Source organism: Eubalaena glacialis, chromosome 19, assembly GCF_028564815.1.
Source record: "Eubalaena glacialis isolate mEubGla1 chromosome 19, mEubGla1.1.hap2.+ XY, whole genome shotgun sequence".
NCBI lineage: Eukaryota > Metazoa > Chordata > Mammalia > Artiodactyla > Balaenidae > Eubalaena > Eubalaena glacialis.
In genome coordinates this window covers 12,031,182-12,168,116 of record NC_083734.1, presented here as the reverse complement: position 1 = coordinate 12,168,116, position 136,935 = coordinate 12,031,182, and the positions used below count along the sequence as shown (strand labels likewise).

General features: G+C 46.8%; 7 protein-coding genes and 1 pseudogene across 14 annotated transcripts in view; 5 read left to right on the top strand and 3 right to left on the bottom strand.

The window, feature by feature from the left end:
* Positions 1-16,206: 16,206 nt before the first annotated feature.
* Positions 16,207-23,305, bottom strand: C19H17orf100 (chromosome 19 C17orf100 homolog). The gene is given in 2 exon segments (XM_061175034.1): positions 16,207-16,456; positions 22,361-23,305. A coding segment is annotated over 1 exon segment (378 nt). The 5' UTR covers positions 23,063-23,305; the 3' UTR covers positions 16,207-16,456; positions 22,361-22,684.
* Positions 23,306-23,428: 123 nt separating this feature from the next.
* On the top strand, positions 23,429-32,230 carry MED31 (mediator complex subunit 31). The gene is made up of 4 exons (XM_061175033.1): positions 23,429-23,546; positions 24,441-24,518; positions 25,007-25,103; positions 29,668-32,230. The coding sequence occupies exons 1-4, from the start codon at positions 23,519-23,521 to the stop codon at positions 29,858-29,860; spliced, it is 396 nt and encodes a 131-aa protein (XP_061031016.1). The 5' UTR covers positions 23,429-23,518; the 3' UTR covers positions 29,861-32,230.
* TXNDC17 (thioredoxin domain containing 17) lies at positions 31,159-33,376 on the bottom strand. The gene is made up of 4 exons (XM_061175035.1): positions 33,133-33,376; positions 32,480-32,561; positions 31,973-32,048; positions 31,159-31,340 (listed from the first exon to the last, which is right to left on the bottom strand). Exons 1-4 carry the CDS (start codon positions 33,275-33,277, stop codon positions 31,272-31,274), a joined length of 372 nt encoding a protein of 123 aa, XP_061031018.1. The 5' UTR covers positions 33,278-33,376; the 3' UTR covers positions 31,159-31,271.
* A 276-nt stretch (positions 33,377-33,652) lies between these two features.
* KIAA0753 (KIAA0753 ortholog) lies at positions 33,653-93,914 on the top strand. 7 transcript variants are annotated; one of them, XM_061175024.1, is made up of 19 exons: positions 37,103-37,900; positions 38,587-38,749; positions 45,984-46,608; positions 48,620-48,726; positions 50,828-50,890; positions 51,302-51,517; positions 53,418-53,628; positions 63,203-63,438; positions 64,733-64,899; positions 66,940-67,059; positions 68,152-68,241; positions 68,488-68,577; positions 71,811-71,889; positions 72,937-73,020; positions 75,884-76,069; positions 77,184-77,265; positions 82,399-82,519; positions 83,020-83,244; positions 92,409-93,914. In XM_061175024.1, the coding sequence occupies exons 2-19, from the start codon at positions 38,657-38,659 to the stop codon at positions 92,524-92,526; spliced, it is 2,913 nt and encodes a 970-aa protein (XP_061031007.1). In that variant the 5' UTR covers positions 37,103-37,900; positions 38,587-38,656; the 3' UTR covers positions 92,527-93,914. The 7 variants fall into 7 exon arrangements, with proteins under 7 accessions (XP_061031002.1, XP_061031003.1, XP_061031007.1 ...); XM_061175021.1 differs by lacking the exons at positions 68,152-68,241; positions 68,488-68,577 and having other exon boundaries at positions 92,409-92,538; positions 93,138-93,914; XM_061175019.1 differs by lacking the exons at positions 37,103-37,900; positions 68,152-68,241; positions 68,488-68,577 and adding an exon at positions 33,653-33,728.
* Positions 33,932-37,011, top strand: LOC133079512 (collagen alpha-1(I) chain). Its single transcript, XM_061175017.1, has one exon. The coding sequence runs from the start codon at positions 34,045-34,047 to the stop codon at positions 37,009-37,011; it is 2,967 nt and encodes a 988-aa protein (XP_061031000.1). The 5' UTR covers positions 33,932-34,044.
* On the bottom strand, positions 41,684-42,397 carry LOC133080368 (large ribosomal subunit protein uL1-like). Its single transcript, XM_061176272.1, has one exon. It carries the CDS (start codon positions 42,395-42,397, stop codon positions 41,708-41,710), a length of 690 nt encoding a protein of 229 aa, XP_061032255.1. The 3' UTR covers positions 41,684-41,707.
* Positions 88,325-89,204, top strand: LOC133080367 (small ribosomal subunit protein eS1-like; annotated as a pseudogene).
* A 16,007-nt stretch (positions 93,915-109,921) lies between the features above and the next one.
* The window catches only part of PITPNM3 (PITPNM family member 3), an 85,586-nt gene continuing 58,572 nt past the window's right edge, over positions 109,922-136,935 (top strand). The window contains exons 1-3 of one of the 2 annotated variants that reach the window (XM_061174940.1): positions 109,922-109,973; positions 126,155-126,250; positions 134,973-135,080. In XM_061174940.1, the coding sequence (XP_061030923.1) occupies positions 135,011-135,080 (70 nt within the window). In that variant the 5' untranslated portion in view covers positions 109,922-109,973; positions 126,155-126,250; positions 134,973-135,010. Of the gene's footprint in view, positions 109,974-110,653; positions 110,733-126,154; positions 126,251-134,972; positions 135,081-136,935 lie in introns of those variants that run through there. The other variant, XM_061174939.1, reaches the window with a different exon arrangement.

Below are 136,935 nucleotides of genomic sequence, written 5' to 3'. Positions count from 1 at the left end.
AAAAAGTTACCATGAACACAGTGAAAAAATTCCAACAGCACAAAAAAGTATTGAGACATGTCCCTCCACTTTAGACCTTGAGGCCTCCAGGCCCTTCCAGAAAGGCAACCATTGCCCAACAGTTTCTTACATGTCCTTCCAGACATGTTACATATACAGTCGGCCCACAGGGGTTGGCTCCAGGACCCCTGAGGGTACCAACATCTGCGGATGCGCAAGTCCCTTGTATAAAATGGCCTAGTATAGTCGGCACCCCCATATCTGTGATCCTGCATGATGGTTGGTTGAATCTGCAGATACAGAACTCGAGGATACAGAGGGCCAACTGTATACAAGCTTATGTAATAGATATGTGTCCTCTTTATTACATCTGGGAGCATACTATACACATTTTCTGTCCTTGTTTCCACCCCTCCCCCTTAATTTATTTGGAGATCATTCCATTTCAGGACATATTAAGTTTGACTTTATTTCCCCATTCAATAGTTAATTTTGTTTTCCTTTTTTCTTTTTTTCTTTTTGGCTGCTCCCCAGCTTGTGGGATCCTAGTTCCCCGACCAGGGATTGAACCCAGGGCCCGGAAGTGAGAGCACCGACTTCTAACCACTGGACCACCAGGGAATTCCCAATTTTGTTTTTAAACTGAGGTAAAATTAAATTCAGTGAATTGCACAGATCTTAAGTGTACAATTCAGTGATTTAGACAACTGTATAAAAGGTGTAAGCAACACCCCATTTCCATCTCCTTAACCCCTGAAGGTTCTCTTGCCCCTTCCAGGAATCTACACCTTCTTGAGGCAACCACTGTACTGATTTCTGTCAGCATAGGTTGGTTTTGCCTGTTGAAATTCATGTAAATGGAATCATACAGTACCTACTCTTGTGTCTGATTTATTTTGTGCAACAAAATGCTTTAGAAATTCATTCCTGTTGTGTGTATCCATTCATTCCTTTTATCGTTGTTGCTAACTAGTGTTCCACTGTATGAATATGCCACAGTTTGTTTATTCTCCTTTGATGGACATTAGGTTTGCTCCAGTTGAGGGCTATCTGAATAAAGCTGTTATAAAATTCTCTGCATACGTCTTTTTGTGGACATATGTTTTCACTTCTCTTGGCTGTGTGCCTAGGAGTAAGCCTCAGTCTTTTTAAAAGCTGCATAGTATTCTATTGTAAGTGTATACCGTATAATAAACAAGAGCCCTGTTGATGGGCATTTGGGTCATTTCCAATCTTTTGCTAAGACTGTAATAAACATGTCTGTACTTAAATCTTTGTAAATGTACGTGAGTAGAATACTTGCCTAGAATGGCATGATGGATGAAAACGTGTATGTATTTAAATCTGGGACAGTGGGGAATTCCCTGGCAGTCCAGTGATTAAGGTTCTGCACTTTCACTGCTGAGGGCCCGGGTTCCACCCGTGGTTGGGGAGCTAAGATTCCACAAGCTGCGTGGTGCCTCAGCCCCCGCACCCCCCCCAAAAAAATCTGGGACAGATATTGCCAACTTGCTTTCCAAAAAGGCTGTGCCAATATATATTCTCAAGAACTGTGCACGAGGACTTCCCTGGTGGCGCAGTGGTTAAGAATCCGCCTGCCAATGCAGGGGACACGGGTTTGAGCCCTGGTCCGGGAAGATCCCACATGCCTCGGAGCAACTAAGCCCGTGCACTGCAACTACTGAGCCTGCGCTCCAGAGCCCGCGAGCCACAACTACTGAGCCCGTGTGCCACAACTACTGAAGCCCGTGCGCCTAGAGCCTGTGCTCCGCAACAAGAGAAGCCACCGCAATGAGAAGCCCGCGCACCGCAACGAAGAGTAGCCCCCGTTTGCCGCAACTAGAGAAAGCCCACACGCAGCAACAAAGACCCAATGCAGCCAAAAAAAAAAAAGAAAAAACTGCATGAGGCCATATTCTCACATATCCTGAATAACTCCGTATATAATCAAATTTCTCAATCATTGCTAGTCTGATAGTTGCAAAATGCTATCTCATGATTTTCATTCTCATTTCTTTAAATTGCAAGTAACATTTATAATTTTTTCACATATTTATAATCCATTTGTGTATCCTTTTTGGGGGGGTAAACTCCTTTTTTCCTATTTTTAAGAGTTTTTTAAAAAGGCCTTTTCTTATTCACTTATAAGAACTCTTTATATATTAAGGAAATTAGTCATTTGTCGTAAGAATATTTATAGTGTATGCTTAAATATGGTAAAACTCTGTTTATTCTTCTTTGTGATCCTCCCCACCTCCTGCCCCCAGCTATTATCACATATTTTTCCATAAGAATTTCTGAATCAGCTTCTCTAGTTCCAAAAAAACCTTGGTTGGCAGTTACCTCTCTGACTATCTCTCTGCTACTCTGCCTCACTCTCCAGGGTTTCCTGACCTCAGCACAATTGGCATTTCAGACCAAATAAATCTCTGTTGCAGGAAGCTGTCTGTGCACTGCAGGATGTTCAGCAGCATCCCGGCATCTATTCACCGGAGACCAGCAGCAACCCCGCACTTCCCACCCGCCATTGTGACAATGAAAAATGTCTCCAGGCATCCCCAAATGTCTAAGAACCACTGACTCGCTCTGATCTAACTACACAGGCCTCTTTGCTGCTCCTAGAGCACACCAAGTACACTCCTGCCCCATCACCTCCTTTAAATCTCTGCTCAAATGTTACTACTGCTCAGCCTGTTTTAAATTATAACTCCCCACCCGCCTCACACTCTCTATAATGTCTTTGATTTTTCTCTATTGCATTTTTCATCTAGCGTACTATATAATTTACTTCTTTAGTTCTTTATTTGTTTGTCTATCTCTCTCCCATCTTTAAGACTGTAAGCCCCACGAAGGCAGGGATTTTTGCCTGTTTCATTCAATCCTGTATTCCTTGTGCCTAGAACACACCTGGTACACAGTAATGGCTCAATACATATTAGATGACTCAATGAATCAGAATAGGTTTATAGATTAGATGAGAAATGACATCTTTATAATATTGATCCATCCTACACAACAAAATGTTATTTTTCCATATATTAAACTTTTATATCCTCCTGTAAAGTTTTCAAGTTTCTTACAAATAAGAAATACTAAATGTTTTTTGCAGTAAACATTTGCCCAGCCTGTTTTTTCCCATTTGTGGACTTCGGAAGCCAAAATACCTGACTCACAAGGGGTGAGGACAGGCTGCCAGCTGCTTCCCTGGCCAGCGACCCTTGGGCCTGGGGTCGTGTCTAGAAGCTCTCGCTGTCTCTCTTCCCCATCACCCAGCCCAGAGTGCTTCCTCCTGGCAGGCCCTCCACCGTGGCTGATGGCACTCCCTAGGTATCCATCTCTGTCCACCTCCCTGAGGGGCGCCAGCTAAGGGATATTGAAGTGATATCGCTCAAGACAATCCCACTGTGTGGGGCCTCCCCAGAGACCCAAGGGCTCACCTCTGAGCTCTCGTGTGGGGCAGGTGACAGACACACTGAGGGTGACTTTCCTTTCCTGGCCAGCTCCCTAGCCTAACAGGAGGGGCCTGTGCTAGGGGACAGATTGTCCAGCAGAGTAGGGGTGTTGGAGAAGAGGCCTGTCCTTGACAGGCTCTGAGAGGAGAGAAAGAGGGGGCTTCCTTCCTGTTCTCTGTTTCCCCAGATCCTTCCAGATGGGCCCCTGCTCCCCACCTTGCACCACACTCCTGCCCAGGTCTGAAGTGTGGGAGTGGTGGTAAGACCTGAGGCACAGCCGAGCTCCGGACTTCCTCCCTGGGTGTAGTCTCTCGCCTGTGAAACAATGACCCTTCTATGGTCTGAGAGCTCTGGGCTGGGCACAGGGCGGGCACTTGGTGAAGCGGCTGCTCTTATGTTATCAGGCATCGCTGCCGCTCCCGGGGTCTCCTTTTTGGCAGGGCCTATGAGGATGCCCATCAGGACCACATGAGCCCCAGGTCCACCCCAAGGTCACCCTGACTGTGCCCAAGGTAGCCTCCAGATGGATCTGAAGCTGTGACTCGGTACCACCCGGGGGAGGAGTGAGACCTTTAGAAGCACTAAGCTTCAAAACGATTACGGGCCCCCCTCCTTTTGCGTAAGTCAACATAAAATAAGATGATGCTTGTGGGGTAAGACCAGAGGCCCTGACCGCTGGTGTACAAAGTGCTGTGTGGTGTCCTGCCTGCCCTGCCCCCAGCCGGGCCTTACACTGTGCCTGGGACCTCCCGGGGGTGGGAGTGGGGCAGCAGCCCTGCTCAGAGCCCAGAGCAGAGCCGGTGGACAGGCCTGGGCTGTCTCAGAGGCCTGGCGGGGCCTGAAGCTTGCTGGGAGGCAGGGAGGTGGGGGGGCAGGCTCCTGCCCGCTGTGGGGCTGCGGCAATGTCCCATGGTTCACCACTTCACATTTATAGCTCCAGTGCTTCTCAGCTTACTGTCCCTGCGGTGGGAGGCCCGGCTCTCTGGAAACCGTAGCTGTGGGTAGTTGGATGCCTGCCCGAGTGCTGAGCTGTGAGGGAGGCTCACAAGTTTCCCAGGACGGTGAGCCTCAGCCCCAGCCCCAGCCCCCGCCTCAGGCTTGCCCTGGCCTCTTCCTAGAATCTGGCTGGAGGCTGGGGGGAGCTGCCCAGGTAACGAGGGTCCCTTACCCTGTTAGCCCTCCATGAGAAGCAGGAACCCTGCCAGAGTGGGGTGCTCCCTAAGGCTCCAGTGCGACTCTGGGACAAAGGGGCTGATGGAGGAGGTGAGGCTGAGCCAGAAGGAGGCTCACAGAACAGGGCTGGGGTGCTGGAGCTTGATTCTTTTTTTTAAATAATTAATTAATTAATTAAAGTTTGGCTGCGTTGGGTCTTCGTTGCTGCGCGGGCTTTCTCTAGTTGCGGTGTGTGGGCTTCTCATCGCGGTGGCTTCTCTTGTTGCGGAACACGGGCTCTAGGCATGTGGGCTTCAGTAGTTGTGGCTCACAGGCTTAGTTGCTCCGCGGCACGTGGGATCTTCCCAAACCAGGGCTCGAACCCGTGTCTGCTGCATTGACAGGTGGATTCTTAACCACTGCGCCACCAGGGAAGTCCCCGGAGCTTGATTCTTGATGAGCACACAGGAAGCATGGAGTTGCTGCTCTCCAATCCAAATTTCTCACCCTGCGAGAAATTCATCGTGGCGTGGCCCTCAGCAGACCCGTGCAGCAGGTCCGGCTCTGTTTGGCCAGGGAGGGGTCTGAAGCTGGGAGAGGGTGGGAGGTAGGCGACCTGCCTAGATGCTGGCAGCCGAGGAGGAGGAGCCAGGCCCAGGCCCAGGCCCCGGCCCAGCACCGCGAGCCTGACAACAAAGCCCCGTTCTCTTCACTGCACCATGCAGACCTCGAGTTTTGTCTGAACTAGGGAGTGGGCCCCTGCTGGCTTGACAGAGACCTGGGAGGAGCAGGGCCTGGCTCCTGTGCCCCTAGCTGTGAAGCTGCCCGACTCTGGCTCAGTTAAGGGGCTGACTCCCTGCCCTGTCCCTCCCCCACCCCCCAAGGCCTGGGCCCTGACAAGGGCAGGTCAGGGAAGGAGGGAGGGAGTCCGGGCCCCGGCATGAGACAGACCTCTGGGGCGTTTGGAAGCTCTCACCCTGCAATCGAGGGAAACCCCAGAGAGCAAACAGGGGAGGGGATGGGGGCAGGTAAGGCCATGATTACCGGGTGGGGTGCAGAGGGGCCCTGTGGGAAGGCAGGGCTCACCTTGGGGAGGTGAGGCAGGATGGCAGTTACCTAAAAACAGAGCTGATTTTCATAGAAATAGAACACCTACTGGGTGTGTTTCTTTTTTAAAGTTAGGTTTTATTTCGGTGTTCCCTTCCTCAGCAAACATCCCTGGCATGCCAGCCCTCGGTGGTTTCAGCCTGGTGACTTGGGCGGCTGGCTGGTTCAGGTCATGGTGCCCTTTATCTGGGACTGTGAAGCAAAGAGCAATTCAGTTCTACATTTACTGACCCCTGCTAGATGCCTGCTCTGTGCTGAGAGACAGGGTCACAGGGAGAATCGGGTTCTGTCCCTGCCCCCCAAAGGTGTACCCAAGTAAACAATCCTCCTACTGATTGTATAGGAGCAGACGGGGTTAACTCAGCTTGTGTGAATCAGGAAAGCCTTCCCAGCATCTATCCTAGGCATAGTTTTGAAGGATGAATAGTTTTTCAGACTCTCCTTTTTTCTTGCAACAAACAGCAAGCAGGCACTTCCCTGGTGGCGTAGTGGTTAAGAATCTGCCTGCCAATGCAGGGGACACAGATTCGAGCCCTGGTCCGGGAAGATCCCACATGCCGCGGAGCAACTAAGCCCGTGCGCCACAACTACTGAGCCTGCGCTCTAGAGCCCACGAGCCACAACTACTGAAGCCCACACTCTACAACTACTGAAGCCCGCGCGCCTAGAGCCCGTGCTCCACAACAAGAGAAGCCACCGCAATGAGAAGCCCGCGCACCGCAACAAAGAGTAGCCCCCGCTCGCTGCAACTAGAGAGAGCCCGCGAACTGCAATGAAGACCCAACACGGCCATAAATAAATAAATAAATAAATAAAAACCAAAACCCCCCCTCCCCAAAAAAACCAAACAGCAAGCAGCCACTATGTGCCAGGTGTCAAACTAGCAACAAAGAGACAGGACACAGGCCCTGCCCCGAGAAGTCTAGTAGGAGAGTCATGTGAATGGTGACAATAATGTCTTAAATGTCAAAACAGAAGGACAAGACGCATCAAAGGCCTGAGGAAGGAACTGTGCGTTCTACGGTGGGACACGAGAGCAGGGGTCTGTGCAAGGAGCTGGCTGAGGCGAGCAGCCGTGTGCTGCAGAACGTTGTGCTAAGACAGGTACTGGGATTGGGCTTTCTCGGGCCCAAGTGCTTAGCAAGTTGCCAGGGGTGTGAAACCACCAAGCAGCAGCTGGGAGCAGGCCTGGTGGTTTCAGGCAAGCTGCCTATGGACGAGCCGTGTGATCTGGGGGAGTCTGACAAGTGGGTTCCAGCTCCCACCCCTTCACATATGGCCTGGGTGGCCGGGAGCCCCACACTTTACCTCTCCGCGCTCCATTTCCTCATGTCTAAAGTGATGATTACGAGATGTGAGGAAATGGGATGATACATGTGAAGGACCTCTGACAGAGCCCAGGCCTGCCTGCAGTTTATGGATGAACGGGAGCTGGCCTATCTCCCCCACAGGGTTCCCTGGAGGCAGGACTGGGTGTGAGGGGCCACGTGGAGGAAGGGGCAGTGGGGCTTCAGGTCTGTGAGGAGGGACCCAACCCCACTCTTGCTCTGTCAGGGGCGTCTTCGTGGGGCTGACAGGTGGTGTTCTTTGGTGGATCCCAAGATGGGGAGGGGGCCTTAATTAGCCTAGGCCTGGTTAGTCACAGGGGCTGCCTGTGTAAGCACGGCTGGCTTGTGCTCCTTTGGTTTCCTTTTTCTCGTCTTTTCTCAATTAGGCCCCTTTGAGCAATGGCAATGTCAGCTTATCTATGACAACTGTGCCCAATAGCCAGGGCTTGGCCTATCTGACCCTGGGACCCTGGTCAGGGTCTGGGGGAGAGCAGCATTCAGGAATCTTCTAGAGTGCAGAGGCTCTGAGATGGGCCTGACCGAGGGAGGCTGGCCTGCTCCAAGGATGGTGCTCCCTCAGCTCTCCAGGCCCCTGGCTCAGGCCTGAGGCTCACGTTGGGCAAAGCATCACAAGTATCGGTGGTCTTTTCAAGAGCCCAGTGTTGACCTGGCTTCGTGCAGGCTGCCCTGAGAGGGGCCCCACCAAGACGAGCCTTGTGAAAGGCCGGTTACCTGCCAGTGCTTGGCGTCTAAAATAGAATCTGCAGAAGCAGCAAAGCCTTTAATTCAATGTGTCTCAACAGCGGGTCGGTGTGGGGATAACTATGATCTGACTGGTCTTGAGTTATAATTACGGAGTCAGAATAAAAAATTACAGGCATTGTGTGGGCTTGTTTTAAATATAACGTAATCCATACCATCCTCTCTCTTATTTGCTAGATTTGAGGTGGAGTCTTTGGCCGTTGGCACAGGTTCTGCCTGACGTGTAGCAGATAAAAATGGCCCTTGCCCAGTGAAAAGGGCACAGGAGGAAGCCTCCCCAGACCCCTAATGTTCCCGACCGCCCATGGCCCATAACCCACAAGCCCACGTGCGCATGGGTCTGTGCAGGCCTCTTTGTTGTTCACATTATCTGAGTGCTGCACCTCCCCAACCAACCTCCCTGTCACCAGCCTCCCCCAGCCAGTCTACCAGAAACATCTTTGTAAAACACAGTCTTGAGGCTTAAGAACCCATTAATGGTGCCCCTCTGTCTATAGGGTAAATCCAAACTCCAAGTTCTTTCAGGTCTTGGCCCCAAACCACCTTTCAGCATCATATCTGGGAACGAAGAACAGCCAAAGAACAAAGGTGAAGTACAGAACAGAGGTGAAGGGCCCTAGGTTCCAACTGTGTAGGATTAAACTCAGGCTCCACGTCTCATGAGCTGAGTGAGAGACTGGGCAGGTTACCCCATCTGTGTGCTTTAGCTCCCCACTATTGTAGGTTGTGAGGATGGAATGAGATAACACACTCCTGGGGTGACCCCAGGCAGGTCTCTTTTCCTCACTGAGTCTCAGTTTATCTATTAAAAGGAAGCAACAGACTCACTGCCTTTCAAATAAGTAAATTTTTTAAAAAATGATATTTCTTCAGGTAGTTGTGTGTGGTGAGATAGGCATGTTTTGTTTGTTTGTTTGTTTGTTTTAGGCATGTGTTATTGGTTCAACCTTTCTGGAAAGCAAAATAGAAAGACTAAAAACATGTTTATACCCCTATGAGTATGAATTTAATCTAAGGGAAAATTCAAATTGTGGACAAAGATTTATACTTAAAAGATGTTTACCTCAGCGGTTTTTTTTTTTTTTCAGTGTGTTTTTACATCCTTGAAAAATGAAAAACATAAATGCCCAACATTTGGATAATAGTAAGTATTTATGGTGTGTCCACTCAAAACTCTTATTCAGGAATTAAAAGTGTTTATGAAGAATATTTCATTATGTTGAAAATACTTATATCTAATTTAAAGTGAATAAAGCAGATACAAAATTGTATATACTATATGATCTCGGTGATAATAAAAATATATACAACCACAGGAAAAAATGTTGAGACGGAAATATAACAGCAGTTATCTTTGATGAATCTATAGTATTGCATTTCCTTCTTTATTGTTTTCTGTATTTTTCAAATATTTAAGAATGGGCATGCATTTCTTATATAATAATAGTTTTTAAAACAGCTGAGTGTTGGACTTTCTTGGTGGCACAGTGGTTAAGAATCCACCTGCCAGCTCAATATCAAAAAAACAAACAACCCAATCCAAAAATGGGCAGAAGACCTAAATAGACATTTCTCCAAAGAAGACATACAGATGGCCAACAAACACATGAAAGCATGCTCAACATCACTAATCATTAGAGAAACGCAAATCAGAACTACAGTGAGGTGGTGGGATGAATTGGGAGATTGGGATTGACATATATACACTAATATGTATAAAATGGATAACTAATAAGAAACTGCTGTATAAAAAATAAATAAAATTCATAAAAAAACCAAAACAAAACTACAGTGAGGTATCACTTCACACTGGTCAGAATGGCCATCATCAAAAAATCTACAAACAATAAATGCTGGAGAGGGTGTGGAGAAAAGGGAACCCTCTTGCACTGTTGGTGGGAATGTAAATTGATACAGCCACTGTGGAGAACAGTATGGAGGTTCCTTAAAAAACTAAAAATACAACTACCACATGACCCAGCAATCCCACTACTGGGCATATACCCTGAGAAAACCATAATTCGAAAGGAGACATGTACCACAATGTTCACTGCAGCACTATTTACAATAGCCAGGACATGGAAGCAACCTAAGTGTCCATCAACAGATGAATGGATAAAGAAGATGTGGCACATATATACAATGGAATATTACTCAGCTCATAAAAAGAAACGAAATTGAGTTATTTGTAGTGAGGTGGATGGATCTAGAGTCTGTCATACAGAATGAAGTAAGCCAGAAAGAGAAAAACAAATACTGTATGCTAACACATCTATATGGAATCTAAAAAAAAAAAAAAAAAAAAAAAGGTTCTGAAGAACCTAGGGGCAGGACAGGAATAAAGACGCAGACGTAGAGAATGGACCTGAGGACACAGGGAGGGGGAAGGGTAAGCTGGGACGAAATGAGAGAGTGACATTGACATATATACACTACCAAATGTAAAATAGATAGCTAGTGGGAAGCAGCCGCATAGCACAGGGAGACCAGCTCGGTGCTTTGTGACCACCTAGAGGGGTGGGATAGGGAGAGTGGGAGGGAGACGCAAGAGGGGATATGGAGATATATGTATACGTATAGCTGATTCACTTTGTTATACAGCAGAAACTAACACAACAATGTAAAACAATTATACTCCAATAAAGATGTTTAAAAAAAAAAAAAAAAGGTAAAAAAAAGAATCCGCCTGCCAATGCAGGGGACATGGGTTCGAGCCCTGGTCCAGGAAGATCCCACATGCCGAGGAGCAACTAAGCCTGTGCGCCATGACTACTGAAGCCCGCGTGCCTAGAGTCCGTGGTCCACAACAAGAGAAGCCACCGCAATGAGAAGCCTTCGCACTACAACGAAGAGCAGCCCCTGCTCGTTGCAACTAGAGAAAGCCCGTGCACAGCAAAGAAGACCCAACACAGCCAAAAATAAATTAATTACTTAAAAAAAAAAGAAACAGCTGAGTGTTAAGAATATTAGATGAAAGGGTAGAAAACTTGATGTTTGAGTTCCTGTCTGGCTTTTAACAATCTCTTGGATTCTAATGTGCTAGGACCATCCATGGAGTCTGAGAGGTGACTGCAGGAGCCCAAACTCTCAAGGCCTGTCTGCCTCCGTGACAAGTGGCAGCAGGCAGGTCCGGAGCCTGGATTCAACAACCCACCAATCACGGGGGTTCATCAAGGGCACCTGCACAGCTTCCCTTGAGGTCAGCTGCCTTTCTGAAATCTTCCCAAGTGCCCATGAACCTTCAAGGCCATTGGAAGTGGAGCAGTGTGCCAGCCCCCTGTCCCTGCCACACTATGGAGTGCTGGGGGCTCCCTATCCACTTGGGGCCAAGTGGGTTTTCTGCCTGAGAGGTGAGCTCTTTCTGCCACTTCAGGCAAGAGGCTCACTGGAGCAGGAAGGCAGGTCAAGCTGCTGTCACCGCTGTGGGCCCCTCTGCTGTCCACACGTCTGGACTCTGGGGGCCCCACTCACTGGCTCTGTCAGACCACACATTCCCAACTGCCAGGACGTGCAGGTCTGTTTGGCGAGTTGTCCTGAGGCTGGAGAGCCTGGAACACATCATTGGAGGAGATCACTGACGGACAGCCTGGTCATTACCAGCCGTTTCTCGGGAGGTCAGCCCAGATGAGCCCCCACTGGAAGGAAGGGCCTCGTCTGAGTTCACTGGGGAGGGAGGCCTTAGAGGCCAGGGGCCAGTGTCCAGGTCCAGCCAGCAGCTTGTCAGAGCTCGTCTAGGACCTTCACAAATCAGCCACATGTCTGCCCAGTTAGAAACCAGAGAAAGACAGGATTCAGAGGCTGAAAGACGAGACAGACAGGCTTAGAGAATGAGGCCGACACTCAGTCAGTGAGAGGCAGGGAGGTGGAGAGAGACAGACACACAGGGCCGGCGACGCAGCAGGAAGGCCACCACAAGAGAGGACCAGTACCTACGACAGGCTCACCCTCGATGCAGTCAGGGAAATGCACGCTGGAGTAGTGATACGCCACTCCACACCGCCGAAATTAGCACACATTAAGGAAATGGTAACATCTCATGCTCCCGTGGCTGTGGAAAAAGCTGCTTAAACACACTGTCAGTGGCCCCATAAATGAGCACAGCCTTTTAGGGAAGGAATTGGGCAATACGGCTCTAGAGCTATTTAAACGTTCATCCCATTTCCCGTGGTAATTCCACTCCTGGGAATGGGTTGCAAGGAAATAATTCAACAGAAAAATAACAGCTTTGTACATAAAAGATGATGAGTGCAGTGCTATCCATATATCCAACATGCTATAGTATGGCCGCTGTGAATATTTTTGCAAATAGGGAATACGAAGACCATGGTATGTGCAAATAAACAAAAATAAAACTATCTGTACATAAAAAGTAATAATTACATAAAACAGCCACCTGGATGCTTGGGCGGCCCGCCGTAGCTGGTGAACAGTGCTCCTTGACTCCCGACACACTCCTGTCTTCCCAAGGGACCTACCCTGCCGCTCCCTGTCTGGAGGTCTCCAACCATGAAGCCTAATCCGCAGACCTCAGACCGGCTGGGAGACAGTCTCAGCTGAGGCTGCCCACCTGGCCAGCTCACTCTGGTGGCCCCAGGGAGTCTGGGTGATGCCCGCTGAGTCACTCCAAGGTTATGACCAAGAAGCCAAACCAGAACAGACATGGCAGAGTTGGATCTTCATTTAAGAAAAGGGATAAAGTGATTTTGCAGGCTCTGAAGTGCCTTGCTATTTGCAAGCACAGCAATCTGTTTAAGCCAGCTGAAGTCCGGACTCCCAGCTGAAGCATCACGGGGTGAAGGCAATTTATAACAGACTGAAGGCAAAGGGAGGGAGGGATCGTGGGGTCACCCCTCCTGGCCTGCCCCAACGGTAGGCACAGATCCGATTCTAAACTTGAATCTTCCCGTTTACGTCTTCCCCTAGCTCCTGGAGGCCATCTCAGAATCACTGGGCGGGATTTCAGTAAATCATGGGTGAATAAAAAGAAGGGGAAACGACCATGTAGTATATGAGTGAGCGTCTGTCACCAAACAATTCTGTCTTTATTCAAAGTCTGTATGGCTTTCCAAATGTGCCCTTAATTGTGCTCTAGAGAAGCTACACTCCCTGCTTACTGCCAGGGGATGCCCTGCCTTACAGGGGCTGAGAACATTCAGTGATCATGCCTGTGTCCAGACACACCTAACCTTGTCCATTCGGTCTAGGCATAGTTACTGAACACAAAGAGGCTCTGTGATAGTCCCTGTCCTTGATGTGCTTTCAATCTCACGGGAGAGACAGGAGTAAACAATGAGGAGTAATTTAAAGAGCAATCACATGGGTGCCGTAAAAAGAGGGAGCTGCAGTGGGGAGTGACAACACTTAGGAAGTGGGCTCAGGGTGGGGTGGAGGACCAGGCCAGGCTCCCTGGGGAGGTGGAAATGCAGCAGGGCCTTGAGGACAGGCAGGATTTTACCTGGCAGAAGGATCATCAGAGGGCCAAGGGTAAATGTGAGAGTTCACCTGGCCTCCCCCAGTTCCTCACCCTTGAGCCTGCTAAAGACCTGGGCTCAGCACCAGCCGATTCTGCCCAGACTGACAGAGGGCAGCGGCAGTCTCAGTCTGAGCCCAAACTGCTGAGGGTCCTGAAATTCATCATGTTTACCAAAAACACTTACTACACACCTGATCTGTGCTAGGTGTCGTTACAGGCTTTTGGGGATCTAGTGACAAACAAGTCAGGGTCCTTGCCTTTCCAGTGGGGAACACAGACAGTAAACAAGCAACGAATAAAATAAATTCGCATTGTGGTAAGTGCTACGGAAAAATGTGAAATAAGGGTTGGGGGTATTTAATCAGTAAAGTCAATGTTTTATGTAATACCTAAATGATGTGAAGAGGCAAATCATTAAAAAATCTGGGGAAGAGCATTCTAGGCAGCATACATGGAAAGTGCAAAGGCCCTGAGGCAGGAATAAACTTGGCATATTTAAGGATTAGCATGAAGGCAAATAAAGTGAAAAGGAATTGGGGGTAAGGGGAGTGATAGGAGGTGAGATCAGAGAGGCAATGGGGAGCCTGGCCTGGTCATGATGCTGGTTCCTGGGAATCATAGCATCTCTTGCATCACAGCCAGGCTCCTGCCTTGAGTTAAAGGTCTCAGGATTGGACGCAGGCCCTGCACACGAATGTGCTTGACAGGGTGCTGGTACATGACACACCCTCATCCAGAAGTGCCCACTTGGTCACACAAGGACAATGGATAAGCCACACCTTGTGTATCGTCCTCACAGAACACTAGGTCCTGCAGCTGCTTTGGTTTCACCTTCTCCCATTCCTATGTTCCTCCTCTTGTTCCTTCAGGGAGTGGCGCTGGAGTCCCAGCATAAGTTGGAAACAGGTCCCAGAAAGTGTGCTTTTAGGAGTGAGTACAGGCACAAAGTGGCTGTAGCACAGAGTGCCTAGAGGGACCCGGTGGCACAGATGCCAGAGAACTGAAGGCCAGGCCAGGCGTAGCACAGGAGGTGCAGAAGCACTGAAAGTGTTTGAGCAAGAGGGGAATGAAAAGAGTGAAATGTGTTTCATAAAACATAATTTTGGTAGCATGTTGGAGATGGATCAGAAGAGAGAAAAGGAAAACCAGGCAGAGAGATGACAAAACTCTGAACTAAGACAATGGCTGGTCTCAAGAGACAAAGCAGTTAGATCCACTGGACTGACTTGTATGAGGCTGTAATAGTGAGAAGTCAGAGGTAACAGATTTCTGCCCGGCAGCTGGGCAGATGACGTTATTCACTGAGGAAACACAGGCAGAGGTGTGTGGGAATATGCCCAAAACTATGGGGCGGAGTTGGGAAAGGAGGCAGATGGGCCAGTTTTGGACATTTTGGGTAGAAGATGAATCTAGGCCATCAAGAGCAAGATGTCCAGGCCAGTTGCTCAGGAGAGAGGTCTGCGTGGGAAGTCCATCAGCACTTAGGCAGCAGTTGGCACCATGAGTGCTGGGGTGAGGTAGGCACAGTGAGAAAAGAAGGCTGAGGAAAGAACTCTGGGGACCACTGATATTTGCAGGGTTTCAGAGGCAGGGAGAGGACTCAGTGAAAGAAGACTGGGCCAGAGTGCAGCTCATGGAAGCCAATGGGGGAGAAAATTTCCAGAAGGGGATGGTCCTTGGGGTCAAATGCGACAGAAGGGTCAGGGAGGATGTGGACCAAAGAGGCCACTGGATATGACACTGGGAAGAGCAGGAAGAGACTTTGGGAAGGCTCTCTAGCCCTCTCTCGTCAGCAAAAGCTAGTGGTTAAGAGCACAAGCGCAAGTGTTAAGAGCACAAGTAGGGGAGCCAGCCTGGGTGTGGGTCTTGGCTCCTCTTCTTCCTAGCTGGTAACCTGGGGTAAATCACTTAACCTTTCTATGCCCCAGTGTTCTCATCTACCTCCTGCAGTTGTGAGGAAAGCAGGAGTGCTTTGAACGGTGCCTGGGGGAGAGTGAGTGCTCAACGCGTGCTGGGTGCTCTCCAATAATCAAGGCGAAGGAAATGTGAAACACGAGAGTGTTCCCTTAAATCAGTGTGGGCACATAACATGAAGATACTTTGATTTTCCAAGATGAACACGGCTAGGGCCCAATCCTGAATCACAGGGCCTTAGTCTGAGAAACACTAGACACCGAAGCATCCCCAGGGTGTTTTGAAAGTCCAGAGATGAGAATCCAATCTGGGGATGGAAGACGGGAAGTGGCTGCGGCGGTGCCACCTGGAGTGTCCCGCTGTAGGGGGGGACCAGGGTGCTCGTGGAGCTCTGGTCGCTCTCAGTAGTGGTCACCCCTGAACGCCAATGAGCTGGACTTTCTGTTAACAATTGTCATCTCAGGCCTGGCCTCAGGCCTCTGTGCCGCTTGGCATTTCCTTGAGGTTTCTGCTGGGCTAAGGATCAGCCTTCGCTGCCGTGCGGGGATTGCCTGACCTCTGCTGTCCACTGTCTGTCATGGCACAAACTCAAAGATGGGCACGGCCTCACAGGACGCACTTTTCTCCAACTTTCTGGACAGCAACTCTCAGTATTAACATATTTACACTGTGACAACACAGAAAAGTTTCACAAAGCAATGCTTACCTTCACTATGTGTGAACGCTCTGATATATTCTATATTTTTCTATTTTTATTTCATTAATAAGAAAATTGCTGATTACAATCCACTAAATTGATGTCACAGCCCCAGGCTTTCTCAGGGAGTTCAAAAAACATTCACTTTAGGAACTAAATGCCTTGTTTCCCAAACATCAGTCAGTGTATTCCATATTGCTTTCAAACTTCTGGCCCCACCCAAGGCCGATTGTTTATGGAATCTGATTATTTTTTCTTTAAATCAATTCATTTAAACATTTAAAAATGCCTACTATAGCTGAAGTAAAATATTGGTGAAATAACAAGTTTGAGGGTTAGTTATATTTTTCTATCTAATACACACTGAAATAAATATTTAATTACCAAAATAAAAAATGTTTCCATACCTCCTAAAATCCTCTTGCACACCAGCAACGTTTGCATTCCTCACTTTGGGAATCACAGATCTAAAGATTGGTCCAAACATCTCCTTTTCAGTGGGGGCAGTGAGGCCCAGAGGGGTGAATTCACTTATCCGAGGTCTAGTTTTTCAGTCAGTGGGAAGGTCAGTCTGGTCAAAGGAGGGAAGAAAGAAAATAAAGGAAACTTGAGATCTCTAGGCTGCCCCTGGCCAAAGTCTTACCAGTCTTATCACTTTTGGAGAGAGGTCCTACCCTGTCATCTCACCAGAGTCCAGGTATCAGTTTATAGTTACCTTGGCAGAGCCATTTTAAGACCTGGGTCTTAGATATTCTTATTTTTGGAGGTCCTGATCCGTATCCTATCACATATATTACAATGTGCGCACATTGGCACGTATTAATTTCAATTTTGCTATTTTCTTCTTCTTGTATTTTGAAGCCAATGAATTTTTCAAGCTTCAACCGTTTTGGCAGGCCCTTACAAAGTTCACAACCCGTAGGGTTATAGCCTGCCACACCTAATGGATGAAGTGGCTCTGGATGTGGTAAAGGAATCTGATCAACGAAGACACACTAAAGAGCAATGTAATTACTTTAGCCCTTTCTCCTGGTATCTTTAAAGGGTAATGTGGACAGGCCACTGACAACTAAATGAATGAGTTTCCAGTGGCAAAATCTTTGCTATTCTGAGAGACCGGTGGGGGCAGTGCCACTGCAGGTAGGCTAAGTGCCATGTGACTGGCAAGATGTTCTCACTCTGTGCCTCAGTTTCCTTATTAAGTAAAACAAACGGATTAGACTACATTGATGATTTTCAAAATATATTTCAAAAAGGAGGGAAAAATCAAGACTTTATTGGACATATAAAAACTAAAAGAATTCATCACCAGCAAAGCTGCACTAGAAGCAATGATTAAGGAAGTCCTTTAAGCAGAAGGAACATGCTACCAGATGGAAACCTGGATCTATACAAAGGAGTGGAGAGCATCAAAACTGCTAACTATGTGAGTAAATAGAGCTTTTAAAAGTTATCACTTAAAATTCTTCAAAAGACAATCAACTGAATATTTAAAATAGATAACCAACAAGGACCAACTGTAAAAAAATTAAAAAAAAAAAGACAATCGACTGTTTAAAGCAAATATGTTAACAACGTACTGTGGGATTTGTAACATGTATAAGTAAAATGTATGACAACAATAGCAAATAAGTCAAGAAAAACAGAAGTATACTCTTGTAAGATTCTTATACTATGGGTCAAGGAGTATAATATCATGTTAAGGTAGAATATGAAAAGTCAAAAAATGTATATATAAATCCTCATGAAACTACTAAAATGAAAAGAGTGAATAAGCCCACAAAGGAGATAAAATGGAATAATTAAAAGTACTAAATTAGTCTTAAAAAAAAAAAGGAGAAAAGGGAACAAAGACCAGAGGGAACAAATATAAAACAAACAGCTAGATGGTAGATTTAAACCCAGCCACATCAATAATTACAGAAAATATAAATTGTCTAAACTTCCCAAGTAAAAGGCAGAAATTACTAGGATTAAAAAAAAAAAAACCAACCAAGATCCAACTATAATACTAACAACAAATCTACTTTAAATAAAAAGACACAAATAGGTTGGAAAAAGATGCACCATCTTAACAATAATCAAAAGAAAGCTAGAGCAGCTATATTAATATCAAATAGATAGATTTCAGAGCAAAGAACATTACCAGAGATAAGGTTATTTCATAATGATAAAGGGGCCAATTTATCAAGAAGCCATGATGATGCTAAATGTTTCCGCACTTAATAACAGAGCTTCAAAATAATAATGTTTTTGGAGTCTCACAGGAATGAGAGTGCTCTGTAGAATTCCGTGTAAATGTTACTTCTGTCTCTCTTCCTTTTCTATTTTTAGTATGATCCATTATGCTCATTGTAAATTAAATTTAAGGACACTAGACCTACCTTCATTTGGCTATCAAAAGAAAACATCCTAGGAGGCAGTCAAAAGTGGTTGCTAGCACCTCTGCTCCTGGCCAAATTACTTTTGGCTTCTATGGACTTCAGTTTTTCCATCTGTACCATGAAGATAAACCGTTCGGAAAAAAAGTTTTTAAACAGTGAACGGTTTCTCCAGCCTAACAGCTTGTGGAACCCCCTAGAGGCTGGGTCAAGTACCAGCTACGCTGGGATGGGAGCAGCGGTAAGAATGGAGGAACGGGAATCCTGGGAGATCTAGATGGGCCCTTGACCCAAATACCTTGCTGGATGGGCTCCTGATTCTTTCCATGGCTCATGTGATCTGGGGAAAGAGTGTTCTAGTAACAGAATTCTTTCAAGTATTTTCAACACAGCTGACAGAAAATACATATGCTGAACTTTGTAAGCTGCCCTCAGCTTACATATAAATGAATGGATTATGAGAATGACAGGTGCTGACAGGTACTTAGTTTTTCCAAACTAACCTGGTTGGCAACAACTGAAGGCAGGTCACGGCTACTACCTAGATCAGTAAGTCTAACGGATTAGTAGAGGGAGCCATGCGACGCCTTCTTGGCTGGGAATAGAGGGACAGCACGGCTCTTCGTTCTTCACTGCACACACGTTGGGCTAGCGATTGTATACCATGTCACAGATACAAAAGCACCCGTGCTCCTTTGGAGCTTCCAAGACAAAGTGGGAAGGATGATGACACACAGTATGGGTAGCACACACTTAACCATATGCAGCAGGTACCTTAAAAATTATGACAGATATAAGCTCCTTTAACATACAGGATCATTTTAAAGCTGTGGAATCTGATATACAGTATATATGACAAGTATCTTGTCACATCCTTTTTTTTCATGTCTCTTGTCTTTTTTGACACTTTCTTGCTCTGCGTGTATCTCTTTGGATTTCAGTTTGGAAATATGAGTACATGAAACTGGGAGGAAGAAACCTAGGTAAAAACCCTTCTTATGAAACAAGTGTAAAAAAAAGAAAGAGCTACCAGAATCCTATATCCTTCCAAGAGAATCAATCATCTAGAAACCAAGTCTTTGGCTTTTTCACAGTAACCTTCCAACCATTTTTCCAGGTATGACTAAGAAGGGGGTTAGGAGCACTTAATGCAGAAAGGTCTAGAAGGATATACACCAAGTTGCTGACATGAATTATTTCCAGAGGATGGAAATGGAAAGGGACAAATTACTAAATTTTTCTTTACACATCTTGAATTATTTAATTTGTTACATTAAGCACCTATCATTTTTGTAATAAAAACATTGATAAGGAACATTGTTAAAGAAAAGTAACTACTTTGTTCACTTAAAAAACACTTAAGAGAGTGCATATAATGCACGCGGTCTGTCACATTACAAAGAATGGGTAAGCTCAGCCTAAAATTCCGAAGTCTAACTGTTAGTCTACAGCAGAAGTTTTATGAGGCAGAAGCATTAGGGTAGCCTCTGGGGTGTTCTAACGTTCCCCTGGCCTGAGCCCCTATCCGCCTGGGAGGCCCAGTGCACTCCCCTGTGATTAAATGAGGTAACGTGGTACTGACTGAGCACAGTGCCTGCCAACAGCGAGTACCCTACCTCACAAGGAGGCCCCACAAAATCAAGGTCTTTACATCTTGCGAGATGGGACCGCCTTTCCTCCTGGGATAAATATCATACATGGTTGAAAGCAGGGATGTAAGGTCTCCTCGAAAAGCCACATATCTCTCCCCTCCGACAGTTCCTGCCCTGACATTTGACAGAGACCACTACCTCTAAACCTTTTCCCATAGCAAATCTGTCATGAAGTGGGGTGCTTCCCCCAATGGACCATGCTCTAGCTTTCCAAACTGCTAGAACCTTCAGGGTTTTTCACTGTTGGTACTATTGACATTTTGGGCCAAGTGATTCTTTGTCGCCGGGGATGGGGTGGCGGGATGACCCTGCGCGTTGTAGGATGTGTAGTGGCATCCCTGCTCTCCACCCACTAGATGCCAGTAGCATCCAACCCCCACAGTTGTGACAACAATGCCTCCAGACGTTGCTAAGTGTCCCCTGCGGGGAAAACTGCCACCAGTCGAGAACCACTGTTATACATCAGTTCAGTTGTTCAGCCATCCCGTGAGAACCTGGGACACTGATATCCATGCAACAACCTCCAAAACACCCCCACACACAAAACCCCCGAAAAAGTTGAACTTCTGCACCTTTAAGAACCCTCTTCCCAGGAGCAGTGTAAGTCAAGTTTTCAGAAGCATCTGTCTCACATTTTAGTGCAAACTTTCTCCCTTATTGGTGGCTACCAAAGGGCTACAGGCAAGGACAAGTTAGGTAGGTCAAGCCAGACCCTGTGGGGGTGAGAGGGGGGAGAGGTGTCTAGCCAGCTGGTGCTCCCTGATGAACAAGAGCTCTAATCCATTCATGGGCATAAAATGAGCGAGACAGACTGGCAGATGATTGTCACTCAGTGCCCTGGCTTTAAATACTTTAAATATGGACTGATGACCCTACATTTTATATTTCCAATCCTCACCTTTCTCATGGCAGCCAGCCGCTTGCAGTCAACTCCACTTGGGTATTTGATAGGCATCTGAAACTCAATACGGCCAAAATGGAACTGATTTTTCCTCCTAAACCAATCCTCCCCTAGTATTTCTCAGCCTAGTAAATGGCACCACCATACACCAAACTGCTCAAGCCAAAACTCAGAAGTCATCCTTGATTCTTCTATTCCTCTTTCTCTCACCTTCCATATCCATCAGTCATGTCAGCTCCGCTTCCAGAACACATCCCTAATCTGCGCTTTTCTCTAGCTCCACTTCTGCCACCCTAGTATGAGCCACTATCATCTCTTACTGGACCACACTATTAGCTTCCTAACTAGTTCCTGTTTCCTCTCTGGTCCCCTACACATCAGGGTTTCGCAACCTCACACTATTGACATTTTGGACTAAGTGTGTTAGTCCAAACATAGTTCCCTTTGCTTGGGGGAGGGGGGCTGTCTTGGGCACTGGTCTCCACTCACTAGATGCCAGTAGCAACTGCCCCCCCCTCCATTGTGACAAACAAAAAAAAGTCTTTAGACATTGCCAAATGTCCCTTGGGGGATAAAAATCACCCCTGAGAACCACTGTCCTACATCCTACACACAGGAAACAGGATTTTTTTTTTTCAGGATATTTTTTAAATGCAAAATGCATCATGTCACTCCCCTGCTGAAAACCCTCCAGCGTCTTCCCATTGACCTTAGAACAAAACCCAAGCTCCTTATTGTGGCTTTCAAGACCCTCTATGAACTGGCCACTGCCTGCTTCTCTAACATCCTCTCTTCCATACAACGCTCTCTCTCCCTAAGCTCCAGCCACACTGGTCTTTTTTCTGTTCCTTGAACAGCCCAAGCTTGCTCCCCTTCACCCCTTGGACTTGGCTGATTCCTCTACCTAAAATGCACTCTCCCCAGACCTTTGCATGGCTCATTGTTCACTATACAAGTCCCAGATCAAATGCTGCCTAATCAGCAAGGCCTTCCCTGACCATCCCATCTAAAGAACCCCCTTACATTCTCTATCACATTACCTGTTTATTTCCTTCATAATGCTAATCACAATAGAAAACTTTCTATTGTCATTTGTTGTCTGCCTTTTCACTAGAGTGTAAGCTCCCCAAGAGCCAGGACCCTGTTTGCCTTGTTCACTGCTACAGCCCAAATGCTAAAATAACACCTGGCACAGAGTAGGTGCTCAATAAATATTCCTCCCCGGTACCTCCTCAAATCACAGGTCAGGTTTCCTTTCTAAGATTATTCTTGACTGTTGATGTAGTTTCACTTTGAACTACATTTGACCTATGTTAAAATGTGTGTGGCTCGGGCTACAATGCACAAGGGCTTGGCATAAAGAAAATAACAATTTTGAAACATAAACGCAGGCCAACTAATTAATTAAGGAAAGTCTGTTCCTTGCCCCTCAGGTTTGCTGCAGGCATATAATCATTCCACTGGTCATGACTTCAGTTTGCTCCTTGTCCCTAAATTTGAAGCAGCAAAGGTCGTTCAGGGGCTAAGAATCCAAAACTCACCTGCCTCAGAGGTTCAAACAGACTCTTTGTCCATCATCTCAATATATACAATATCTAGGGCCCGAAAACTTTTTGTGCTGGCTTCAAGTGAAAATAGTTCACTGGGTCAAAGGCAGGAAAGGATGGTCCAGGGTGCAGCAGGGTCAATGAATGTTGGCTGAGTCCCGAAACCGCAGCTTGGCTCTTGCTTAAATTGATTTGTGGTCGGTTTCCAGGAAACCAAAGATGATCGGTCCACCTGGCAGCAGGCTGGCTGCGAACTGGAGACAATTCTGCCCTGGCCAAGGGCCATGGCCCTCTCGTGGCCCGGAGGAAGGAAGCATTTCATCGGGCCTTTTGGACATTTTGGCGAGCGGCCGGCTGCTCCCGCCGCGGCGGGCTCTCCACGCGGTGCAGAGACGTCTCCTCCCGCAGAGACGAGGCCCTGACGCGGCGGGAGGCCGTCTCCGTGCGCTGCGAGGCGGTTTCCACGTGCTGGTAGGACACCTCGAAGACGCGACGGAGCCGTTTCCCAGAGGGGGAGACGGAGCGCCCCTAGCTGCGGCGCTGCGTAGTCTCCACCTGCCGGGAAGACCTCCGCACCTGACGGGAGGACGTCTCCACACGGTGGGACGAGGGCTCCACGCGGACCGTCGCCGCCTCCTCGTAGCGGGCGGACTCCGCCCGGGGCGGAAAGGGCTTTCCCCCAAGGGGTGAGCCCATCTTACGGGGGTAACGGAGCCAAGCAGGCCTCGTGACGCCCCATTGCCCCACGCTCCTCGACGGGTTACGTCACACGGTGAGGAGTGACATCACATGGCACTGTGACGCAGGCACAGCGAGAGCCGAGGGTCCCACAACACAGGGACGTGCAGAACAGTGGTCCTGGCGGGGGCTGGTAACGGCCCCTCTGAAACCCTGGGTTAGGCCCCGCGATAGGTCAGCCCCCGCATCGCCCCCTAGCCTGTCAGGAGCCCGCGCGGGGGGAGGCGGGGCCGGGGCGGGCCGGGGCGGGCCTGGGATGGGCGGAGCCGCCCGCCCCCGCGCGAGTCTCTGCCCGCCTCCCGCATCCCACACTGCACCGCGGCAGGAAGGGGGAGCCGCGGCTTCCGGCACCTCCCCCGCCACTCCCGCCGTTCGCGGTGTCGGGCAGCTGGCTGCGTAGCTTCTTTGTTGGTGATGGCAGCACCCGTCGCTATGGAGACAGGTGAGTGGCGCTCCGAGCCGTGCGTTTTGGCAAATAGAACTATCCTGGGCCCAGACACCTGCTCCCGCTTCCCCGGGTTCGCCTTCCAGGCCTAACTCCCCGCAAGGTGATTGTTCGGACCGGGAGGGGCTAGGGCTCTTCTAGCGTCTGGAAGGGCGAAGGTAGTTTGGCCTTTTCAGAGTTTGTTTTGTTGGTATATCCTTTCTCCTCACTTGTTATTCAGACACCGACCCCACCGGCTTCCGGCGAGGCTAAAGGAGAGATTTTGGATCATAAACCGCTTCCTCGATTTGTTTTCTGCGTCTTAAATGAGCTTGCATAAGTTTAAAATATCGTCGACAAACTCGTGTATTATTTTGCCACTGACGCGTCTCACCGAAGCACGCGTTCCCTGATCTTGCGTACTCGCCGTGGTCTCTTTCAGCTTGCATTCTGAACTTTTCTTGATAGGTTTAGCGTTTGCTTTGTTTTTGCTTAGCTTAATCACTTAACAACTTCTAACGGATTATTAAAATAAGGCAAGGCACAGTTACCGCAACTTACCGCAACAGTGGTCAATGTTAAAATGTTAAAATCCCAGCGTAGTGGCTCACGAGTGATAAATGTTCTGCCCCGTGTGTGATTCTGTTTTCTTTGATAACTTGTCTTTAACATTAGAGAATTCATTCATTCCTGATTAAACATTCCTTTTAATCAGGGCTTTGCTTTCCTTAGACTTCTAAGGAAGGTTTTTCTCCTCCCTCGCCCAGTTTAGGAAAACATTCACATGCCCTTCTTTATGTAGAAACGTATCTCATCATTAGTCAGGTTTCTTTACTGCTGTTTTCTTTCTACAAATCAGTATTGTATACGGTGACGTTTATTTTGGATGATTTTTGCTATCTTCTCTCCTAGATGATGCTGGAAATCGACTTCGGTTTCAGTTGGAGTTGGAATTTGTGCAGTGTTTAGCCAACCCAAATTACCTTAACTGTAAGTTGTTGAGCACCTCATTGAATTGAGTAGCTATTTATAATTTCTGATAGAAGAGTTGCAATTCATAGTTCCAATTCATAGTTGGCCCTTTGTATCCTCGGATTCAGCTGCAGTTGGTTGAATCTTCCCATTCGGAGGGTGGCAATACTGTCATTGTCATTGCGCTATGTTATTTTATATGAGACTTGAGCATCTGTGGGTTTTGGTGTCTCTGGGGTCTCTTAGAACCAGTCCCCTGTGGATTTGAGGGATGACTTTAATATCTACTTTTGTACATTCTCAATTGAACAGAATTATCACTACACTTATATTGGTATATATATAATTGAGCAAACTGGGACTTCTGTTGTGAATTCAACGAGTGTTGGTGGTGGGGATGTTATGTAAGTAAATTCTTTACTTTTATGTTAGGAGTCACAAATCAGTAGTCCAAGGATTGATTTGCTCTACAGGTGTATTTTTTTTTTTTTTTTTATGCCTTTCAGTTCTTGCCCAAAGAGGTTACTTCAAAGACAAAGCTTTTGTTAATTATCTTAAGTACTTGCTTTACTGGAAAGAACCAGAATATGCCAAGTATCTAAAGTAAGTTTAATTTTTATAGTCCTAAATATGTGTGTACTTTATTATACTCCAAAGCACTGATATTTAATAGACTTCTTAGTTTCACATTGGAAAAAATATATTTTGAATCTCTGCACTTCTTTTAGTTGTCTCCATTTTAACACGAGACACACTGATCTCTAACTTTACTTGGATTATTTCAGTAATATACTCACCAGTATCCCTGCTTTCTCCCCACCATCCCCCACCCCCAGGCCAAACAAAGCAGAACCATTTTCTACACAGAAGCCAACTTGGTATCTTAAAAATATAAATCACAGCATTCCATTAGAACTCTTCAGTTGCTTCTCATTGCATGCAGAAGAAAATCTAGTCTCTTTTCTCGAGCTAAAGACCTATATGATCTAGCCCTCTCTTGTCTGACCTTATCTTATACCACTCACTCCATCTCACTGGGTTTCTGACCCCAAGGAACCCACAGTCTATGTATGCAATGACATAGCCATAGCCTGAACGTGAAAGACCATAGAAAGGGGTACTTACTTGTAAGGAAGGTTTTCTAGAGGAGGTAGCCTTACCCGAGTCTTAGTAGCTGCTTATTTTATTTTATATATTTTACATAATAAATATATGTATTTATTATTCAAGTTGTGCAATAGATGCTTTCGTTTTAAGGCTTATGAATTGCAAGGAGCATACTATAATCACGAACTTATACCTTTTTTTTTTTTTAATTCTGCTAATTTGCAGTAGTGCTATAGCTTACATTTTAAAAAAATATATATTTATTGATTTATTTGGCTGCGCCAGGTCTTAGTTGTAGCATGCGGGATCTAGTTCCCTGACCAGGGATTGAACCCGGGCCCCCTGCATTGGGAGCGTGGAGTCTTAACCACCGGACTGCCAGGGAAGTCCCTGAACGTATTCCTTTTTAATGGTAAAAAATAAACCGTGAATTCCCACCTGTGCTTTGTCTTAACTAGGTAGTCAAAAAGCAATGGTGAAACTTTTAGTCTTTTTTTTCCTAAACAAACACAAGTTTGAGAGGAAAATGTTTCAAACTTGTACTCCTGCTTTTCTGATCTGTGTCTTATAACAAGGAGGATGTATGAAGCCCACATCCTCCTGTAGCTTGCAGGACCCTTGGCACCCTTACTGGCCCTTTATAAAGAACCACTTATTCATTTAATAATCCAGAGAAAAGACTTTTTTTATTAGATTGCAACATGTTGTATGTATGTAGACTTAGAGACTCAGTGTTGGACAATGAGCCCTAGATACCATCAAGTTCAGTTTCACCCACAACATTGCTGAGATGGTCATCTACATGCTGGCTGGAGGTTTCCAGTGAGCACATACTACTCCATTCAGGGACAACCAATTCCACTGTTAGCTAGATGCTAGAAAGTTCTTCCTTGTATTATAATATGATATACCTACATGTAACTTCAACCCATGTTGAGTTTTGTCCCTGAATTAATCCAGAACCAATCTATGCCCTCTTGAGGAACAGCCATTCAGATATTTAAATTCAAGAGAGGTTGCAAATTAACCCCTATTTCATTTCTGCAAGGTTTTCATTTAATAGTTGCCAACATTTGAAGATTAGAAAGTTTCATATTTTAATCCAGATTTCTAGCTACTCTTTAAAATTCTGGAAGATCTGGTAACCCCAGGTCTTTGTTCTCCCAGGTCAACCACTGGCTAGAGCAGAGGAGCAGCTGCCTCTTCTAGACAGTTTCCACCATTTTACTAATAGCCACGACTTGCAACTATAATTTATCTCTTACATCTTTTTTTCTCACCTACCTTCAGCCGTTTCTCATGTGCCCACCTTTGGATATTTTGCACTTAGGCCTTATGTTTTTCAGCCAAGAGCTAAACACAGGCCTTCAGATGTCAGGGTACAGTGGACCAAATAGCTTTTTTTTCTTCATATGTACATTATACTTCTATTTGTTCAACTTAAGTTTACATTACCTTTTTTGGGGGGGCAGGGAATGAGGGGGCAAGGATTCATATTGTTGACTTGCTGGGAGCTTTATGTCAACTAAAATCTTTCAGTTCTTATTTTCATCAATGCTATTAGTTTAGTTCTCCATTTATTTCTTATTTATTTTTTAAAAATCTAATTGCAAAACTTTCCTTTTGTACCTCTTCTATTTCATCTTGTTGGTTAATGCTATAATTGTAGCCTATTAACATATTTATAATTCCTTATTTTGTCATGTAATGTATTCTGAGCATTGTCTCTACAAGTCTGATAAATGGTCGCTGTGTGTCTAAGTTCCAGTTACTGACTAAATGCTACTTGAAGACCATTCTCTTGGTCGTCACATTAACTTATTTTACAGTTGAAGAAACTAAACCTTAAGGGAGTTTAAGTACTTTGTTTGAGGCTACCCAGCTGGAGAATAGCAGAGCTGGTTTCAAACCTAGGTCTTTTTAACTACCAACAATGTCCTCATGAAAAGGAAATAGCCAGGTTAGGTGTGAGTAGGGCTTTCCAGGCTTAGCTGCTGACAATTACAAGCAACTATGTATCTTTGGAGTATAGGAAGCAAATGTGTAATAAGAACAACAAGGTGTAGGGCCCTGCTACTCAATGTGGTCCTCAGACCAGCAACATTGGTATCACTTGGGAGCTTGTTAGAAATGCAGTCCTCAGGCTCCACCCCAGACTTCCTGAATCAGAGTCTGCATTTTAAGAAGTGATTCATGTGTGCATTAAAATTTGAGAAGCACTGCTGTAGTGTACTGTCCCCAAACTTTAGTCATTTGTATACCACTTGTACAATTTTGGCTCTATCTGTGTACTCCCTGTAAGACTTACTGTTTTTTAATTGACTCATTTAAATTTTATGTCTTTTCTATTTGAAATAGTTTTACTTAAAAACAAATGGAAAAACAGTAAGAAGAATTCCTGTATAGTCTTCCCCCAGATATTCTAAATGCAAACCTCTTATATAATCATAGTACAGTGATCAAAATCAGAACATTAACATTGATATATCATCTGATCTTGTTATCTAACCAGCAGACCTCATTCACATTTTGCCAGCTGTATCACTAATGTCCTGTGTCTGGGGCAGTGTCCAGTCTAGGCTCAGATGCTGCATTTTGTTGTCATGTCTTAGTCTCCATTAATCTGAGTTCATCAGTCTTCTTTTTTTTTTCCCCCCGTAAGTGTGACACAGAAGTGATGTTATATCCTTCTTGGTATATCAGGAGTCATAGGATGTCAATTTGTCCCTCTACTGGTGATATTAATTTTGACCACTTGGTTGAGGTGGTGGCTGCCACTTTTCTCTGAATCAAGTTACTATTTTTCCTTTTGTATTTAATACGTATTTTGTGAGGGAATACTTTGAGACTATGTAAATATCGTTTCATATTTCATTCTTTTACCTAACTTTAGCATCTATGGAAGATACTTGCTTGAAACAATTTTTACTGTGGTGATTTTCTAATTTCATCATTCTTTATTCATTTATTAGTTGGTATTCAGTTGTAAGGAAGGAACATTTCCTTGTTCCTGATTTATTTATTCATTTAAAAAAGTTACATCAACATGGACTCTTGGATTCTTTATCTTGTGGGTTATAATTATGTACCTTCTTGATCCCAGATACAGCCAGTGGGAGCCCCTTCACATTGGCTCCTGAGTACTTTTGACATATCCCTATAATTTTTTGAGCATTTTTCTTTCTGGCACTACATAATATTCCAGGCTCATCTTGTACTTTCCCTCTGTTAGCCTTAGAATCAGCCATGTCTGCAACCAACCTTGGATAATTCTATATAAAACCCATGATCTGGGCACTCAGTGTGCGCATTGGTGTCATTGCTTCTAGGCCCTCTCAACACACAAAGCTAGAAATTGTGTGTGTATATAAATATCTATTTCTATATCTGTGTGTGTATGTGTATATATATATATATTCAAAGCCATGAGTTCATACTGTTTTCAATTCCAACTCAGTAACAGTATTCATTCTAGCCTTCCCCCTTCCTTATCTGAAACTCTTTTTCTGAGAGCCAGAAATTTGGCTTTCTATCTGCAGCATATTTACTTACGTATTTGCTCAACCTTAGAGTATATGTACTTAGTTTCAGAATTGTTATATCCCTATGGAAAACTAGGATACAGCATTTGTGCTTGGTTCTTTCTGAGATTGACTCAGTTTTAAAATAAAAGTTGTCTTATCATTGTTTATGGAAAACCAGTAGGTATTAATTAAACACACAATTAATTACTGAAATAAAAAGTGTTCGTGTTCCTCCCCTTGGAAACCACCAGAAGAGAATAGCATGCTTTGTCCCCCCATGTTGACTCCGTTTACCAGTTACTGTGTGGTCTTAGGCAAGTTATTTAATCTTTCTGAACTTAAGTTTTCTCACTTTTGAAAATTTTGCTGACTTTTGATGCATAAGCAGGAAAAAAAAGAACTGTACTAGCAAAGTATACTAAATTAATGTTACAGAAATGGTAGGCTGCAAGATCGTTTTTAGGTGAGTAACTAACTGAACTAGAGCGTGGTATTATTACGTTATGTCGATCACTAACTTACAGACTTAACCCCAGGTACCCTCAGTGTTTACACATGTTAGAACTGCTCCAGTACGAACACTTCCGTAAGGAGCTGGTGAATGCTCAGTGTGCGAAATTTATTGACGAGCAGCAAATTCTGCACTGGCAGCACTATTCTCGGAAGCGCATGCGCCTCCAGCAGGCCCTGGCGGAGCAGCAGCAGCAGCACAACGCTTCGGGAAAGTGAACAGCTGGATCCGGACCAGACGCTCCTAAGACATGTACCTATTGCTTTTGTGCAGTGACGACAAAAAAAGACTCTTCCTGTGTACCTTTATCGTGGTAGCACCTAGAACCGTTAGTGTGCTATTTAATTGAACTAACTTTTTCTTGTTAACAGATCATTTCTGTTAAACCAGAATTGTTTTACTTTGATTTCCCTGTGGATTTGTAAGCTTTTATTAGTATTTAACAGTCAGCTGAGTAAGAATAGAAATGTTAGGTGCTTCAGACCAATTTAAGGCAGTGGGGGGCGAGGTAAGGGGAGGGCCACCGAATATCCCAAACTCTAAGCCGAGCTCTGTTTTCATGTACAGTGGGGCCTGGGACAAGTCTGTCTCCTGGAACCTTGCTGTCCCTCAGATCAGCTATCCTGCCCTTCATCTACAGAGTGAGAGGTGTGGAGTAAGTGACCTCTTTACATCAGACGGCAGGAACCGCATAAAGGTTCTTAAATTCTGCAGCGCAGGAGACATACCTGTATCCCCAGTTGCTTTGCAGTTGAGTTTTAAGGAAGAATCATTGGTATGTCACTGACCTGGTAATGGCAGGGAGAAGATTGGTGCTTAACTACTAATTGGACTCTTGACCTTAAGACTAGAACAAAGGTGAGGAGCCTCGAATACTTGTGCTCATTTGGGAAAGCTGACCTTTATTTGGCAGATACCACAAACCAGGCACAATGTTAAGTGCTTAGTTGCATTCTCATTTTATCCTCAGAACGCTCCATGTTCATAAAGGAGGAAACTGAGGTTTAGACAGGTTAATGGTTACACAGCTAGTAAGTGATAATCAGTGAGACTGACTCACAGGCTGGAGTCCTTCCCATCACTAGGTTATATGGTCTCTGACCTCTCTGCCACCCGCCTCATCCCAAGTAGTGAGGCATATTCAGACAGCTGTAACAAAACCGCCAGCATTAAGCAGAGGCTGGATTAGATGTGCTGTGCTTCCCTTCAGTGGTTAGGTTAAGTTCTACATTCTAAAGCCAAAGAAGGTGTTTTAGGAATAACAGTTCTTTGTAAATTCGTGGAATTTAAGGTAAAAGATCCTAACTCCTTTAGAGATTTGGAAGCTGTCTACTGCACTATTAGGGGCTTTTAGGTATTTCTGTCATCTTCAATAATAGCTTCCTTTGTGCTATTACTGCCACTCCTGAAGACTTATTTTACCTATGGTAGCTTAAAAATACCCATATATTAAAGCAAACTGAGGGTTCATGAGCATTTTAATAGCACTCTCTATTGTTTAGACATGTACCAATTTTTTTACATCATTTATTTATTTACTTATTGCTAACATGAATTCAAAGCAAGTATGCACATTCTTTTATACTAGAGCAAATCAGGAAGTAAAGACACAATTGCCATCATCAAATCTTAATCTTCAGAGAACAACATCTCCACGAGGTTGGCCTGAAGACACTCAGATTCTACCAGTTTTTGAGGCTGTAAGAGAACAACAGTCATATCTTAACCCACAGCTACAAAAATGTCATTAGGAGGGGAATGAGTTCTACCTTGAATGACACAAGTCTTGGAACAGAGAAATTATGCTATTCAGAAACTTAACTAGTTGTAACAAGCTTTATGAAATAGTTAAGATATTTACCTTAAGGCGGATCATTAAAATACTTGGCTCCGTGGACTAAAACAGGAGACAGGAAGCCCAGCGTCAGCCCTTCCCTTTAACTCTGTAATTTAGGATCCCAGGGCCATGACTAAACTAGAGGACATGCCCTTTCTTTTCATCCAGAATTATGGATTAAGTCGAAAACAACTACTGATGCCACTGTTTTAAGGAATTGTATGTTAACCAGCTTTCTTCAACAGTGCTTACAGAATTTTAAAATAAGAATGGCTTTTAAAAGGCATGAAAAAAACCCTAATATTTTCATTATTAATAACTTATGGGATAGGCCATAGGGATGGACAGCCATGTGTTTTTGAATACATTCTGAAGAGCAATGTGATATTTGGGATGAAATGTCAAGATCTTTTCAAATTTGAATCCAGAACAAGTTAAAAGAGTTCTGATAGGGTGAACTGTATCCCCAACACAGTTAAAGAAAGATACTCACTGTTCCATATTTAAGTAGTGTAGGCACTGCAGTTAATTTCAACTTTTTCCTGAAGTCATTATTTGGATCTTTCCAACTATTTCAGAAGGAGAAAGTGATCATGAAAAACATTTACTTGGTTTCTTACATTCTGCTTGGTATTTGATATATTCCCACTTTCAGTCTTTCAGTAAACACTGTTTTCGTTGTAAACATTTTAAAAACCTTGATGTCTACGACATATATTCTCCTGTGCAAAGTTTTCATTTAAGTGAATATGTACTAAGATATAAAATAAATATAAAGACAATTAAGTTCTGAACTAACATCAGGCCAAATTATTGAATTACCCTTACCTAATACAAATGGCTGAACGTTCGAATTTTTAATTTGTATTTAATATCTTCTAGTTGCTTGACTTATCCGACTGTACCTTAGAACTTGGAACCTGAATCACAAGACCCTTCCCGCCTAAATTTGCAAGAGTCTAGTGCATGTCTGGGAAATAGAGTACACATTGCCACTTACTAAGGTTTTTCTCCTACTTGGCAGTAGATGAACACACATCCTTCACCAACATGCTTCAGCCCCTCTCGTACGACCGGTTCAGCTTTTTAAAAAGTTGATAGAAATAATTACCAACTTTACAATCAGGCACTGATGAACAGCGTCCCTCTCCCCTCCCCTCCCCTCCTCTCCCCTCAGTCTTGGTAAGTACTCAGACTTTATCGTGCAGTTAACTGAGGAGATTAACAGAAGTCACGTGTTTTTTTCTGATTTTTGAGAGCCACTTTAAGGGTAAGGACCCACTCTCAGTCCTGATTTGTCCCCAGGCCACAGCGCCCAGAACAATGAAAGACAAATATTTGCTGACTTATCATAAGGAGACCAATTCACGTCTCCTGTAAGACACTAATCACATTGGGGAAGTGAAAAGTTCTAATGGACTAGATTCCAAGATTACCCGGGTCGAATGGTAGAAGAGCACTCTTGGCGGGGCGGGAAGGACTTAATAGGAGGAGTCGGGAACAGGGTAGGAAAAGGCAAGATGAGAGCTCAGATCGCCCTGCGGGACTCCGGGAGCAAGACTCCCTCCGCTTCATCTCCACCCCACTCTCTGGCCATAGCCTCGGCCTTCCTGCCACTTCCTCTGGGCTGCAGCCCCGGAGTCCCGGCCTCACCCTGCACGCAGTCGGGGCACCAGCTTTTGCCTTCGGCGTCCTTAGAACCAGAAAAGTAGGCGAAAATGGTCTTGCCACTGTGCTGCTCCACCGCCTGCGTGAACTCCTCGTAGCCGTACACGCTCACCTCTTCGTAGCGGGCCATCGGGAGAGCGTGCCTTGGAAAGCTAGAGGTGTCTTGGGTTCGACCGCCGCTGGGAGGAGCTCCATGCGGGGTGGGGCGAAGCTGTTTCCGGGTGGGCGGGGAGCTGGGCAGGGCTTGAGGGAGCCAGCCTGGCTCTGAAGTGCTACGGGAGCCTCTGACGGCCAGAACTCCTCCGCACCGTCATTCTGTTCTCTCTTCTCAGGTCTCTCAGTGCTGGCTGCACCCCGAAACCCCGGCTTCTGCCCCTGTCTGGTCCCGGCCCCAGCCCTATGTGCAGTGGCTGCAAAACCTGCCGCCACGCAGCCCCTGAACCCTTAGGTGGCTCCGGAGCCTTAACGGCTCCCAAGCCGCCCTGCGCCCGTTGCCATGGCGACTGGGCGAGCGGCCGGAAGCGAGGCCTAGTCGCGGCCCCCAGCCCGCTTTCTGGTAGGCGCGCCGCGCCCCAGACCAGGTGGGCTCTGGCCGGAGCTGGGGGGATTGTGGGAAGCCGCGTTAGGAGTCATGGATCTGCGGGAGAGGAGACTTTGACCCAGCGCAGATCCTGCCGCTCGTCGGGCCTAATTACCTTTTCTCCTGCCGAGGCTTTAGTGGGGCCCCGGGACCGGGGGGCGGGCGTCCGGGACTGGGCGGGGGTAGGGGGCTGGGAGGGAGGCTCCGAGGGCTGGAGCTGAGTGTGTGAGTGCGTGTGTGGAGCCGCCCTGGGAGCCGGTGCTGAGATAGAAAGTGCCCCGGGGCTGCGCTGGGAAGGCGGGAGTCGTCCTGGAGCGATGAGTGGGGCGGCTGGCCCAGGGGTCTTGCCGGGGCTGCGCGGGGGCGAGCTAGCGGCGGAGACGCCGGGCCGCTGCGTGGGGCCCAGCAGGTCCGGGCGCGGAGTCCGGCGGCCGTGGGAGAAGAGACGGGGTGCAGGGACGTCCCGAAGCCGTGGAGGGAGGCGCCGGGCGAGGTCCTCGGTTCGGGGGACGCGCTGTGTGAGTGCGGAAAGGCTGCAGGACTGTCGGCGGCCATGGGGGAGAAGACCTGCGGCGGGAACAGCCCAGGCCGCCGGGGCGAACGAGGCTGGGGGGACACCTGGCACGGCAGGCTCGATGGAGGCTGCAAGGGACCTTGGGACTGTGTGGGTGAACGGGGCAGTGGGGGAACCCCAGGTGGTGGGGCCTGTCGGCTCTGTGTGGGTGACTGGCACTGGGGAGGAGGAGGAGACGGCTTATAGGAGCCCCCGGGGCTGTGAGAGAAAAGGTTGTCCGGGATCTACGGGGCATGAGAGCATTCTGGAACTGTGGTTGAAGGTGCAGGCTATGAGGGCAGCTTCAGGATGTGGGGAAGGAAGCAGAGTCGAGCTCCATCCCGTGCCTGCAGGAGAAGGGCCGGTTGAAAGGGGGGTTCCTGGACGGGCTTCGTGGGTAGAGACCAGCCGTGGTGGTCTCACCGGACCATGGGTGAAAGGACAGGCCAGGACAGTCCCCCGGGCCGCAGGAGTAGCCATAGCTCCGGACCTAGGGGCAGGCTGTGAGAGGGCCTCAGGTTTGTGTGGGCAGGGCCAGGCTGTGAGGATGCCACCTGTGGCTGTGCCTGGGACTCTGGAGGCAAGTTCTGGGATTGCCCCACACCCGTGGGGGAGAAGACAAGCCGTGGCGGTGCCTGGGCCCGTGGAGGGGATAGGCTATGGGGTTGCCCTGGGCTCTTGGGGAAAAGGGCCGACTGGGGGGGTTCCCGGGGCCACTGTGGGGTGGCCTGAGGCTGTGGAGGTACCCAGAGCTGTGGAGGGAGAGCCCGGCGGCGGGGCTGCTCCAGGTCTGCGGGGGAGGGAGCAGGCAGCGCAGGTGCCTGTCTTTGGGGATACCCCAGGCTTAGGGGGAAGGGGGCGAACCGCAGGGGTGCCCAGAGCTGCGCGGGAGGAAACTCCCTCTGTGGGTGCCCCAGCCGCGTGGCGGAGGAGACAAGCCGTGGAGGAGACAGACGCCGGGCTTCTCCCTGGCCTGTGGGGCACCGGACAGCCCATAGGGGTGCCTTGTGCGATTGGAGCGGGAACGAGATGTCGGGGTGAGCCAGGATTTGGGGAGAGGGGGCAGGCTGTGTGGGTGGAGACAGGCTCTGGGGGCGACTCTGGGTCCCGGGAAGCTGCACAGCCTGCAGAGGTGTCTGGTCCTGATGAGCAGGAGGCAGGTCCTGGGGGCGCTCCAGGCCTGTGGGACATAGGACAGGCTATGGGAGTACCTAGGGCTCTGGGGCCAGAGACAGGCTGTGGGAGTGTCCAGGGTCCGTGGGGAATGGAACAGCCTGTGAGGGTGTCCCAGGCTCCGGTGGTAGCGGGAGCCGTGGGAGAACGGGCTAGCGGCGGTGGTGTTACAGGCCTGTGGGCTAGGCAGCAGGCTCTGGGGGTGCCCCCGGCTGATGCAGTGCCGGGGGCTGTCAGGGAGGAGACCTGCGGTGGGAATGTCTTGAGTCTGTGGGAAAGGAGGCGGGCTCTGGGGGGGCAAGAGGCTCCGGTGCCTGCAGCTTTAGGGGGACCCGGGTCTGTGGATCAGGAGGCTGTCTGTGGGGATGCCTCATGTCTCTGCATGAGAAGACAGGCCGCGGGGCTCTCTGAGGCAGTGGGGTCGCCAGAGGCAGCAGGTGTGTCCAAGCACAGGAGTGCCCCAGCAGGGGCGCCCATAGCTGTGTGTACCTCTGAGTCTGGAAGCGTACCTGCCAGGGTGCCTGCCGCTGTGTGGGTGCCTGGCTCTGTGTGTCAGGAAGGCGGCTCCAGGGATGACTTGAACCTGTGGGGAGAGGTTCGTACTGCCAGGATACCCTTGGCTTCAGGGGTACCTATGGCTCCCCAGGAGCTGTGGTCTGTGGGAGAGGATACTGGTTGTGAGGCTTCCCCAGGATCATGGGGAAAGAGACAGAGTGCTAGGGTTCCTGTGGCTGCTGAGGTGCCCACGGCTCCTCGGGTACCTGGTCCCCTGGGGGTGGAGACTGGCTCTGGGGGTTTCTCACGCTTGCCAGGGAGGGGACAGACTGCAGGAGTACCTCTGACCGCAGGGGTGTCCACAGCTGCTGGGGCCCCTGGGCCGCTGGTGGGTGATGCCAGCTCTGGGGATGGCTTAGGGGTATGGGGAAGGGGACAGGCGACTGAGGTGCCCACTGCTGTCAGGGCTTCAGGACCTGCGGACGGGGAGACTGACTCTGAAGGCGTCGCAGGCCTATGGAGAAGGAGAGCCGACGGAGCCATCCCTGGGGCTGTGAGGGTACCTCTGTCTTTGGGGGTGCTTGCAGCTGTAGGAGTTCCCACGGCGGGGCGCCGGCCTGCTGCAGTGTGGGTGACTGGGTCGGCAGGAGAAGAACCCAGTGCGGCTGTCTCCGGCCTCACGGCGGGGAGGAGGCCGTCCGCAGAGGGCCCCGGGGCTCCAGGGCGGGAGACAGGAGGTAGAAGTGTCCTGGGGCTGCCGGGGTGGGTGTCTTACACCTGTGGGCGTGGGACCAGGTTATGGAGCTGCCCAAGGTCTGCGGGGGAAGAACCGGACTCTGAGAGCATGCCAGGGCTGTCCAGGACAGGCACGGCTGCGGGGGTGAATGAAGCCGAGGAAGTGCCTCCGGTTTCAAGGGAGGAGACAGGTGTTGGCCACTTGAGAGATCATGCACAGCAGGGTGGGAGGAGACAGGCTGCAGGAGGGTCTAGAATCAGAGGGAGGGGGAACAATTTGGGAGAAAATTGTGAGGGGGAGGACAGATTGAGGGGTGCATTCCAGTAGTATATATAGGGAACAAGTTGGGGGACCCTGGGGGCTCTTTGGGAGGGAACAGGTTGGGGGGGAGATTTGTTCTGGGTTATGGATGAAGGCACAGGCCGTAAGGGTGTCTCAGGATGGGGGAGAGAGAGACTTTGTGGAGATGCCTCACCGTATATGGGATAACACATTGGGAGGTTTCCGGGCACAATGGGAAAGGGACAGGTTGCAAGGAGAGGGGTGTCCCAGGACTTTGTATAGGGGAACGGTTCGGGGTGGGTGTCCCTGGACTTTGTGTGTGTATGTGCTTGTGTGTGTGTGTAGCATCACTCGAGGTATCCTGGAACTGTGGGGATCACCTAGTTTCTTCCTGTTGGAGAACGGACTGTTAGGCCTTTGGCATCCAGGGGAAAGTACTGACCACATACAAGCCGCAGATGCCCAGGCCCCAATTCTGCAGGCTCCTTCATTCTGCGGCTCCGGCCCCTGGACTGTGGAGATGTCAAGCCAGTTGGGATTGCCTCACTCGGGTGCCTCCTCCCATCTTTGCTTTTGATCATGTCTCTACAGCCTTAGAAATAAGGAATCTTTATACTTCTACAGATGTGTCAGTCTTTAAGCAAATCCAGTCTACAATCCTTGAGTTTATTCAAAAGCTTAAATTAGGGATCTCTTAAAAAAACCTGAATTTCCCAGTTGAGTTCCTATGGGATTCTTTGAGAGGACAAGCTCCCCCATGCAGTTAACACTAGTTGGTTTATGGAAGATCTGCTTAATTCGACAAATGTTGAGTTAAATTGTCCACTATGCTCAAAACACTGTTGTGGGGAATCTCAGAGAAGAGCAAGACAAGGCCCTAACCCTCCAGGAACCTTGTCTAGCTGGGAAGATGAGACAGATACCTGTGAAATAGGTAAATAACGACATGAGCAAGTGTGTGAGTGCAGGGGCAGTAGTGCATATGAGGAGGCATTCAGAATAGGGAGAGGCACTGATGCGTGTGTAGTTTACCAAACACTCTCATCTGTTAGACACTGTATGTGCATATAGGGTGGGGGGAGTTTGGGGGAAATTGAAGATGTACAGAGGTCATTCAGCTAGTTAATGGCAGTTTCTGGCGTCAGTCTACGTACTCTGATGCCACAGGTTTACTTAGAGTCATTCAGAGTTATGTCCTTTTGAGCTACCTAGAAGAGTGAAGCGTACTGCTTTTTGGTTAGTAGTTAGGATTTATTAATGTAGGCTGTATATCCGTAAAACTTCCTTCTGGGAAAGTGCTTGTTGGCCATAGCAGAGCTCTGTTTTCGGAATAACGTCTTATAGGCGACCTTTGAGATGTGAAATTTGGAACGAAAAGGGCTCAAGAGATAGTCATTAAGCTAGTGTGTCCCCTATTCGCTTGGAAGGTAGAATTTCAAAAGTGTAGTTGCTTTAGTAAGTGGAAGAAACTATCATATACCTGTCCTTAAGCATTCACTCTGTAGTATGAGGTGGCTGGGGACTACTAGAATATTGTTACATGAGCATGGCATTGTGTTTTACTTATTCTTTCCTTTTGTTTGAATACAGTTGGTCTGAAAGTACTTTCTTTTCTTTTAGGCAATGATTTTAGGAGAGAACTGTCGGCTGATGACTGAGCTTTCACTATTGTGCTACACTTTCTGACGTGATGGGATCAGGCAGACCAGCCTTAGCCTGTGTTCATCTAGCATCTAGTGTCCAACTGGATGGGAGGAGTGACCCCAGGAAACTTCAGACCCAGGTAGTTTCGTTTTATTTTTCTCTTCAGAGTTTTGTTATGAAACATTTCAGACAAAGAAAAGGACAATGAACACGTTTTAAATCACCTTTTAGATTTAACCATTATCACACCTAAGAAAATGGACAAAAAATAATTCCCTAATATTATCTAATAACCAGTCTTTATTCAGCTTCACCCAGTTGTCCCCAAAATGTCTTTTCCCTCAGCATTGTATTTATGCAAATCTTCAAACATACAACAAACAGAATTTTACAGTGAACCTGTAGATTCCATTACTATTTCACGTGTTTGTTCCATTGCATATCTATCCTTCAATCCATCCCTCTAGAATCCATTCATCAATCCCTCATACTTTTGGACTCAGATCAAAATAAATTGCAGGGGCTTCCCTGGCGGCGCAGTGGGTAAGAATCTGCCTGCCAAGGCAGAGGACACGGGTTCAGCCCTGGTCCAGGAAGATCCCACATGCCACGGAGCAACTAAGCCCGTGCGCCACAACTACTGAGCCTGCGCTCTAGAGCCCGCGAGCCACAACTACTGAGCCCGCGTGCCACAACTACTGAAGCCCACGTGCCTAGAGCCCGTGCTTTGCAACAAGAGAAGCCACCGCAATGAGAAGCCCGCGCACTGCAAAGAAGAGTAGCCCCCGCTCGCCGCAACTACAGAAAGCCCGCGTGCAGCAACGAACGTCCAACACAGCCAAAAATAAATAAATAAAATAAAAATAAAATAAATAAATAAATTGCAGACCGTGAGTACCCTGAGTACTTGAGCATGCGTATCATACACTAGAATTCATTCTTTTTTAAAGATTTTTTTTTTTTGATGCGGATCATTTTTAAATGGTCTTTATTGAATTCGTTACAATATTGCTTCTGTTCTGTGCTTTGGTTTTTTGGCCCGAGGCATGTGGGATCTTAGCTCCCTGACCAGGGATTGAACCCACACCCCCTGCACTGGAAGGCAAAGTCTTAACCACTGGACCGCCAGGGAAGCCCCCTAGAATTCATTCTTTGTTTACCATTTTTTTCTTTTGATGTACATTTTACATCTGCAACAAATACACTGAAATGTATACATCTTGTCACATTTGCTGAGTTTTGACAAGTGTATACACATGTATAACTCATACCACTATCAGGATACAGATCATTTACATTACCCCAGAAAGTTCTCTCGTGCCCCTTCCTAGTCAGTCCCACCCCAAGCCTCCACAGGCAACCACTATTCTGATTTTTTTTCAACGTAGATTAGTTTTCTTTGTTCTAGAACTTCATGTAAGCAGAGTCATATGCTATGTACTCTTTTGTGTGAGGCTTCTTTCACTGGGTATAATGTTTCTGAGATTTGGTGTAATATTTCTGAGCTTCATTCGCCTTGCTGCATGTATCAGTAGTTTGTTACTTTTGAATACTGAGTAGTGTTCCATAGTAAACGTGTACCACTGTTTATTCACTCTCCAGTTGATGGACACCTGGGCTGTTTGGGTCACTATGAATGAATCTGCTATGAACATTCTTGTACAGATCTTTTTGTAAACATGTTTTCATTTCTCTTGGGTAAATACCTGGAAGTAAAATTGCTGGGTCATAGGGTAGGTGTATGTTTAGTTTTTTAACAAACCAACAGACCTTTTTCCAAAGTGGTTGTACCATTTTATTTTCCTACAGTAATGAATGAGAGCTCCAGTTGCTCCACATCTTTGCCAGCATTTGCTGGTGTTTTTAAATTATATATATTTTTTAATTACACCATTCTGGTGGGTGTATAGTAATATCTCAAAGAAAAACTTTTTTAAAATTTTCACATAATTTCAGACTGACAGAAAAGCTGCAAGAATAGTACACAGAATTCCTGGATACTCTTCTCCCAGATTCCCCAAATGTTAGCATTTTATTACATTTTCCCTCCCTCTGTCTCTCCCTCCTTCCTTTTTTTTCTCTCTGTCTCACTACACACACACACACACACACACACAATTATTTTCTAAACTGGTTTAGTTACAAACATGATGCCCTTTTGCCCCTAAGTACTTTTTTTTTTTAAATTTATTTATTTTATTTATTCTTTTTTTTTTGGCTGCGTTGGGTCTTCGTTGCTGCGTGCGGGCTTTCTCTAGTTGAGGCTAGTGGGGGCTACACTCTTCCTTGCGGTGCGCGGGCTTCTCATTGCGGTGGCTTCTCCTGTTGCGGAGCATGGGCTCTAGGCTCACAGGCTTCAGTAGTGACTCGTGGGCTCTAGAGCGCAGGCTCAGTAGTTGTGGCTCATGGGCTTAGTTACTCTGCGGCATGTGGGATCTTCCCGGACCAGGGCTCGAACCCGCGTGCCCTGCATTGGCAGGCGGATTCTTTTGCTTGTATAATCATGGTACAGTGATCAAAATCAGGAAATTAACATCAAATGATGCTATCATGTAATCTACAGACCTCACTGAGATTTTGTTAATTGTTCCAATAATGTCCTTCATAGTGAAAGAAAATCTAAGATCATGAGTTTCGTTGTCATGTTTCTTTAGTTTCCTTTAATCTGAACGATTTTTGAGTCTGTCTTTGTATTTCATAACATTGACATTTTTGAAAAATACAGGCTTGTTATTTGAGGATTTCCTCTCATTTTGGGTTTGTCTGAAATTTTCTTATAATTACGTTCAGGTTATGCACTTGCGGTGGGAAAACCACCAAGGTGATGCTGAGTTCTTCTCAGTGCATCATATCAGGAGGTACACGCTGTCGATTTAGTCCCATTACTGACAATGTTAACTTTAATTATTTGATTAAGGTGGTGTCTGCCAAGTTTTCCATTGTAAAGTTACTCTTTTGCCTTCTGTAATTGGAGTATCTGTCTTTGAGACTCTGTTAATATCCTTTTATTCCCCAAACTTCATTTGCTAGTTTAGCATTCACTGATGATTTTTTTTTTTCTTTTTAATGGTGGGAGTATGGTTTATTAAGCTGTGCCTTAGTACAGGCGCTGGGGCTTGCCCATGATGCTCTTAACGTACAAAGCCCAAACGTTCTGCCAGTTTTTCTTGAGCAACGACACCAGGAATTTGACAGCCAAGTGGATGTTGTATGCAAGCTCATCATCTGTCATTTTCATGTGGCCAGCAGCCACTGCCACACACAGCACCTTCTTCATCTGGAACTTGATTGTGGACTTCACTTCATCGACTTTGGCCACCATGTTCTCATTGTGGGTCAGCAAGGAAGGGAACTTGCCAGCCTTATTCAGGCCTGGGCCCAGGATTCGTGGGATCTGCTTGATCATAGACTCTGAAGCCAAAAAGGCATCATACTTCTTGGCCAGCTTCTTGACCAGTTTCTTATTCTTGTTGAGTTTCTTCAGGGCCTCCACGTCCACGTGGGGGATATCCGCAGCCTTGGCCTCATCACAGTGCTGCTGGCCCCCCAGAACACATACGGAAACCTTGGGGCGGGGAGTGGACTTAAGCCTGACGGTGCCCGAGAAGCGTTTGTCCTTCTGAGGGTCATAGTTCTTCAGGCTGATCTGCAGCTCCACCGTCTCCAGAAACTTCCGGTGTTTGCGCTGGTTCCCGTGCAGGACTTCCTGCACCGCCTTGTAGAGGGTGTCTCGGGAGACTTTGCTGCTCGTGGTCCCTCGCGCTGTGATAACCGGAGAAGAGCTCATTGATGATTTTTGCCGGAATCAATTTTTTATTATGATGGTAGGCACGTGGTGACTTATTTATTTATATCAGAACAGACTTTTAGATTGTTACTTAATTCAGTATGATATTCAAATGGTCTCTGATTTGGCCAGTGAAATGAGGGTCACTTCAAGCTGATTCCAGTGTCCCTTTCACGTTTCCATCAATCTTTGACCACTTTTTGCTATAAAAAGATATTCCAGGCTCAGCATAATTTTCCCCTGTCCCAGCCCTAGAATCAGCCATTTATCAAAGGAGACTTCATCCCTTTGGTGGAGAATGGATTTTAGGAATCAGTGTCCGGGTACTAGATATGCTCATTGGTTCTCGGATGTCAGTGTTTCTCTCATATGCCCTCTCAGAGGACATAACTGGGAAATAGATGTATATACTTGTGTGCCTGTACACACATTCGTATGCAGATCTGCACTTCTTCCTTCCCCCCTCCTCTCTCTTACTCCATTCTTTCCTCCCTTTCCGTGTGTCTGTTTGTCTATCTGCCTATCTGTCTATATTAAACCCATGAGTTCACACAGCTGTCTCCAGTCCAATCCAACACTTCCCATTTGTAACTCCCATATTCAACAGTGTGAAACCAGTCTCCAGTTATCCACAGTATGCGTACTCATTTGCTCAATCCTAGAATGTACAAAACTGTTTGAGAATTACAATCCATGCCTCCGCAAAAAAAGAACCCTACAAATTAGAGTTCAGTATTTGTTTAGAGAACTTTTTGTCTTTAGCCTGAGGGCATATAGTCCAAATGCTATGTTCAAAAGTTAATTGGATTGATTTTTTTTTTTTTTAACCTTCACTTTTTAGTGTGGTTATGTTAGTCATCTGAACTTCATTTTGGTTCGTTGGTTTCTGTTAGTATTTATTTTTAGGGTTTTCCTTCATCCATATGAATTTTATTTACTATCTTCCTCCCTTTCTCCCTCCCTTCTTCTCTTCCTTCCTGTCTCTCTAGTATGTGGGAAACATTAACGTGGTTCCAAACAAACGTGTGCAAAAAGGAACATTCAGTGAAGTATTAGCGCCCCCCCGCATTCCCTCTATCCTTTCCACCCAATTCCTACCCACACCGTGTAGATACCTAATCTTATTATTCTCTGATTTTTCTTCCCTGTGTTTCTTTCTGCACAAATGATCAGATGTGTGTGTGCTTTCTCATGAAGTACTTCTCCCCTTTTTTGAAGGGTGGAATATTACAGATACTCTTTTTTGCCCTTTGCTCTTTTCACTGAACAGCATATCTGAGAAATCCCTCCATATGAGTTCATACACATCTTCCTCATTCTTCTTAACATCTTCATAGTACTCCTCTGTGTGGATGTAGCATAGTTTCTTTTGTTTTCTTTTATTTATTTATTTATGGCTGCGTTGGGTCTTTGTTGCTGAGTGCGGGCTTTTAGTTGCAGCGAGTGGGAGCTACTCTTCGTTGCGGTGCGCAGGCTTCTCATTGCGGTGGCTTCTCTTGTTGGGGAGCACGGGCTCTAGGCACGCGGGCTTCAGTAGTTGTGGCACACGGACTCAGTAGTTGTGGCTTGAGGGCTCTAGAGCACAGGCTCAGTAGTTGTGGCACACAGGCCTAGTTGCTCTGCGACATGTAGGATCTTCCTGGACCAGGGCTCGGACCCGTGTCCCCTGCATTGGCAGGCGGATTCTTAACTACTGCGCCACCGGGGAAGTCCAGGATATAGCACAGTTTGAGACATGCTTCTACATAGGCATTTAGGTCAATTCCAATACTTGGCAGTTACAATAGAGCAGTGAGTAACCCTGTGCATATGTATTGTTGGGAGTGTATCTTCAGGATAAATTCCTGGAAGTGAGACTGCTCGGTCAAAAGGCAAACGCATGTGTGGTTTTGTTTGCTGTTGCTGGAGTCCCATCTCTGAGGGTTGCGCTCCCACCAGCACCCTGTGAGAAGGCCTGTTTTCCCAGTCTTGCCAACAGCATGTGTTGTTATATCTCTTAATTTTTGCTGATCTGTTGCTGTCTCAGTGTATTTTTAATTTGTGTTTTTATGAACTTGACGAACTTTTCATATATTGAAGGGCCATGTTTCTTTTGTTGTTGTTAGTTGTCTGTTCATGTGTTTTCACCATTTTCTACTGAGTTTTGGTGTTTTTTCATCTCAATTTACAAATATTTTTCTTCCAGTTTTTCAGTTCTTTGACTTTGTTTATGGTGTTTTTAAACCATAAAAAACAGAAGTTGTTTAAAAAATTTTTATTTTAATGTAATAAAAATTATCACTCTTTTATTGCATATGGATTTTGAGTCACAGTTAGAAAGCCTTTCCCTACACCCAGGTTAAAGAGGAATTCATTCATTCATTTTTTTTTTTTTTCTAGTACTTATATGAAATCCCCTAGGTATTTTAGGTTATTTTTACTTTTGGGGAAGATTTCTCCAATAAGGCCATAAGTTCCAAGTATTGTTCCTCATTCTGTGCACCTTTCAGATGGTAATTATTTTTTTTCTCTCTCATCTCTACTTTTTTTCCCTAAAATACTTTGCTGAAGTTTTATCACACTGGGTTAGTTTAAACTAACTCTTCATACACGTGATTGTATAAACACACGTTCTTGTGTGTGCTGTGAGAGTTGGGGAGCCGTCTCAAGAATAAGGCATCATAGCATAGGCGGCACTGGGTTTGCATGCATGGATTCTCCTAGTGCTGTTTACCTGCCATGGACAGGTCCAAAGCCACAGAATTGTTTGCTCCCTTTGACATAGTAATCGCAGAACAGATAATTTATCCTAAGGAAATAATTTAAAAAGAGAAAAAAACTAAATGCAAGGGAATATTAATTGAAGTAATATTTTTATTAGTGGAAAAGCTGAAACAATCTAAATGTTTAATAATAAGATTATAGTTAGGTTAAGCATGAAAAGGCCATTCATTGGATTTTGGAAAATGCAACTGTGAAAAATAATGAAAACTGTGGGAGTATGGAAACATGCCTATGTTTGTTAAGTGAAAAACAAAACCTGTGTCTATCATGATTTTAACTAACAAAGACTTAAACCTGCATAAGAAGGTGAAGTGGACTGTTTAGAGCAAGATGCACTTAGGTGGAGAATAAGAGATGTGGTCTAACCACCAGATGAAAAATCTCAGGAAGAGTATTGTCAGTGGCTTAGGTTCTGTGTGGTGCATCTGTGGAACAGTTTTCAGGAACACTCATAATGAATTGTACTGATCACTTGCTGGAAACTGACATTTTGATACAGGGCAGAAGTCCATCACTGGGGAGTTGAGGAACTTACTGGTTCTGTTTGAAGCTTTCTGAGTTGACTTTGTGAGGAGGATTCTAGTATGCTACTAGTAAACCAGAAGTATAATACTGGGGACTGGGTGATTGTAGGATAGAACCAGGGGTGTGTGGTTAATTCAAGGGTGTGTGAGAGTAGCTGATTCTATCAGTACAATAGGAAAATACCTCTTAGCACTAATAATCGTGTGGGTGAAATGTTAGAAACTTGATTATACATACATACTAACTATGCAATATGTTATTTTTCTAATGTGTGCTTACTTTTATTTTTTTTTTAAAGAACCAGCTACAGTTTAATAAGAATGTTCCTACACATTCAAGCAACTTGGCGATCCGATATTCTTGCCCACATGGAATTAGAATTGAAAAACTGAAGCACTCATACAATGAGTCATACCATTGTAGAGATGCGGGTGTTAGAGACGGTCCTGACCTAAGCAGTTCTGTTTCATTTTCTGTCATATCGGAAGAGAGACTTAGCTATGCCATCCATCTAGCCAAAAGAGATGTAAAACGAAGACAACTTGAAGAACATATAAAAGAACACCATCTCAGAAGTCAGCCCCAAATCTTTCAGAAATGTGGACACTCTAACCATAAAATATCTGACCATAGAGTGGAAAGGAAGGAATCAAAGAGTCGGGAAGTCTGTCACGGCAGCCACCAGCCATCCAAAGTAGAAATTTCCAGCTCAGGTGCCAAGGTATACCTGTACACATCTCATCCAGGACAGTCAGACCTCACCATGCCAAATTCGCCACCCACTCGTGATCCAGGACTTCAGCCACATGCCAGGATAGGTGACCACAAAAGCCTATGCGGACACAAAAGCCTGCTGGAAGTTCAGCGACTCCAGAAAGAATTGAGCAGTTGTATCCATAAAATTGAAGAATTAACTAAAAAAGGTGAGAAAAATTGGACTCTTGACTTCGAAAAGATGCTATGAGAGGGTATAGTCCAAATACATTCTTCGGGACCCCCGCCCCCGTCACATTCCATTCTCTCCTTCTGTCACTAGAGTGAGCACTCATGACAAGACAGGTGGACTTTGAGTTTGACCAGTGTCTTTTTTTCTGACGAGTTTGCCCTGCCCTAGCCCCTCTTTCCAGCAGAGGCACCTGAAAGAGCCCCTTTTCCTTAGGCTGTACTTGGTAAGTCGACTGACTGAGGGCCCCGCCTAGTACTTGCGGTACCTGTTGTCTGAAGCTGAGGTCTTCTAGCGCCTGAGTGCAAATTATCCTGTAATGAGTTGCTTCTGTATCCAGAAGTCCTTCTGGAAAAATTATTTTTAATGTGTTCAGAAAAGAGCATAATACCTGTATATTATAGCTAAAACCAGTTCTAACTTAGGCAGTGTTTAGATGAGTACACAGCAGTGATGGGGAGTTGTGGATATACGTATAAAATATCTGACCACAGGGTAGAAAGGAAGGTGTATAATCCTCATATACTGTTCTCTACAGTTTTTCAGTGTTCCCTATGCCCTTGCGTTTCCCTGGGGAGTAGAAGATTGATTGCACATGGAAAATTTGGGGTTACCATAGCTAACAAGTAGGGGGATCAAGCCTAGCTTTCAGACTGCAAGGAATAGGGAGTTAACATCAAAAGGAGCTACTGTGCTAAGATAACACATAGTCTATAATGATCTTTTGCACTATAAAGTCAAGTAATATATGTATATGTGCGCGTATGCATGTTACATAAGGAATTTAAGGTGCCTTACAAAAACAGATTGAATAAAATAGAACAAAAATATGTAAATGAGGATATTTTGGCACAGGAAAAAATAAGGAAAGGAAAAACAACATTTATTAGGAATGGGTTACAGATTTGTTTCTGAGCTTCCTCACAGTCAGCTAACCAGGAAAATGTGATCAATTGCAGAATTTACAAAGAAAAAGACAGTTGTATAAGGAAAAAAATTATACCACGTATTGAGGCTGGAAAAAAATTTCTCTGGTGGGTCTTCATAAAGAGTATGTTGTGTAATATGAACAATTGGAAAACGTTCCTACCTCAGAATAGCAGCGGTGGGTGGCTCGTTTCTCCTAACGTCGCTTGGTGGCGGTCTGCGGCATGACCCCACAGCATAGTTTGGTGGAAACCATGCTACGAGGGGAGCAGAGCCACGAGGCCCGCTGCTCTGGTGATGGGGCCTCGTACAGGGGACCTTTAGAGCAGAGCTGCTCAGGCAGTCTTCCAGAAACAATTTCTGTGAATGAATCTTTTGAAAATGTGGAGCAGTGGTGTGTACGAGGGTGTGCTTCCTGACAGATAAACGAAGACTTTGGACACGCAAATAATTTTAGCCCTTGGTGTCTTAATATGTTGGAGAAAGGACTTCTCATCTGGGTTCAAGATAAGAGAGTGCAAAAGAAATCTTGCTAAACATAAAAATAGGTCAATAAATGGTTTTTTTAAAAAATAGAAAGCACGAGACTTCCCTGGTGGTCCAGTGGTTAAGACCCTGCACTTCCACTGCAGGGGGCATGGGTTCCATCCCTGGTCAGGGAACGAAGATCCTGCATGCCACGTGACGCGACCAAGAAATTTAATTTAAAAAAAAATAAAAAGCATTATAGATTTGGGTTCAATAGAAAATTTAAAAATAGTGAGAGATGCATAACTGTGGAGTAGGCTGTCCAGTGGGATTTGGTTCAGGGAATTCCTGCCTGGAGGGGAGCTTGATCTAGTTAGTCTTCATGTCTCTTCCGTCTCTGAGTCAGGACACAGGCCCACTTGCTGGTTCCTAGTTTTTTGGCTGATGAAAACTGAGATTTTTGGTTATGACAGCTTCATTTTTTTTCTTAATAAAACTAGAGATTGTCAACCTCATTATCTCTTTGAGTAATTGAAGTTTTTATAAGTTTTTAATGTGTGGTTTATAATCCACTTTTGGGGGGAAAATATTTTCAGATCGCATGGAAGAAGCTTTGGATCCAGATGAAGAGAGGAGAATCCGTGTCAGGAGGCAGGAGCAGGCCGTCCGTTCTGCCCGAATGCTCTACGTCCTCCAGCAGCAGGTGCGGAGGCTCAGGGACCGGGGACTTTCTCAGGGAATTCGTGTTTTCCTTTTGTCTCAGGAATATCAGCACCAGAGTATCCTACATGAATTCTGATGTGTTTGTGAGGCCGAATTTCCTGAACACGTGGACAAATAATTCTGCTTCTCGTCCTCTGCCTTTATGTGTGTTTGTGTATTATGTGTATATGGCCAAACTCTTTATTTTATTTTTATCTTTTTAAAAAATTTTTTAAATTTATTTTTGGCTGCCTTGGGTCTTCGTTGCTGCGCACAGGCTTACTCTAGTTGCTGCGAGCAGGGGCTACTCTTTGTTGCGGTGCGCGGGCTTCTCATTGCGGTGCCTTCTCTTTTTTTTTTTATAAATTTATTTGTTTTATTTATTTACTTTTTAAAAATTTTTGGCCGTGTTGGGTCTTCGTTGCTGTGTGCGGGCTTTCTCTAGTCGTGGTGAGTGCGGGCTACTCTTCGTTGTGGTGCGTGGGCTTCTCATTGCCGTGGCTTCTCTTCTTGTGGAGCGCCGGCTCTAGGCACACGGGCTTCACTAGTTGTGGTGCGCGGGCTCAGTAGTTGTGGCTTATGGGCTCTAGAGTGCAGGTTCAGTAGTTGTGGCGCATGGGCTTAGTTGCTCCGAGGCATGTGGGATCTTCCCGGACCAGGGATCAAACCCGTGTCCCCTGCATTGGCAGGCGGATGCTTAACCACCGCGCCACCAGGGAAGTCCCTGGCCAAACTCTTTAAATACTGGGGGGGGGGGGGGTTTGTTTTTGTTGTTGTTTTTGTTTTTTTCTTTACTTTTTGGGGTCATAGACTCTTGAGAATCTACTAAAAGCTATGTGTCCTTTCCCCAGAAAAAAATGCTTATACAGCCCATATTTTGCAGATAAACTTAAGTGGATCAGTTACCCTGAAACCCGTGGTCCCCAGTAATGCACCTTATAGTCTTAGAGGATAGGGACCTTGTTAGTTTCCCATCTGTCTCATGTTTATTGTGTACTAGAAGCTTCATAGATAGTAAATAGTTTAATTGTCTTTACTAAATAGTAAAGAGTGAAGAATGTGTTAAGTGTCTTTCAGGACACATTGAGTGGCTAATAAGCAGGCATTTACATTTTTTACACTGTGGATAGAATTTTTAAATGTTTGTTTTAACTTTAATGCCTTACTCATTAGTAAGCCTTGAACTCATTTCTGGCCACTTAGCTCACGTGTTAGCCTTACTGCTGAACCCAAAACTGGACTCTTTCATTTAAAAGATAATGCCTGAGTTAGATTTTGTTCTGTATTCCTGTTGGGTTCATTTTGTTTTTTACTCTGCGCTGCTGCCATAAAGATTGTTCTGAAACATGAATCAGAGCTGTGCTTGAAAGGTTTGATTGGCTCGCTGTTACTTAGAGGGTGGAAGCTGAATTCTTTAGCCACAGCACTGAAGACATCCTGATCTGGCCCTCCTACCTTTCCAGAGTCACCTTCGCCTTCACTCCTTCATGTTAAATTCCTCTTACATTGGGGACCAAGGGATGGAAGGTGAACCCTGTGCTCTAGTCACCATCTTGAACTGGAAACCAATAGCTACTTCGGGGGTGCATGAATGAAGAGCCTTGTTTCATTTTCAAGTGACTTGAATTAATAAGGGTTATATTTGGGACTTCCCTGGTGGCGCAGTGGTTAAGAATCCGTCTGCCAATGCAGGGGACACGGGTTCGAGCCCTGGTCCGGGAAGATCCCACATGCCGCGGAGCAACTAGGCCCGTGCGCCACAACTACTGAGCCTGCGCTCTAGAGCCCGCGAGGCACAACTACTGAGCCCACGAGCCACAACTACTGAAGCCCGTGGACCTAGAACCCATGGTCTGCAACAAGAGAAGCCACCGCAATGAGAAGCCCGCACACCACAATGCAGAGTAGCCCTTGCTTGCCGCAGCTAGAGAAAGCCCGCACGCAGCAACGAAGACCCAATGCAGCCAAAAAATAAATAAATAAATTTATATTAAAAAAAAATAATAATGGTTATATTTGGACAAGAGAAAATGTATCCTTTTCTACAGAAAAGATCAGTGGAAAGGTACGAAGTTTTCATTTCTCCCCCCTTTACAAAACAGGTTAAAGAAATCCAGGAAGAATTGGATAAATTGAGTCCACATAAAATTAAACACACTAAGAAGGTATGATGCAATTTAATTATGATTAATACTTACTACTTATAAACTACATTTCCAGTGTTTTGTTAGTATTATGTGTGGGTTCTCTGCACTGATATTATTTTCAGTGCTTGTAGAAACCTATTAGGGAGTGAGCATCTTACATATTCTGAATTTGGGCTCACCTTCCAAGAAACAGGTTCTGAAAATAGATTTTTGTTGCTGCTCCTGGTGTAAGAAACGGAGCATGAAAGGGAAAAGACTTTGTCATTAGAAAACCTTTAAGCTTTACAATTCTCTTTACTATGAAAAAGTTTTTACAGTAGAAGTTGTTCTTACATAGAAAGAAGATTGGCTATAAATGTTCGTAAGGGTTGGGTTAATGTTTAGAAGTTGTGAGTATTGAAATAACTCTCGTATCTCATTTATTGCCAGTCATGGGCAGTGTCCAGGCTGGCAGCTGCCCATCGAGGAGCCATTCGGGCCTTACAGATGTTTGTTACTCAGTTTACTGACCGGGTAGAGCACCCAGTTCCTACTTGGTGCAAGGAACTGGGCAGTCTCATCCGCCAGCTTTCACTCTGTTCTGCCAAGCTGGAGGCCAATTCTTCTGTCCCTGATGTGGTGATAGATATCCTGCAACAAACTGAGGTATGAAATTGACTCCGATTTTTGTTTAAAGTGCATTGTTTCTAAGCAGGGAAGTCATGTTTACCATTGCCTAATTTCATTGAGATTCGTGGAGAAAACAAGACAAAGCTGGTACCTAATAAATTCAAGCTTTGCAGAGGGCAGAAGAAGCACTTCATTTTAATTTTGTTTTTACAGTCTAGTCTGTATTGTATTTCACTGCTTTGAGAATTGGTGACTTGAGTCTAGAACATAGAACATATAACAACTTTTAACCAGGTCCATTACTTAAACAGAATGTTCCATACTGTGACCAAAAGAACTTATTAGCATACAAAAGGAAAACAGTAAAGCACTGTTTAGTTTAGTGCTTAGATTAGAATATCAGTGTGCAATCTAGATAGATTTTTGAAAAAAAGAAACACAAAAATATATGGAAGCAGAGCCTAAAGTCTCGTGCTATGGCTAGAGACTTCTGGAAATCACAACCGGTATGTACTAGTCAGGAATGGATAGTGTTTTTAGTTTTATTGGTGGCAAAGACAGCAAAAACACTGTGTCCTTAAATCTTTATAGTTCTTTGAAGTTTGTGGAGTGCTGTCATTTTATCCTTACTGCGTTGCTGTGATTTGCAATAGGTTTTATTACTATTATTTTACAGATTAAAAAAAAAGGTCAGAGACATGACACAGTTACTTCTCTTGATGGCTGGAAATCCAATGCCTGTTTTCTGACTCCCATGCCACTGTTATTTCCACTGCACCACACATTTTCATCCACAAATAAAAGGATGGCCTTCCTGTTAGTGTGACACAGTAAGCTGTTGGCTGTAGTGGGAAGAATTCGAGACTAAGTGACCGACCAATTCTACCATTAACTAGCCCTTGGTGATCTTTAAGTCCCCTTCTACCTTTACAGTTTCATTATCCAGCAAATATGTTTGTGATTTACATTGGTTACATTCGTGTGTATAGAACTTACTATCAGGAATGTTATTGTCAAATGGAGACCTTTAGGTAGCATATCAAGTTATGTGGTGCTTTTTAAACTTATCCATAAGAAATATTTATTGGCCAAATGATTTCATTTAGAGGACATATCTTGCTAATCCTAGAAAGGATCTCAAGAGATATAGTCCCTTTCCCAAATTTTGAGCAGGAGTGCCTTAACATAATGTTTCTTAAATATAATTTTTGTCTCCTCTACATTTGAAAATATCCAGTAGCACAAGAAATTTATTCTTTCTTGTTGATGTGTACTACACCAACCCATAGCTTATTATTTTCTTATTGCCTTACTGTCATCTGAACTAAATGTCCCTGGCTGTGTTCAGTTGTCCTTAACTTGTACTGACTGGAGGGAGACTGGGCCCTTGCTGCCTGGTGATGAGTGGGTACTTGTTAGAGGACATGCCTCTCTTAGAAGGGGTGGAGGGGCACAGATCCCCCCGTTGTGGTAGATGAGTGACCAGAGCCACTGGACATGCCAAGTTTCCTTTAGTTTATGAAGATGTACATTAAATACAGTCTGTGTGCCCACTTAAAGGATAATTTAAGTTTATGAGGTTTTCATTGAGAATTAAAATGCTTATATAGCGTATAGGATTATATTCTGAAGACTGTGGTTAGTTTTTAAAATAGGAATCCTTAATTTTAGAATTTGGATGCCTTTAAGAGTGGTCATATTTTTTATTTTTTTGCTATTGGTTTTAGTGAGCTAAACATGTAAAAGAACATGCAGAATTTCTTTTATTAATTGGATTCCTAAATAACCAAGTTTTAAAATTAAGTGACGTTTCATTAACAATTAGAGATAGCCATTTAATAATGAGTTTCTCTGGAGTTCCCGTTTTCAGTTTTATAATTGAAGAGTCAGACTTTTATGAGATAAACTAAGAGAATGATTAACTGTTTCATGGCAGGCTTTGGAATCCCTCCTGGAAAAGACACTGTCACCAAAAAAGGCAAAGAAATGTTTCAGTGAAATTCGGAGCAGATTTCCTATTGGTAGCCAAAGGGCCTTAGAGAGATGGCGAAGTACATCACAAAAGAGTGAGAGGAGGCCCTTTGTAGCAAAGGAGATATTTCCACAGGAAACAAGAGGACCTTCAGTGGCAAAGAAGCTTCTTGCTGGTATGTGTCCTAAAGTGTTTATTACAAGATACTTTATTCTTTGAAATTGTCTGGACTGTAACAGTTGCCCCCCCCCACCACCCCGGGTCAGGAGTTAAAGCCTAGTCCACAGTAGGTGCGCTTGAACTAGGATAAAGGAATAGCAACCAAAATGCTTCCTTAGGCTGGAGGCTGGAGTATTTTTCCATAGAGGAGGGTGGAGAAAGTAAAATTCCCGTTTCCTGCATCATAGCGTTTGGGCTAACCAAAGTAAATCCCTGCAGAGCTGGAAGTTAGAGCCCTACTTTCTTTTTTTAAAGTTTTTTAATTTATATTTTAACAATAGATATATACATATCTACACAAACACACGTTTGGTTGATATGTATGATCTTTTTTTACATAGGTAATAAATTCTCGTTATTCCAATAAGCAGAGTTGAAAGCTTACATGGTGTGCACATTTAAACAGATACTGCCAACTTGCCCTTGAAAATGGGCATACAATTATGTTGTTTAGCAGTGACCATCAGTATGTATTTCCCCATATCCTTGCCAAGTACTTTACATAATGAAATATAAAAAATTTCCAGTCTCTTGGTGGAAAATGGTACCTTACTGTTTTATATTGTGTTTCCCTGATTCCTAGTCAGGAAGGTTTTTCTTTCATGTGTTCCTTAGCCTTGTTCATTTCCTCTTCTGTGATTTATCTGTTCATATCCTTTGCCATCTCCCTACTGGGTTCTGTCTTTTGCTTATGGGTATCTAGAAGTTCTTTATATATTTTGGATCTTAATCCTTTTCTGGTTTACATGTATTGTAAATATTTTCTCTTAGACATTTACTTTTGAATTTTGTTTATGATATCTTTTCTGGCACAGAAAATTTTATTTTTATTATTTATTTTATTTACTTTTTTCGGCTGTGCCATGAGGCTTGCGGGATCTTACTTCTCTGACCAGGGATTGACCCTGGACCCTGGCAGTGAAAGCACCAAGTCCTAACCTCTGGACTGCCAGGGAATTCCCAGAAGATTTTAATTTTGTAGGCAAAATCATCATTCTTTCCTACATATTTTAATATTTTAAGAGGCAGTTCTTTCCTCTTTGTTGTTGTGCTTTTTCAAAATTTTGCTGATGGTGATTGCTTATCTTCAGAGGAATTTAGAATGAGCTTGTCAAGTTCCATGAAAAATGCTATTGGGAGTTCGATTGGTATTACATTGAGTTCATAAATTAATTAGGAGAGGAATGACATCTTTACAATATGATCCTATCAATTTATTCATGCCCCTTTTCCATCCCTTCAGTTAAATTCTATAACTTTCTGCATATGATAATCCCTGACGTAGGAGTATATAGGAATTCCTAAATTTCTTGTTAGGTTTATTTCCAGTTTTTATTGCTATTATGAATGGGATCTTTTTTAATTTTTTTTAATTTTTTTTAATTTTTTTTTTTAAAGGAACTCCATTATTTATTTATTTATTTATGGCTGTGTTGGGTCTTCGTTTCTGTGCGAGGGCTTTCTGTAGTTGCGGCAAGCGGGGGCCACTCTTCATCGCGGTGCGCGGGCCTCTCACTGTCGCGGCCTCTCTTGTTGCGGAGCACAGGCTCCAGACGCGCAGGCTCAGTAGTTGTGGCTCACGGGCCTAGTTGCTCCACGGCATGTGGGATCTTCCCAGACCAGGGCTCGAACCCGTGTCCCCTGCATTGGCAGGCAGATTCTCAACCACTGCGCCACCAGGGAAGCCCCGGGATCTTTTTTTAAAATTACATTTTGAAATTGGTTATTGCTACTTATAGGAGAGCTGTTGGATTTGTACATTGCTCTTATATCTGACACCTTGCTGACATCTTTAATTTGTTATGGTACTGTATTTCATTGGTTCTAAGGTATACATTTGAACATTTCTGAAATTGGGATGCATTCTTAAATTGATGATCTCTTACAATTACTTGACGATATTTTAAATTTCCTATCGGTACATAAAATAATGATATGTCTTATACTTGATATTTCAGATTTGATGAAATATGAGGTTTTGTTAATTTTTATGTATTTTTCCAGATAGATGAGCTCGCTTAAGTTTTGCTTCTCTCTTTGCAATTTTTATACCTTTCTTTTTTCCTCTTTCTGCTTTATTGAATGGATTTTAATTCAGGGTAATATTGAATAATAGCTGTAATGGTGGACATCAACTCCCCTTGCGTGCCCCCCCTTTACCAGTTTAAAGGGAATGCTTTTTCATATGTGATGCTGACTGTTGATTTTTGGTAAATCTGCATATGAAGTTAAGGAAATTTTCTTCTGTTCCTGTTTTGCTAAGAGATTTTCTTTTCGTCTTTTTTTTATTCCTTCTTAAACTGACATATATACATTGATAGTATTTTAAAATAGTTTTAAGATTTTAATATTGAATTTTTTAATATGCCATTTATATCAGAGTGTGGATGAATCCAGTAAACTAGTTTTCCTTCTTTTAATTGAAGTGGAATGTACAGATAGAAAAATGCACTATAAATTTACAGCTCAATTATCAGAAAACAAACATTTGTGTATGACCACCACCCAAGTCAGGAAATGGAACATTACAAGCACTAAGAAATCCCCCTAGACTCTCCTCTTCCAACCTCCTTCCCCTGCTTCTTCCCCTCTATTAACTATCACTGTGATTTTTAATGCTGTACTTTGGTTTTGCCTGATTTGGAACTTTATAAAAAATAGAATCACACAATTGGTATTTTCTTGTGAGTGGCTTCTTCTACTTAACACTTTGTGAGATTCATCTGTTCTGTTTGTGTAGCTGTGATTTGTTTATGTTCATTGCTGTATTCCATTGTATGAATATATGACCATTTATTTATTTATTCTGTTGTTTTAATCATTGGGTTTTTTCCAGTTTGGGGTGATTATAAGGGAAACTACTGTGATCGTTTTTATATATGTCTCTTGGTACATGTGTGCCTGTGTTTCTGTTGGGTTTATTCCCAGGAGTATAATTGTTAGGTCATCAGGGTATGTATTTGTTCAACTGTAATCAAGATTTTTTTCAAAGTAGTTTTATCCTTTTATATTCCAACCAACCATGTATGAGAACAGTTGCTACACATCCTTGCCAGCCCTTGTTATTAGTTTTTAAAATTTTGGCGACCTGGTTGATGTGTAAGGCTGTCATTGTGGTTTTAGTTACATTTTCTGGATGTTTAATGGTGAGTACTTCTTCATATATTTATTGGCCATTTACATGTCTTCTTTTGTGAAGTGCCAGTTCAAGTCTCTTGACCAGTCCTCCCTCCCTCCCTCTCTCTCTCTCTCATTTTCTATTCCCTTTTTTCCTTTCTCTCTCTCTCCTTTTCTTTATTGATTTGTAGGAGTTCTTTGTAGGAGTATTCTACATAGGACCCTTTCTCAGTTACCTGTGTTGTAAATATCCTCATAGAAATAAGATGTAGCTTGCTTTTAAATGTTGCCGTGGTGTCTTTTGATGGACAGAATTCTAAATTTCACTGTATTCCAATGTAGCAATCTTTTCCTGTATAGGTTTTTTGTTGTTGTTGTTGTTTGTTTTTTTGGTTTGTTTTTGGATCCTGTTTAAGAAGCTTTTCCTTATGCCAAAATTAAGAAACTACTTTCCTGTGTTATTTCCTAAAAAAGGTTCATTTTCTTCCAGGTGGATATCTAGTTGAGCTAGCACTCTTTGTTGAAAATATTCTTCTTTCCCCACAGTGGCATACAGTGTCACTTTTGTCATAAGTTGTGTCCACATATGTGTGGGTCAGTTTCTGGGTCCTCTGTTCTCTTCCACTGATTTATTTGTTGGTTCTTATGCTAGTGTACACTATCTTACTTAATTATTCTAAGTCTTGATATCTAGTAGAACAGCTTTTGTCACCTGTTCTTCTTCCAGAATGTCTTGGCAAATCTTGACCCTTGGTATTTCCATAGAAATTTTAGGATCAGAATTTGTTAATTTTCATCCCCTCCCCCTCCAACAACAAACAACCTATTGGAATTTTGGTGAGGAATTGTTATCTTTACAATATTATATTTCCCAATCCACCAGCAGGGTATATATCCCTCCATTCATTTAGGTTGTCTTTAAATACTCTCAGTAACTTATAATGTGTGTGTGCGTTTGTTCATCTTTATTTAGAATTATTCCTTGGTATTGCTATTTTCAGTGCTCTCAGTGCTTTCAGTAAATGATGTCTTTTTAAAAATTTAATTTTTAATGAATATTGTGGATATACAGACATATAGTCGATTTCATGTGTTGATCTTATATCTAGCAACCTTGCTAAGCTAATTTATTTCTAATAATTTATGGGCAGATTATTTGTGTTTTGCAATGTATATAGTCATGTCATCTATGAATATAACCATTGGTTTATTTCCTCCTTTCCAATCTTTATTCCTTTTATTTCTTTTTCTTCTATGGTTTTCTGGTTTTATTTACTTGATCTGTAGATTACTGATATAAAGGTATGTTAAAGTCTCTTGAGACTTTTAAAATTTCTCTTTGTATTTCTATTCATTTTTGTTTTGTACATTTTGAAGTTGTGCTGTTAGATGCATAAGCGTTCCTTACTGATAAATCTTTTTTCTGTGGATTTTGTATGTTATTATTAAATATCTCTCTTTGCCTTTTTAATGTCATTCACTTTGGATTCTGTTTTGTTTGATATTAATATTGTTTCATCTACCTAACTTGTTTGGCATTTACCTAGAATACCATTTTCCATCCCTTTATGTTCAGTTTTTCTTTGCTCTTTTATTTTAAGAATGTCTCTTGTAAATAGTTTGCTGTTGGTGTTTTTAACCCTGTTGTAGAGTTCTATATTTAACCTACTTACATTTACTGAGATTAATAACACATTTGAACTTTCTACCTTATTTTTTGTTTTCCACTTGCCACTTTTTTTCCCTTTGTTGTAATTTACTATGTTAATCAAGTTGTTCTTGTTTCATTTTGTTTCCTCTACTGATTTGAAAGTTATTTATCAGTCTGGTTTTCATTTATTTCTCAATCTAAACTAATTCTGTGGAAATCTGTAGCTTAATGCACTGCCTCTATCATGAATGTAACAAAACCTAACTTACTCAGTTACTATTAGATATTTACTCACTCTAATGTGGTATTCTGTTCCCTTCATTGGTAGGCAGGTAGAACTAATATAGCACCTTCCTTCTAACCGGAAGGCTGCCTTTGCCAGCCTTTCCCTCAGGACAGGTGTGATGTCTATTTGCCGCTGTATCCTCTGTGGTAGCCCCAAGGCCGACACATAGTTAGGCATTTAAATGAGTGACTGTGAAGAAGTGAAATAGAACAAGAAAAGGCCTCTGAGCAGCAAATCACAGTAACCTGAGTCCTGGGTGCTCATTTATGATACTCTGGAGGGGATGTGGAGAACCTTCCAGGCCTGCACACAGAGATGTGTTCCCTAAATGAATTAAAGATGAGAGGCACCCATAACTGAGTTGTGAAAGATGAGGACCAGATTCAGAGAGAGAAGTTGGGAAACCTGCTAATATAAAACTCACTGTAGGCACCAATGTGGGAAAGCAGGAAGACAGACCACCGTGGGAAAAACGGGGACCAGAAAGACCTCACTCTAGTCCCAGCTCCGCCAGTTTGTGATCCTGGGTTGATGACTTAATCTCTCTGAACCTTCATTTTTTCCATCTGTGACTGGGGATAATACAGGCATACCTTATTCTTTTGTGCTTCACTTTATTGCGCTTCACAGATACTGTGCTTTTTACAAATTGAAGGTTTGTGGCAACCCTGCATTGTCAGGTGATGGTTAGCATTTTTTAGTGATACAGTATTTTTTAATTAAGGTGTATACATTTTTTAAAGACGTAAGGCTATTGCACACTTAATCGACTACATACTACATAGTGTAAACATAACTTTTATGTGCACTGGGAAACCAAAACATTTGTGTGACTCGCTTTATTGTGATATTTGCTCTATTTTGGTGGTCTGGAACCGAACCCACAAGATCTCTCAGGTACGCCTGTGGTCCTTATCCGATGTAACTGACTTAGTTGTTGTAAGTAGCAAATTAGATAATTCATCAAGAATTAAGTGAGCTTCAGTTATCTGGAAAATGTGTTTGTGTGGAACAGCTTGTAGTTCCTGACAGGGCAGAATGAATGGGCCTTGCCCTGGACTGAGAGAGTCAGAAGATGTGACTCTGCTGCTTGCTGACCTTGTGACCTTGAGTAAAGCACTTAACTGTTACTTCCTCATCTGAAAAATCATAGTAATCGTTGCCCCACCTGCTCTGTGTGTCATGGTGAGCCTCAAATGTGAATGTGAATTGTGTTAGAAACTGAAAAAGTGTGCAGATGTCAGGGCTGATCATAAAATCACTGTCGTTATTATCATTACAAATTGAGATATTATGGTTAGCTACTTTGCAAATTTAATACAGTTGCTCATGGGGAAAGATATGGTAGCCCTCTTATTTTTATTTATTTTACTGGTATTTTTTTGGTCTTTATAATCTGAATTTCAGAAGGTTGCAGTTTCTGTTTCTGTTTTAGATCTCACTCTACCTAATTCCTCCATTCTGAGTTCCTAAGGTCTCCTGTTCCCAACGCCCGCCCCCCCACCCCTAAGAGTCATAGGGAGCCACTTGGGTGGAAAACCCCGTCTTTTCAGTTGGGATATATGTGCGAGCCTGATTTGATCTTGTGATTTATGTAATTGTTGGCTGGCATGTTTCTTTAGCGGCTTCTGAAATGTTCTTGCAGTGGTTGATTGCATTAGTATAACTTGTCAGATGTAAGGATGCTGGTTCCCTCCCCATCACCAGCAATGTCCTCAAACTCAGCTGCCCCTGGAACCTGTACTACATTTGCAGTTGATTTATGCAAATCAGAACTGAAAAGGCATCAGGACCTAGAGGTCAGAGTTGCCTTGCTATATGTAAACTTGGGGATTAATAAATAAGTTTTAGACTGAGGATTTAGTCTAAGCATTCTTTCCTTCCAATTTATGTATCCTTGCTGCGTAACTTCCATGACCTTGAAAAGTACCAGATTAAAAAAGTGATGCAAGAAGAATCTGGCCTTTGGCCAGATTAAAGTAGTCTAAATGTAGTTTAGACTACTCTTAAAGTAGTTAAAGTAGTCTAAATGTAGTTTTCCTTTTATTATGAAATATTTAAAACATATAGAAAAAGAATGAAAATAATAAATACCTGTATATCTACTAGCCAGATTTAACAAACTTTAACATTTTTGTTTTATTTGCTTCAGAATCTTTTTTGGAAATAGAATATGACAGCTACAGTTGAAGTGCCTTTTATATTTCTCTCCCCATTCTATACCCCTCCCTCCCTCACCAGAGGTTACTTTTGTTATTATAATATGGACCTGCCCTGTTTTTATACTTGTACTGCTTATGTCTCTATCCATAAACAATATAAAGTATTGTTTCATATGCTCTGTGTTTCATGTCAGTGATATCTTACAAATGCAACATTTGCAGTTTGCTTTCCCCTCCACTTAACGTTTGTAAGACTTGTTCGTATTTAACATGAATTCTAATTTATTAATTTAACCACTGGATAGGTTTCCCTTGTATGAATATACCATAGTTTATTCTCAGTTCTTATTGATGGACATTTGGGTCGTTTCCATTTTTTTGCTGTTACGAACACTGATGAAGTGAGTATCTGTGTTCATGTCTTCCTGTGTAAGCGTGAGGGTTCCTCTAGGCTGAGTCTGTGCCCAGGAGTGAAACTGCTGGGTGACAGTGTGGGTGGGTCTTCAAGTAGCTGTGCCAGTTTACTCCTGCACTAGTAGCTTGTAAGAGTACTTGTTTTTCTACATCCTTGTTTATACGTGGTATTGTCACATTAAAAATTTCCCCCTAATCTGGTGGATGTGAAATGGTACCTCATTGTCTTAATTGCGATTTTTCTGATTACTGATGATCATCTTTTCATGTTTTTATTGACAGTTCAGATTTTCTCTCTAAATTGCCGTTTTCTATCCTTTGCCTGTTTCTCTATTGGATTGTTTGTTTTTCTTATAGATTCTTAGGCATTCTTTATATATTCTGGATATGAAGCCTATATTAGTTATATGCATTACAGAGATCTACTTCCAGACTCTGGCTTGTTTGTGACTTTATGGTGTCTTTTTGTCAAAAGGAAGTTGTAGTTTCATGTAATTAAGTTTAAATATGTTAACATTATATTTGACCTTAAGAAAGCCTTTTCTGCCCTGATGTCATAATCATATTCTCTTATATTTTCTTCTAAAATCTTTAAAGTTTTCCTTTCACATTTAGGTCTTTATTCCATTTAGAATATAAGTGTTCAGTTTGAGGCAAGGATCCTCACGCTGAACAGTTAAATTTTTATTTTGTTACCTATGGATACTAATAATTTCAGCACTATTTATTGAACAATCCAGTTCATATCCACTGATTCGTCATACTGCCTTTGTCATATCCATCCTGCTTCATTGGTTTCTGCCTGTTCCTGTATCACTCCCACACTGCCTTAATTATTACAGCTTTATCACGAACACTTTATCTCCGGGAAAATAAGACTCCCACCCCTGCCCTATTCCCCACTTTATTGTTCTTCAGAATTATCTGGGCTATCTTGGGATTTTACACTTCATAAGAATTTTAGCATTAACCTGTTTAGATCCACAAAAAAATCTGTTGGGATTTTAATTGAACTTGCATTTGAAATTGTAGGTCACTTTGGGGAGAATTGACAGCTTTACAGTATTTTTTCATTCATGAATACAATTAATCCAGATTTTCTTTCATGTCCTTTAAAATACCTTTGAATTTTTTCTGTAAAAGTCTTGTACATCTTTCATTAGATTTCTTCCTTAGTGCTTTACAGTTTAGTTGCTAACGTTAATGGGGTATTTTTTCTCTTATATTTTCTCAAATTAGTTATTTTGATGTGTGGGAATGATATTGACTTTTGTATATTTTTCTTCTTTTATCCAGAAACCTTGCTGAACTCTATTCTTAGTTGTAATTGCTTATCTGTAGATTCTCTTGGATTTTTTTTCTATGTAGGAAATATCTCATCTTCAAATAAAGACAGTTTTACTTTCTTTTCCACTGCAGGTTGTATGTCATGTATGGAGTTCAGACTTTATTCTGTATCAAATTAGGAGCCATTGAAGGTTTTGAGAAGTGATATTTAAATATTTACATTGAAAAAAATAATTATGGTAGCCAGGAGAAGGTGTGATGGAAGATAAAGAAGGGGTCAGTTAGAAGATGCTGTTGTTACAGTCACAGGATATTGCAAGCCTGACCTTGGGTAGTGGCAGAAGGGAAGGAAGGACAAGAGATATTTAAGAATTAGGATCTGAGGGACCGGGTGAATAAGTAAATGTGGGAGGTGAGATTCAGGGAGTCAGCCATGGCACTTAGGTTTCTGCTTGTAGAACTGCAGTAGGAGTCATAGGATTAGGAGCAACTTTGACAGCAAAACACCTCAGTTTTTAACAGGGTATTGTGAGCTTATCTGTCTCTAGATAATCATTCTCACTTGATTTGAGCAGCATTTCCTTCAGTTTTTCCTTCTGAAATCTCCATGTAGATAAGTATCAACCTGATACAGAGCTTCCAGTGACCCAGGGGTTGGAAAACGAGCTTGATGTATTAGCTGCGGATATCCTTCCGGAAGAAGCTCCATCTATTGTAGACCAAAATGCGAACTTCAAAGAAGAGGCATTAGCCCTGGCAAAAACAAGAGCAGGGAAAAAGAAGCTTGTGACTGAGAATGTGCCACCCTTTAGGAAGAAAGATACCCCGGCACCAGCAAGACTACAGCAAGTATGAAATCACTCCTTTCTTCTGGCCCATTTGTATTAATACGACATTGTCCAGGGTCACACAAGGCTGGTACCAAGGCTGGTAAGCAGTGGAGCTAGGATTTGAGTTCTCAGGCATTTGAATGCCAGAGCCCTTGAGTCCAACTATCTAAACTAAGCTGACTTAGCTTAGCTCCAGGTCGTTTTTATTTTTTAACAAAAAACAACAGGTTTTAATACTGTTACTAAGGGCAGGGCATTCTTTCTTGTCCTGGTTTAGTAAGAGCCTAACTATTTTGATACCAAGGTCTTCACTGAGTAGGCTATTTTGAAATTCAGGTTTTTTCTGCTGCTGATTTGGAAGTGTGAAATTAGAGGGGATTAAGATTTCCTGCTAAAGATAAATATCGATAAATATTTGATATTGAAAGGCATCTTAGGGTGAGTACTTTCTAATATGGCTTTGGGAGCCAGCTGGCTTGAAAGTACATTATATTTTAAGCTTCTATCTAAAATTTAACTTAAGGCCCTACCAGTGGAGAACTGGCCACAAGACCACCTCCTAGTCTAAATACCCTTAATGTAGTTACTCCCATTTGATGGGTTGTCCAGAGGCTTATGTAACAAACCTGCATATTGTCAGGTGACCCCAGAAAAAGGATATTGGCAGTTATCACCTGTTACTGGTAGATCATGGATTAAGATCGTCTCTATTCCTTTTCAAACAAACTCTTAAGGGGGGTCATTGGGAAATCAGGATTCAGCCTGTATAAATTCAGCCTGGTGCTCTTCTCCGAGGCAGCCTCATCCTCTACAGTGTTTTACAGTAGTCATTCTATTTAGATGGCGTATGCCTTTCTGCCTTCACCGTCGTACTCCTCCTCCATTAGCCCTTTTAATCTTCTAGAAATTCGTGAAGACATTAGCTCCCGTTTTACAGATGGGAAGCCTAAGATTCAGAGATGTATTTTAACCAAGAATGTTTTACAATTTACCTCTTTTGTTTAGTTAGGAAAAATTATTAAAAAAAAAAAAAAAAAATATATATATATATATATATATGTATGTATATGTATATATAAAGACGGCCAAGCCAGGGATTCCAGTTTTATGCCTCCACCCCTCTCCCCACAACCAAGGTTGTTTCAGTGTAATTTGTACCCTCCCCAAATTTCTGCTACACTGCTTTCCACTTAGGTTTTTGCTGAATGGGTGTATGAACATCATAGGGCCATTTGAAACTTCAGTAAGCCAGAGGTTACAGCCAGTTTCTTTGATATCCGTTTGGCTTTATAATTCATAGTTATCTCTTGCAGGGACTCCACAAAGCTGGAAAAAGTAGACCACCCCAATGTTACAGCAAAGGCAGGTTGCAACGGACAACAGTCTCCTCCAGGTTAAAAATGAACCAGCAGCCTGTGAAGAACCACAGGGCTCCTTGGATACCTCCAAACCCCACATCCCCGCTGGCATCTCCTAAATGGTATGTAAAAATTCACGGCACCATTTGGGTATGTGACTTTATTTTCCTCCACAGATCAAAGGTGACCTACTCCTTAGAGCAAATAAAGCAGCATCTTTAGTTCCCATTAAGGAGAAAAGCTTATTTGGATGAGTAATATATACATGAGACATTTTTTGCTAGAAGCCTATTGGTTCCTCTTTCCTACCTGGCTATGGGTAGAGTAACTCCCACGGGTCACCCCAGTACCCTGCGGACATGTTCACCGTATGGAGGATCATGGGCTGCCCTTCACTTGTCTCTTCACCCAGTGGATCCTAGTTACTTGAGGCCAGGAACTGTGCCTTTCTTATATCTGAATGTACAGTACCTGATGTAGTAAATCTTAGTAGACATTTAGTAAATTTTTGCTGAGTGAATGAATATTTAAAAATAATTCCTATTCCAAGTCAAGACAATATGAATTATAAAACCATGCAAATCTCATAGACGCTCTCCTGACCGCAGGGGACAGTTAGGATAATGCTGACATTACTGCCTTGTCACCCTCACTCACAGCACATGGAGAATGAGGACCCGCCGTTCCACGGAGCTGGGGAGAAGGCATTGTCCTTCAGGGGCAGCAGAGTCCAGTTAGGTGGAAGTTAGTCTTTGGGGAATTGGTTAAAAGCGAAGGGGAGGACTTCCCTGGTGGCGCAGTGGTTAAGAATCCGCCTGCCAATGCAGGGGACACGGGTTCGAGCCCTGGTCAGGGAAGATCCCACATGCCGCGGAGCAGCTAAGCCTGTGCGCCACAACTACTGAAGCCCGTGCACCTAGAGCCCGTGCTCTGCAACAAGAGAAGCCACCTCAACGAGAAGCCCGCGCACTGCAACGAAGAGTAGCCCCCGCTCGCCACAACTACAGAAAGCCCATGTGCAGCAACAAAGACCCAATGCCGCCAAAAATAAATAAATAAATTTATAAAAAATATATATATATATATATAGATAGAAAAAAAAATTTAAAGTGAAGGGGAGCTTGTATACCGTGAGACAGTGGTTCTCAAAAGCACAATGGAAAGGGCCAGGAGGTAGGACAGTAGAAGGAAGGCAGTCAAAAGTAGTAATGGGGGGAGGAGAACAAGTGAGAAGATAGGTGACTTGAAGGGTTCAGCTTTTAAGAGGCGGGCAGGAGACACGGTGAGAAGCCTGGTGGGGTGGAGTCCCCGAAGACTCTGAATGATTGTGAATGGATGGTTATGCTTATTCCTCGACTCTCACTTTAAAGCTGAAGAAACAGTGTCCAGCGAATCTAATGTCTTGCTTATATAGCAGAGCTGGGACTAAAATCAGGTCTTCTGATTTCACAATGTATGTGCTTTTTTGCTTTTATTTCTCTGCTCTAAATTCTATGTTTTTGGGGAATTCCCTGGCAGTCCGGTGGTTAGGACTCTGTGCTTCCACTGCAGGGGGTATGGGTTCGATCCCTGGTTGGGGAACTAGGATCTTGCATGCCACCCAATGTGGCCAAAAAAAAAAAAAAAAAGTTCTGTATTTTTATATATGTGTTAGTATAGAGATGTGAATTCAGTTGTAAGCTCATAAAAACAGCAGTTGGTTGGAGTTTATATTGCACAGCAAATATACAGTGGACTGTCTTCTAGAGTGTATGTGTGGTCGGTGGGGGAGGGGAGGGCATAAGGCTTACGGGCTCCAAGTGCTGTATTAGGCCTTATAAAGGCACAAAGTTGCTATGTAACATGGAATGTAATTAGTGACCCAAATCTATATATTAAAACAGGGTTTTGTTGAGGTTCACCCATTATTCTGTAACTGACAGTTGTTTTTTCATTTAAAATAGTGATTGCTTCTATGAAGCAAAGGAGGACTTCTCTCCTTTGACACTGAGCCTGAACCCTGGAAGATCTCACTCTGCTTTACATTCAGTTTCCAATTCAGAGCCCCATCCTGTAGATCACCATTAATTTAACGCTCTTGTCTTCTCTGAGCTGGCACCTTTTACGAGTCATTGGATGTGGAGTGAATGATTACAAAGGTAGAGTTTTCCATTTTTTTGCAGTGCTGCCTGGCTAAAGGTGAAATCTAGCCCCAAAGATGCCGCAAAAGAACAGTCTCTCCAGCAAGAAGATACTCAAGAGGAAAGTCAGTTGAGAGGTGCTGTTGAGCACGAAGCAGCGAGGTTTGTGCTGGCGTTCGTCAAGTCTTTGAAAGATAAAGGTCCCCTTTCACGAGGATTCTAAAGCGAACTCTTCTCTTTCCCATGTATAAAGTTGGCTATTTAAAATGGAATTTACTAAACTTTTCTGTCAAATTATGCAGCTCGGACAGTGAACCCCTGTTTTATTCCTTGTCTAATTCATTCAAAAATTACCTATGTGTCAGTTGTCTACCAATTGCTTGTTTTGTATATGTATATGGTACAGTTGTGAGCTCTCTGGAGACTTTTAAAAAGGGGGGCAAAAAAGACAGAATCCCAGCCCCTGCTTATTTATAGTCAGTGGAGAGGACATATCACTGACTATAATTTAAGATAGAACATGGTATGTCCCCTGAGAACTGAAGAGTTAAGAGCTGAGAGAGTTCAGAGGGGGACAGGACACCTCTGCAGAGATCTAGGCTTTGTGGAGGGAGATGGAAAATCAATTAGGACTTAAAGAATAGGCTTTAAATAGGGGGTGATGAGGTGAGGCCATTCCATGACAAGAGAGCAGTGAAAACACATTGTTCTGCATTCATTTGGCTGGAGTTGTTCTTGCAATTATGGGGAAGCCAAAGTGAAAGTGGACCATTAGATAATTAGATAATTTGATACTATTCATGTAACCTGAACTGAAAGCATCAAGCCCTAACACATACAATAAGGTTATTCCCAGTTAGCTTTTCCTTTCTGTTTTTATTTGACTTTGCTCTGCCTTTAGGGCTCTCCTGGGAGCCCATTTCTTTGTCTGAGCTGGAAGATACAGGAACAGCTTTGTTTTACAGCTGAGCAAGAAGTCCTAATTGCAGCAATGGCTAGTTTTCTCGAGAATATTCGTGGGTATTTTTTTTTGTGGCTCTGCACACTCACTAGGAGTGCTCTTGCGGGTGAATGTCTTTTTACATGAAACGTTACATGGAGAGCTTTACTGGCCCAGAGGCTGCGTTACCTCCTGAGTCTTTAATGGAGCCAGGATTGGTGCTCTGGGGGATCCTGACTCCTGGTCTCTTTATGTGGTAATGATACCTGCAGGTCAAGGCAGAATTGGTCTGAGTCTTTTGTACTGTCTGCTAGACTCACTTGGCTTGATGCTGAAACTTCCAAAAGATTAAAGGAATTAGAAGAATTAAAAGCCGAAGAAATGGACAGAATGCAAAAACAGAGGTAACTGTGTGTTTCTGAGGTAGAGAAAAACCAAAGCAGCAGGGCTGTTCTACATCATCTAGTCATTTTCACAACTAGTTGAGATTGTTTAGTGGTGTAGTCACACTTCTCATGTTTATTGACCATCTGCCTGCTTAAAGTACTTTGAAGTCACCTAAGAAGCCAACACTAGAGCCCAGACTGGAGCCCCAGGGAGTCCTGGCTGGTTTGAGGAGAGTTGGGGTGACTCTGATACCATTCCTCTAGGCTCAATTGGCTTGATGCTGAAACTTCCAGAAGAACAAAGGAATTGAATGAACTCAAAACTGAAGAAATGGATAGACTTCAAAAACTGAGGCATGGGACTTCCCTGGTGGCACAGTGGTTAAGAATCCACCTGCCAATGCAGGGAACATGGGTTCGAGCCCTGGTCCGGGAAGATCCCACATGCCGTGGAGCAACTAAGCCCATGCGCCACAACTACTGAGCCTGCGCTCTAGAGCCCACAAGCCACAACTACTGAGCCCGCGTGCCACAACTACTGAAGCCCATGTACCTAGAGCCCGTGCTCCTCAGCAAGAGAAGCCACCACAATGAGAAGCACGCCCACCGCAACGAAGAGTAGCCCCTGCTTGCCGCAACTAGAGAAAGCCCACGCGCAGCCACAAAGACCCAACGCAGCCATAAATAAATAAATAGATAAATAGATTAATTAATTAATTAATAAGGGGGAAAAAAACTGAGGTATGTGTTTGCTTCTGAGGAAGGATAGTGAATGCTTGCCTATTCTAATTGGTCTAGATAGTTTCACCACCAAGCTGGACCATTTGGGCCTAAGCTCACTAAAGGAATGAATGAATGAATATCTACATGCCTACGTGTATTTTACACAGTACCTTTGCTAGGAATTATTTCTTTGGTGTGGAGTTTGAATGATATCTATAGTTTCGGAGGAGTTTTATCTGAAAGATCAGTATTCTGTCTATTTGTTCGTACTGCACTCAGAGGTGCTTTTCTCCTGGCTCGGTAGGGTAGGAGGTTGACGTACAGTCTGCTCTTGTGAGTGGCTGTGTGGATACTTTTGCTTCACGTGTTAGCTTGAGTGCAGCCTAAGGTTTTTGAATGAGGTTGCTTCTCCCATTTGCCCCCAAGAGTGTTACCACCTAACTACGGGCACGAAGAAGTTCATGAGAAGGTTTAGTTGATACTGCTGCAGTTGGCTCATTTTTCTAGCTCTGATAATGATTCACCCTGAAGTCACATGAACAGAATTCTCGTTGACACAGCTGTGCATGCTGTCACCGGTCACGATAGAACGTTCACTCCCAGGCTGGAAGGGCTGTGGCTCTTTCTTTAGAGGGTGAGCACTGTGAACCACCACCCCAAACCAAGAGATAGGTCAGCACCCCTGCCCTCAAACTCCCTGTGAGTCCCTCTTCGGTTGCAACCCCTTCTTTCTCCCCAGAGCTCACCACTGTCCTGATTCCTGTGTTATCTTTTCATTACCCTTATTCATAAATCTGTTATCTAAGTGTGTATCGCTAGCCATATATTGTTCATCCTGACAGCTGAGAAGCAAGCCCAAACCTAGCTAAACAAGGAAAAGGCAGTGCTGCTGGTAGTAGATGAAGATTCCCAGGGAAAGTAGGCTGCACTTCCCTAGGAGTTTTTAGGTGCCCATCCTGGGAAGTTAGTGGGCAAGGTCATGAATGAGTCCTTGCAAATGTAGGGCTTACCCCATTTGGGGCATCTGGAAGTGAACCAAGTGCAGTGGACTTCTGGAAGAAGCCTGGTCAGGGGGACAGCGGGCTGCCTTGTATAGTTTTCTATTTTATTGCCAAGAAGTATTCTATTGCATGACTATCCCACAGTCTGTTTATCCATCCTCCTGTGAATTAACCTTTGGGGTATTTTCCATTTTTAGTTAGTATGGGAGTTACTTTCTAGTTTTTCCATATCCTAGCTGACATTTGGTAACGTCTGGGGTTTTGTTTTGTTGTTTTTTTTTTTAATTTTAGCCGTTCTGGTGAGAGTGTGGTGGTATCTTGTTGGGATTTTAATTTGTATTTCCTTGAAGTCTAATGATGATGCGGATCTGTTTTAGTGCTTATTGTGACGTGTCTATTCAAGTCTTTTGCCCATTTTTTATCGTTTTTTTAATTATTGATTTTTAAGAGTTTTAAAACATATTTTCTGGATTTGAGGCCCTTTTCAGAATATGTGCAGCAGATATTTTCTCACAATACTATGGCTTGCCTATATATTTTCTTAATGGGGTCTTTTGATGACTAGAAGTTTTAAATTTTGATTAAGATCAGCTTATCAATTTTTTCATTTTGCAGTCTCTTTTGTGAAATAAGTAATCATTGCCAGTGCTAACATCTCAAAGATATTCTGTGTTTTCTTCTAAATGCTTTATAGTTTTAGGTTTTATTTTTATGTCTGCTATCCATTTTTTATTAATTTCTGTGCATGAGATGAGGTGCTGATCAAAGTTCATTGTTTTCCTTATGTATATCTGGCTATTCTAGCACCCTCTGATGAAAGGATTATTGACCTTGAGCTTTACTCTAGGGTCATCTGGGTGGACTGTTGGCTAAGGACCCTCATGTGGGTCTTTAGGTCTTTCCTTTGGGGTAGGTCAGACTATCCAGAGATGTGTCTTTTGATCTTCTGCCTGGAGGGTGAGGACCTGGATGCCAGTGTCCTAGGAGCTGAGCTGGGCAGGAGGGTGGTGAGTCTTACCACTCAGCATTCAGCTCACGTACATGAATCCCCTCTTTTCAGTAGGGCACCTACTGTCCCAATGTAATTGGCATCCCTGAGTCAAGAGGCCCCTCCAGAGAATGAACAACCAGACTTCCCTCAGAGTTGGAGAGAGGCAGTGGTCCAGTTGTGCGAAGGAGGGAAAGGGACCTAGGGATCTAACTTCTCAAACATCATTTGACTCTTGCCTTTTATAGTTAAGCCACCTCCTCCCAGCTCACCCCCAGGCCTAGGCATACCTGGTGCTACCAGTCTTGTGCCTCTTTAAGTCAGCAGAGCAAATTGTGTGAGTTCTCAGGTTTCCTCATTATGACCCTAGAATTCAGCTTTCTCAGGTCAGTAAGTTACTTACCACTTTTGTCCTTCTGTTTCCAGCACCATTATCCCCCCTTGTCTTTGTGAGTTTATGTCTAATTCTGTTATTGTCGGGCTTGGGAGGGAACAAAATTAGTTTCATTTGTTGAGTCTTCTGCCCTCTTTAGTTGTTTCAAGGCAGCCATTATTCTTTCAAAATGGATTCAGAGCCTAATATACTTCTTCAGATGTTATCTCAGCCCTTGTCCTCAAAGTTAGGTTCAGGACCAGCATTATTGCATCACCTGAAAGCTTGTTGGAAATGCAGACTCTCAGGCCTCCCTCAGACCAACTGAATCAGAATCTGCATTTAACAAGATCCCCAGGGATCTCGTATGGCCATGAAAATTAGAAAGGCCCTACAGTTTTTATAATCATTTGGTTTTCCTTCGCCTGGGGTGGTAAATAAATATGCACAATAGGATATTTTCTTGCTTTTGATTTTAATTTTCAGTTTTATTTCTAAATAGTGTTTCTGCCACCCAATTAGCGGATAAGGTAGAGAAGGCAGTTCTGGAGCGTTTGAAGCCTCTCCTGGTCAAGGCCCAGGTAATCTAGTTCATCCAATGTGCTTGCCTTTTGGAAGTTCTCAAATCAAAAGAGTTGCTCCAGAGGTCACACTGAGCCTTTGCAGGGCTGAGTGTCTGGCAGCTGGAAGCTGCAGTGCTGCTCCGTGCTTCGTAGCGTGCGTGCAGGGCTGCTGGGGCCCCTTTTGGGCACCCACACTGTTGATGTGTCTTCCATTGTGAGTAAGGGAACAAGATGGGGGAAGAGAAAGTACCACTTTTGAGAAAGGTGAGATTTTAGTTTGGGGAATGAGTTTCTATTGCAATTTACGTTCTTAACCAAATAGAGCTATTGGTGGTGCTAGTGTTCCGTTCACTGCTTCCACTCTAATCCCGTGCTCTTTCACCTCAGTGATTTGGAATGATTTGCTCTCTTTTTCCCAAGGAGAGAGATGTTAGGACAGCTTCTGTGCACAACCAGTACTTTCTTCAAGATGAAATTGCATAGACATCACCAGTAGGTTGTGCCATCCTCCTGTAAGCAGTGAGCTGAAGGCTATGGCCAGATCCTGTAGATCCACCCCGTAAATGGAAATCATCTTGTTTGTGTGAATAGATGAGGCCACAGAAGAGCACTAGAATCTTACATAGAATGAAGGACATTCTGGGACCCTGAATAGACCACTGAACTTGTGTATCTCTTGTTCTAAGAAATGTTAAATCATTATTAGAGTCCATGGAAATCTCAGGACTATAGAACTGGGAGGGTTCTTAGAGGCCAGACCGTCCAACCTCCTTATTTTATCAGTGAGGAAACTGTGGAACAGAGAAGTTGAGTAATTGCCCAAAACCACACAGCTACTCTGACAGTGTTTACAAAGTTGAGGGAAGAAAAGGGGCAGAAAGCCAAGATCAGCACATGGCATTTATTTTCATGAAGACAGAGTGCTTTGAATTCCCGCAAAAAGCCTAATATAGCTAAAGCTGATGAACAGTTCCACACAGAAGTCATTCTGGGAGCAAAATTCATTTGTACTAATATGGGTTGTAAATTTTCATAATTTATGAGCATGCTTGTCTGTTTTAATAGAGAGTCAATTCTTCTCTGGAAGCAGATGCTCATTTGAAGGATCGGCTCTCAGTGATGGCAGCAACAGCCCGGCCTGCAGAGAAGGTGTGTGCTGTGTGGGGCTGGCCTTCTGGACTGACACTGGTATTACTGCATGATAATGTCCTCGGCTGTAAGGAAAGCTGATACGCGGATTGCCCTGCCAACACTAGACTATCCCACTCCAGAGGGTGGAGGTTGTTTTTCATATTTGGCGTATTAATTCTTACAGTGTATGTTTAGCATTATGACTTAGATGAGCCTTGCAGACAGCTCACAGAAATCTCTAGAGCCACAGGTTTTTGTCAGCGACTTTTTCCTTTCCTCCTGATGACAGAATGTGGGTAGACTGCGTGACCCTGAATGTTGATGGCCCGCGGCAGAAGAATGGCTGCCCTCATTTCCTCTGATTCAGCCCAGTTTTGCTCATTACTGGCCTAATTTCCTTTATACTGAGGGCCTAATATTTATTGTTAGGCAAGCAAGTTTTAAGTGCCTAATAATGACCAGTACCTGGCCTGGCAGAGAGAAGAGGTGGCTCAGGAACAAATGATAACATTTGAGAAAAATGAAAACATATCATGTGGTTGTCCACCCTTGGGCTCTTCCTCCAGAGGACTTGTGTTCAGCATTTGTGGGAATGTTCCCACCCTGCCTCGGCGTAGGGAGGGGGAGGTGCAGGCTGCCTCTAGTGGGTCTTTGTGGAGGTTGGAAAGAAATTACTGCTTTACACGCTCAAAGCAAGTAAAGGGCAGAGCAAGGGTGAAGGTCTCAGAGTTAGAAGGAAGTTGGAATGAAGTTCCACCAGCCCAACCTTAGGAACGGGAAGAAAGTAGATTTTGAGACTGTATCCCTGTTCTAATTTATTAAGCAATAGTTTAGTTTTGGTGTATTTTCATAATTTTTGCAATTGTAATTTTATTGTACCAATATTTTGTGACAGAATCTCACGTGAGGTGAGGCTTCTGAGACCGGAAGCTGGAAGCCTACCTCTGACTCGTACAGACTGGGCGTGCTATGGCTGGATGCTTTGTGCAGCAGAGCCACCAAATACCTTTTTCCCTAGCAAAAAATGAGACTAGCCTCTCATCAAGGGAGGCAGCTCCAAAAGGCATATTAATATGACAGAAATATGAAGTGGTCATAAATGCTGTCAGTGAAGTAGACATGTTTGAATATTACCAGAAATGATCAGCCTTATATATAAGAATCATTCTGTAGACATTAAATGGGCTTTAATACAATTTCTTGCAAAAGAAAAGTAACTCTATCCAGTATTCAGTATTCTGGGCTGCTGTTAAACATCAGCATCACTGCAAAGAATTTCCCAGGCAGCACCATCAGGAGTCAGTTTTTATAAATAACTGAATAAAAACAAACTCATTGAAGTTGGCATGATGAAGTAAAAAGAGTTATTTTGCTGTGTTAACTTATAAAAGAGCTGTGGGACCTTGAACACATATTCCCAGAATTCTCATCTCTCAAATGGAGAAGACGTTTGCTGCGCTTTGCAAGTAAACTGAAGCTCTTGGTAGTTTTACTTGCAGACAAGATGATCCCTGATATCAGGAAAAAGTTTTTGGAAGGGTGCCATCATAACATATTTGTCTCCTGCTGCTGCTATTGTCATTAACTGAACTTGTATGTGAAATACATTTTTCCAAAGTGTGTTTGTTTTTTTTTTAAATTAAAAGTTGTATATGCACATGGCTAAAAATGCAAACGATTCAGAAAAAGTGTAATGTAAAAAGTAAAAGCTCCCCACAAACGGATACCATATGCTCTTCTGTATCCAGCTTCTTTCTTTATATTTTGGTGATCTTTCCATACCAGCATATTGGGACCTTCCTTATCTCTCATCTCATAGTATTCTTGATATTCAATTCTTTAAATATTAAGAATGAAAATATAAATAAACACATCTTAACCAGACCTGTATTACTGGTTTAGTTGTCTCTAGATTTTTTTGTTGATTTTATTGTATTGGTTATTCAACTGATATTTATTTCTTTAACTTTGGTTAAGGTTGAGCATTTCTTTATATTTTGATTGGCCATTAATATATTTTCTTCCGTGAACCGTTAAAAGGTTTTAAAAATTACTATGGCGGTAACTGTTCTTCGTGCCAGCCACCATTGTAAGTGTTCCAATGTGCAAATGCTCATGTAATCCTTACAACTCTGAAATATAGGATTATTATTTCCATGTTACAGACCAGAGGGTTGAGGCCCAGAGAGGTTAAGTAAACATGCCCACACTTGGAGGCATACCAGTAGGCAGAACCAAGATTTAGTCCCAGGAATGTCTCATTCCAGAGCCTGATACGATTATTCCCCCAGCAGACATTCTTTGTAAAAGCCTCTTTCAGAGCAGATTATAGATGTATATTAGGATCAAAAGAAATAACAACACATATAAAAATGCTTTGCAAGCTGTAAAGTGAATGTAAAGAATACAAGGTCAAGAAAGGCTGGTAAAGCTCTTCCAGGTTATAGGTAGAAAGTCTCAAGCAAAGACAAGAATCATGAACTTTTGTGATGTCATGAACAGATGTTTTTACAAAGCACTGAACCAAAAAGAGAATACTGTAGGTATGTCCTCTGTAGTATGTGACATGTGAAATATTGGACATTCTTCTGAGTATAGCACAAGGAATATATTTGCTTTACCAACTGGCAAAACAGGTAATAAAGATAATTCCCATGGACAGTAATGGTACTCCTCAGTTGATGTTACTGTTTAAATGACTGTGGTAGAAATTGTCCTGATGTCACTGCTCTTGATGTTTACTGACTTAGGAGAGGTTAGATTTAGTGTAGAAACTCTGCGTGTTGGATCACTGCGTGGTTGGTTTATTATGATTAGCATTAATCTTTAAGATCTCTGTTATCTTTATATTGCCTTTCCATCCCCTTCCCTTGTTTTGCAGGCTACAGCTATTGATTGTGAATCCAGTAGCATTCATCAGCTGGATGATTTTTTGGAAGATGCCGCTCACGAGCTCTGGGCTATGACTCACTCTAAGATCTCGGAGCCTGAGGCCTTAGCCACCTGGGGGGACAGCGAGGACAGCCCACGTCTGGAGGCCATGATGCTCCGCATGGAGGAAATGGAAGTAAGGCCGGGCCTGCCAGCTCTGGTCGGCGGCTGGCGGCTGACTTCTGCCGAGTGCAGCTCCTCCTCATGGCTCTGTAGCTTAGAACTTCAGAGTCACCTGGTGCTGAGTTTAAATCCCAGCTCGGCCGCCAGCCCAGTGTACGGCCTTGGTAAAGTCCCGTGCCCTCTCTAATAAGTAGGGTGCTTTTAAGGACAAAATGAGGTATGAAGTATCAGCACCCTAGCTGACACATAACTCATCGTTGGTATGGGATACGAAAGACACTGGACCGGAGCCCAGGCCCACAGATGCGACCAAAAACTTAACTTCTTCATCCCTCAGCTTGTAAATGCTGTTCAGTTGCCTCTTCTGCTCTGCTAGCATGGGATCCTGGCAAATCACAGTTAACTTTACCTTCTCTAATTCCCATGATACTACTTTAGAACGCTTTTCTCAGAGAATTTTAGACCTCAGACATTACTCAAGCCAACCCCTGGATTGTTCTGAGCAGGAAATTGAGACCCAATAAGGGAGTAAGTGACGTGGCCAAGGTCACACAAAAATTCCCACCAGAGGTGGGCTGAGAATCCAGGTCTCCTGACTCCTAGTCCAGCATTTTCTTTTTAACTCCACCGTGATGAAATCTCATTTTGGCTTTGCTGCTAAACAGAAACATTATAGGGAAGGCAACTTTTAGTTGGTTTTTGAAAATTTAAAAATGTGTGGTTTATCCTAGTCTTGTAACTGATTTCCCCTTGTAACTGTCTAGACCTGAAGGGTCCAAAATGGTAGTCTCTAGCCACAGATGGCCATTTAAATGTAAATTAATTAAGATTAAATACATTACTCACATTTCAGTGGTCAATAGTAGCTGGTATATTGGACACGGCAAAAATAGAACATTTCCATCATCACTTCAAGTTCTAGTGGGCAGTGCTGGTCTAGATTAGATTAATTAGATTAACTGCTTCATTTTCTTTTACATTTCATCTCATAAACTAATCACTTCCTGGCCCTGGGAGATGCCTGTTTCTGGCAACGTGTCTATAGCAAATGTCTGCTGTACTAGTCTCTGGTTTGTAATGGAACTAATTTTTTTCCTCGTAAATTATACTTTTTTTTTTTTTTAAAGAAATACCAGGAGACGGTTCGCCAAAGATATAATAAAATTGTATATACTGATCCTCATCTTTGGATGCAGGAAGAAAAAAATGGTGAGTGTTTCCCCACTTTTTCCCTCGACATTGTATTCTGAAAAATTTCAAACATACAGACAAGTTAAAAAAATTCTGCAGTGGACACCCATATATGCATCTTCTAGATTCTACAATTAAAATGTTGCTGTGTTTGCTTTATCATATGTCTACTTATCCTCTGTGCATCCATCAATCCATCTTATTTTTGGATGCATTTCAGAGTAATTTGAAGACATCAGTACATCTTATCTGAAATATTTCAACATTTGTATCACTAACTAGAGCTTAATATTTATTTATGGCTCTTTTTCCTTTTTTTAAAATAAATTTATTTATTTATTTATTTATTTATTTTTGGCTGTGTTGGGTCTTCATTTCTGTGCGAGGGCTTTCTCTAGTTGCGGCGAGCGGGGGCCACTCTTCATCGCGGTGTGCTGGGCCTCTCACAATCGCGGCCTCTTTTGTTGCGGAGCACAGGCTCCAGACGCGCAGGCTCAGTAGTTGTGGCTCACGGGCCCAGTTGCTCTGCGGCATGTGGGATCTTCCCAGACCAGGACTCGAACCTGTGTCTCCTGCACTGGCAGGCAGATTCTCAACCACTGCGCCACCAGGGAAGCCCTCTTTTTCCTTTTGAGATAAAATTCACATATAATAAAATGCACAGATCTTAACTGTGTTATTTGATGGGTTTTGACAGACGGGCATACCTTTGTTACCCAACACTCCTTTCAAAACAGAGCTTCTCATCACCACAGAGAGTTCCCCTGTGCTCCTTCCCAGTCAGCTCCCCACCACCCAGGCAACCACTGTGCTTTTTTTTTTTTTTAACTATAGATTAGTTTTGCCTGTTTTAGAATTTCGTATAAATGGAATCATACATGTATTTACTCTTTTGTCTAAGGCTTCTTTCATTTAGCATGATATTTTATAAATTTATCTATTACTTGTTTCCTATTGCCACAGTAACAAGTTTGTAACAAGTTAAAGCACAAATTTAGCAGTTTAAAACAAATTTTTTCTCTTACAGTTCCTGGAGGTCAGAAGTCTGAAGTGAGTCTTAAAGGGCTAAAATCAAGGTGGTGGCAGGGCTGGTTCCTTCTTCCAGCTTCTAAGGCTGCCTGCAGTCCTTGGCTTGCAGCCATATTACTTCACCCTGCTTCTGTTGTCACATTGCCTTCTCCTCTTCTGAGTCAAATCTTCCTCTGCCTGCCTGTTATAAGAACATGTTGATTACATTTAGGGGCCACCCCAGTGATCCAGGTTACTCTCCGCATCTCAAGATCCTTAAAGTCCCTCTTGCCATAGAGGGGACATTAACAGGTTCCAGGGAATAGAATGTGGAGCCAGTGTGCAGCCTACCACACTTTGTATCAGTGTTCATTCCCTTTTGTTGCTGAGTAGTATTCCATTGTACGCATGTACCACATCTAGTTTATCCATTTGCCTGTAGACCTGCATTTGGTTGTTTCTAGTTTGGGGCTATTAGAAATACATCTGCTATGGGTGTATTCATGTATAGTCTTTGTATGGACATAAGTTTTCATTTTTCTTGGATAAACACCTGAGTAGACTTGCCAGATTATGGGATAGGTACATGTTTAACTTTACAAAAAACTGCTAAACCTTTCCCCAAAGTGGCTGTACCGTTTTACACTCCCATCTACATTGAGTTCCTGTTGCTAGAGATCTTTGCCAATATTTGAATTGTCAGTCTTTTTCATTGTAACCATTCTGGTGGGCCTGTAGCAATATCTCTTTATGGCTTTAATTTCATTTCCTTGGTGAATAATGATGTTTAGAACATTTTCAAGTAATTATTAGTCATTTGTATATCTTCCTTTGTGAAGTGTCCAAATCTTTTGTACATTTTAAAAAATTGGATTGTCTTTTTATTTTTGAGTTGTAAGAATTCTTTATGCATTTTGGGTTTGAGTTCTTTGTCATATATATATATATAGTTTGTTTGTTTTCAAAACAGCTTTATTGGATGTAATTCACATACCATAAAATTCACCCTTTTAAAGAGTTCAGTAACTTTTAGTATATTTACAGAATTGTGCAGATGTCATTGCTAATTCCAGAACATTTTCATCACTGAAAAGAAGCCCTGCATCCAGTAGCATCACCCCTCATTCTCCCTCCCCTCATCCCAGCAGTCACTAATCTCCTCCAGCGAATATCTGCAAACATTCTTCCCCATGTATAGCTCACGTATTTATTTTCTCAAATGTGTTTTATTATGAGCAGACATTTTAAATTTTGATAAAGTCTAACCTATCCATTTTTTCTTGTATAGTTTTTGCTTTCTCTGATCTAATAAACCTTTGCCTACTCCCAAGTTGAGAAGAGAGGCTCTTGTTTTCCTCTAGAAGCTTTATGGTTTTAGCTTTTATGTGTAAGCCTATGATCCATCTTGAATAAAAGTTTGCCTGTGGTTTGAGGTAGAGGTTGAGGTTCTTTTTTTTCCCACTAATGGATATCCACTTGTTCTTGCTCTGTTTGTTGAAAAGACTTTCACTTTTCTCTTCCACTTTAAAAAATTCATACATTTGCGTTTTGGCTGCAGTTGCTAGGCTACTATCACAATTTGGGCTGGGAAGTGTTACTCAAATTCTCTTTGACACATGCTTATCAGTTATTACTTTACTCAATGAAAGGAGGAAAATAAAATGTGGTTAAACATTACCTCTAAAGGAATTTCAGTACTATGAGTATTAAGGGAAGTAAAGGAAATTGTGGATATAGAAGGTTTACAACAGCAGCTTATGTATATGTACTTTTTTTAGAGTATGAGTTTGGGGTATTGTCTTAGGAAAAGTATTCTCCGTGTCAAATTTTGACAGAAAGATGAGCCATCTAAACAAAATACAAATTTGTTCCTTTTGTCTTCTGTAATTTTTCCAGCGCTATTCTTTGTTCATGTCGTCCGCTCTTTCCCCTAGCCCTACTCCAGCTCCCATTTTCATCCTCACATGACAGTTGAACCATTCTTCGAGGCCCGGCTCGCGTGATCCTACTCGGCAGTGCTTTTCCTGGCTTTCCTGGGCTGGAACTTTGCTCCCTTCCTGTGAACTCCCATAGACTTTTGGCATGTCCTGCCCTGTTAGAGCTCTTTATCTCTCCCAAAGAAGCCACAGAATCTTTGAGGCCAGAGAGTTTTGTCATATTCAGTTGTGTCCCAACGGTACCTAGCATGGGCCTGGCACAGGGAGGACCCTTCTAATCATTGCTTAGTGAATCAGTGGGCATCTTTTCGTAAGGAAGCAGAGGAGAGGGAAATGTTGAAGGGCGACTGTTTCACTGATGGTTTGGCCAATGGCCACAGTCAGGTTGCATCATGCAGAAGACAGCCTTACCAAGGACTCGGTGTTCTCTCTTTCAAGGACAATTTAAATTGTTAGTCACTATCTCTGACTCTGCTAGAGTCTAGGTATGCATTTAAAAGGAGCTCTGTAGAACACCAGGAACTGAAATGAATTTTTGGACACTTTAAATCCAGAATCATGAAATCCTCATAAGAACCCTCTGTTTCTAATTGTTCTGATTGTATGTTCAGTTGCATCACAAAAACCAAATTTAAAGTGATTTTTGAATTGTGCAGTGTCGAATCTATATCTCTTATCTTCTCTTTTCTGAAATCAATTGAAAATTGATTGTACTCTCAGTAATATTTTTACAAAAACTGACTTATGCAGTATTTCTGAGCATAAAAAAATCATAAGCATATAAATATGCGAGTCAGAGATTCTACATTTTTTTATTAGTTACCTATTTTATACATATTAGTATATATATGTCAATCCCAATCTCCCAATTCATCCCCCCCACCCCGCTTTCCCCCCTTGGTGTCCATACGTTTGTTCTCTACATCTGTGTCTCTATTTCTGCCTTGCAAACCGGTTCATCTGTACCATTTTTCTAGATTCCACATAAATGCGTTAATATATGATATTTGTTTTTCTCTTTCTGACTTACTTCAGTCTGTATGACAGTCTCTAGGTCCATCCACATCTCTACAAATGACCCAATTTCATTCCTTTTTATGGCTGAGTAATATTCCATTGTATATATGTACCACGTCTTCTTTATCCATTCATCTGTTGATGGGCATTTAGGTTGCTTCCATGACCTGGCTATTGTAAATAGTGCTGCAATGAACATTGGGGTGCATGTGTCTTTTTGAATTATCATTTTCTCTGGGTATATGCCCAGTAGTGGAATTCTACATTTGAAATGCATTTAAAATGATAAATAATCCAAAACTCAAAAGAGCTGTCAAGCCTGCAAGGTATAGTTAATAAGTTAATGTTTTGACTATCATCATGCAGATTTTTCCAGTGAAGCCCAGAGACAAATTAAATCAGCTAATTAAGTGTTCAGGTGTGAGTGGTTTTTTTCCTTCTCCACTAATCAAATCATTTAAAGGTTAAAAAACAAACCCAACTGCTTAAGACTCCTTGGAATGGGGGCTGGATCCTAATGGAACCTGGCTTTGCACAGACCTCTTCCAAGAGTCTTCCAAAGAGCTGACAGAAGCTTTTAAACAAGTTCTTTATTTCTTAAAACTGACTCCTCATTGGTTTGTTTCTTGGTAACTTTTATTTTTTAAGGACAGTCCCCTTAATATTATTTATTTATGTATTTTTTGGCTGCATCGGGTCTTAGTTGCGGCATGCGGGATCTTCTGTTGCAGCATGTGGGCTCCTTGCTGCGGTGCGCAAGCTTCTCTCTAGTTGTGGCGCGTGGGCTCTCTAGTTGTGGCGCGTGAGCTCCAGAGGGTGCAGGCTCAGTAGTTGCGGCGCTCGGGCTCTCCAGTTGTGGCGTGCAGGCTCTGCACTTGTGGCGCACAGGCTGAATTGCCCCACAGCATGTGGGATCTTAGTTCCCCGACTGGGGATCGTACTGGTGTCCCCTGTATTGCAAGACAGATCCTCAACCACTGGACCACCACGGAAGTCCCTCTTGGGGACTTCTAAATTCCCCTTTTCATTTAAAACAAGGGCACTTTTTTCCCTTTGCACTGCTAATGCAACCTTTATGCTTAAGAGATGTGCCCATGACTTCCTCACAGGTTATTGGCCACTAAGACAGCTCTGATATATACACCAGCATTTCTTTATATGCAGTCATTTTATGCTTCTCCTTTTCTAGACCAAAAAATCCCAGCAGTAAGTGAAAGGTGTCTTTCTCCTCATCCAATCAGGATCACAAAGACAGCAGCTCGCAAAGACCCAGATGTGAACATCGTGTTAGAAAGGCCCTGCAATGGCACGTAAGTGGTAACGAGACTGTCTGATTTCATTGTAGTTGGTTGCCTTTGATGTTGTTAGATTTCACATTCCTTCAATTACCACAAGACAGAGAGAGATTCTTCTTTTGACCAAGATCTTGACAAACTCCAAGACGGCCCAGTAAAATAGTAGTGCTTATAAGATGGGAATTGAGCGTGTTGCATCTTAAGGATCCTTTCAGTAACATTTAGCTGGTTTTTACGATTGAAAGCATCACACTGGCACAGGTGATTGTGCAGGTAATTACTGCAAGATCTGCTTTGAGAATTCTTTTGTCCGTGGGACACATGTTCCTCCTGTGTGGAGGGTTAGTCCGGTGTAAAGGAGAAACAATGAGTGGTGATAAGATGTTGCGTATTGCTCAGTGTGAGGAAGGGAAATGAAGGTAAACCTTTGGTTGTCAAACCATCAGGGTGAATTAACAGTTTACCCTCGCTTGCAGATGATTTTGAACGCTCTCATCATTTTTATTTGCTCTCAGTTCCCTAGATGAAAGTGTGGGAACAGAGGAGAGACCGGAGAAAAGAGAGACTCCCCTCCTCTCCCTTTCAGAAGATGCTCAGCAGAAGAAAGGCCGAGCTGCCCTCTTTGTCCCGCGGGGCATGCGGCACAGCATCGGTGACTACTGCCGCCGCTTCGAGCAGTACCTCCGAGTTATTGCGCACGAGGCTGTGGGCTCCTTCAACCCGTGGCTGATAGCTGAAAGGTCAGTAGAAGGTTTGTGCTTTGTTGAGGAACTGGGTGCCACGTGTCAACGTACGGAAAGGCTGGAGAAAGGTCTGGCCAGGGTCTCAGGCCGTGCTTTTGTGCCCTGGAGTTCCAGTGGCTGCTTTGGGGCTAGTGAACAGGCTTTCTCTGCTAAATGCCTTTCTTCAGGGAGAGGAGATTGGAAAACAGCATGGCTGATGGCATCCAAAGGAGCGTTCTGCAGACTCCCCTCCTTAGGTAGAGGCACAATATTCAAGTCAGGACGGGTTTCCTGTTGCTGTTACTGAGGGCCGTGTCATCAGAGAACACAGATTATTACTGGGCAGGATACAGTTATGATCGTGAAATCTTCTCGGTCGGGACAAACTTACACTAGGAGCAGCAGGCCTACAGACTTCGCTACACTTAACCTTCTCCTTCTGGCTGTCACCTCCCCTGAGAAGGGGAGTTTTGTGCAGTCAGAAAACAGTCCCACTGCTACTAAATATTTGAAGAATGGGTAGCCTTCTTTTACGTAAATAGTTAATTGAAAGATGTGTGTAAATTCCTTCTTTTAAAATGGGGCCCAAATTTAAATTCCTCATGAGTATCACTTTATTACATACATGCAGATAATCTTCATCATTGAGCCAAGCAGTATACCATGATTACATTTCTTTCTTGAACAAGTTTCAAACGTATTCCAGGAGTTAATAATTGCCTCTTTTTAATTTGCTTATTCTTTTATGTATTTATTATCGTTCCCCACATACTAGCCAACACTTCTGAACATAATTTTCCTCATGATCAGATCTGTTGATTAATCTCTGTTTCTCGCCTCCACCCCCCACTCTTTGTCCTGAGGCCCTCTTTCCTTCTCTATCCGTCTGGCCCAGCCGCTTTCTAGGTCTACAGTGTGGTGCTTGTCCTGGGAACCACACTGAGTGTGGGATTCTCCCTCCCATGTTCGGGTCCTTGTTTTCTGTTTGCACGTGTCCTCCTCTTTCTTGGTTTACTCTCTTACTTTGATGGAGCCTATCCTGCTTTGTGTATTAGAGGACATTTCTTGAGACTTAACATGTTTGAAGGTGTCTATCTTCATACTTGATTGATGATTTGGCTGGGTTTTAAATTACTGGTTTATTACTTTATTTATTTATTTTTGGCTGCGCTGGGTCTTCGTTGCTGCGCGCGGGCTTTCTCTAGTTGCGGCGAGCAGGGGCTACTCTTCGTTGCGGTGCGCGGGCTTCTCATTGCGGTGGCTTCTCTTGTTGCGGAGCGCGGACTCTAGGCGCACGGGCTTCAGTAGTTGTGGCACGCGGGCTCAGTAGTTGTGGCTCGCGGGCTCTAGAGCGCAGGCTCAGGAGTTGTGGCTCGCAGGCTCAGTAGTTGTGGCTCACGGGCTTAGTTGCTCCACGGCATGTGGGATCTTCCCGGACCAGGGCTCGAACCCGTGTCCCCTGCATTAGCAGGCGCATTCTTAACCACCGCACCACCAGGAAAGTCCCAAATTACTGGTTTATTTTTTCCAAAGAATATACCTTCCCTTTTTTGTGGGGGTCAAGCAGGGATTGTCAGGTAGCTGCCAGGAGCAGATGTGGAGACCCATCCGTCTAACTGCTTGCTCTGCAGATTCTCAGCCAGTTGCCTCATTTCCTACCGGATCCTTCATTCCACTTTCATGGTTCCTGGTTCTCTTACTTCCAGAGTCTTTCTGTGAGACGTGTTTTGTGAGACAGATCAGCTTGCTTTTCCTTGGCGTCTCCCTCTACATACCCTAAGGTTTCAGCTTCCTCTGTATTTTTCCTCTGTACTACTGAGTCAATTTTGATTCTTCCGTGTGCTTTTTATCTTCCGAAAATCTTGGACATTTCTCATCTAGTTTTGTCTTTTTCTCCTTGTAGATTTATGTGTTCTTTTAACTCCTTTTATTTTGGTGGGCTTTTGGGTGGGATCAGAGATAATCACTTATGTTCCATCTCTCAGGTTTAGCCTGAAGTCCTGGGACTTCTCTTAATATACATACCCTTCAAAGCATATGAGACCCTTTGTTCTGTTGAGATGCGCATTTATTTTCTGGAGAGGAGGGTAGGTACACTTGACTTGCTTCCGTGTGTTAACACGCAGTCCTGTAGCATACTCACTGGTTTGCACAGAACCTGTCTGGATTGGTTAGGCTAACTGGCATCTTGGGAAATCCAAAATAAGCTAAGGAAGATAGACTGTTCCTTGTATGTTCTTACCACTTGATTAACGATACATTTTGTTCATAGTTGTTCTGTAGATGTAGGGAAAAGCTCTCTCAGTTTATAAGGACTAATAGGTTAAGATGTTGAGGTCAGATCTGTTAAAATACGCCTGAACTTCACGGATGTTCTCCTCTCCTGTCCTTGACCCTCAAGTGACAGCACATCTAAATATTCTAGCTCTGTTTTTGATCTCTCTTGTTTTGTTTCTTATTTGAGTGTTCCAAAGATGAGAAGTATATTGATCAAATCTTGAAAAAGTATCCAAAGACAGTTGACTTCATCTGATAGCCTTTTGGGTGAGGGAGAAGTAAGCTGAGTTTTTCTCTTTCTTTTTTTTTTTTAAACGTAATTTTTATTTATTTATTTTTTTGGCTGTGTTGGGTCTTCGTCTCTGTGTGAGGGCTTTCTCCAGTTGCGGCAAGCGGGGGCCACTCTTCATCGCGGTGTGCGGGCCTTTCACTGTCGCAGCCTCTTGTTGCGGAGCACAGGCTCCAGACGCGCAGGCTCAGTAGTTGTGGCTCACGGGCCTAGTTGCTCCGCGGCATGTGGGATCTTCCCAGACCAGGGCTCGAACCCGTGTCCCCTGCATTGGCAGGCGGATTCTCAACCACTGCGCCACCAGGGAAGCCCTCTCTTTCTTTTAATGTCTCCACTCCTCCCTCCACGTGGAGAAAAGCACTGTTCCAGTGGTCAGATGGGGCAGGTGATATAAACTGGATGTAAATAAAAGAGTGATTCTGGAAGGGAAGGCTTAAGGTGATAATGCTTTTAATGAAAGCAAACTCTTAAAGATTCCTTGTTTGAAAAACAAATCAGGAGACTTCTGGTTGAAAAGGACAGACCGAACATATGATTTATCTCTACTCCCTATATCCCTAGCCCACTCTATGCCACTGAAAGACTAAATAAAAGGCATGAAACCATAAATGACAGCAAATAAGAAATAGCAAGAAAATTTTGGAAGCCATGAAGCAGTTAGACAAATGGCAAGTGACTTAGCAGACCAGAGAGAGCCAAGTGCCTGATGAGGGTGGAGCCAAGACCCTAGCTGATTTGTGCAGAAGAACCTTGGTAAGACTCAGGAATGAGAAGCACTAGATGCATGGGTCCAGGGGAGTCAGAAAGTAGGAGGCTTAGTTGAAATTCTCATTCTTGAATATAGCAGATTGCTAAGAGATCCAGACATTTGCTGAAAACCATGAAAGCTACATAGGCTATTATAACAGAGAAAACATCTGAATAATAGGAGTTCCAGAATGTGAAAACAGGGAAAAGGGAGGAATGGAAAATTATTGAGGAAGTACTGTAAGAAAAATCCCCAGAAGGTTGTTAGTCTCTAGATTGAAAGGGTTCGCCAGTTGTCCACTGTGAGTGAGTGAGTGAGTGAATAACTGAACAAATAAACAGAACACAACACAACACATCACAGCACGTTGTTGTGCAAAGGATAGGTGGGCATCCCAGTGTAAGGAGAAGATGACAGAAGGTTCCAGAGGGTTAAAACTGGGCACATTCAAATAATCAGAAATGAGAATGGCATATTGTTGTCAGTAGCAACCCTGCTAGAAGATATTAGAGCATACTTCCCACATTTACCTTAGAATTCTGTGCTCAGCTAAATTATTGATTAGATAAAAGGGTAGAATAAAGACAGTTTAAGGTATGCAAAGTGTCCAAAAATGTAGTTCCCATGCACTGTTTCTCAGGAAGCTACCAGAGGGTGTGTGTCACCAGCACAAGGTGTACACTGAGAAAGAGGGAGACGGGATTTAGGAAACTTAAGACTCCAACATGGAACTTCCAGGAAAATGGCAAAAGCTATTTCTGAGAGAATTTTTCAGTGAGCATAGAAAGCAGCTAGTCTAGATTGGAGTCAGGAGGACAGAGGGCTCCAGGAGGAATAGTTTCCAGAGGGGGAAGCCAGTGTGAGGAAGGTTAAAAAAGAAGAAGAAAACAGATACGTTACCTCATGTGTTTGAATGTATTGGGAGCACCTTTGTATTTCTCTCATAGTTTGGGGATGAATTAGTGATAGGAATATAGAAAGCAAAGCAAGCATAAAAACAAAGTAATCACTTCTGCTTCTAGTAATGACACACTTGGTCATTTGGACCTCCTCTCCCACTGAGGATAACTGTTAATAGAAAGGCTAGATTAAAAATAAAACATATATGCTTGAAGGCACCAGGAAGTTAACTAGGTAATGAAGAATAACTGGGCCAGGATCCTGAGAAGACAGAGACCCGGGGAAGTTAGCCCTTGTCTGGCACTGGATTGTCGGTTCTGGAGGAAGATGAATGGCACTTTCAATGGCCTTTTCAGATCAGAGGACAGAGGTGGAAATTAAGGGCTTGCCAAGGGCGGGGAACTGGCCCCATGAACTTTGCTCATTTCTGATTGGGACCCTGAAGGGTGGCACTCTGGAATAAGGGTGACCGGGATGCCGGCAGGCCCTCTCAGGACTCCACTCAGCTCCACGTCATCTCACTTCCTGAGATTGCACTGAGGTGATTCTAGATTGTTGCTCCACAGGCACCGAGCAGAAGCAAACTTAACTTTTCTCTGAAGATTTATAATATCATTTTAGGATTGAAATTATTTCTGCAATTTTCAAATTCAGTGTCTGGTATATGGTAAAAAAAAAAAAAAGCAGGCAACAGAGAGACATGACAATAACAAGAACAGACCCACAGCAGCTCCACATATTAGAGCCACTGGGCACAGATATTGGAATAACTGTGCCTACTATGTGCATAGAGATAAAGGACACAATTTAGAATTTTGGCAGAGAACTGGGAACTAAACTAAATCCACGTGGACGTTCTAGAACTGAAAAATACAAATTCTGAAATGAGCAACTCATTGGATGGGCTTAATAGCAAATTAGACACATCAAAAGAAAAAATTAGAGCCTTTTGGCTCTCTGAGCAGCACCATGGCGTCAGCAAGAACAGGAGTCTTATGAAAGGTGGCAAAAAGGGAGCAAGAAGAAAGTGGTTGACCCATTTTCTAAGGAAGATTGGTATGATGTGAAAGCACCAGCTATGTTCAATGTAAGAAATATTGGGAAAACACTAGTCACGAGAACTCAGGGAACCAAAATCGCATCTGATGGCCTCAAGTGCTGTGTTTTTGAAGTGAGCCTTGCTGATCTGCAGAATGATGAGTTTGCATTTAGAAAATTCAAGCTAATTACTGAGGATGTTCAGGGCAAAAACTGCCTAATTTCCGTGGCATGGATCTTACCCTTGACAAAATGTGCTCCCATGGTCAAAAAATGGCAGACCATGATTGAAGCTCACGTGGATGTCAAGACTACTGATGGCTATTTGCTTCATCTATTCTGTGTGGGTTTTACTAAAAAACGCAACAGTCAGATTCGGAAGACCTTTTATGCCCAGCACCAGCAGGTCCGCCAGATCTGCAAGAAGATGAGGGAAATCATGACCCCAGAGGTGCAGACAAATGACTTGAAAGAGGTGGTCAATAAATTGATTCCAGACAGCATTGGAAAACACATGGAAAAGGCTTGCCAATCTATTTATCTGCTCCATGATGTCATTGTTAGAAAGGTAAAAATGCTGAAGAAGCCCAAGTTTGAATTGGGAAAACTCATGGAGCTACGTAGTGAAGGTAGTAGTTCTGGAAAAGCTGCTGGGGACGAGGCAGATGCTCGAGTTGAACTGATGGACATGAGCCAAGGATCTGCTGAAAATTCAGACTTTTAATGGTGACAAATAAAAGATCTTATTTATGAAAAAAAAAATTGGAGACTTGGGACATAGGACAGAAGAAAATATCCAGTGTGATGCACGGAGACACACAAAAAGATGAAAATAAAAAAGAGAGGATGAGGGACATGGAGGATAAAGGGACGAGGTCTAACATCCATGTGGCTGGAGTCACAGAAGGAGAGGAAAGAGAGAGAATGGGGCAGAAACCACATCCATAGAGAGAACGGCTGATAACTTCCCCAAATAACAAAAGACATCAAGCCGTAGATTCAAGAAGCTCTAAATGCCCCAAGCAAGAAAAATAAAAGAAATCCATATGTAGCATATCATAGTATTGTTGGAAAATGAAAGACAAAGAGAAAATCTTAAAATCAGCCAGAGGAAGGAAAAAGGAGAAACAGAAACAGTGGAAGCTGGATGACCTGGTGTATTTTTTAAAGTTCTAAAAGAGAAAGCTACCAATATGGATCTAAGCCCAGTGAAACGTATTTCAAGAAGGAAGGCAATAAAGGTTCTAAACAAAGCTGAGAAAATTTATTACCAGTAGACCGTCACTATAGGCAACATTAAAAGGGTATTTTTCAGGCAGAGCAAAAACAGTCACAGATGAAAAGTCAGAAATAAGGGAAGGCATGAATTAAGAAAAAGTCAACATGTAGGTAAGTGAATATTGACTGTATAAAACAAAAAACTGATGTCTTATGGGTATGTGTATGTATATGTACATCTGAAATACACGATAAAAATAGCATATGAATTGGGAAGGGGATAAATAGAGTTAGTATTCTAATAAGGTTCTTGCATTGTCTGGGAAAATGGTAAGAATATCAATTAATGTTAGACTTTAAGTCAAGGATGCTTATTGTAATCTAGAGTGGCCACTAAAAGAATAGTCAGAGTGTTTAAAATCCAAGTTAATAGTGAGGAAAGAATGTAATTTAAACAATCACAAAATCCTAAAAAAGGCAAGAAAGAAGAGAGAACAAATAGACAAATAGAAAGTATGTAGTATTTTAGTAGTAGAAGCTCAAATATATCAGAATTACTTTAAGTGAAAAAGAACTATACACACCAATTAAAAGACGAAAGATTGTCAGATTAGCCAAAATAAAACAGCTGGGACAGGAATCGGTGTAGAAGGGATGAGAGAAGGGGAAGGACACTTATCTTCATTTACCTCTTTTGTATAATTCTGACTTTTGGAACTGTTAATGTTTCCTATACATCCCTCCAAATCATCAAGGATGGGGGGGCAGTGGAGGTTGACCCTAAATTGGAATACAAAAAGAAATATGACACTAACTGTATTTCCAAGAAATAACCATACTAAAGGGATACATACAGATAAGGCCTTGTCTAAGTTACTTTTGAATGCAGTATTTTGACTCTGTACCTTCTGGCTAAAGACAAAAATACTGTAAACACATATTAGATTCTAATAAGTAGGTTTCTTTTACCCAGCAGCATGGGTTAACAATTCTAAAACTACTTTCTCTATATTTTAGGGTTGATCAAGTAAATAAGTATATTGTGAATAATGAGAGCCAGGTTTCTGGGGGAAGGCTAGAATGAATCCCCTGTTTTGAAGTGGGATTGGAGGTATTATGAATTTATGGTTTTTGATAGGTATAGAAATAGACATGGGGTGTGTGTCTATGTGTCTGTTTGTCTGTCCGAGTCTATCTGCTGAGAGGGCCTAGAAGCGATGGCACACTTAGTAGCAATGAGCACACTTAGTACCCAGATTTTGGTTTCTAAATACTCTTCTCCATGAAAAGGTACCAGGGCTCCTTGGAGAAATGGCCGATTCCAAGACTGGGGCTGGGAAAATGTAAGATGTGGCTGAAACATCATCGTGTGGCAGAAAGGAAGTGTTCAAAGAATGATGGGGACATGTCAAGAGGACCTGGGAGCTGGCTTGAAGGGGCTCCTACTGGCCAATCTGGGACACTTTGAGTATCAAAATAAGTAATAATAGAAACAGATTACAAACTGTTGAATAAAATAAGAATGTGTAAGACCAAGCCGATATAAATACATAAATAAGTAATAGAGAAGGGAAAGCTCTTCCATATAGTTGGGAATGATAGAATTAGAAAATCAGTGTTGGCAACCCTGTAATAATTGATTCAGCAAGTTTGATGAGAAACAGGATATTTACATAGTCTCAAAGTATCTCCCTGCAGTATAAGTATTAATTACAAAGGGAAAATAGTGACTTTACAAGGGAGAAACCTGGCAAACATCAGCGTAACTGTGTGATAGAAATTAGCACTCATCATAGTAAGACAAATAGATATATTGAGGGACACAGTATCCCTTCTGGACATTTGTCCCCAAAATTTAGAACCTGAACCTGACAAACCCAAATTGAGGAACATTCTAAAACAAAAAAAAAAATAGCCTTTACTCTTCAAAAAATGTTAAGGTCATGAAAGACAAAGATTGAAGAACGATTCTAGATGAAAATAGACTAAAGAGATGTGGCCACCGAATGCAACATGTGATCCTGCACTGAATCCTGGACTAGAAAATGTTTTCTTTTAAAGGACATTTTTTGGACAGTTGGCAGAAATTTGAAAAAGGTCTGTAGGTAAGATTAGATAATAGTATTGTATCCATGTTAATGTTAAGATTTTTATAATTGTATCAGGGTTATTTAAGAGAATGTCCTTGTTTTTAGGAAATGTACCCGGAAGTACCTGAGGGATATCAAGTCTGCAACTTACTCTCAGACAGTTTGGAGGCGGGAAAATGTGTGTGCGTATGGGTGTGTGTGTATGTGTGTGTTGAGAGAAACCTGGAATTTCCTGCCCCCCGCCCCACAGAGAAGGCCCACACCCTTTCCTCTGTCAGGCAGTTGGGCAGCTGTAGGAGGTAGATCTGGATTGGGGCTGGGTTGCAGCTAGTTAGTTTCCAGTCACCTCTGGTTTCAACCATCTCAAGGGTGAGGTCTGCCCTGTGTGTATGACAGGCCCCTCCCTCTAGCCTGACTTTGGGATCTCAGCACCACCATCTTACTGTCTAGGAAAGCCAGGCTTCTCACCTTGTTTTTCTTCTTTAAAATTATCTTGGCTATTCTTGGCCTTTTGAGTTTCCATTTAAATCTTAGAAGTGACTTGGTAAGTTCCTCCGCTGAGTAACAGAATGGCTCCCATACTTGGCTGTATGTACCTTTAGCTGTGTTGTTTGTCTTCCAGCTTTGCAGAAGAGCTTGTAGATGAAGCTCTGGGGGCTGTGGCTGCTGAACTTCAGGATGTGTGTGAAGATTATGCAGAAGCCGTGTTCACCTCAGAATTCTTGGAGGCGGCTACATAAAGGCTCTCCAAGGTGGGGCCCCCAGTGTCACTGGTGAGGGGACGGCACCACCCTTTCTACTAGCCACAGGAAATCTTTGTCCTCAGCTGTCCATCCAGGCCCAGAAGGTGCTGCCCACTGAAAGGAAGGAAGTGCCAGTGAGGCCATCCCCACTTTGCATCTTCTCATTGTCAGAGCAATGGTTCTGGTAGTTTATGATGGAATGTGTTATATTTATCAGTGCCCAGGAAACGTGAATCAATTATGACAGTATAATATTTTCTGAATGTATAATTTTCCCATTGAAATACCATGTTCATTACACTGGCTCAGTTTGGTGATCAGAACGTTTTGAAAGATAACAGATAAGTCTATTTCACACAGGGATTCAAGTTGCTGTTGATCTGTGGGTGGCCTTGATGCCAGCACAAGTGCAATTACTCTCTGGTCCCATCACCTGGCTCATGTTTGCTTCTTTGACAGTTTCCTACCAGGACACCTGTCCTGCCGGGTTACAGACTTGTGTCGAGCACAGGACTTAGTTATGCTGCCAAAACTCTGCTCCATCATTAAAATAGGAACCCAGCAGTTATCTGTGTACAACAATAAACACACATTTCTCTAATTCTCAGTTGCTAGGTGCTTCTTCACATTTTGAGTTCCTCAAGTCTTCTGTCGCTGTGGGTTGACACATTCTGATATACAGAACTCTGAATTCAGAGGAAGTTTGAGGACATCAGGAGAGGCCGGCCTTCTTCTGGGGCCTGGTCAGAGGTACAGAGCTCACCCCCCTCTCTACCGAGGTCACAAGTTGCTGTGTTTCCACACCAAAAAGGAGCCTGTGTGGGAGGAGAAAACAGATCTGGATAGTGTGAAGACCACAGGGTCTCCCCCAAGAAAGGAAGAAACTTTAAGAACCACAATAGCTTGGTCCTCGAACGTCTTATAAGTCATATTTTACCAAGAGAAAAGCCTCTGTGTTTTCAGAAACTCTGGATTCAGAAAAAGAAAAGGAATGTGTATAAAATAAGGCCACTGCCTTGAAAAAGTTTCCCTCACTTTTTTGCCTGGGGCTTGGTGAAAGAAATGTGGAGAACGAGTGATGTGAGACATACCCCACAGAATAATGTGAATCCTTTTATAGCACATATAGTGTTGTCATCTGGGATTTTTCTCTGAAGTACAAGTATTTCAGGTGATAATTTAAGCTGCTTGATCACACTTATTTGTGCAAAATTGATTTTTGTTTAATGTTAATGTTTTCCTGCTTAATTTTATATAAACTCAGAATTTAAAAGGCTTCAAGGGAAATTAAAGGTCCTCTATTTGAGGAGTTATATACGTACACTTGATAGGAGTGTCTGTTATTGATAATTTGTGTGGCAGTTTTTACTGTGCTCATTTTTTAAATAAACTCAATATTTTAAAGTATGTACATGTCGGTTTGAAAAAATTTACGTCTCCTTTTTTTTTCCGGGCAAAGTGAAATGTGATTTACAGAAACCACTGAGAATACTTTTATGTTTAATATGAGCGTAGTGGATTATTTGCCACCTCTCACCACCCCCAGAAAGAAATAAATGATAATAAAAGCTAACATTTTATTGAGCACATACTATGTACCAGGCATAGCTCTAAATGCCTTCCCTGTATTAGCTTATTTAATCCTCATATCTGTGTGTGGTAGATACCATTATTATTCCCATTTTGTAGATGAATCAAATGAGGCACAGAATGGGGAGATAATTTGATCACATAAGCCTATATTCAGCAGCACCGTGGTCATGGATTCACTTACTCCCATAAAGATAGGTGTCAAAGTTTTGAGAGTTCACTCAAGTGCATTCTCCTGCCTCTTCCTGTGTCCGCTCAACATGTCTTAGACGCTGTTGTCTGAAGCAGTCCTTTCCTAAGCACCTCCTGTCTGCTGAAGAGTCAAGTCCAGACTCCTTTGCTTGCAGATGTTTCCAGTATCTCTCCTGCTCCTCCCACCAGCTGGGTCTCCCTGTCTCTGACTCCTATGGGTGAGGCTTACACCTACCTCCGTGTCTGCTGTCTACTTTATAGCCCTGGCCCACAGTGAACCTCCTCGGCCAAAGCATTCTCCAAAGATGCAAAAATAAATTGCAAGAAATAAAAACTTTCATTTGAAAATGGAAGTTGAATCCTTAAAATATAAATTTTCCTGTTTATAGCCTTGCAGTTATCCCAGACCTCTAGAATTTTTGTTCTTCATGAGCAAAGGCTGATCCTGTATAGGTTATTCTCTAATCTCCTCCAGTTTTCTCCTGACCTATTCACGTGTTATTTTCAGAAACAGAGAAATGCATGAGCGTAGTATTTCTGTGTTACATAGGCTGTCCCAGTGGACGGACATGCTGAGATTCCTGACCTGTCCAGCTTCACAGCTCTGGCCCTAGGGGGTCTTCCCTGTTTACATGCTTGCCTCTAGTCTGCACAGCTCCTTGAGGGCAAGGCCTCAGCATGTAGTTAGTGCTCAGTAAATTCTTTTGAGTTAATGAAAGAAGGAAGGCATGCTTTTTCCTGGGGTCCGTTTTGGTTTTGGATGGGGGTTCTATCACATCTCTGCAGAGTCCGCAGAAATCTGTGTTAATCTTTTGTGACCTGATGTAGGATGTCACCTGTGAGGAGCTGCAGATCCCATCTCCGAGGTGCCGATGCATCAGGGATTCCAACTCAGAACTTCCAGAACTGCTGCAGAGTGGGCATGGGCGGGGGGTGCGCCCAGGGCTCGGGCAGAGGGCAGAGGAGTGAATAGGGGACCGCAGGAATGACTGCCTTGATGCTGGGGTCCCTTCCCCCTCTGCCTGTTGGTGCTGGGGTTCGGAGGGGAGATGGTGAGGAGCATCCTTTTTGCCTCTCCTCCCTCCCTTCCTTTGCTCACAGTTCCTGCTTCCCTGAAATTGAGGGGAGTGTGTGTGCAGGGAGTGGGCAGCCAGAGGCAGTGCCTGGAGGCAGCATGAACTGTGTGCTGGTGGGGCTGGAAGGCGAGAGTGAGCGTCTGAGCGAAGCCCCCAGGGCCCAGAGGAGAGGAAGGGGCTCTAAGCCCGGTCGGAAAGCTTCCAGTTTTCTCTGTGGTACCCTGTAGGTTTCCTTAACTCTTGAATGTTTCTGAGGAACTCTGTTTTAGCAGCTTGAGGGAGTGATGAGAATTCCCCGCTAACCCTGTAAATCAGGGGTGTCTGCTCACCACGCACGGGTCACCGCAGGAGCGCCCTTTGGGAGGGCCAGCAGGCTGGAGAGCTCTCGGTTCTTGGGGCTCATGAGAAGCAGCAGGAAGGCAGCGGTGTGACCACTATCTTCCTAAATAGTGGCCTCTCCCATTCAGCTCTGCTGGTTCAAGAGCAGAGACCTCACATCTGTTTATTAGTTGGTTGAACCTAATAATGCGGGCTAGCCTGGAAGGGCTTCCACCAGACGTCCTGAGGGCTTCCTTCGGTCAGGGCCCCAGGGAATCCCATATTGGGCCCCGGACTGGCTGTCAGGCCCAAGTGATCTCAGTCAACTCGTCCATCAGTGCGGGTCCCACCCTGACCAGGCTCGCAGCTCCGATAATGACTCTGGGCTGGCTGTGTGGCCAGGCCTCCTCTTTGCTTTGTGGCTCCGGTTCTAGGTCCCTCTTGCCAGCCTGCCCAGGGCCCTGTTCCTGTGACACTGGGCCTGCTCTGCTCTCACCAGTCTTCCCAGAGCCTCAAGTGTGGCCTCAGCCTGGAGCAGGGAGCCCCGAAGTTGCCCCCACCCTCTCTGATGAACCCCCTTTATCTGCTGCTTTTCCTAGAGTCCCCTTAGCTGTTTCTGTGCTCCATCCGCCTGGTAACCCTGATCGATTTTTCTTGAACCAAACCTGCTGCCTCTCACCTTTTTTTCTGGCTGACTTTCCATCCACCCAGCTGGACTTTTCCTGTGGCTGAGTCCATCCCTTCCTGCCACTGAATCAGACCCCCCCACCCCCGTGCCCCAGCGGTGTCCGGAGGTTGGGCTCCTCCATGTCCCGCCGCCATGAAATGAGTAAGACACCTGCGCCTCCTACACTTCTCTGAGCCCCAGCTCTCCCCGGGGGCTGACTGAGGGGCTGCTCCCCTCCCATTCTGCTCTGGATCCAAGAGAAGTCACCCTCTCCCAGAGCCCCTCTGTCACAGCCTTTGCCTCCCCAGGCTCTGTCTCCCTTTGCTTCCATTGCAGTCCTCCCCCAGGCCCCTCGGCACCCCCTCTGGGTGTGTCTTCGCACCTTGTGCCGTTCCTCGCCCTCCCCTCCCCAGCCTCCCTCACTGCCCCCTCCCTGGACCAGAAGCATTTCCCTTCTGCTCTGGTTGTCTCCCTGGAATCTTCCATCCACACACTGTTCCTCTGTCTTCCCTTGGGTGCGGGTGAGGTCAGCCTGAGGCCTCCCACTTGCGGTCGCCGTGCCTGTGTCTAGAAGCTTGCTCTGTCTCTATCCACGCCCAGCATCCCATTTGGGAATGGGAGAATTCCAGCAGCGTCCGGCTCTGACATACTGTGATCAGATCCTGCACACTTGGGCTCTGCCACCTACCCCACAGCTCCAGGGTTCCCTAAGCCTGGGCTGAATTACCTAGGAGGCCCCCAGCAGACGATTCCTCGAGATGGCATGAGAGGCTGGGAGTCCAGAGAGCTGGGGAGATGAGGCTGGCCATCAGCACCTGTGCAGCCACTTGCCTTTATGGCCCCTATAGACCAAGCTCCAGGGCCAGGCTCAGGAGGAAATGTGGTTCTCCTTAGCCATGATTGTCCAACACACCGTTCTTGGAGAGTTACTGAGAGGCCGAGAGAGGTTAAGTGAATATTTGGGGTTTAACCCCATCCCACATCTACTCAGCACTTTACAATTCACAAAATGCCTTTCAATACATTCCCTTCTCTCTTTCAGTCACTGTAGCCACCCTGCTTTGCGTACCAGCAGTAACACGGACTGCTTAAGAATGTGAGCCACGAGTTAAAATCTCCTGGGACCTCCATGCCTCAGTTTCCTAATCTGTGAAATGGGGATAACAGTAGTATCCACCCAGGGTTACTGTGTGGATTAAGGGAAAGAATCCTTGCAAACATTGAGAAGAGCACCTGGTGGATAGTAAGTGCTCAGCAAGTGTTCACTCTTAGGTTTGTCGCTGAGGACTTAGGAGGGGGAAGCTTGTGGCTGTTCTCACAGCCTTCTCTCTGAAGTGTTTTCCTTGCCTCTTTGCTCCTGTTGTGTTCTTGCCTACAGCCCTGTGTCTCTTCTTGCCTTGCCCTCGAAGCCAAACACTCGGCAACACTTAGCCATTCCTTTGGCTGCCCTGAGCCACACATCTGGTTCCCCCTCCAGCTTATCCCCCTGGGCCACCTCAGAGAGATGTCCCTTTTGGCCATGGGACTAACTGCACCGTAGACAGTGGTCCTGTACGCTTGCTCTAGGGCTCCCGGTGCCACCAGAACCTTCTGAACTGGACCACATCCTTAAGGGGCAGGCTGATGAAGTATTACTAGCCTTGTTTTTTTGTTGTTGTTGTTTTGTTTTGTTTTGTTTTTTGGCTGCGTTGGGTCTTCTTTGCTGCACGCGGGCTTTCTCTAGTTGCAGCGAGCAGGGGCTACTCTTTGTTGCGGTGCGCAGGCTTCTCATTGCGGTGGCTTCTCTTGTTGCAGAGCACGGGCTCTAGGCGCGCGGGCTCAGTAGTTGCGGCTCGCAGGCTCTAGAGCGCAGGCTCAGTAATTGTGGCGCACGGGCTTAGCTGCTCCGTGGCATGTGGGATCTTCCCGGACCAGGGCGTGAACCTGTGTCCCCTGCATTGGCAGGTGAATTCTTAACCACTGCGCCACCAGGGAAGTCCACTAGCCTTGTTTTGCAGATGAAAAAATTGAGGTCTACAGAAATGAAGAGGTCATACGGACACACAGTGACAGAACCAAAACTCAGTCTGCATCTTTTGACTTCAGACCTAGTAACCTTTCCATTCTGTGACACCATTTGGTCTTTCTCTCAAGCAGATGATTCTTAGATGGTCTAGAAAGTCTTAGTAGATGTAATTGTAAGTGGAATCTGCATTTAAAAATACTTGCTATGGTCCTGCACTCTGCCAGGCACTAGGCTTAGTTTGGGGCCTACAAAGATGACTAAGATGCATTTCCCACCTTCCTGACACAGCATCCCCACTGCCCAGAGCTGAGCTGCTGCCTCAGTTTCCATCATCTGCCTCCCTCATCCCCTGTGCTCCTGCTGGGGCTGAACCCTCCCCAGAACTCAGCCCACAGAGTAATGATAATTATCCACTGCTTGAGTGCTGACCAGGTAGGTGCTTTATTTACACGATCTCATTTGATTCTCACACTAAACTGAAATAGAGATTATTAACCTGTTTTACAGATAAAACTGAAGCCAAGTTAGAAGGAGATTTCCCCAACGAGACAGTGGTTCTGGGTCTGCTTACAAATTTGGGCTCTTCCCAGTGTACCGCAGTGAACCCCCCTGGGCCCTGGCATCCTGCCTGCCGCTCAGGCTCCTCCCCCAGAACCTCCGGCCGGCCGGAGGCTGGGCGTCCGCTCAGAAGGCAGCCGAAGCCACAGCTGCGTCCTCGCCTCCTGTGCCCGGGGCATGTGCCGAATTGCACATGCTGGTACAGCCCTCGCCCGGGCGGTACCTGGGCTTTTGCTCTACCTCCCAAGCACTGTTCACAAATGGCCTCTGCCCCGTGCAGGCCAGCCTCAGTGGCAAAGCCAGTGTCCCCGCCCTCCGGTCTAATTTCCTCCTTTGCCTCCTCAAGGCATCATTCTCAGGCAGCCCCTCCCCACGTAGCGTCACGCGGGGCCCCAGGGGCCCCAGCTGGACGGACATTTTTCCCCTTGGCAACCTCAGCAGAGAGAAGCCCTTCTCTCCCAGGAGTGCCACGAAGGCTGCAGGGTCACTGCTCATTGGTCTGATGGGCCCAACCCACGTAACAGACCCATCCCCGACCTAATCCCTGTGCTCTGATTGGTCAGATCTTAGTCACATGTGCTCCTGGAAAAGAGGATCGATCAGCAGCATCCCAACCGCATGGAGTGAACATGGAGAAGCGGCAGCTTCCCAGAGGAAAACAGAGGCCGCGTTCCCTGAAGCTGGAGAGAGAGTCTGCCGGTGCGCACTACAAAAAGTAGCATGTCTTCTTAAGACTAGGTCACAAGATACATTTTAATTTTCATTAACAGTCATTCAAAGTTTACTACATCTATGGAAATCCAGAGATAAGTAAGGCACAGACCCTCGTTAAGCAGAATGAAAATTAAGGTGAAACAGAGGGAAGCAACAGAGCATGGTTGTGCGTTCAAAGAAGTGACTCATTTTTATTGCGTGAAGGTTGCAATCCTGGTGGTCTTCATGGAAGACGTGGCATTTGAATGAGACCTTGAAAGAAAATTGAAACTCTAGTAATTATAGAAGTAGGGGAAGGACCCTCCAGGCAGAGGGAACAGCAGGGCAAGGACTGAGCTCTTGAAAGGGGAGGGCAGATGTGAATATAATGCGATTAGGCTAGAGGGGTTTAGCCAGAGCTGAGACGCCTGCACTGGGAGCCTGTGTGCCCGAGACTGAGTGCATCTGAGGCAGTGAGGAGTGGCCTTGGCAGCTCATGACTCCTGCCGACAAAGAATTTTTGTCCGGCTTCGAGAAGATGCCCTTGAACAGAAACAAGCAGTTTCCCTGGGAGAGCGTCCACCCTCGCTGCCCTTGAAAGCAGGATTTGCCCCAGATTGCCCCTTGCTCAAGCTTCCTAATCTTTATTCTGTTTCCAGATGGGGGGAGTCTACTGGGAGCCCCAGGCCCCTGCCAAGTGCTCCATCTGTATTTAATCAATCCCTCCTCTGAAATCCAATCCGTCATAAATTCCAGCCTCACAATAAATGTGCCGAGAGGTCTGTAGGGACGGGCTTTTATAGTGAATGAGAAACAGAATCGCTGCCCAAACTATTGAACTGAGAACAATGGGGATCCGAAGGAGGTGCTGCAAGAGGGGCAAATATTGAAGGCTGAGTAGCAGAGGGGGAGCCCGCTGAGCCCCACCCGCCCAGGCCCACTGCGCCCTCGGCTTGTCCTCAGCCTGGTCTCCTCGCCTTTATTAGCTCTTGGTAATGGATTTTATATCTGCTCAGTGTGACGGAGGAGTCTTGGCAAGCCTCAAAGACCTGCAGAGTTTCCTCCCGGCCCTCCAATGAGAAGCCGGCAGCCTCCGTCAGCCACGTAGGTGGCTCTCCAGCCAACATTTACTTTGGTGTCAAAAAGAAATTCCAGGCATGTTTGGAACAGATGCAGGGCCCACTGAGCCGTGGGGTCTTTGCGAGGACAATCTAGGCCGGACCTCGGGGTGTTGGCCTTCCTGTCGGTGTTGATCCTGTCGTCCTTGCCTGGGGAGGGCACGCTGGGGCCTGAGACCAAGGTGGCGGGCACTGCTGCAGCCCTGTGACCTGTGGCAGGCGTGGCAGAAGGCCACCTTGCCGTGGGGGATCACAGGGATGCGGGCTTAGCTCTGCCAACGCTTTTAATTAACTCACATAATCGTTCACAGGTTAGACATGAACATGCCCCAGACTCCCCACACTAACTCAGGGGGCCTGTTTCCCATCCGCACAAAGGGATTGACGAAATAGGAGTTCTTGCTGTTTTAGTAAAAATCCCTTTAAAAATCTGGAAAAAGCTATGGGCCTTTCCTCAGAAAACACACAAACAGACACAAACACATGTACATACACATACATATACATGCGCACACACATTATATGCACACATACACACATACACATATGTGCATGTACATACACACACCTGCAGTGTCATGTCAGGGGGCTGGCAATTCCCAGATCCAGGCTGGCCTGGATGCCTGGTTAAGGAACCCTGAACTGAATGATTCTGGGGTCCGGCCCCTTCCCCTGTAATTCTCTCTGAAGCCGTCTAGGTACAAGCAGTGCCCCCATCACAAAGCATTTTCTAACCTCTTACTCTGAGGTAGACAGAGGAGGGTTTATTACCCCCTTTTCTGCAGAGCGGGGACGGGTCTGACAGGAAATCAATAGTGAAAGTGGGGCTCATCAGCTCCACCACTGTTTCCTCTAACTTTTTTAGGCCATGCTCCCTTTTGATGCACAGAAAAAAAAATCTCATTTCCCCACCCCAGGAATTTCTAATAACTCATGGTGGGGAGGGGGGCAGAAATCTACTGAATCTCAGGCCAAGTTGTTAAATCTTACTCTCGATAGCTTGAAATATAATTTGAACTCTGAAAATCATAGTTGTGCTTAATTCCCAAGTATGAAATATTGTAACGTTGGAACATTTAAAACCATACAGCCTGCGGCAGCCTGGACTAAAAAGCACTATGGAAGGACTGACAGCCTCTCTATGTAGTCGTGCGGTTAATCCAGCCCCTTCCCAGAACCTTCCTGCCGGGGACACACCAGGACCCTCGTGCACGGAGGACGCCAGTGCCAGATGATTCCAAACAGCAGAAAACAGCACTCTGCTGAAGACTTTTGGAACCCTTAACGTTGGCAAGTCTTCAGGATTGACTTTTTGGGGGATCGCAGGGGCTATGTCATCCGTGAGATGACACAGCCCCCAATATCCAAGTGATTTGGAACTCACGATGCAGCCTTTCATGTACGACACTCCCAGTGCCCTTGGAATAGAGTCCTGGGAATGCAGGAGCCCACCTGCCATGGCGGGATTCTCAGAGCTCCCTCTCCCGCTGCTGGAACCTGGGGCGTGCTCCCACGTCCCAGCCTTGGCCAATCAGGCCTGGCTTGAAGGAGTGGTGCAAAGATGAGGCTCCTCTAGAACCCACTCAGTGGTGGGGCTGTCCAAGGTGCAGGGAGTGACCCTCAGGCCAAATTGTTCTGCTACGAGATGGCTGTTGGGCTTTACAGTTCTCTGCCCTCTGAGCTGCCTTTGTTCCTGTCTGCTCTCCAAGCCTGTCCCTGCAGCCTCAGCCCCGGCAGCCCACCAATAAATTCCCTTTGGCTTAAGAGAGCCCGAGTCTGTGCCTGCTACAATAGGAAGCCTCCGTGTTGCATGCACACCGTCTGGACCTTGTGTTACTTCTGCAAGCAAATGCTACCTGGGCACCAGTAACACCCCCGCTTCTCCGGGCAGGATGGGGTGGAGGGGGTCAAAGAGAGTAGAAAAGACTCCTTTCCACAAGCCAGCGACACTGCTTCCACCTCCACACAGGAGCGTGAGGAGAGAGTCCTGAGAGATGAACCTGGAGACCCTCTGCCACCAATGCCCTGTTTTTGACTCCCCGCTTCCCACCCCCAGTACCTGGGGCCCAGCTTCCCCATCTGTACAGTGAGGTGCTGGGTCCGCTGAGCTGGAGTTGGATGCGGTGAGTGGGGTCTGGAGGTCCTTCCAACTCCAGCCCTGAGTCCAGATACCCTTCAAACTGTCCAGCATCTTCAGAGGCATAGACGAACAACCTCCCAGCCCCCGCCCAGCTAGGACTCACTCCCCTAGGACTCTGAGTCTGAAAACAAGCAGTGTTTTGACCCCTACCTGGCATCGGTCCTGTGCATCACATTCTGGAGCACCAAACACCCTTCATCCCTCTCTCTCCCTTATACATTTCACGACCAAAAGTCAAGTCTTCCCGTGAATACTTTCCTTGTAGTCTTTGCCTTCCTGCCTTTAGAAATGGATTTGCGTAAAATAACCAGAGGGCATTTCTACAACTGCCTCTTTATTCACCTGCAGCCCTTCCAGGCCAGGATGTTTCCTTGATGGACTGCTATCCTTCAGCCGGTAATTTAATTGACACCTGCCCAGTGCAATGTCTCCCCCCGTGGTTTACTGGGAGCGGCTGGGCTCGAAAGGGATGTTTCTGTCTTCGAGAAAGGCCTGGAGTCCCCGGAGCGTCCTTTCACTCAGCGAGTAATCTAGTATATCTTTAATAAGTGGAGTCAATTCACTTTCAAAACCCTTGTAAAATTCAGCCTTTTAGTCACTCTGACCTGAAGCATTCAAATTCCAATAAGAATAGATAGCCCCAGTAGCACCCACCCAGGAGATCCGGCCAGGGGATGAGATCCGGCCAGGGGATACGGGCCGATAGCCCCAGGAGGCCTCTACCCGGGCCAAGGCCGCAGCATCTGTGCCCTGGAGACTCCTGCTGACTCAGCTTCTCCACCTGCCAGAGCATCTTGAATGTGGGCTTTGGAAAACCACGGGGTCAGAGCCCAGCGGAAAGGTTCTGGGAAACCTGTGAATCTAGTATAGACAGGGCAGGGCGGTGAGCTGTCTGAGGCTGTACCTGGAGTTAGTGACAGAGCCTCAGCCTCTCAGTTTCCTGTGTCTTGCTTTTGTCTTATTTATTTCTTGTCTTCTTCTCTCTAGAGGTTAAGGTGAGAATCACAGACATCCTAGGGCTTGGGTTGGAATACTTGGTCCAACCACTTACTAGCTGTGTGACCTAAAGAAAGATACCTAGCCTCTCTGAGCCTCAGTTTCTTATCTGTGAAATGGGGACGGTTAGAATAATGCCTCCCTCATTATGTTGCTATAAGGATTAAATGAGGTAACACATGAAAAGTCCTTAAAACATTTCCAGGTACATAGTAGTCACTCAGCAAATCTATTCCTGTTATTGTTGTTATTGTGTTGTTGTTACAGCTGGAGAGAAATAGAGCAGATGTGAAGAAGAGCTTCCCAGCTAGCCTAACAGAGAGAGCTGAAGGTTGTAGCAAAGTCTGGAGGCAGAAGGATGGACAGAATGACCCTTTCTCAGGGGTTCCCTCCCCCCAATGACTCTGTCTTGGCTTCTCTTCAGCAGCTGCCTGATCCCCAGCAGTGTGGGGTCCTCTCTGGGGAGTTAAGACTAATACACTTAAAAAAAAAAAAAAAAAAAGACTAATACACTTTGAGATCTGTATCAGCAAGTACAGATGATGCCTCTGTGGAGAGGGCAGGGTGGGGCAGGTCTGCAGCGAGAGCTTATATCACACTCGGGCCATGGGGGCTGCCAGGGTTTATTCCTGTTGAATAGGAGGCCTTTCTCTGCTGACTTCAGCTCAGACTGCCCACCTTCTTCTCCATCCCCTCCTGGGGAGGCATGTGGTGGGTACCACTGTGCTCGGACCTGGAGGAGAGAGATGAAATTTGTATCACAGGCCGAGCTTCCTGCTCAATGAGGCTGCAGCTGCCCTGTTCTCTCCATGGGAGACAGGGAGTGTGGAGTGTTCTGAGCGGATGGAGACTGGGCTGGAAGTCAGAACAATCGGGTTCTAAACTAGGACAAGGCCCTTCCCTGCTCTGGGCCTCGGTCTTAATATCCATCAAATGAGGGTATTGGCAGAACACTCTCTCTCTCTCCCTCTCTCTCTCTCTCTCTCTCTCTCTCTCTTGCAGCTTACTGATGCGGTGATTAGGGAAATCTGCGTGTTCCCAACGGCCCTGCAGTTCCAGTGCTGTGTATGTGCCCCAGAGAATCTCTGACACAGAAACCCAAGAAATGCAGGGGATGTTTGTTGCAGCAGCATCTGTAGCAGCGAAGAGCTGTGAAAACTAAATGCCCATCAAGAGGGGATGAGGAAATACAAGATGAGGTCTTATCACACTAGGAAACATTATCATCAAAAGGAACCCGCCAAATCTACAAATATCAGTATGAATAGATCTGAAAACAATATTAAAGCGGGGAAAGTAAGAAGCAGAACGGGCTAGCCATGGTGCCATTATGTAATGTTTTAAATGCATCCATGCAGGTATATAATGTTTAGGCTACACAGACAGGAGAAAGAGCTTCTGAAGTTAGATGGGAAAAGCACACAGCATTTGGAAGAGAGGAATGGACTGGGGGTGAGGACAAAAAGAGACCAAAAAAAAAAAAAAAACAGACTCTGCTGAGACTGCTAGGAGATGCCATGAGCTGGTAATACCAAATCCTATTATATCCTATTAGGTGCATCTCTGGTTCAAACAAAACAGATAAAGATGGTTTGGGTCTAGATGATTCCCTCAGGACCTTCCAGCACTGCCATCCTGGTACTCAGCCAGCATGGCCAGAGCTGGGACCTTGTAGGGGTCCAGAGCAAGGACCATGCCGAGTTGTGGAGCCTGAGCAAAGCCGTATCTGAAGAAAGGTGTACAAGAGCCCTAATAGGTGTAGATATTCTGCTAGGTGCCCATAAAGTCTGTTACATAATCTATTTACATAATCTGCTTGTGATTTCCTGCCTTGTCAATACAGTGACATTAGTAATCAGGACCCACAGGCTGATCTATTATTTCCTTAGTGCCTTATCATCTATACCTGTGTTTGCTTCTCTGCGTTCTGGAATCTGTCATAAACAAACAATGTCGTGTGGGGGGCCAGGGCAGGGGAGCAAAGAATCTGAGGTCGGAGCTTTGGTACATGCTTGTTTTGGGCTGCTGGCACTGATGCATATTTGCAGGAGTGTAGACTCCAAGGACCACTCTTGCAGTGCGTTTTAGATTTTAAGCCAGTTCCTCATTTGTATTTGGTCTAAATATAACTTGAAGACAACTGGTCTTGCTTGAGGCCAATCTCAACAGTCTTGACATCAGACAAACGCAAAACACAGCTCCAACTGCAAGCGCTGAAGGAGGAGATAAATTGCTAACCCACTGGGCAGCCTCTTAAATCAGCTCGTCCCTTAGAGCAGTGGCCACATCTCTCTGCCTCCACCCAACCCCCTCTTTTCTTAAAAAATCTCCCTTCAGCCTCTGCAGACCCTCTCTCCAAAATCCCATCTACCAGCACACCCCACTCGGAAGAACAGCGAAGCCAGCTAAACAGCAATTGATGAAATAAAATCTAAACTTGAGCCTCAGGTCATCTCAGCACTCAAGTAAAATCGGCAGAGGTCTTGTTTAACAGGTTCTGCAAGATGTCTCCAAGCATCTTTCGAAAATACTGAGGATGCAGGAATGTGAATGTCATCTAGATTTTGCAGCCCACCCTTGTGGGCACAGAGGGGGGACCATGGTCTACTAGGTCGGCGGTGGGGGGGGGTCTTTCCTGGCCAGGGGTTCTTACACAGGGGTCTAGGGCTCACCTAAGGGGTCATTTGTGTCGATCTTAAGGGAATCTTCCTGCCTCTGCATGAGATCACAAATGAGACCCTTGGTGACCCAGTGCCTCCTTCACAGGATCTGCTGTGAACGTGAGGCTGTGGTTATTAGTGTAACTGCTGGGAACGGGCCCTCACCAGCAGGGAGGGGGACAGGCAGGGTCCTAACCCTTCTTGGGGTTGAAGGTGGAAGCACGGACTAGATAAGCCACAGCTCCCAGCAAGGAGAAGAAGAAGAGCTCTAGATGCGAAGGCACATTCTACCAGTGTCCCGGATGGTGGGCAGAAATGGGGGGCAGCCTGGTGCGAGAAGGCGATGGTGAGAACAAACCAGCCACTCCCGGCTGTTCTGGAAGGCTCCAAAGAAAAGCATCTATTCCTAGGGCTGCTTTTGTGATTGGGGGCGATCCTCATGGCAGTGGACAACCCCTAGGTTTCTTTAAAGTGTGGGAACCAGTGAGGAGGGGCCCAGAAGGCTAGAGCCAGGGCAGGAGACACTGCAGGGAGGGGAGGCGTTTCCAGCAGCTCAGGTGAGAGAGATCCACGTGACCCCGGCAGAGGCCGAGGGACTTGGCACCTTGGCTGCCGGGCTCGAGCTGGCCCTAGTCCTGCCCCAGGCCTCCTCCTGCTGGCGTGCATCAGCAGAGGACAGGGGTAAGTCACTTAACCAGCCCACTGTCCTGCTCCTGACTTCGGTGCAAGTCACCATCGGAGGGTGGGACAGCGGCCACGCCAGGCCCAGCAGGCATTGCAATACTGAACTCCACCGGTTGCAACGTGTCCAAAAAGGAAATGAGTGTAACCTGGCGTGGCTGCCTTTCCACGGGGCCACGTTGGCTCCTGATGACGGTCACTTACCTCTCCAAGTGCCTGGACACCACCTGCCCAGGATGGATACCCAGGCCTTGGGTCTGTCATGTGGAGGAGTCACCCCAGCCATGTCCCTCTCCGCACCCGCCTGGACCTCTTCGCTCCATCCACATCTGTGCTCACACTCTCCGGGGGAACAGGTAGCATTGGCCTCTGCACTGTGTTCCCAGTTCTCCAGGCTGGAGTGCTTGGCTGGGCCCGGGGGGCAACGGGCTACTCCAGAGGCGGAAGCTGAACAGACTGTGGGCAGAGGAAAGGGTCTGGGCAGCGGGTGCCGGAGGAAAGATCCTGTCTGGAACCCTGACCCCGTCTCTCAGTCACAGAGCTGGGAGGCCCAGGAAGCACCGGCTGACTCTGGTTTCTCTCTCCTGCAGGCAGCTGAGGTCAGCGTCTCTAAATTGCTAGTTATTCCTTTCTTCAATTAAGGACAATTCTTCTGACGCAGGAAGTTAACTCCCAGCAGTTAATCTAATGGCCTTGAGTCCTGATGTGTTTGCTCTATCTGCAGGCAGGGCCAGAACTTCCTTGGTAGCAGGTCACAGCCCACGCATTCAGGAGCTGCCCTGGGGGGCCAGGGCCCCATAGTCCCCATTGGTCTCCAGATCCACGCAGCAGCACTGATCTTCAGACAGGGACTGGGGCTGCGGTGGAGGTCCAAAGTGGAGAAGCCACGGACGGATCCCGGAAGTGGGTTGTCATGTGGCAAGCCTCCTCCATCTCTGGCCCACTGTCTTCCCATCTGAGAAATGGGGGCGTGGAGGAGGGTCTGGCTAGATGATTTCTGTAACTCCCATCAACTCGGCATCTCCCCTAAACTGCCCCACCCACCTCCTCCCAAGGGTTTGTGATGACTGGACAGAGAGGTGGGAGGGGTCTCAGTGCCCACCTCAGGGAGCATCTTCCCTGAGCAGGATGTGTTTGCCTATGAAATAGACACACACACACACGCGCGCGCAGTGCTGCCTGGAAGTAGGGCCCCTGCCAGACTGTGGTCACTGCTGCCGCTGTGAGCCAAGGGCCCCAGGAGGTGCTCAGGCCCGGGTGTGTCCCCTCTGAGGCTGCTTTATTGTTCCTCTGTGACAACTCACACCCACAGACCAGGTGGCCGAACCTGGACATTATCCAGGCAGTCAGGCCTCTGACTGTGCCCTGCCTGCAGGGAAGGGTGAGAACCAGGCCCAAGGGATAGAACATAGGCTCTAAATTTATCCTGCATAACCACAAGCACCGAACTTTCTCAGCCTCCCTTTCCTTTTGTGTAAACTGGGGATAATACAAGACATCCGAGGGTATTATGTACCGAGTGCCTGAGGGTTAAAAGACATGATATATGTAAAGCCCCGAGCATACTGCGGGTCCACTCATTGCTATCCCTGCCTCCACCATGCCCGAGTAATGGGGAAAGGCTGCAGGGATTCACTCACACACTCCCAGCTGGTGACAGATGGCACACACCGGCCAAGAGCTCTGGCTTCAACCTCGGAGCTTCTGAAATTTTGTCTATTGGTCAGCCCTGCTGTCTGGTTCTGGGATCCAGAACTCTGGGGACTGAGGGGTTCCCTGGGATGTGGGACTTTCAGTGCTAAAACCAGGAGTCTCTGGCAAACCAGGATGGTTGGTCCCTCTTGGTGAAGCCACACTAGGGAGTTTAGACAGAGGGCCCTTGGTTTTGTTGAGTGAGGCCCCAGAAGGACCCACAGGTGGGTCATCTGAGGTGCAGATTTCAGCTCAAATGAGGGGAAACCTTCTCATGGTCAGCAGCGTCCAAAGATGGAAGAACTCTTGCTTGAGGTACTGAGCTCCCTGTCCTTGGATGTAATAAACCAGGAGCTGAAGGGCCACTTGATGGGGATCCGGTGGATGGAGACAAAGCCCCGGGGGGTGGGATGCTGGGCTAAATGCCCACTGAGGACCCTTTCAGCACCATATGTGCCCGTTTCCATAGAGGGGCTAATGGGACCCTGGAGTCGGAACAGTGGCTACCCTAAGGGTGGAATTATCCTTTTCCCTGGAAGGCGGGTGTGGGACAGGGTGTGTGGGGTGCCTGGCTACAGACGGTAACTGGGCTTTAGCCCTTCGCAGTTTCTCAGAAGGAAGCAGAGGGCATCTTCTCAAGGGATGGTTTGGTGGGAATTGAAAGGTCATCCGAGAGCAGATACCCCCTCGCCCTTTCCAGCAGCAGAGCCAGGCAACCGGCTTTGGGGATGTTGGGAGCTGCCAAAGGCTGGGCAGACATCTGCTGGGCCCACCGACCTGGCCCAGCCTTGAGCTAGGGAGAGGACTGCTCTCCCCTGGGGCCGCCCATCTGGCTACCACCCAGGCATCACCGAAAAGGCTGGCCTTCTCCCGCCCCCTGCTGGGGCTGGGCTGTGGATCCCCGGCCCACACCAGGCAGAAGCCACAACCCCGGTCTCCCCAGCCTCCGCTGGGCCTGTTCACCAGGATGTCTGCGTCCCAGGTGTGGGAAGCAAAGGGTGCTACTGCTCACAGCTAGGCTCCTGGCCTCCCCAGACTGCTCCAGCCTGGAATCCCAGGTGGGCTTTACGTGTATTTTACAAGTTCCTTTAGAACTAAGGGCACAGAAATCCCTTCTCCTCTGAGGCTAGTTCAGGTCCAGGTTGTGGATCCTAGAAATGACAGCCTGGAGTCGGCGCTGATGGAGGGGTCCACCTCTTGCCTCTGACCCCTGGAGACACCTCCCTCTTGGCTTCGCGGGAGCCTCCCGGTGCCCGTTCTTCCTTTCTCTCTCTCTTCTCTGCTCTCTGTCGCTCTCCAGGTGCCAGGGTCTCGAATCTCCTCCGAATTTCTCTCCTCCTCTCCCCGTCGGTGTTTGGGCCCCAGGGGTGTCTCTAGCGCCCAGTCTCAGTGGCTCTCGCCCCCGACTCGCGGTCCGCGTGCGCATCTCCGCCTGGACCGCAGCGCCTCCGCGTCTCCGCGCCCGTCCGGGGCTCGGAGCGGAGCGTTTTGGAGCAGCGGCCGCGGCCCCGGGCAGGGGTGCGGGCCCGCGGGGGCGGCGTTGGGCGCCTTCCTCCGTCAGTCCCTCCCCGGCGGCGCGGGGGGGCCGGCGCGGCCGCCGCTCGGCGCCTTTAAGGGAGCGGGAGGGAGCGGCGAGGCGGCGGCGGCTGCGGTGGCGGCGGCCGCGGCGAGCGGGGCGGGGGCGCGGGGCGCGGCGCTCGGAGTCCGCTCGCGGCCGGAGGCGGCTGGGCGGCCGGGGCCGGGCTGGGAGCTGCGAGGAGAGCGGGCAGCGCCGCCGGAGCCCGCCGCCCGGGCCATGGCCAAGGCGGGCCGTGCAGGTGAGGGCGGGCGCCGGGAGGGCTGGGCCGCCGGCGGGGGGAGGGACCCGCGCGTCTCGAGGGGGGGCCGCCGGCCCAGGTGAGCCCCCGGCGCAGGTGGGCGGAGGTTCCGGGCGGGCTGAGGGGGCGGCGGCGCGGCCGGCCCCCGGGAGCGTGGAGAGGGGGCTCCGCGCGCCCCGCGCCCTTCCTGCGCCCCCGGTCACCTCGTGGGACACCGCGTCCCCTCGCCGCCGCCCCGCCGGAAAGGGCCAGGTCTGCGGCGCCTCTGCCCAGCCCGGCGGTGGGGAGCGATCGTCGCCCTCCCGAGGCCCTGGGCAGAGCCGGGCGCGGGGACCGAAGGCGAGGTCCCGCGGCCGCCTCTCCATCCCACGCCCCCCAGCGCCAACCAGGACGCGCCCCCTTGTCCGGCCGCTCGCTCTATCCAAGACGCGACAACCCCCCCCCCCCCGCCCCCAGCTCAGTCAGGAGACCCAGATTTCTTCTGGGGAAGGAGGGGTGCCCCGCTCCGCACCGGCTAGTGAGCCGTTCCCCCCCTCCCCCCTCCCGGACCCTGGGAGGCAGAGCCTCAGGTGCGGAGGTCTGAAGCGGGGCCTCTTCTGGGGTCCCCAGGGCTCTGCCCTCCCCCAGACGCAGGCCGTGTGGCCCGTGATGTGAGGGAGTGGGCGTTAGTCATTCGTTCATTCATTCAGCCAGACGTTCATTCACCAACATCTGCTTTGTGCCAGGCCCCGAGCTGGGCACTGGGACCAGGCGGTGGTGGAGACTCTGCTCCTATTTGCACTCTCTGGGCCCATGGTGCCTTGGGAGGGCGGCGGAACGACGGTGGCAGCAAGCCTGGACACAGCAGGGCTGGCTTGGGAGGCTGGCATGTGTAAATCCACCGTGAACTCACACCCAGCCTGTGACGTTGGCAGGTGCCATGCCATCCCCTTGGACTCGGCATTGGTCTGGCACGAACCCCACCCTCTACCCACCAGCGATGACAGTGATGGCATGAGTGTGAGTTCGCCCCTGCACACACTTGGGCTGAATACCGCTGGGCTGTGTGTAAATCCACTGCCACCCCACAAATGCTGCCCTGACCAAGGGCCGGGTCCGATGCCCCTGTACATATGCTGGGTGTGTGATTTGGATGCCTGAGAATACACTCCCGTTCTGTCCCTGAGGAGTCCCCTTGGGGTGGGGCTGGTTGTGTGAGACACAGCAAGTACGGAACACATCTAAGCACCCCTTTCTCACTTCCCTCCCCTTTCCCCCCAGGCGGCTGGGAAAGGCTGTCTCCCTGGGTCCTTACCCACCCCCGCTCCTCCCATAGGGCACATGGCAGGGTGTGTGTCCCGCCCACTGCCCCCGCGCCTCTGCTGCCTGTGTGTGTGCAAGTGCATGCACACCCCTTGCACAGATCACCTGCCCGAGCACTGTCATCACAACAGCAGTTAATAATTGCTGCTTGTCCGAGGTACCAGGCAATGTGCACAGCCATGCCGGGAGGCAGGAAGTGTTACTCTTCCCTTTTTAAAACATCTGGAAACAGGTACTCAGAGAAATAGCTCCCTCCAGGTGGCCCAGAGGGTCTGGGCAGAGCCTAGATGTAGACCCAGGCTGTAAGGACTCCGAGTACTAGATTTTCTCCATTGCTACCCTCGTAGGTTGCCCCCCTCACAGAACAAAGATGCGGTTCCAGCCTCTCCACCTTGGTCTGTGGGTCCTTTGGTCTCTAGACTGAGAGTCCGTGGGAATTCGTTCCAGTGACGGGTGAAAAACTGCTCTGCTTCGAGCATCAGTGCCTGGTGTCCTAACATTTTGTCTTTCCTGCTGCAGTTTCGTGCTTGGCCCTTTCCCTCAGGGCAGCACAGGCTCCCCTCCTCTGTGGATCAAACCGCCCAGGCTCTTCCCTCCCACACTCAGCTGCCACCCCAAGGAACCTTTGGGATTGACCCCAGCAAGAGGGGATCGCTCCTCCTCTTCTTAGCTCTTCCAGGCTCCTTTGCATTTTGTAAAGGTCCCTTCTCTTCCTAAGGCTTCTAAGCTCGCTGACTTGAAGACAACTTGTGGTGATGTGTGCACGGATGTCAAAATCTGTGTAGGATGGACTGGTGAGCTTTAGAACAGAGGGAGTCCTCGGAGGTAGGAGCCCCAGTCCCTCTCTTTACAGCTAGAGAAACTGAGGCCCAAGGAAGGGTAACTCAGACAGGGGTGGCTATTCAGGACCATCTACCGCGGATGGACAGGCTGATGGTCAGTGAGAAATGATCAGGCCTTCACTCTTGGGGGGAGAGGGTGCTATTAGAACCAAAGGAGGCTGAAAGCTGTGAGAATCTGGTCTGTGAATGAGGGAGTGTGCTCTCTGACCTGTGAGGTGTTCCGTCTAAAACGGGTCCAGGGAGCCACTGACTAAAGATAGGGGCTTGGGCCTCAGGGCCACCATAGGGCATGACTCCAAGGTCATCACATTGTAGTCTAGTGAAGGCGTCCCAGACCTGTGCAGGGCACAGCCTGAGCAGCCAGCCATGGCCATGTCAACTGTGTCACACAGGAGCTGAAGGAAGGCAGTGAAAAGGACTTCCATGCTGCCAGGAGAACCCAGGTACAAGAGAAAATGTAATCAAGTCCTAGAAAGGATTGGATAAAGGGCAGAAGGTGGATCCCCAACGGGCGACTACCAAATCTCTGGGGAGATTTCAGCACACAGAACAGGATCGTTATGGTGCCCCTGTCCAGTCTTGAGAGAAAAGGCAAGAGGAGGAGAGCCATTGGTCTTGCCCTGAGGGAACGCTCCGTCTAGTGGACAAAGGAGGAGAGAGGCCTACCTTGGGGATGAAAGTCTGCAGTAGGGAGGTGAGGGCTGGCAGTGGGGAGGGGCCGGGAAATGCACAGAGCTACCTGCGGCGGCAGGCCTCAAGTGCGGTGCAGACAGAGAGGAGGCCAGTGGTGGCTTGAAACAGCGAAGGCCAAATTTCTCTAGAAGTTGGGCCTTAAAGGCTGGCAGAATTTGGACAGGCAGGTGGCAAAGGGCAGGCTTCCACGGGCAGGTGAGGCTAGGAGGATGGGACGGGAAAGGTGTAGGTATGGCGGGTGGGAATGGGGGTGGGTGGGGAGGAGGTGCCCAAGGGTGGCGAAATCTGTCTGGCTGGGGTGAAGCGTCCCTAGAGGGTGCAGAAGGCCGAGAGGAGCTCCGGAGAGCATGGACGATGGGAGAGTTGTGTAAGGCTTGGGTGTTTTGACAGATCCCTCTGGCTGCTCCTGGAGGTGCAAAGCGAGGCCAGCCTGGCAGGGCTGTCTTAGTTGGGAAGAGTTTGTGCTGGTTCTTGCCAGCCGCACGGCCCCTCCCTTCCTCCCTGGGCCCCTCTACCCCTCCCTCCACACCCCAGCAGGTTGGCAGGGGTGTCTGCCCGCCCGGGGGCAGGGCAAGTGGAAGGCCCTGCCGGGCAGGAACAGAGACAACAGCCAAGAGGGTCTTGGAACCTCTCAGGCTGGGCCAGGACCATCTGGAGAGGCCGGGCTGGGGCCACAGGGCTGGGCCTTCCAGGCTGGAGGAACCAGTTTATTTGCTCCCAGGTGTTGGCCTCTGCTCTGAGGGGCGGAGCCAGCGGGCTGGACTGTATCAAACCCAGTAATTCGAGTGAGTAAAATGCGGATCCTATAGTGGCAGAGCTGAGAGGACGCTTCCAGAAACTCATGTTCAAAGCCCTCACCACGAGGGGACACTGGGGCCTGGGGTGTGGGGTGTAGGTATTTGCCCAAGGCCACAGAAGAAGGTGGTGGCAGAGCTGGGCCCAGAACCTGTGATTCCAGAGTTTTGGGTGGGACCTTGTTCTGCTGAGTCAGCCGCCCCCTCACCATCCCAAAGCCAGACCTTCTTCTGGGCCCCCTGCTTCACGGCTCCCAGGTGGTGGTGTGGGGAGTGGCCGGAGCTCTCAGAGGACAGAACGTTTGGAAGCTTGGGAAAGGGACCAACTCTGGGATTCTCAGGACTTTGGGGAGGTGCCAGGAGATTTGAGGCACGACTCAGAAACTCCCAGGCCGAGGGTGCTGGGATGGCTTTGCTGTGTATCTGGGGAAGAGCATCACGTTTCTGCGTGAAGATTGCAAATGCACCTTTTCAGGTTCCTAGGGAGAAGGCTAGGGCCAAATCAGATGACCGTGTCCCAACTCAAGGCCTTTCTAAAACTCTGCCCCCAGGAAGCCTTCGGGGCCTTCTGTGCAGTTGGGGAAGTGCTGGAGCTTGGGCCAGTCTCTGGTTCCTCTGCTGAGTTACCTGTCACAGCAGCCGACCTGGCAGGCCCCAGCAGGCCCCAGATTGAGACCCTTTGCTGCCTCTCAGCCCTGGCTGTAGTGTGGTGTGGTGAGTCAAAGACAGTGCAGTTAAAACAGAGTCCTACCCCCAGCGCATGAAGCCCCAGTCCTAGCTGGTGTTCGAGTGGTGGAACAGAGTATGAGGACATGGCTAGGCCCCCCTTGCTGGGGCCATGTCTGTGTCGGACTGGCCAGAAGTGGGATGTTTTCTCGTATACATCTTAGTATACAGTGGTAATTCATGGCTAGAAGAGGCTTGGAGATCTTCTGGTCCTACCTGTTAATTATGCAAGTGGGAGACTGAGGCCAGAAAGGCAAAGGGTTTTTCTCTGAGCTCTGGTGTCTTCAACGACAGAGGGTGTGAACTCCCAAGACCAGTGAGGCTTTGAGGACTGGGAGCTACTCAGTAGGATCTGGGTGCCTCCCAGAAATTCTCTGGGATTCCAGGCTTGGGAGAGGGAGGGAGAGGGTCAGGGATTATCATCCTGGGGACAATCTGGCTCATTTTTTGGTAGCAGTCAACATGCTTTACTGTCCAATGGCACAGCAGCATCTCTTTGAAGTAGGGCTGATGTTATTCCCATTTTATGGATGAGAAAACTGAGGCCTGGAAATGTTAAGTGTCTGGTTCTAGGGTCACACATAAAGTCAGAGGCAGAGCTGGAATTAGAACTTAGGTCTCTTCTTCTCTTGGATTCAGCATTCCTAGGAGTTGGACTGTGTAACAAAGAACAGACCTGGCTCTGTCACTGGTTGCCCTTGAACTGCCCCTCTGGCCTCAGTTTCCTCGTTTGTACAAGGGGAATGGGAAGGAATGAGTTCGGGGGACAGGACAGCTCTGAGTTTGCTCCAGCTCAAACATTGCTCTCTTTTCCTTCTTGGCCTCGCTCCCCACTGGCTTTACTGTGCCTTTCGGGCCCTCACCTCCTCCCTTCTCCTCCCTCACAAGGGTGGTGGGGATGGGAGGACAAATGGGGAGCTGAGGACCGGGACATGGAGAGCACCTGCCTCTTGGGGGTCCCGGGGCCCCAGCCTATCACCAGATCTGCAGCCAGGAGCCACGTGGAAGGGGGCGGCCCGGGCCCCCAGGGGAAGGGCTGGGGGTGGGAGGGGGGAGGAGAGAATGCATAACAGATGAGTCTGGAAATCAAATGGGATCTGAGCTCCCCACCCACTCCCTCAAATCTCTTTATACTCCCTCTTCTAAAATTCTTGTTTTCTAAAGAGAAGGGAAATGCTACGCTGCAGCCCCTTCCGCAAACGAATGGGCGCCTTAGTGAGTCACTCCGGAGGTAAATGCCACCTCCAGGGCCCCACGTCTGCCTGCCTGCGGAGGCCTGCACAGCCGTGTGGCCACCGGGGGGCGCGCGTGTGAGGTGCCCCTGCCTGTCAGCGGCTGTGGGTGGGCGCTGGGTCCCTGCAGTGGGGCCCCCACCCCGCCTCCTCCAGACTCTCCCCAGGGTGGCATTCGTGAGGTTCACTCGCGGATGGGGTCACGGCTCAAGCTGGGGCCCGGCTGAGGCTGGGGGTGGCACGTAGGGACTTGGGCTGTGACCTGAGTGTGGGGTGACTACAGGACCTGCGGGGGAGGGCGTTGTGGTTCTGGGGCGGTCAGGGCTGGCAGGGGGGCAGGTGCTAATGCATCTGCCTCTGGAAACCGGAGTTCTCGGGCGTCAAGCTGTTCTCTGCAGGTATCCTGGTGGAGGGATGTGTGTGTGCTTGTCTGGAGCCTCACCTTCCGTTTTGAGGGTCAGCCTGTTAATTTGCAGACCTGGGGCAGGGAAGGCCAGCGAGGTGTTCCCCCTCCCAGATGACCCGCTGTTCGGGGGGGGAGGGGAAGTAGCCGTCTGTTAGCCGGGGATGCCAAACAAGGGTTGAAAGCAAAAATAGAAACGCATTGGGTTCTGTCTGGGAGGGGCGTTGAGTTCTGGTGGATCCGAGAGGCCTCTTCTGAGCTGTCTGCCGCCGATGCTGTGTTTGCTCGGCTCAGTATTTGCAGAGCACGTCATGTCCTGCGCTCCTGACCTCCTCGGGGATGGATCTAGGTGTGCAGGATCCGGGCTGCGGGCTCGAGGGCCTGCAGCTGTTCCACGAGTCTGTCTTTGGGGGGTTTGGGGCGGCTGTGGCCGTGGTCCAGCTTGCTGCCCTCCTGATCAGAACTCCCTTTGGCCTGCCATACCCGCCCCCCGCCGCCAGTCCTCCAACTTCCCACCTCCCGTGAGGCTGGTCTCAGCTGAGCAATTCTGAAATCATCCCTTGTGGTAAAAGGAGCTATTTTCGGCCTTCCCATTACTGCCCAGTGGGGGGTGGGGTGGGGTGGTGTTTATCCCTTTGCTGCCTTTTTGTTTCCTTCTTGTACAGTGTAATCTGGAGCAGCGGTGAGAGCATTACGCAGCCCTGCCTCTGGGGTCCCGGCTGGCAATTCCCAGTGCTGTGATTTGGCACCAAATGCAGAGCCCGGGGCAGAGGCAACCTTGGGCCCCATCCTTGCTCTGTAGTAACTCCAGAGTGGCAGGTAGCACAAATGGCTTGTCGGAGTCACCTTGGCCCTGGCTGGTGGGAGCAGCTCCCCTGCTGCCGCTTGCTTCAGGCTGACGGTAGCCTTTGGTGACCTTACCAAAAAGCCAGCCAGCTCATTGAGGTGGCGGCTCTAAAGGAGCCCCCAGCATCTTCTGCTGACTCTGTGACCCTCCCCAATCTGGTCTCCCCATGCCCTGATTGGATGCCTGGGTCCCTCCTGGTCTCTGTTCCCTGTTCCCCACAGTGGGTCCTGGGGTGATCGGAAGGGGCCCCTCTGTCCTGCCTTTTGGGCTCCCCTGCCCTCCTGAGAAGCCTGCAGGTGGCAGAGCCATCAGTGGTGAATTGGCAGGTGCTCTGGGAGCTCCCTTCAGAGGCAGGAGAAAGCCTCTCCCTTACGGAGCAAGAGTCTGGTGGGACAGAGCGGGGACATCTGGGGCTTGAGAGAATTGTTCCAAACAACTCAGAACCGTTGGGGACCGAACTGGCAGAGCAAACGAAAGTACAATAGATAGCCAAAGCTATTAATCACTAATCCTCTCCTAAATCAGGTAATTAATGGGTATTTAAGTGGCATATTTATGAGATACCAGCAGGTCTTCAAAAAGCACATTTTTTCCCAAAGCGACTGGTTGGCCCAACTGTGTCCTGCTGGGAGACTGGGGTTGTCATCCCACCCCCAGGCACAGGGAGCATGACGGGAGGCAGGTCCCATCTGAGCTTCCCTTTTGTCTTCGCAAAGAGGGATCGGAGCCCTTCTGAACTGACCTCACTGGGCTGTCGTGGGGATGATAGGAAGTGAAGGCCGTGCAAATCCCTGGCAGTGGTGTAAAATGCTGTACAGAATTTAGTGTTAGCTGTGAAAATAGCCTTGAAGTTATAGGATACAGTGCCTTGATTGTGCCTGGTGCTGTTTATGGCCGGGGTCAGGCCTCAGTCGGTGGCTAGAGGCATTCCTTTTTTTTTGAGTCATTGCCGAACGTGTGGCTGGGTCCATGACTGGGTCAAGGCTTAGTGTGTGGCTTGGCCCGTGGTCAGCTTCATGGCCTCGTTTGAGATCAGGTCCCAGTTGTTCTAGGATCGGGGTTGTGACTTGATCTGTGGTCAGCTCGAGGTTAGGCTGTGGTTGAGGTCAAGGTTGGGCCATGGCTAGTCTCAGGAAAATTCTGCATCCCGGAGCCTCAGCCTCAATTCTTGAGTCCACCCCTGGACTGATGGAGCTACGTGGGTCCCCTGGAAGCTGGATTCCTTCAGGGTCCTCCAGGATCTGGGCTCCAGGTGCTGGGAACCCCAGCACACAGGCCTTTCTGGGACTCCTGGCATGTGCCCTGAAACAGCCCAGCACACGAGCTCATCAGTGGTGCATACAGCAGTTTGGGAGATAGTTAGGACATGTTTCTATAGCAACCAACCCCCAACCAGCACTGGTTTCCTTCAATAATGCCTTTTTCTGGAAGCGGCTTCTCCTGGCCTCTTGTTTCTCCCTGGGTGGCCCCATAGCCCCTTGAAGGCTGAGTATGGGCTGGTTGGCCCTGATTGGTCTGGTCCGACTCATCCTGACCCAGAGAGGGGGCCTGAGGACATTCCCTATGGGATACTTCCCTGAGAGGGGGCCCTCCTGAGATCTACCCAGTGCTGGGCCATGCTGAGTGTAACAAGAGCTTTCTCTGTGCCCAGCCCTGGGCTGGGAGAGGCTATGGGCCTGGGGAGGATTCCTACCGGGTTTCTGCCTGGGGGAACCCACAGCCCAGTGGGACAGGCAGGCCTGGCCCTGGTCTGCAGATTGGTGCTCTGATGGGCGCAGGTAAAGGACGTTATGGAAATACGGAAGAGGCAGGCACCCAGACCAGCACTGGGGTCAAGGAAGGCTTTCAGCTGGGGTAGGGTGGGGGTGGAGGGTATTTCAGGTACCAGGACGTTCAGGAGCAAAGTCTTGGAGGGAAAGAACATGGTATGGGCTGGGGGGTGGGGGTGGGGGTGGGGGTGAGCCCTTCCCAGTGGCGACGTGGTACTGGAACCCAGACTTATGGGTGGAGGGGCTTGCAGACAGAGCAGGTCCTGGCCTTAGGTAGCTCAAGGTTTGGGGGGCAGATAAGACACAGCCCCAGGGAGCTGCGCCGGTGGAGAGGAGAGAAGGGCCAGCCGTGCACCAGGAGCAGCCCCAAGAGTGTTGGGGCTTGGGAGCCTCCAGCCTCAGGGTGAGTTCCTGCTCTGCCCTCTGGGCTCCCATTCCAGGGCCTGGAGGAGAAGGAGAGGGGCCCACTCTTGGGAGCTTCCACCTGTGAAAGGACCAAAGAAAGGCCCGTGGATTTCATGATTTATTTATGTTATTTAACAAACCCTTTTATAGCACTGAGTGCCAGGCACCATGCCAAACCTTTTTCAAATATTCATTCACGTAATCTTCATAGCAACCCTAGGGAAGGACTATTATTACCCCCATTTTACAGAGGAGGAGACTGAACACAGAGTGGTGTAGTGACATTTATTAAGATCACCAGTTGAGAAGTGGCAGAGTTGACAGTGAGAGGAGGAAGGCAGGGCTACGGGAGGAGGGGCAGAGAGGAGGTGGGCCTTCAGAGTCCCCCCCACCTGCCAGTAGGAGCCTCACTCAGACTCTGCATCCAGCAAGTGGATGGAGCCCTGGGCCCCCAGGCCAGAACTGTGAAGTGTGATTCTAAGTGTATGTGTGTGTGTGTGTGTGTGTGTGTGTGGCTGTGTGGGCCACGTTTGGGCTCTGGACTCTACGTGTCCACGGGGCTCCCACTGCCCACGGGATGTCTGGCAGCCTGATGGTTTCTGCAGCATGGATTGTCAGCAGTTAGACCCAGATGCTTGTGCTTGCAGAACCTGCCATCCTCGTGCCTGTGTGTGTGTGTGTGTGTGTGTGTGAGAGACAGAAAGACAGAGGAGACAGAGACAGACTGGAGACAAGGGGCCTGCCTGAATGAGCCCACAGCCGAGCTCTTCTCTCCCCCTCGGCCCCGTCCTCTTCCGAGGCACAGATTGCTGGAATCCAGCAGGCCTGCCAGGCCGTGGTTTCAGATGTGGCCTCAGGCAGGACTGGGCACCGAAGCTGCGGCCACAGTCATGGGCAGCAGGCTCAGTGCCAGGCAGCCCACCTTGGCCGGCTCAGAGGTGCTTGTGACTCCCTGGAGGTCTGGAAATTGGTAGGTGTTACTTGAACACCCACAGGGCCGTGGCTGTCACAGCAGATGCCTATGTCCCCTCCCTTGCTCTGATGAGCCAGACTTCTTACTCTTGAGGAGAAGGTTCTGGATCCAGCGTCTCTTGGAAATGGCCCGATTGCTTTGACCCATGTCTCTACTCCCTCCCACCCTGCCCCAGCCTGGCCAACCCTGCCCACCCTTCCTTTAAGGCTCAGCTTGGGCCTCCTCCCCCAGGAAGGCCTCTGGGCCCTTCAGCCTGCAGGGTGTCTGCCTCTGGGAGGTCCTGTCCACACCTCTGAGACGAGGTAGGGGTGGCATTTAGCCCAGAGGCTAGGCTGCCCACCCCTCCTTTGTCCTGTGCCCTGTGCAGGGGCTGTGCAGGGCTGGGCCCCGAGGCTGGCACCCAGGAGCCGGGGTTGAGCCCATTCAGCTCTGTCCCCAACTCCTTCCTCCTGGGCACCACCTGGCCCAAGGTCTGGCCCAGGAAGAGTCGGCCAATACCCGCCTCCCTCACTCTACTGTGCCAGGGCTTTCCTCACTGTGAAATGTCTTTCCCCTCAGACTGGGCTCCTGAGAGCAGGGCGGTGACTCCCTTCTGGTGGGGCTGACCCTCAGGCCGGGGCTGCCCTGGGGTCCCCGGTACTGGGCAGAGTACCCACTGTTGGCTCCTGTCCATCTGTCCGTCTGCCTATTCCTGCGTCCCTGGGAGCCAGGGCCAAGGTGGGGATGTGGGTGACCTCTGGCTGCACCCACGCTGGGGAGACCCAGGCCTGAGACAAGGTCGAGGAGACCGCACTGGACCTGATGGTGGCGGTTAGATGCTCCAGGAGAGGGGGCGGGGATGGCTCCTCGCAGCCCCTCCCACTGCAGGCCCCCCACCCTACCCCGAGCTTTGCTGAGGGACCAGCGCATCGTGGGGTGTGAAGGATCGTTTGTTTCTCTCTGGATTGCCGGGAAGGACTGGGATATTCCCTTTTCTCTTTTATCCTGATTTAGAGGGTTTTTTAAAAATTTGGCCATGCTTCGAGGCATGTGGTATCTTAGTCCCCCAACCAGGGATCGAACCCACACCCCCTGCATTGGAAGCGTGGAGTCTTAACCACTTGACCCCCAGGGAAGTCCCCTGATTTAGAGTTTTGAATAAGTGTGGTAGAGAAGGTGGGACAGAAGGAGTCTGCTGGAAGAAGTAGGCTGAGCCTTGGGGTTGCGGAAGGGACTCTGCAGCCTGGGAAGGGAAGAGAAGAGGAGACCTGGGCCCCGCGCCCTGAGCTCTGCTACAGAGCACCCAGCATGGTGGTCCTGAGCACAGACCCTGGAGTCATATGGACCTGGGTTCAAATCTTGCTTCCATCACTTATTAGCTTTATGACCTCAATCGAATGACTTCACACCTCTGAACTTTATTTCCTGAGCTGTAAGATGGGGATTCATGACACCCACTCCACGAGGCTTGGTTAGGATTACTTTAGATAATACCTGTGAAGCAGCTAGCAGATCATTTTTGTTCATTCGCTTGTTTGCCAAACACCCCTTGGCGCTCTTCCACCTGGGACCCTGTACTGGACACAGAAAATGCAGAAAAGTGAAGGGCAGGGACCCACCTCAAGGAGACTGTGCTTCTGGGCCTTTGCCCTCGCTGTTCTGGGATCATGGCACCCACCTTCTCTGACTCTCAAGATCACGTGTGGCCTTTAGCTACCTGACCTGTGCCTCCTATCTCTTGGGAGACTTCCTGACCCTCTTGGGCATCTGTGTTTCCCTCTTCCTGAAGTGTGCAGGTGATAGACTCTGGGTGGAGGTTGGAACCTTAAAATCCACCTGTTCTGAGCTCCCATCCACAACAAGCAGGCAACCCCCTACCTTATCCTAACCCTAAGCTTAACCCTAATCTTACCTGGTCTGGCTCCATTTCCTCTCTCACCTCCCCTTACACCTGTCTCCCCCTCCGTCACCTGTTCCAGCTCTTATCACAGGCTCTCATCCTCCTCCTCTGTCTGTCCATCCCACGCGCGTGTGCCAGGAGCATGCCTACACATACAGATGTACACACTCGCGCTTAGCATGTCTGGCTCTTTCTCATCATTCAAGTCTCCACTGATCTGACACCTTTTCAGAAAAGTCTTCCCCTCACACCCCTCCCAGGATACTCTGTCTATCACTGTTTTCCTTTTTTGAAGTATGATCTTTGCCGTTCACTAAAAAGCCTGCACCCTGAAGGAAGAGACAAAGGGAACATCTTCCACCCAGAAGCCAGGTGACGGCTGCTTCTTAACATGATCCGTTCTTATAGGTTCTTTTTTACACCAGGGTAGATAACTGAGATCCCTCCACATACCTACCTTTCCAGAGGTTGTTTGCAAGGAGGGAGGGACCGTAGCAGGTTTAAACAAACTTATAGTGTGTATTTAAAAACCAGTGCAGGTATGCATTTTGAAAACAAAGAAGATAAAAGTAAACCAGATAAAAGATGCCTTTGAAGAGAAAATCAACTGTAGATTTCGGCCACAAAGGAGAGTCAACAATCAGGTGAAGGGTTCATGTGGAAGGAGAAACAGCGCTGGTTCAGCGTTTATAACTTGAGCAGGTGACAGAGTTCTTTTGATGACGGGGCCGATCGCCCTTTTCATTATCCCTCGGTGGATGTACAGATCCACGCGTTCATGCCTGTCTATTCTCTAGGCTGTAATTACACTGTAGCAGACACTCAAGGAAGGAGGACGTGGTGGAGGTAGGAAGGGACCGTTTTACTTTCTTCCCAGCACTTTCTACTGCTGAAATGATCTTTGCTGCTTCCTTGTTCCAGGTCTGCTTTCCCTGCCCACTGCCACCATCACCCACACCCCGCAGAGTGTAAGCGCTGGGAGGGCCCCATGGCAGGGCCCCGCCCTGTCCCTCTTATTCACCTCAGTGTCCCTAGCATCTCACACAGTGCCTTGCAGGATGGACAGCTCCCTTTGACACCCAGAAGCCCCTTCCCTCTCTGCCCACCTCTAGCTGGGAGAACATCTCCCTCAAATGGAGCTGAACTGGCCTCCCTGCAGCCTTCCCTGCTGGCGGGTTCTCCCCGCTGGGATTCTCACCAAGGCCAGCCCGTCACACATGTTATGGGTGTTGCGGTGACCTAAGATGATGGTGGCCTGCAAGGATGGATGTGGTGGTGGGAGTGAGGGAGGGACAACTTCCAGAGCTCTCCTCTTTTCCCCTGCTTCTTATCAAATTCTACTCTGTAGAGATAATCTCTATTGATGTTTTGGTGCCTGTCCTTCCAGACATTTTAATGCATGTGTGAGTATATTTATATAATAATTACTGTTGTGAGCACTTGCTATATGCTAGGCCCTGTGCTAAGCACCTCGATGTATTTTATTTCATCTTTACAATAAGCTCATGGGGCAGGTATGAGCTTTCCTCACTTTATAGCTGAGGAAAATGAGGCACAGAGAGGTGAAGGGACACACTTGACATCACACAGCTTCTAAGAGGCAAGGGCCTGAGCCTGAATCTAGGCCTCTTCCAACCTCAGACCCTGAGTTCTTAACTAACATGCTGTACATATCCTCAGTGTGCAGGTACAAGTATATTTTTCAAAAATGGGGTCAAAAGATACCTACGGTTCTGGGACCAATGTGCATTTTTTTTCTTCTACCCATACTCCATGGGCATCTTTCCATGTCAATTCATAAGGAGCTACTTGATTTTCCTACCACTTGCAAAGAACTCCCTTGATGACTGTATATGAATGTATGTCTGGTCCTCTGTGGATGGACACTGGGATTTCTTCCAGTTTATTGGTATTACCAGAACACCAAGATGATCAACTGTATATTGCCATCTTTGTATACTTTTCTGATTATTTCCTCAGGAAAATTACCAGGTCAATTTTCTTCTAACACTTTTATGGTTTTTTTTTTTTTTTTTTTTAAGAAATTCATGTTCTTATTTATTGATTGATTTATTGATTGATTAATTGCTGTGTTGGGTCTTCGTTTCTGTGCGAGGGCTTTCTCTAGTTGTGGCAAGCGGGGACCACTCTTCATCGCGTTGCGCGGGCCTCTCACTATCGCGGCCTCTCTTGTTGCGGAGCACAGGCTCCAGACGCGCAGGCTCAGTAATTGTGGCTCACGGGCCCAGCTGCTCCGTGGCATGTGGGATCTTCCCCGACCAGGGCTCGAACCCGTGTCCCCTGCATTGGCAGGCAGATTCTCAACCACTGCGCCACCAGGGAAGCCCCCACTTTTATGGTTTTAATGTTTACAATTAGATTGGAATTCATCTGCCATCTCCAGTAGTTCACGTGTCCAGGGAGCAGGTGGAGGGGTTCCTGGATGTGCCGGGCGCCAGCTGGTTCCATGAGAGTCCCAAAGTGCTAAGTAAAGGGGGCTCTGAGAATGGGGGGCAGGGGAAGAGGCTTAGTGACCCAGCTCTGCCTCTGGCCTTCCTCCCCCTGGTCGCGGGGCAGGAGGTGCGTTGAGGCTGAGTTCAGGGCAAGGGGCCACGTTCTCTATGTGCACTTGCTCCTGCCCCGTGTCCCGGCCTCTGCAGATATTAATAATAATAGCAGTCACCATCACTGAGTGCCCCCCGAGATAGAGGCGCTGAGCATGCGTTATTTCTGATCCTTCGAGCTCGGGATTGATTGTTGCCGATATTTTGTAGAAGGGGAAACTGAGGCTGTGGTATGGAGAGGAAATGGCCGCAGAGGTTGCAAGTGGCAGAGACGGGGTGGAACTCAAGTTCAGGTCCCCCTTCTCTTAGTGTGGGGCTTTTTCCCCAGGGGAGGCTGCAGTCCTTCCCTGGCCTGCACACGTGTGCAATAAACATCACTAGTGCCCTTCCGGGTGTCTGCTTCTCCTCACTCCACCCTCTTAAAGCTGGGCTTGGTCACGTGACTTGCTTTGGCCAATGACAGGAGCAGAAGTGTGTCACGTGTGGGAAGACTCCTTTACGACTGGGCGTGCCTTTCTGTGCTCTCCTCCCCTGCCTCTGCAGAACTTGAAGTGTCGATTTGAGATGCTGGCATCATAAGGTGGCGTCTTTGAGTGACCGCCATGGCCAGAGCCCCCTTCCTACCTGTGTGTGAGTGAGGAATGAACCGTTATTGTTTTAAGATCATTTATTAACACAGCAAAACTTACCTGATGCTTCCTGATACACCGTGTCACCTTGGCAACATCTCTTAACTACCTCTGGTCTCGGTTTTGGTGTGTGCAAAATGGGCACCCTCGTTCCTGCCCCACTGAGCCGTCTCAGAAAGGAATTTGGGTCTTAAATGAAAGCATAGCGGTGGGAGGGCTCTGTGAGGTGCTGTGCACTTGAAGTCAGGAGGGCAGGGACGTGCAGGATGCCGACTAAACCTTGGTCCAGGGGCAGTTTGGGTTTACCTACTTCATGCCAGGACACGGCCTCAAGCTTGGCTAACAGGTGTGTTTCCTTTGGCAGGTGGCCCTCCCCCGGGTGGTGGTGCCCCCTGGCACCTTCGAAATGTCCTCAGCGACTCAGTGGAGAGCTCTGATGATGAATTCTTTGATGCTAGAGGTGAGTGAATCTCATTGTCCCATCATTGTCTGGTTGACCTTTTTAGAAGCTCCAAGAAGGGGATCCCTGTTGGGAGTTAGTATCTCTCCCCACTCAGACACTGCAGTTCCGTGCTTCATTATTACCCAATCTGTGAGTCCCCTCAGGGCTGGGGCTCAGCGTCCAGTCATTCACTCTTTGAGATATTTGCTGAGTTCCTACGATATTTCAGGTGCTTACCATACTGCAGTAAACAGATAGGCGTGGCCACTGCCCTCATCAAGCTGATAGTCTAGTGGGAGAGGCAAACGTCAAATTACATAAAGGAAAATACAGTCACAAATGGGAACTAGTACCCCTGAGTAAAAAGCACCAAGTGTTAATAGAAAGAGTGATGATGGGGGTACCTGATTTAGGCTGGGGAGGTCCTTAATATCCTCTGTGCAGCACTGAGGGTAGAAGCTGGCTAGAAGAAGAGTGGGAGGAAAGAGCCTTAGGCAGAAGACGCAGCAGGTATGATGGTGCTGAAGCAGGAAAGAGGGGGCCTTCCGGGAACTGGAGGCCCGTGCGGGAGGGGGAAAGGAGAGATGAGGCTGCATGTGACCCAGTAGGTGACTCTCAAGGTCAGCCCACAGACGGGAGGGGGAGCTGGAATGGAGATGCGGACCAGTTAGATTATTGCAGATGTTCAGGGGAGAGACGAGGGAGGGGAGGACATCAGCTCTGCATTTCAGTGCTGGGTGCATGGCCTGCCTGCCGGACATAGCAAGGGGTGCTATCTAAGTGAGGATGGGAAAACAAGAAACATTACAAGGATTGGAGAAGAGGGCACCAGATGGGGTGGGCATTTCAGGCAGAGAGCACGGTCTCAGAGATGAGGTCGTGCAGGGCAGGGGACCAGTGGAAGGCAGAGTCTGCCTGGACTTCAGGAGAGAGGACCCTCACAGTCATGCTGGCCTGGGCCGTGCCGGGGTGGGTGAGACGCACAAGCCTAGGAGGGTCTCCAGGCTAGGAGGGTCCCCAGGTCTCACTTGGCTGGCTCAGCTCCACTCTGGGAAGTCACCATATTTGGGGGATTGACTTACTTCTGGGATGGGGCCAGCTTTGAAGTACTGACTGAATGGGGTCTTGAAAGAGAAACAGAGCATGCGCTGGCAAGACCCCAGGACCCAGAGCAGGACACTTGTGACATGGTCTCAGCCGTGCCATTGACTCGTTCTGTGACCTTGGGCAAGTCTTTCACTTTCTCTGGGCCTCAGTTTCCCTATCAGCTCGGTGCCTCCAGAAATGGAGACTGTATCCAGTTCAGGTGATTTTCGGGGAGGCACGGTGGGGTTGGGCGGTGGGATGCTGCCCCAGCCTGAGCCTCCCCCATTCTTGACTCTGGATGGAGTACCCCCTCCCTGATGCCAACCCCAAACCAGCCCATTTGGGGCTTCTTTCCTGTCTCCCACTGGCGTCTGATTGGAGTGGCAGCCGGGGCTGACTTTCTCCATAGCAACTAACCCAAAGTGTGACAACAACGGCTTCAATGTTTTGATGCTTAGAACACTTTCATTTAAAATATTTTTGTAGTTCATCAGGGCTCTGCATTCCCAGATGACGATGATGGCTCCCTGCGGGAGGCGTCTGCGGGTGGCGCCGGTCAGCTCCATCTCCATCCCCATGGGCCTTATGCACCTGCTTTCCTTTTGAGCAGCTGTGGATCCAACCTGCTTCCCTCCCTGCAGACCCTCAGCATTCTGTCCTCTGCCCCCATGATCTCACTGCTCTGTCTGCAGTTCCTAAACTGGCCTCACCTCTCACTCCTCTCTTATGGGTGGCCCCACCTTCTCTTCTATTCCTTTGTTTCATCTCCTCCCTGCTCTCCTCACCTCTGTCTCTCCTTCTCTCCACTATCCCAGGATCACACACTCTCCCATCTCTTTCTCTGTCTTCCACCTCTCAGCACTTCCTACCAGACCTCTGAACCTCATGTCTCTGAACCTTTCCTATGTCACTTCTCCCAGAGCATCTGTAGCGCTCAGCCCCAAGATCCGCCCACAGGCTGCTGGAACCTCTTTGGTTCTGCGTTGCCAACTCCTCACCTCCTGTCTGTTCCCTGTGGTCTCCCTGGACAAGGCTTTTGCACATTTCCTCCACTCAGGGCAGTAAGAGGTAAAGCCATCCTCCTTCTCTGCTCCCAAGAGCTTTCTCAGCACCTGGGGCCAGGCCATGAGTGTCCAGCTTTCTGGGCGTGCTCTGAAGGGTCACCTCCCTGCCTCTGTTCTCCAGCCCAGGCTGAGCCCTGACCCTGGCCTGGGTGTGATGTCTGTCCCCACCTGCATTCTGCTGCCTCTGCAGTTCCACCTCCAGCCGTGGTGGAGCCACATTGTCAGGAACAGAGGCCAGAGCATGGAAGGGACCTCTCAAGATCACACAGCAAGGTGGGGGCAGAGGGGCTGGAGCCCAGGAGCTTAGCGTCCAGGTCAGGCCTTTTTCTTCGACTTATTACTGAAAATGGGGCCCTCCTCCCTCCCTGTCTTCCTTCAGCTCCATCCCACTTGTCCAGCACTAGGGTTTACCTGGTGGGACAAGAGACCTTCATGGCTCATGGTCTAGTAGCAGAGGAAGACGCTTAGGCTCTGGGGGCTCTGGTTGTGTATGTAAGGCATGGGAGAGACTGGGGGGAAGTCAGGTAGGAGTATGGAGCTATCCGAGACAACAACAATCCCCTGGGCAGGATGCCAGCTCCCTGGGCTGTGGCAGCAGGCATGGGGCCTCAAGGCGGCTGGTACCCGTGATTGGATGCTGCAGGAGGGGTGATGGGCTCCAGGCTCCCAGACCCAGAAGAAGCACCACTCCCCGTCCTGTCAATACAGTCAAAGGGTATCTGGGGAGCCACAGTCTAGCAAGGTTGGAGTGCAGAGTGAGGGAAACCCATGGTGGCCAAGAGGGGACATGCCTCAAACCCATGTCAGAGCTAGGGGGCCCTCAAGGTCTTTGAGTTCAACACCCTGACCTCATTTTACAGGCTGGAAAACTGAGGCCAAAGAACTGGGAAACTTGTTCAGGGTCACACAAAGGGTCAGGCAGAGCAGGGGCTAGAATTCAGAGTCATTTATTTACTCTCTCAAGTATTTATTGAGCATCTGTCCATCCCCCTATTCCAGGTGTAGGGGATGCAGGGCCAGGGGACACTGTCCTGGCCCCCATGGAGCTTACAGTTTAGTGGTGATGGGTGGGAAGACAACGTACAAGCAAGTGAGTTCTATTGATAGTTTCCATAAATAAAATAATGCAGAGGAATAGACACCTCACCAAAGAAGGTAGATAAATGAAAAATGAAAGGTGAAAAATGAAAATATGCTCAACATCGTTAGTTATTAGGAAAAGGTAAACCGAAGCCACAATGAGATACTGCCTCATACTTTTTAGAATGACTAATTAAGACAACTGACCAGGATGTGGAGGAATTGGGACTTTTAAAGTCTGCTTGGTGGGAACGTACGATGGGACAGCTATTTTGGACAACAGATTGCAGCTTCTTAAAAAGTTAATCATAGTTAACTACCTTTCCACTCCTAGGTATTTACACAAGAGGTAAGCAAACATATGTCCACCTAAAGACATGTACCTGAATGTTTATAGCAGCTTTATTTATGATCCCCCCAAAGTGAAAACAACCCAAATGTACATCAATGGGTAAATGAATAAACAAATTGCTGTACATTCACGTATTCAGTATTCATGAAATACCACTTGGCAATAAGAAGGAATGAACTGATACACACAACAATACGGATGAATCTCAAAATAATTGTGCTGAGTGAAAAAGAGTCAGACTGAGAAAGAGTGCATATTATGATTCCATTTATAGAAAACTCTAGAAAATGCAAACGAGTCTATGACAACAGGAGCAGATCAGTGGTTGCCTGGGGGTGGGGAGGAGGGATCGAAAGGGACAGGAGAAAACTTCTGGGTGTGATGGATATATGTCCACTATCTTGATTAGGGTGATGGCTTCCTGGGTGTGCACATAGGTCAAAACTTGTCAAATTGTACTTTTTTTTTGTTTTTTTGGCCGCACTGTGCAGCTTGCGGGATCTCAGTTCCGTGACCAGGGACTGAACCCGGGCCCTCGGCAGTGAGACCGCCGAGTCCAACCACTGGACCGCCAGGGAATTCCCAAATTGTACATTTTAAATATGTGTAGTGTATTGAATGTCAGTGATAGCTTTAGTAATGCCGTTAAAAAAAAATGGAGGCACTCCCCCCCAGTATAACATAAGGGACTGTGCTAGAGTGACTGGGCAATTTGGAGGCCCGCAGCGGATGTGGCCTTGACCTGAGAGCTGCACAACAAGAAACGAGCCAGGTGAGGATCTGGGGGAGTAGTGTTCTGGACAGCGGGAAGAGCCAGCGCGAAGCTGTTACCGGAGGAGAGAATAGGAAGGCTGGCGTGGCCAGAGTGAGCAAGGGGCGCCTGCTCAGCGATGCGCGGGAGGGCAGACCCGGCCCGGTAGCCTCTGGATCCCGGGTCCCCCCTCTGGAGCACAGCAAGGGTACAGGGTTTGTCTCGTGGCTGGAGTGGAGGATGTTGCTTTGGGAAGCTGGGCAAAGGAGCCCTCGGAGAAGCAAAGCACAGGTGTGTCGCTGACCCCTGACCCTCCCTCTCATTAGGGGAGGGGACGTGGAGAAGCAAATGCCAAGGAGCTGCCCCAAAGGCTTCTGGGAATGGGCTGAGTGGGGACCCCCTTGCGATGAAGAGAGGGTGGTGGTACGGCCGTAAGTGGGGCATGGGGCGAGCGGTCCCCAGTCGGGGAGGTTAGCAATCTTGTGTCCCAGAGGCCCCAGAGCAGCGCATATCTGGTCCGTGGAGAGACTGGCCTGTAGGCCAGTGATGGAGGGAGTGATGGAGGGACCTGGACTGGCTGATGGCCGAAGGTGACCGAGCCCTTGGCTCCATGAGCTGCAGGTGAAGCCTGCCTAGCGCGGGACAAGGAGGTTCCCCGCTTTGAAGTCCTGTGGGTCCAGCAGACACAGAGGCCCCAGGGTAGGAAGAAAGGCTTTCACTGTATCCAGGTTTTGTTCAGGGTCGGAGTCAGTCTGAGGTCAAGGCCAGGGGCGTGGTACTGGTGGGTGAGGCTGAGCCTGGCACCTAGAATGGGCAGGGACTGGGGCTCAGGGGGGTGAAAGTAGATGCAAAAACTCTGTCCACGCTAGGGGTCACCGGGGTTGAGCATCGGCACATAGGGAACAGTCACCAGAAGTCGAAAAGCAAAGTCAATAACCAGGACATTTATTCAGATAAGCCCTTGCGGCCTTTGGCCTTCATGGGAGTCTCGTACTACAATGAGGGGAAACAGAGCAGAGGCTCAGAGCTGAGGCACGCGTCTCCCTGGTTCTCCTGAGTGACTCCAAAAGGAGCTTTCTCGGCTGCTGCTTCCGTGTGTGTGTGTGTGTGTGTGTGTGTGTGTGTGTGTGTGTGTGTTTCTTGCTGCCTCTCAGGGGACAAGCCCATTGTTGCCAGAGTGAAGATCTAAGGCTGAGTACTGAGCGCAGGGGCAGAGGAGCGGCCCAGAGAGGGAGAGAAATCTCGTCTGTGAGGTGGGGGGTTGGGGAGCAGCTGGAGAGACAGGCAGGCTGAAGCCTGGGGCGGTGGGGGGGGAGCCGCAGAGAGTGCAAGGAAGCCAGGGAAAATATGAGAAAGCAGAGAGGGAGAGAGAGCAAGAGAGACTCAGAGAGGATGGGAGAGAGGGACACATACACACACACACAGACACACCAAGAGAGACGCCAAGAGAGCCACACCAAGAGAGTTGAAAGAGAGACAGTGACCCAGGAGAGAGAGAGATCAGAGACACCAAGAAGGCCTGCAGAGATGGAAAGCTGCTGAGGGGCAGGCACCCAGAGAAAGAAAGAGAAGCCCAGAGAAGGAGAGAGATCAAGAAAGAGACACAGCCACCCAGAGAGAGGAGAGAGACAGGTTCTGGGATAAAGACAGAGCCAGAGCAAAGAGTAATCGTGATCGAGGCCCAGAGGGAGGGACAGACACAGCAGAGAGACAGAGAAACCCCAGGACCCAGAGGGACAGAGATCAATGGAAAGGGACCTGGTCTGAGTGGGTCAGGGATGGGTATCAAGCAGAGAGGAACACGAGGAGAGTCTGAGAGGAGATACATTTCCTAGAGAGATAGACAGAAGACCGAGAGGGAAAGATGGAGGTGAGTCATGCAGATACGAGGAAGAGGGAGAAGATGCTGAAGCCTCTCGGGGTTCTGATAGCCTCACATACACCATGGGATAGGGATTACGCATTATAGAAAAACCAGGATCTAGGACGTGTAAGCACCTGCTGTACACCCAGCACTGGACCAGGAGCCCCAGCTCACTCATCTGACTGTGTCCATTTCCCATTGTGTTTTTTCACAAAACTGAATTCCTACAGGATGGAGGTCGTGTCTCACACGGCGTACAGCAGCTGCTCAGGAATCCCTCCGTTGTAGAATGAATGTTAAACGAACAAGCAGAAAACTGCATGCTTGGGTAACTGAGCCAGGAGACGCAGGCACTCAAGGTGGGCTACAGGCTGACCCTGACGACCCCGCTCCGAAGCTGGGACAAAATGACATAGGGGTCGGCAGCAGCATAACTGGAACCGGGGCATAACTCCACATGCTCTGGTGGTGGTGGTAATGGTGGTACCATCACCTCCCTGTGCTGTTATCCGCATCTGTGCTCCTGCTATGTGCTAGTCATGCTTATACACGCTTTACCTTCATTATCTCATTATCTGATTTAATCCTCAGAGCATATCTGTGACGTGGGCATCACTATGGTATCATTTTATAGATGAGGAAACGGAGGCTCATACAGCATAAGTTAGTGTCCAAGGTCAGATAGCTTGCAGGTGGTGCATCCAGGATTGAAAAGAGTCAATCTAGCACCAGAACGGAGCTCTTAACCCCCTGGTGACCCTGCTTCCCCAAGAATAATACTACCTGATATTTGTTTACAGCATCTTGGCTTGCATAGCCTTTTCAAATTTACTATGTCAGTTGTCCTCATGAAAGTTTGCTAGAAAGAGTTGTGGAACCAGAGCTGTCATTCCCATTTAAGCAATAAGAAAATAGGAACAGTTGAGGGACATCTGTCAAGGTACAGGCTCACATGTAGCAGCTCAGGATTGGAACCCAGTCAGGGCTCTGCCCAGAGCATGATGCTGCCTAGAGGTGTCAACCATGCCCAGATGGAACACACCGGGTTCAGGAAATTGTCTGGTTGTGTGTGGTGCTTGGGCAGCCAATGCAGGATGTCCAGGGCAGGCAGGCCATCAGGAGGGTGGGATTTTAGGACTCTTGAAATAGTATATCTGGGTTTAAATCCTGGCTCTAGCCAGTGACCTTCGGCCAGTTACTGAACTATTCCCTGCTTCAGTCTCCTTGTCTATAAAATGGAGATAATAATAATTGTACTTTTTTAGTGTTGTTATGAGAATTAAATGAATTTGTATTTGTTAAACACTTATAGCAACCTCAGTGCATACTAAGGATTTGGTAAGTGGTGTTAAATAGATCACATAAAATAATCAAATAAGGCAGGAGGAGGTGTCCCAGCCAGAAATGGGGTCTGGATTACTGAGCTTGAGTGATTCAGAACTCTGGACAGATCCCCAAGCTTTGGATTCACCATATTGGTTCCATCGGCTCTGTGAAGTTCTTTGGCAATGAAATGGGTCTTATCTCTTTATTCTCGGTTATGATGAGCTTAAGGATTCTCCTCACTACCCTTTAATGTCTGTTCTATGAGAAAAGGCACAAAGCTCTTCACCAGGAAGGCCTGTCTCTTTAAAGAGAGAGAGGGGGCATTCCTGTGGGTTTGTTCTTGAGGAAATGTCCCTTTCTGGGATGAGGGACTGCACCAGATATGTGTAATTGATGTGTGGGACCCGGGGGCTTGTGTTCAGTGTGTTAGGGAATATGACCTCACCAATTCCTCTAAGCTCAGACTGGGAAAGGGCAAGGATGGAGACAGGGTTGAGGGGAGGAGTAAAGGGAGAATGGAAGCATTAAGAGGTTCATAAGGTTGAGATGTGGGCTAAGGGTTCCATATAGCTTAAGGCTTGCTTAGAGGCAGAAGTCTTCTGCTCTCTCAGTTACTCCAGAGCTGCTCCTACATCACTCAAATCCTGATCTGCTCAAATAAGGATGGCAACTCACTCCTCATGTGAAGAAGTAACCTTAATGTCTCCCATCTGTAAGCACCCTCTGTGCACCAAGACCTTTATATTCATTATCTCCTTTAATCCTTACAACAACTCTATGATTAGACATTGCCAGTCCCATTTTACTGATAGGAAAACTGAGGCTCAGAAAAGCCAAGTAACTCACCCAAAGAAAAACTGCTACCTAGTGGTAAGGCTTTACTTTTTCTTCCCAAACACACTGCCTTTCAAGAAATACCACGCTTAGTGCTAGGAATGGAGCCTCCTATGAGTTTTCAGCCTCTCTCATGACTGTTCCCTTGTTACTTTTTTTTTTGCTGTAACATGTGGAGGCCCAGTAGGGTATAACAACAATGCCTTCTTGCAATGAAAAATTCCTGGATGTCTTATACCTGTCTGTAACTATAGACACCTTCAATAGTTGACATCTTCCTCAACTCAAAGGAAGAAATAAATACTCCCTGAGATATAGGCTCCTGTTAGGGCTACCTCTACACAGCCCTGCCGGCTCATGCCCATCTTTGCTTCTTTCCACAGAGGAGGTGGCTGAAGGGAAGAACGCCATCCTCATTGGGATGAGCCAGTGGAATTCAAATGACCTGGTGGAGCAGATCGAGACCATGGGGAAACTGGAGGAGCATCAAGGTAAGATTCTGCTTCTCTCCTGGCCGGGTGTATACATATGTGTGTTGCGGGCAGTGCGCAGTTTGAAGCGACGGCAATTTGGGGCTAGAACCTGGGTTTTCTATGAAGAGTCATCTATCTGTCTGGGAACTTCGCCTACAACCCCTGAATTCTATGACCTGCAGGAATCCTCATGGGGACTTCTGCAGGGTTTTCTGTGGCAGATAAACTCTAGGATACTTCACCAGAGCTTCCTGTGTTCATTGGATGACCACCCAGGAGCATGGGTAATTAAGGGCAGGTGGCAGGGTCCAAGCTCCTTGGAATCTGCTAGTTAAGGTAGGGTAGCAACTGGAAAGCCTTTGGGAATGGGCAGGGGAGAGGGGCAGCAGTTGGGGTTGTAACTTCCTTTGGTTGAATTGTTGAAGAAGGTTATGCCTGGGGATTCGTCCAGAGGCTTTTTAAGGAGGGGAGTTTTGACCAGGAGCTTAATCAGCAGACAAAGCAGGCATGTTCTTTTAGGCATCCACCCTTCTGTCCATCTGACCATTTCATATTACGAACAGAATGTTCGTTGAGCACCTACTATGTATAAGTGCTTGGTAGGAGGGACCAAAGGTGATTTAACTAAGGCTTCTGCCTTGTGAAGTGTCACAGAGTGTAAGTCAAAACATAAGGGGGTCAACCCTTAAGCTGAGGGTTGTTGGGCCCAGAGGGGAGAGGCAGGAATTTTAGGAGGCAAGAGAGGGAGTCTCAAGGAAGCGTTCTTGACAATGAACCTATGGACCCAGGCTTCACAAGGCAAGTGGAGGATGGAACCAAGGAGCTCATAAAATCTGAGATGGCATATGGGGAACCTGAGGCTCAGAGAGGGGCTGTAGTTGACTAAGGTCACACAGGAGTGAGGAGCAGAGCCGGGGCTAGAACCCTATCCAGGATCCAGGGTGCCTCTGCTTCTGTTAGCTTTTTCTATCCCTCCTCCCCACCCAATATATCACTCCTCCTACTTCCCCTCCTCCCCATCTCCTCTTTTCCTTCCTCTCTTGGCCCCATCTTTCCTGTCATGGTCTGGGCCAGGCTACCTATCAGGAGACGCTCAGTGAGACAGTCCTGGCCTAGCCCAAGAGAATGACCATTTTGGTGTTGACCATCTTGGTGGTAGCTGTCTTACCCCAGCATCTGTTCCTTTTCTTACCCTCCCCCATCCCGGCCTCCTTGGTTCAGAGCCCGCCCCATACCAGCTTGCCCATCCTGAGAAATGGACAGGCCTGGGGTGACTGTTCCATTTTACAAATGAAGCACCCAAGGCTCAGAGGAGCTGCATCTTGCCCAAGGTCCTCCAAGTTGGGGGCAGCATCACACTTAGATCTCCAGTCTCCTGATTCCCAGGCCAGAGCTTTGCTTCCCAAATTGGACCGAGGCTCAGCACAGTTCTGAGCCCCGGCAAAGTCAAGTCCAAGCAACCCAGAGTCTTAAAGGCAAGGCCCTCCTGGGCCACTGTCACATTCACAGAACGAGTGGGCTCTGAGTCTGGTACCCAAGACCAGTCCAGAGGAAATTTCCCAGTCTTCTCTGCTACTCATTTGCAGATGGACCCTTTGTCTACTCTTTCCTTCACCCCAGGAACCCGGAGGGGGCCCAGAAGGGGTCATGGACTCCAAGTGCTTCCCCGGGACAATGCTTGGAGTGATGAAAAGACAAACCGAGACTTGTACTCACCACCCATCTGGCCATCCCCTCCCATCCCAACCCGCGCCTGTCTGCCAAGGAATGTGTGACTCAGACACAGTGAGAGCTAAGGAGGTGGTGAGTGAGAAGCAGTGTGAGCTGGGAGGGCAGGGGAGGAGGGGGCAGATGGAGGTCGATGGGCAAGGCT

Bases quoted from the DNA above. Each gene is read 5' to 3' on its own strand.
- MED31 (XM_061175033.1), top strand. From the start codon at position 23,519: ATGGCAGCACCCGTCGCTATGGAGACAG. The intron at 23,547-24,440 runs GTGAGTGGCGCT...CTTCTCTCCTAG, and splicing joins ACCCGTCGCTATGGAGACAG to ATGATGCTGGAAATCGACTT. The intron at 24,519-25,006 runs GTAAGTTGTTGA...TATGCCTTTCAG, and splicing joins CAACCCAAATTACCTTAACT to TTCTTGCCCAAAGAGGTTAC.
- TXNDC17 (XM_061175035.1), bottom strand. From the start codon at position 33,277: ATGGCCCGCTACGAAGAGGTGAGCGTGTACGGCTACGAGGAGTTCACG. The intron at 32,562-33,132 runs GTGAGGCCGGGA...CTTTTTAAAAAG, and splicing joins GTGCCCCGACTGCGTGCAGG to CTGAACCGGTCGTACGAGAG. The intron at 32,049-32,479 runs GTAAGTGGCAAT...CTTCTGAAATAG, and splicing joins CAAGTAGGAGAAAAACCTTA to TTGGAAAGATCCAAATAATG.
- LOC133079512 (XM_061175017.1), top strand. From the start codon at position 34,045: ATGAGTGGGGCGGCTGGCCCAGGGGTCTTGCCGGGGCTGCGCGGGGGC.
- KIAA0753 (XM_061175024.1), top strand. From the start codon at position 38,657: ATGGGATCAGGCAGACCAGCCTTAGCCTGTGTTCATCTAGCATCTAGT. The intron at 73,021-75,883 runs GTGTGTGCTGTG...CTTGTTTTGCAG, and splicing joins CAGCCCGGCCTGCAGAGAAG to GCTACAGCTATTGATTGTGA. The intron at 83,245-92,408 runs GTCAGTAGAAGG...TTTGTCTTCCAG, and splicing joins CCGTGGCTGATAGCTGAAAG to CTTTGCAGAAGAGCTTGTAG.
- LOC133080368 (XM_061176272.1), bottom strand. From the start codon at position 42,397: ATGAGCTCTTCTCCGGTTATCACAGCGCGAGGGACCACGAGCAGCAAA.